Below are 123,491 nucleotides of genomic sequence, written 5' to 3'. Positions count from 1 at the left end.
CACACTGAGGCTTCTGCCCAGCCCTTGGCAAGGGCATCTTGAAGGGACCGAGGTAAGGCTGCTGGCAGTGCCCAGGAGGACCGTGCTGGCTGGCTTCTCCCAGGCGCTGGGGCTGCTGCACGGCCAGGGGTCCACAGGCGAGGGCACCCTTGGAATGGTCCCAGCTGCCCGGCCAGCTGCGAGTGTGCTGGGAGCACTGGTGTGATGCCAGCAGGACCCACACCCCAGAAACACCCTTCCTGCCTCAGGGCAGCAGCAGGGCATGCTGTGCCCATGCAGCAAGGGCTTAGGGGAGGCAGGGGAAGATGCTGGGGCTGGGGAAGCTGCACGTCCCCCTGCGGAGGCAGGCGTGGAGGGAGCCGTGGTGGTATCCAGCACCATCTCCCAACTGCACGGCTGTACACTGTGCTGCCAGCCCTTTGTCTGCCTCATTTTTCCCATTCCTCTGCCACGCGCAGCCTGTTCCCAGCTGGTCTGCTGTGACCTGCCCAGGGTGCGATGCGAGGCAGCCCCAGCACTGCTAGCCTGGCCCCAGGCTCCACACAGCCTGGACGCCAGAGCACAGGGTCCTGATCCCCCCCAAGCATGTTGGGCTCCAGAGAGCTCCTCAAGCACCCTGACACCTGGCACCGGGGTTGCTCCCTCCCTCCCTCTGCTTCCAGCTAAAAGCTGCAAGGACACAGCAGCTATGAGGGCTGAGGCAGCCCTATAGCTGGTCTCTTCTGGCTGCTCTGTTTCCCCGAAATGTGGGGCAGCTGCCTGGCTGCGGTGAGCTCAGCACCAGGAAGGCAGCTCAAAGGCATGATGCAGCAGCAGCCCCGCGGCCGGGCTCGGTGCCAGCACAGCCGGTGCACTGCACAGCCCCTGGCCGGCAGTGGGTCTCCAGGCAGGGCTGCCTGCAGGGCAGGCAGGCAGGGGTGCACACACACCCCAGGCTCCTGTGCCCTCAGGGTGGGCTGTGGTGGCCCTGGTTAGCACCAGCACAGCCTGGTTTACAGCAGAGTCCTGTCTGCCCTGTGCCAAATGAGCACCGAGAGGCTGATGAGGGGAAGGGGCTCACAAGTGGGGCTCATCCTCTCCTGCTGCTGGCAGCTGCCACAGGCACAGCTGGGAGCGCGGTGGCATCGTGCCCGGACCTCCAGCAAGTGCAGGGACAGCTGGGGGGACCCTCCTCACAAGGAGGGGTCCTGGCCATGGCCCAGCTGCCAGGCATCCTAGCAGGGACCTCTGTCCCCCCTGCAGGGCCCCGAGAAGGTATTTTCGATCCCTGCACCCCAGCCTCGCCGCCCCTCCACCGGGAGCCCTGCTCTACTCTGCTCCAGCCAAATCGGTGTTGCAACCTGAACCGATCCCCTGGGTGCTCCCGGCCCCCTGCACCCCTCCTTGCCCCATGCCAAGGTGCCTGAGCCCTGCGCCTCTCTCCAGCAGGTCTGGACGCTGCAGAGCCGGACACCCTAGAGCAGGAGAGAGCAGGCACAGGCTCCCCTCTGTCCCCTGAACACGGAGCAATGACAGAGAAGCACTGCTACGGAGCCGTGACCTCTAAACCCTGCAGCCCCTGTACCTCTCCGACCCTGCAGCGGGGACCCCCCTGGAGCACAGCGCCCCGGGCATGGCAGGGGCTTGGGCAAGTGCCAGGACCGGGGAGGGGGAGGCAGGTGCACGGCCGGAGGCAGGGAACGAGCGGAGCACGCCCAGCCCTTGGCTCGGCTCTTTCTTTCCTTCTCCTGTTTGGTAAAGCAATGAGAAATCCAAACATTACCATAAATGCTGAAAGCATCCTGGCTCCGTCACGTGGGCACGGGCGCACATGCTGCTGGGGGGATCCATGTACCCGCTGCGAGGGAGCCCACAGCCAAAACCGGCCAGGCAGGGAGGGGACGCAGCTGGCGGGGAGTCAGCCTGCAGGACAGACCCCAGGTGGGGACAGACAGACAGACACGGATCTGCCATCCTGGCAGCCCAGCCAGTGCTGCGGCTCGAGGAGACCTGGATGGCACCAAGCAGCACCAGCCCACGCAGAGTGTGCCAGGACGTGGCCCCTGCCCCGGCTCAGGGTGTCGACGTGCAGGGGAAGGGGCAGGCGGCTGCAGGAAGAGGACCCCAGCGTCCTGCTCCCTCGGGGCTCCTCCCTTGCTGCCCGGGGGTGCAGCTCTTCCCTCCCTGGCCCCGTGCTGGCCGGTGCCTCCCGGGGCTGCAGATGTCTTTTCCATGGGTCATCTGCTCCGCTCACTCTCCCCTTCCTTAAAAAGCCTTGGGCTCCAGGGCTGGATTTTCCTGAGCTTGTCATCACCATCAGGGCGGCGGAGCTGGACCATCTCCTGGGGCACAGCGGAGTGAAGGCCAGAGCCGCCGGCAGCCCCACGCCCTGCCCAGAGGCCGGCAGGGAGGGCAGGAGCTGCTCTGGGGCCATAACCTTGGGCCAGGCCACGGCCATGGGTTTATTGTAGGACCTCCTGCAGGAAACTGCTTGCTAGGGTGAGGGCAGCGCTGCCCTGGGCTGACCCTGTCCCAAACACTCCCGCCCCAGGGACCCCGCTAGCGAGCACAAACCTTCTGGGTGCCAGGGCTGAGGCTGTCACAAACTCATCACATGTGTGGCTCCAGGGACCCTGTGGGTGGTTGGTGCCCCGCGCGGTGCTTAGAACCCAGGCGAGGGGGCCGCTCTCATGCCCTGGCCGTCCCACGCTCCGCCCGTGCCGTCTCCCGGCCGGGAGCGGGCCCGGGCTGCCCTGGGCTCCGCGGCGCCGCCAGGGTTAAACGGGCGCCGCTGGCCCTTTAAATGCGCGCCAGTGGGCGGGGCCCGCCCCGCCCGGCAGCGGCCACGCCCCCAGCAGCCGCGCCCCCGCCGCGTCCTCCGATCCGCCCAATGGGCGGCGGGGAGAGGCGCGGCCCTCGCCGCCGATTGGCCCGGCGTCGCGCGGCAGCCCCAGCGAAGATGGCGGCGCCCAGCGCCGGGGGGCCCCGAGCGGGCCGCGGCTGACGGCGCCGAACGGGCCCCGGCGGGGCGCCCGGGCCCGCCATGGACCTGCTGTTCGTGCTGCTCCGCGGCCTGCGGATGGCCCTGGACCTGCTGGTCCTGGTGCTGGACGTCAACTTCTTCCTGGTGTCCTCGCTGGTGTCGGCGCTGCTCTGGCTGCTCGCCGCGGCCTGCAGCCTCCCCGCGGCCGCCGCCGCCGGGGCGCTGGCCTGCTGGGACGGGCTGCTCCTCTCGCTGGCCTCGCTGGCCCGGGCGGCCTGCTGCCTGGCGCTGGGCGCCCTGCAGGGGCTGGCCGGCCTGCTGCGCGGCTGCTGCTGCGGCCTGGAGGGGCTGAAGGTGGCGGGGCACCTCCTCTCGCACCTGGCGCTGCGGGGCAGGGAGCTGCTGCAGCGCGGGCTCTGCGGCCTGCTGGGCTGCGGCCAGGCCCTGGCCAGGCAGCTCTGCGAGGGCCTGGCCATCGGTACCAGCCTGCTGGCCTACCTCGTCAACAGCCTCGTCAACGTGTGCCTGATCGGCGCGCAGAACCTCTTCACCCTGCTCGCCGCCCTGTGGGACTCCGTCGCCGGCCCCTTCCTCAGAGCAACGGACCTGCTGGCCGCTTTCCTGGCGCACGTCTCCAGCGGTGCCATCGCTGTGTCTATCCTGCTGTGGTCGCCCTGCCAGCTGGCCTTCGAGCTCCTGGCCTCCGTCGCCGAGCTCTTCATCAGCGTCTTCTTTGTGAATATTTACGGCCTGGGCTTGCTCCTCCTCATTATTGTTGTCAGCGCCTTCGTCTTCAACCCCGGGCTGCTGTGGACGCTGACAGGCTACGTGCTGGGCTACTTCAACACGCTGCCTTCCTACCACCGGCTGCAGCGGGATGTGTGGCGGCTCTATCAGGTGGCCGTCCTGACGCTGGGTATGGCCATGACCTCCCAGGCCTGGCGCAGGGTGGTGGACTGGAGCCTGCAGGTGACCAATTGGAGCCAAGGAGGCAGAACGGTGAACCGGGAAAGCAACCAGCGAGGGGCAGCTGCGCCTGCCCTGAGACCAGCGGCCCCTGGCAGGCTGATGCTGGCAGGGGTCGGCCAGCTGCCAGCTGAGCACGAGGACTGGCTGGATGCAGAGCAGATACCACAAGTGCGTCCTGCTCTGAGTCGAAGTGCCATGGCAGGACAGCGTCTCCAGCCGCCCAGGGAGGAACCGAGCACCTCCTGGGGGAAAGCTCTGAGGAGGGAGCAGCTGAACGCAGCAGCTGGGGATGGTGAGGGCGCTCCGGATAATGACCCCTGGGTGCTCCTGAAAGAACAAGAGGAACGTAAGAAATGCGTCATCTGTCAAGACCAAACCAAGACAGTCCTGCTTCTGCCCTGCAGGCACCTGTGCCTGTGTCAGGAGTGCACGGAAGTCCTCCTGCAGCAGGCCATCTACCAGCGCAACTGCCCACTGTGCCGCCAGATGATCCTCCAGACGCTCAACGTGTACTTGTGAACCCAAGGGGCGGGTGGCTTGGGTCATTTTCCTGGGAGGTCAAGAGCACCCTTCTCTCTGCCTCTTGCCGGGAAGCAGAACTTCCCAGGGCTGCCTCAAGCAGCTTCCAAAGAACTAAGGATGGTGCTGAAAGGGCAAAAGGCTGTCGGGGGTGGCTGCTAGCCATATTTGCTACGTAACTAGATTGTAGCTCTTACTAGCAAGCACAATAGCTGATCTCTGCAGCAGGCTGAAAGAATTACCTTGGTTTTGTTGACAACTTTTACTGTTTCAGGGCCTGTGGCCTCAAGCCTGCAGCAGTCTGAGATCCAAAGCAGAGCACAGAAAGATGCTCTGGTCCCTCCTAGCCAAAGCTGACGGAAAGGTTAAAGGCTGTGCCCTGCTGGGAATCACAGGGGCTGGCGCAAGGCAAGGGAGGGTTTTTCCCAAGGCCTGACCAGAAAACTACCTGGCAGACTGCATTCACGCCTCTGTTTCCTCCTCCCAGCATCTAAGTGGGGCAGCTCTGTGGGAAGGGAGAAGCGTGCCCCTTTTGCAAGGCCCTAGGAGAGCAACGAGCACACTCGAGCTTCTTAAGCTTTGCTACCAAGGGGCGGAGTCTGGCTCTCAGCTGGAGAAGAGCAGCGTTTCTGGGGTACTTCAGTATCCCAGCCACCGTGGCTTTGGTTTTTGAGCTTCGTGTTCCCTGTGCCAGGACAACGATGAACGCAGGCTCCCTGCAGGCCAGCTGACTGCAGAGCTCAGTGTTGCTGCTGCTTCCACGCATCACCTATGCAAGGACTAGCAAGCACACATCAGGTTACTCACACGGGGAGGCTGGAGGGAGTTATTCTTTCTGCAGGGGTGGTGGTGCTGCTTGGGCAACCCGAGGGGTGGCTGGCCAGCCAGTGCTCACAGCCCTGGCAGCAGTGGCACATGTCTGAGTCAATGCTGGTGAATCCTCTCTAGATAATACATGTTTTCTTCAGGCTTAGAGTGCCACAGAACTGGGTGGTTCACACCAGTGCTTGCTTGCTGCTTCCCAGGCTGGGGTAGCCAGAGGGAGTAACTCTTTGGGAGGAGAGAGGACACCCCAAAGCTCCTGGGAGCCCACTGAGACATTCCAGCTCCAGGCACGAGTTCTGCAGATCTGCAGTTGCGTGCATGGAGCAGTACCAGGACCATGGCTATCTTTGATTAGGGCAGGGTTACACTGCTGTTCTGTCTTACTGTCTGTCAGAAATGTAGCTAGTTTTATTTAAAAGCGTCCCCTGAAGTCTAACAAGGGTGTCCGATCCTGGCTGGGGAGGCCTGAGATGGCTCATCCCAGCTCGGTCAACCAGCACCGTTCCAAGAAATTGCTGGGCTGCAAGAGAGCCTTGCACTAAAAAGCTTTTCCTTTTCCAGCTGCTTGCCTGAGGTCAGCCACGTGCCACAGCCAATTTTGGCTGGAGCCAGACTGGAAAGAGTCTTGACTCCTAGACTGCAAGCCAAGAGCCTGAGGGTGGCTGGCATGGTCTTCCTTTTCTGTTCTTCTTGACTAGTGATTTAAGCCAAAACAGCGGCAGCAGAGAGGCAAGACCATGCTGGGAGACACCTCTGTGCTGTAAACCTGAGCTGTGGCAAGATACTATCTTGTTGGAGAGGGGCTCTGCTCTGGGAGGCACTGCAGGGGCTGGTTGCCCCCACGTTTGCTGGGGGCTGGAGGGACTCCCTGGGCCAAGCTGGGCTCCTGAGCACTAACGGGTGTTAGAAGGGCCTGGCCCCAGGGCCGTCAGCTGCTTCCATCTCGCTTCAAAGAGATGCAAAGCTCCCTGGGCAAGCCCTGTTGCTCAGCCTCTTGTTCCCCTGCCTCCAGATACACACCACCCACATTAATGTTTGCTCTCCCCGGTCACCTCCCCTGTGGCTGCAGCCAGTGACACTTGCAGTTGAGTAGCCAAGCCCTTGCCAGAGCAGCAAGTGCGGCCCCGCAGGCTGTTCCCCAGGCTCCAGCTTGTCCCAGGCACCTGCAGAGGTTCTCCTGCAAGGGGAGACAGGGAGCTGCACCCTTCCCTGGGTGCGCCTCTGGAGACACCCGGGAGCGTGGACATGCTCCTGGCTGCAGGCAGTGGTGCTTGGTCAGGACCAGCTCATGGATCTTGGGGCACAGTGTTTCCTACATGAATTACAGGGGGGGAAGGACACCTCCCCAGGACTGCAGTTTCTCCCCTCAACCCCTTTTTCTATTATAGCAGTCACGCTTATTGTTTTAGGGCCTGTTTGTTTGCTGCCTGTTTATAAAACAAGAGAAAGCTTTGCCTTAAGTTTAACTCTTTGCACTATGGACTAGATACTGAGCAGATTAAAGTCTCCTTTACCAAAAGCTACCTACTGCCTCATTCTTGGGAAGGGTTTTCTCTGGAGGGATGGGGTTGCCTCTCTGCTTGCCCCTGGGCTCCAGAAGAAGCCCATCACTGCCCACCCAGGGTCAGAGCTGGAAGGCTAACACCACCAGCAAGCTCAGGGGTAATTAATTATCTCAGGGTGCTTACACCCAGAAAGGCAGTGCTGTGGGATACCCCAGAGCCAGGCTGCTGCACAGAAAAAGCCTGGCACCCAGGAGATGAATCTACACCTGATGACATGGTGGGTGGGCTTTCCAGGGCTGGCATCCCCCAGCCCCTGCTCTGCTAACCCACAGCGAGAGGAGGTGGTTGTGGATGTGCCTGTGCAAGGGGGCCGAGAGCACAGCTTGCAAGACACCCGTGCTAATGTCTGCATCTTGCCTGGAGATGTGTTTGGTGCTGCAGCGTCTCTGGGCCCAGGAGCAGGCAGAGCAGCTGGGGCAGCTCTTGCTGGCAAGGGCCCAAGACCAGTGGGCATCTTCACTCCTAATTCAGATCACTTTGAGCTGTTTAGCGAGGAGAGGAGCAATGGCTGCTTTGCGGAGGAGCTTGTACACAGCTTCATCTCAGGAGCAGTTCCTCTCTGTACTGGAATGAAGGGATTTGTGCTCAGATTATCCAGAGCTGGAGCTCCCCAGGGCCCGAGCCGTCCAAAGCGGAGGGGCTGGGATTTCCCAGGCTGGCAGGAACATGCACAGGGACAAGTAATCCCTGCTCCTGCATGTCCTTGGCACCTTGATGTCCTGCTGCTTGCGATGGAGGGTGTTGGCAAGCCTGACTGTCCCAGGGATGGAGGCAGCACCTGAAGCACTAGGAGCTGTGGAGCAGCAGGCAGCGCAGGGCTCGGTCTTGCCTTGCAGAAGGGCTGTGGCAGGCTCAGCCGCGCTGGGCTACTGGTGAGCGGATGCATTCACTGCACAACGAGTTACTCCCTGGCCACGATCTGAGCTCTTGGCAGGTTGCTGTGTGCTTTTAAGCACCCTCTGCTTCTCCAGTATCCTTGTAAATTGTTTGGAAAAATGTTTCAGGACCCTGATGGCCAGAGACCCCAGGAGTTCTGGCTCACCCTGCCCTACACTCACCTGCCTTGGCAGGGCCATGCCAGCAAATGAGCTAATTTTAACCAGGATCCTCTCACGCCCTGGCTGAAAACCACAGTGGGGAGAGAGGGCCAGAAAGAAATGGACATCTGCTGCAGGAGCACAGCTCTGCCAGGCACAGTAAGGAGGGCCATGCAGGCAGCCCACCCAAGCCCTGCAGGGGCCTGGCTGCAGATGGGTGATGACTGGGGAAACTGAGGCACTGCTCAGCCTTCCTCTCTTGCTCCCAGGGTGTGTGAGCTAAGGCAGGCTGGGCACCCAGGGAGGCTGCAGATCGCTCCGGGGCAGGAGGACTGGGTGTGCAGGGGAACGTCTGCCATCCCCTGCACAGGCAGGGTGCTCCCAGCCCACCACCCCCTCAGCCAGCCCCAGCAGGGGACAGAGAAGATGTTCAGCCACCTCAGGCCACTGCGGCCAAGCCTGCCAAGTGAGGACAGGATGTAAATAAAGGACACAGCCTTCCCCCGGGAGCCATCCTGCACACACTTGGCTCACTCGCTGGCCAAGCAGCGAGCAATTATGGGAGGAAAATGCAACCACCTCCCAGCTGATGGGCAGTGCATAGGGTCCCCAAGACCGACAGTCAGCCATGCCAGACCTGCCTGCTCTGTCACTGTGGCTTTTGGTGCAGGGCTGCACTGCCTGGGGAAGGTGACCAGCAGCAGCAATGCTCACAGACCAGTCCAGGGCATGAGATCTGGAGTCCCCAACGGTACTCCCTGCTCCAGAGCTTGCTTGGGAGCCTCATGGGTGAGCTGAGCAGGCTGGTCTCAGCCCATTACAATGCCAAGACCCTTCTCCCTTCCCCAAGGAGGGAGGAGCATGATGCTGCTAGGTTACTCCAGTTTAGGAGCACTGGGGTGGTGGGAGCTGACAGCTTGCTGAAACCACCCCCACGCCAGGCCCTGGGAAAATCCCCGGGATCCCTTTGTCAGCCCAGCTGCAACACCCCAGCCCCAATGAGCCGCTAGTCCCAGCCCAGGGACAACAGCCATCATCTGCCTGACAGCAGGGAGCTGGCACGACAGACACTTGCTGCAGATGCACAGCAGCATGAGCAGCTAATGATACCAGGCCCACAGGGAGGGAGCAGGTGATGATCAGCAGCCAAACCGTGGGGGGCCTTTGGGCTGCTCCTGAGCACCAGCTTTGCTCCCTCATTAGTGGCTCGGCACAGGGAGCCGCAGCGGCTCCCCAAACACAGCGGCAATCCCAGCACCTCAGAGCCATGGTGCCGAGGCCTCGAGGACAGAGTGGCTGAGGCTGGCAGGGATCTGGAAATCATCCAGCCCAGCCCCCTGCTCAGGCAGGGGCAGCTAGAGCAGGCTGCACAGGACTGTGGCCAGTTGGGTTCTGAATATCTCCATGGATGGAGACTCCACTACCTCTCTGAGCAGCCTCTGCCAGGGTTTGATCACCCTCACAGTTGAAGATGGACAGCCCTTTGCTGGACTCCCTCCAGTATGTCCATGTCTTGTACCGGGGAGCCCAGCACTGGACCCAGCACTGCAGCTGTGCCGAGGGGAAGGATCACCTCCCTCCAGCTGCTGGCAACGCTCCTCCTAATGCAGCCCAGAAGGCTGGTAGCCTTCCTTGCCATGAGGGCACACTGCTGGCTTGTTGTAAACTTGTTACCCACCAGGATCCCCAGGGCTTTCTCTGGGAAGTTGCTTCCCAGCCAGTTAGCCACCAGCGTGTGCTGATGTGTAGGGTTATTCCTCCCAAGGTGCAGGACTTGACATTTCCTTCTGCTGAACTGGCCCTAGCCCCATCCCCGCATGCTCAGACAGTCTCCTTATTCCTCCTAGGTCAATGCAGGTAACCCGCCACCTCTGATTCCTCCTCATTGGGATGGACCACTTGAGCTTGGAGGAGCTGATCCTTGGTCCTCTTGGACACCTCTTCTCTCCAGGACATGGGATTCTCCCAAGCAGATCCCTGAAGAGGCCAGCATCTGCTCTCCTGAAATCCAGGGCTGTGGTCCTGCTTTTGTCTTTTCTTCTCTCAGGATCCTGACCTTCCCCTGGCCAGTCCTTCCTTGCCTGTGAGGCCCAGCAGAGCACCACTCCTCAATCACCTGTGTCAGCAAAGGTGGTGTCAACATGCTCCAGAAGCCTCCCGGGCTGCTTGTGCCTTGCTGGGCTGCCCCTCCAGCAGATACCAGGGGCATTTCAGCTACCTGTAAGGACCAGGGCCTTCTGACATGGGGCTTTTTCCAGAAGCCTGAATAAGGCGGGCTGCTAATCCTGACCCATCAGCCCTCAGCTGCCACATCAGCCATCATCCCAAAGAGGCTGCAGCCCTGTAAGTGCTCACAGCCTGCTAATTGCTCCTGTCTGCCCCCCACCCTCCCCACATTAGTGGCCCCTGCACATGCCCACTTCCCAGCAAGACCATGAGAGCTTGCCCACAACGCTGTCCTGCTGGCACTGCCCTAACTGTACCCCTATACTGAAGCAACCCCACTTCAATCCTGTTTTGTTGGTAACAGAGTCCTTGCTGTTCACCACCACTCCACTCCACCCCAGCCCTTTACTTGCCCGCCCCATCCACCACATCCCCACCCGAGTGAGGATTGTCCCCTCCCCTGCCATTCCCAGTTTAAAGCGCTCCTTACCAGGTCAGCTGGCCTGCTGGCAGAGGTCACCTGAAGATGACAGGAGAGTGCTCCCTGCACCTCGGCAGGGATGAGGGTGCTGAACCTATGCCATAACCACAAGCTTTTGGGTGGAGCAGGAGCCATCCTTCTGCTGCCAGGAGTCATCAGGACAACCTTCACCATTGAGGGCATTTCCACTTTCAAACCTGGCAAACGCACACTCTGCCACCATAGTTGAAGGTTTGGGCTCTTGTAGCTGTAGGGTCTGAGAGATGATCCAGTTGATCTCTTTCATGCCCTCTCTGATGCCATGCAGCCTGCTGACCTCCTCCAGCAGCTCCTCCACTTAGCAGCACAGTTCCAGGATGCACAAAACCACACACCTCTTGCAGGCTGCCAGCAAGGTGCACCAACCCCAGCAAGAGGCCCCAGGCACCCTCTGCAGCTCAGGGCTGGCCAGGCTGCATCCTCCAGCATTGCAGGAAGAGTTGCTCCAACGGCTGCTGAGGACTGTGACCTTGGTGTGCCAAGGACATGTGCTGCTCCGAGAAGAGGCGCTGGCACTTTCTAAAAAACCCCAAACCCACAAAACCAAAAAAAACCCACCACCAACCCCAAAACAACCCACCTTTCTGCACAAACTGCTGCCTCTGTCAGCTGCACTACAGTACCTGTGTGCGGAGCCTGGCTCTTATATAGGCTTCTCCCTTGCACTGGCTAAGGGGTGCTGGCCCCTCCCTAACCTGGGCGCAGCTGGCACAGGGGCTTCAAGCCTTCCTTCCTCAGGGGCAGCTGGTAGAGCTCATCAGAAGCAGCTGGAGCTTAAGAGAAACTGGCCAGAAGTCAAGGTCTCCTGGGGCTCTCCTTCCCTTATCTTTTCCTTATCCCCATCCTCCCCAGGCAGCAGCAGGCACCCTCGTGTTCCTCAGAGAGTTCCCAGCAGTCCCCCAGTGACCCCAGACAAAGTGTCCAGAAGACCAAGAGCATCTCAAAGAAAGCAGAGCCCAGAAACTGCTGTGCCAAGTGCTATGTCTGTGGCTGCCTCTGTTAGCTGCGCTCCCCCACATCGTGACAGGAACCAGAGGATGCTCCCAGCCCCCACACACCTCCCCTGGCCTTGTCTCAAGAAAAGTCATTTTCCTCCTCCCAGAATAGACAGCGCCGGCCATCGATCTGCTCTGCAGCATTGTTTGCCCCTGGGCAGCTCTGCTTACAGAAAAGGCCATCCTCAACCCAAACAGACGCTTCCGCTGTAACCCAATCCCATGGCTGGGGCTGGGAAGAGGAGCCTGCAAGATGGCTAGCAGAGCCCCTCTGCACCCCAGGGGAAGGCGAGGCTTCACCCCTGGTCCCAGCACCTCCACAGGCCCCTATGGGTTGGGGGTGGCCCTTGGCACTGCTGGACTGTGCACCCATCGCCTCCAGTCCCACACAGCCAGGCAGGTTGCAGTGATGTGCCCTTGGCCCCAGGTCCCTGCACGGTCCCCAGACCCAGGGTGGGGAGCTGTGGGCAGCCCCCTTTGGGGGTGGCACTGGCCCTCCACAGGGGCACACGGGCTGGCCCCACGGCTGCTGCCAGCCTGCCCCAGCTCCGGCAGGGTTTGTTCATCCCAGATGGGCATGGCCATCGTCCTGGGGGCTCCATGCAGCACAGCTCGAGGGGGCAGCAGGGGAGCCGGGCCAGAGGAGAGGTGGCTGTCGGGCTGTGTAAGGGGGGTCCCCGGCTGCTGAGCGCCTGCAAGGTCCTGCTGGCATGGCCAGAAGAGCCCAGCCCAGCTGCCACCCCACGGCCGGGCAGAGCAGCCGTCCCCAGCCTGCTCCGGCAGCAGGGCCCCTTAAGGAGCTGGGCCCCTGGCCAAAAGCCCCCTCCCTCGCTGGTCCCCGCTGGACCTATTTTGGGCAGGAATGAGGAAGCTCTTCATTCCCCCGCTAAAAATAGGGACCTTTCTCAGCGGCGGGTCGCCGCGTTCACACTGGGGCGCGGGGCTGGCGGGGGGCAGGCAGGAACGGGGCCCCGCCAGCCCCGTCCCGGGGGCGTGGGGCCAGCGCCCCCCCAAGCCGGGCCAGGGCCCCCGCCTCGCCCCGGGCGAGCCCGCTCCCACCGCGATGACCCTCGCGGGAGCGGGACCCTCACGGCCAGCAAGGCGTCGGTCCTCGCCGTCGCGCCGCAGGGAGCCAGGGCACCGGGGTGGGGGGGTCCCCTGTGCCCGCTCCCCTCCCGAGGCTTTGGGGAGGGCGGACGGGGGAATGTCGCAGCGTGTGCGCCCTCGCTAAGGGACGCCGATGCTTCCATCTAGCGGCTCCCGCTGGCCCTGCTGCCGCCGGCGGTGGCCCAGGACCGTCCCCTCCCGGTCCCCCAGCCCGGTTACCCCCGCCCCGGGCACGCCGGCCCCTGGCACCGCCGGCACCCCTTGCTGCACCCGCGGGTCCCAGCACCCGCGCAGCCCTGCCCGCCGGGAGCAGCCTCCCCAGGGGGGTGCCAGCACCCCAGCGAGCCCCGCACGGCCCCGCCGGCACCCGAACAGCCGGCAGGACCCCGCACGCAGGCACCGGGGCACAGGCAGCAGGCACACGCGTGGCTGTGGAGCCCTTTATTGAGGGTGAAGGAGGAAGGGAAGGCGCGGAGGGCAGGGAGCGGGGGGGCACTGCTAGCCCTGGGGCACGCCAGGACCTCGGTGAGACCGGGCCCCTTCGCCTTGCCAGCAGCCAGGCAGCCTGGGCTCACTCTGTGTGCGGGGAGAAGCTGGCAGCATGGGCCGGGGCACCGTGCCCGTGCCGGCGGGGCTACGCTGCGTGCCGAGGCGGCTATGGCGAGTAACATATGACAACCAGGTTATTGCGGCTCCCCAGCGCAGGCATCTTGCCCGAGAGCTGGGTGCTTGAGATAATACTTAGCTCTTATACAGCGCTGCTTAAAGGATGCTCCCCGCCACCCCCGGGGTGGCAGAGTGGCTGTATTCCTGCCCTGCGCTGGGCAGCAGCAGTGGAGTGGGGCAGGGGTCCCAGTGTCCCGGCTCCCATGCAGCCGGACCCCGGCACTGCCCTCCCCGGGGCGCCGGTGGCTGGGAAGGGGCACGCGCCCTGGCCCTGGCCACAGCCGAGGGCAGGCTCAGGCGAAGACGGCGGAGTTTTGCCAGTAGGAGTAGACGAGGAAGCCGGTGAAGGTGCTGTCCGTCTTGACACTGGCGTAGAAGCCGATGTAGTCCCCCACGCCCACCTGCACCCACACCTCGTCCTCAGGCTCCAGGCGGACCAGGGCCCCCCCCGAGAGCGAGGTGGGCTTGGGCCAGTTCCCGTAGTACTGGAAGAAGGAGGCAATGGACTGGCCGTTCTTCATGATGTCGAACTGGAGGCTGGCACGGTAGACAGTGGCGTGGACAGCGAAGTAGTAGAGGCCAGGCACCTCGCAGGTGAACTTGCCTGTGGTGGGGTCGTAGTGGCCCTGCTCGTTGATGAGCACCACGTCGAAGCGGATGGGCTGGTCGGCCAGCGGCGGGCTGCGCGACTCGGAGCGCTTGGCACTGAAGGCCGAGCGGGGGGCCACCGCGCACTCGCCCTGCGCCCCCTTCTCTCCATGCATGCCATCCACGCCGGGGCTGCCCACCTCCCCGCGGGGACCAGGCGCTCCTGGGACAGGCAGGAGGGGTACAGGGTTACCTCTAAGCCACCACCACCAGCACGGCCCCCTGCTATCCCAGCTCCCCCAGACCCCTGCCCAGCCCAATCCCACTGGGATTACAAGCCTCCCACAGGGTGGAGGTGGTGAATAACCCTATGGCCAGTGCTCTGCCTGGGGAAGCAGCACAAGCGGGGAGGGCTAGGTGCACGTGATAAGCAGGCACACTGGCAACAGAGAGTTGGAGAAACCCCCACAGGCTGGGAGAAAACCCAGCCCAGGAGCCAGGGCGGGGATGATGCAGCTGTATTCTGGGGACAGCTCGGAGGGCCCTCCTAAAGTGGGGGGTGGAAGATAGGGATGGCAGAGACGATGGGGAGAAATGCAGCTTTGCCAGTGGCAGGGAGCTGCTGCCTGTTGCAGAAGCACAGCATCACCACCGGCAGGACCGGAGGGGCAGCGGTGGCACGAAAAGGGCACTTCTGCAGTAGTCGCTCTCAGTTTGGCAATGGGGGGCTGTGCCAGCATCCAGGACTCACCCCCTGGCATGAGGGCATTCCCCACAGGCAGGGCAGAGCAGGTCCCGCTCCCCAGCCAGGATGTCTCCTTTCTTACCAGGAGGGCCCATCTCGCCCTTCTCCCCCGGCATCCCCATCGCCCCGTCCCGGCCGTCTCGTCCGTCTCTGCCTGGCAGACCCTGGCCCCCATGCAGGCCTGGGGTACCCGGGATGCCTGGCTGCCCTGAGCACAACCCAGGGATCTTGTTGTCTTCAATCTGCAGGGAGCTGGCGATGAGCCCAAGGAGGAAGAGGAGGAAGAGCTGCTTCATCTCGTCTGGCGTGGAGGGGCTGGAAGGGGGCAGAGAGGGGTAACGGCTCTGGGGACGTCAGTGAAGAGGGTTGGGAAGCAGGCTTGCAGTACCCGGCAGGGAGTGGGCACGGGGGGTTGGTGGGGGACTGTTTTCTTTCTCCCTTGTCTTTTCGGCTGCTTCCTGACCACTGGCCGCACCTGCCGCAGCATCACCGGCTATGCCACCACATCATCCTTCAGCCCACCAGAGTCCCCGCCATGGGATGGCATAATGGGGTGCCGGGGCCAGGGAGCTGGGGCACGTGCGGGAGGCAGTAGCTCTGTGCGTGCAGTTGGGGGCTGTTGGGGCTGGGAGCTGCCGCACCGGCAGTGTGCCTGGCTACGGGTGTGCATGGGGGTGCTGGTGGGGGACTGTTGCGGCGTCAGCTGGAGGGCAGCGGGTGGGGTTGTTGCATCCGGGGCAGTGCGTGGCGGGGCAGCAGCTTGGGGAGCGTGGGGCTGCATCGCGGCCCAGCCCTTGGCAGCATCCCTGCTGCCGGCAGCTCTGCTCCACACCCGGCCGGCTCCCTGAGGCACGGCTGCCTGGGGCTGCAGCATCCCCGGCTGTGCCGGACCACCCCAGTGCCGGGGACCACCCTGCGGCCCAGGCTGCCCCCAGCCCTTCCCACACCAGCCCAGCGAGAGTGGAGCCCCGCAGCTGGCGCTGGCCCCCTCCCCATGGCCTTGCCCAGGGAAAGCCGCTCTCTTCCCCCTCCTGGACGCGACAGCGGCAACAAAGAGGAAAAGGAGGAGAAAAGTGTCTCTCCTCCGCCCAGGCGCCGCATCCAGGACCCCAGCGAGTCCCAGCTCCCCCCGGCACTGGGTGGACGGAGCTGGGTAGCCCCACTCACTGCGATCCCGTGGCTCCTGCCCCAGCGCCTCTCTGCTCTCCGGCGTGGAAGGGCTGCGGCTCTTCCTGACCACTTCGCTCTGACGAAGGCCCTAGGAAAGGCAGCCTCTCCACCCCCCCCCTCCTCCTCACGTCTCTCCTCCCAAACTCCAAAGGAAATCAAGGGCCTTGGGAGCCAAAAGCTACAAGACAAGGGGAAAAAGAAAAATAATCCCATGGTGTTAGAAGTGCTGTAAGCAGGGGGAAGGGAGAGTGAGACAAACTGCCTGGCAAAGGGAGAGGAGGCATGGGCTGCAAATCACCTCGGCTGCACACGTCTGGGCGCCCAGGCAGCAAGACAGAGGGAAGGGAAACGAGAGAAAACAGGCAGCAGAGCGAAGGCGGAACAAGAGAAAGGCCAAGGGAGGCCAACCCAGCAAAGGCAGGCAGGGTTGGAGCGGGAGAAGGAAGAGGGAGCCCTCAGGGTGTGCAGGTCTGGCAGCCTCGGGGCTGTCCCCGGCAGCAGGGTTGAGGCAAGGGGGATGGCAGGGCGCACACAGGCTGGCAGTGCACCCGTGGGGAGCTGCAGGAGCCAGCGGGGGGTGCCCGTGTAGGGCCCGGAGGCAGCGCATGGGGCTGAGTGGGCAGGGACGTGCCAGGCAGCAGCAGGCAGGTGGAAGCGCAGGCAGAGCAGCACTGCGGCCATGCCAGGAAGCAGGGCTAGCCCTAGGGGACCGCGGGGCACGCGGCAAAGCTGGGACCATGCCGGGCTTTCGAAGGCACTCCCAGCTTGCCTTTAACTTGTTCCAGCACCGAGTGCATCCAAGGGACACCGTCAGAAGCCGAGCGGTGGGGCGGTCCTGTGGCTGGGGGGAGTCCTCATGCCCTGCAGCCAGCTTGCAGCAGCTGGGACATGCAGGGAGCGAAGGAGCCGGGTGGCCTCAAGCCCCCTGAGCCGGGGCAGCTGTGCGGGAATGGCGGTGCCGTGCTGGCTGCAAGGGCAGAGGGGTGCTGACCCGAGTGGGTCCTGCTCCCAGTAACCCCAGCCAGGCAGGGGACTTTCCCACGGGCTCAGGGCAGGAGAGGGCAGCGGGAAGCATGCCGGCACTGCTGGCTTTCTCCTCCCTGTGCCGGTGCCCGCAGCAGTGTGGGTGACATTGCTGGCTGAGCCTTCCTGCCCCGGATGCCTGGGGCCAGGCTGGGTGCTGGCAGGGAGCCACCTGGCTCCTCTCTCCCAAGGTGTGAAGGGGCTGTTGTTTTTGGCCAGCTGGGAGCTGGTTTGTGGCTGCGGGGTGTTGCCAGGCCTGTGGCCATCAGGGTGGCCTGAAGCCAGCGCGGCCAGCTAAGCCAGCAGGGCCACAGCCTTTGCTGGGGCAGGATCCCCTCCCTACACCATGGGGCCGCCAGCCTGACCCCCTCTGAGACCCATCCATCTCCCTGGGGCCCTGCAAGCCCCCCCGCCCATCGAGGGCACAGCCAGCAGCCCATTCCCCCTGCAGCTGGACAGTCTCCCCTGTGCCCCTCCATTCCTGCTCAGACCCCCCACCGCGGCCCCGGCTTCCCTCCCTTGGCCCATGCCTCAGTTTCCCCTGGGATCTGGCAGGACCCACACACAGACCTTCCCCAAATGAGCCACCTGCTCCATCGGGTTTGTCAGCTGCTCACGCTGTTTATTATGCTGGCTTTGGGGCTGCAGGACATGGGCAGCCCTGGGCTCTTCTGCCTGCAGCCTGGCTCACCTCAGCCCAGCCTTGCTCCATTTGGGGAGCATTAACCCTTCCCCTGCTAGGCTAGTATCTGCCTGAGGGCTGTGGGAAAAAGGCTGCACACAGCCTGGAGAGGCTGAAAGAAGTGAGCTGGGAACGATGCACAGCTCTGGCCAACGTGCCTGGGGTTGGCTGAGGATGGGGAGGCAGTGCCCAGCCCTCTTGCCACCGTCCTGCTGCTTGGCGTGGGGACTTTGCGTGGTGTCCCCAGCAGAGCTCAACCTGTGGGCACAGCCCCTCCAGCACAAGCCTTTCCCTGCAACAAGGCTGGGAAGGGACACCTGCTCTCTAAGGACTTGGTCCTGTGGGCAAGCCCATGGCATCCAGGCGCTGAGCTGAGCGCTGAGCAGAGGGGCTGACCCCAGGGCAGGCGAGGAGCTAGGCAATGGGGTGCTGCTGATGGGGGCCACGCCAGCAGCTGGGTATTTGCAACAGGAGGAGGATGGGAGGGACATTTGGGGTGGGGGAGCGGCTCTGGCCAGGCTGCTTCAGCCCCTGCTCCTCTTCTTTTGCCAGGTCAGGGCTGGAAGCACTCTACGGGGTCACTGGAGTCGGGCAGGATATTGCAGTTGATGGGCCAGAGGATGCCGAGGAGGCCGAGGGACTGCTGGCACCGCAGCTCGGCAGCCAGGCACACGGCTCGGCAGGGCTGCAGGACACCCCCATCTGGGGTGCACTTGGGCACGAAGAGGCTGCAGATGAGGAGGCGGAGGTGCTGGTAGCAGGCAAGCTCCATCAGCGTCTGTGGGAGAGTGGCAGTGAGCATGGCACGGTGTGGTGTGGTGCGGGCAGACCCATGTGCAGCCCCCGGGCAACTCACCTGGTAGTCCTGCAGCACCTCAGCGGCTCCCTCCTGGTCTGGGATGGCCAGCCAGATGTTGGGGAAGGAGGTTGCGTTGTAGCCCAGCCCCAGGCACATCTCCACTTCCACGGGCTCACAGACAGACCCTGCCACAGAGCGAGGTGCTTCACTTCTTATAGCAGCAGTGACGCCCACCAGGTATGCCTTGGGCAGATGTTAGGCATGGGGCAGCTGCCAGCGTGTCTCCTGGGTCAGGTGGGCTCAGGAGGGGCTGAGTGCTGAGCGGAGCACCCCGGGGTAGCACTCACCGAAGGCTGGGTAGGAGACTTCAGTGCAGTTCAGCTCATCGGTGCCATCGGGACAGTCGTGCCAGCCATCACACACAGACTCCAGCGCCCGGCACTCACCATTTCCGCAGGAGAACTCTGCGGGGCTGCAGGTCTCTGTAAGATGAGAGGGGCCAGCACAGCAGGGCATGGGCTCGGGCATGGGCACTGGCAGAGAGCAGGCTGGCTGTGGCCCAGGTCATGCCGATGGCGGCTGGCCTCCCTGCTGGCAGTCAGCCTGTTCCCGTGCTGACCACCCCTGTCTCCACTCTTCTTGGTCACTGGCCAGGGGACATCCAGGTGAGTGGTTGCGGAGCACTGCCACCTGGCAGCCACAGCTGATAGGTGACCATCACTGCCCCAGCTTAGGGGGATCCCACAGTCCCTGGGTTTTTTGGGGGCAGCCCTCAGGTGGTGGATTGTGCCTATGTGCAGGTGAGCCCTTCCAGGCCACATCCCTATGGCTAGGATCAATAGGGTTACAGGGTAATTCAGGTGAGAAGGGACCCCAGGGGCCTGTAGCCCAACCTCCTGCTCCAAGCAGGGTCAGCTATGGGGTGAGAGCAGTTTTTTCCAGGGCTTTATCCAGTCTGGCCTTGAAAACCCCCAAGGATGGTGACTGCACAGCCCCTCTGGGCAGCCTGCACCCCTGCTTGGCTACCTACTCTCTGTGGCATTGCGGGCTTGGTAGGTGGCGAAGAACCCGTCGTCTGCTACTCCCTCGTCCGCCACAAAGAGGACGGTCATGACGTGGCGTGAGGAGGTCAGGGTGGGTGGCAGCTGGTGGCCGCAGAACCTGCCGGGGTTGTGGGGTGACCGATGCCGTCAGGGTGGGCAGCAGGACCGACCAGCACCTCCCCAAACCGCCCTCCGGTGGCTCCTCCTCACCAGCCTGCCCCATGCCTCAGTTTCCCCAGCTGAGCCACAGGACCCCAGTGTACCCAGGCTGGTGCAGCAGGGCCAGAGAAACCAGGGGTGTGCCTGTACCTGCCCATGAGGCTGGCGGCCCCCATGCCTGCGCTGTCGTGCACCTCCACGAAGTCGAAGCTGCAGTCCTCATGCGACTCCAGGCTGAAGTTGTGGAAGTGCAGGTCGATGACGTGGCCCACAGGCACTGAGATCTGCCAGAGGCACAGCTGCAGGGCAGGGGGCAGCCAGCGACACCCGTGACGCCGGGCAGGGGCACCCCCAGCTCTCCCTGGTGGGACATTGCCTTCCTCCCTTCCCGCCCTCACCCTCCTCTTGCCTCCATCCCGCTGGCATCCCTTCTCTCACCTGCTGGTGTGGGTATGGCTGGGGGTGGCTTGGGGTGGAGAAGTGCCCTTCCAAGGCGGTCAGTGGCCCCCCGCACTCTGGAGGGACACACAGACATGCAGCTTTACCCCCTGCCCCTCTCCCTTCACCCCATCTCCCCAATCCCCTGCCCCTGCCTCCCACTGCCCATCTCCGTGCCCTCTGGCCGGGTGCCACGGAGCTGTGGGCTGCAGGCAGGGGGCTGGCCCACCTTTGTGTTTCAGGCTGCAGTTGGCCTCATCGCTCTTGTCCGTGCAGTCGTGGAAGCCGTCACAGACGAAACCCAGGTGGAGGCAGAGCCCCTGGTCGCACAAGTGCTCATCCCAGGCACAGCTCTCTGCAGCGCAGGCAGAGATGGCCAGGCTGGCGGTGGTGTCCTGCTGGGCACCCCCCCTGCCCCAGTGCCCCGGGCATTACGGGAGACCCCCTGGCGCTACCCACTGCCTGCCTGCAGCAAGGAGTACTGGCAGTGCCCGGGGGCGGGGGTACTCACTCTCACTGGGGGCCACAGCGTGGTAGCGGGCGCTGAAGCCTGGGGCGCCCACGCTGCTGTCAGAGACAAAGGTGACGCGCAGGTGGTTGGAGTTGGTGTTGAAGGTCGGGGGGGCCACGTTGCCGCAAAACCTGGGGGCACAACAAGGGGCGACACTGCTCGCCCCCGGAGATGCTGCCCCCTCCCCACTGCACCGTCACACTCCCCGGGTGCGAGGGGCCCTACCTGGTCGGGCCCCCCCGAGCCGGAGCAGGATCTGTGCCACTGGCCCCCTGCTCCTCGTAGAGCTCCACACGGTCGAAGAGACAGGAGGCAGTGCCCTCCACGCTGAACGTCTCCATCTTCAGCTGGATGGCGAGGCCGGGTCCCACCTCGATGTGCCAGATGCAGAATGCGTCGGGCGGGTAGGGGCCGGGGTAGTTGGGAGAGCTGAAGGAGCCCTCGGGGCCCCGCAGGGTCCCGCCACAGGCTGCACGGGGGAACAGCGTGGGCATGAGCTAGTGCTGCAGGGCACTGCTGACCTGGCACATTGCCCCATGTGGGACTTACCCGGTGCTGGCGTGCCGGCTGCGGGCAGCCAGCTCTGGGTTGGGGTGGCAGCAGTTTTGGGGGCCAGGGGGTCCCTTCGGGTGGGTGCTGCAGTGGTGGTGGTGGTGCCATGGGCGGGCAGGGCTGCAGCTGGGGCGCCAGGTGGCTGCGGGGACATCAGCTCTGTGCCAAGGGAAGAGCAGGGACAGCTCAGCCCCAGCAGGGAGAAATGGCTGCAGTGCGGGAAGGGGCTTAGGAAGCCCACCCAGCCCCACGCCCTGTGCTCCCATCCACACGTGTGCAGGTCCCAGGGGATCCCACGCAGCTCTCATAGGGCCCAGTGACCTTGCCACATCCCAGGGAGGTGGAGATCCCCCTTGCTCCTGTGCATGGGGCCACCCTCTCCTCAAGGCGGGAGGCCCTGTGTAGGATGGATGCCCTCGCTGTGCCCCTCTCCCCCTCTGAGCCAGTCCTGTGTCCCCCACCTCATGGTCACAGCCTGTCCCCCAGCCCTCCCTGCTTGGGCACTCACGGTGGATGACGATGCCCAGCAGGAGGGCGATGAGGAAGAGGAGGATGGCACTCATCAGAGCCACGCAGAGCCAGGTGAACTTGCAGTCGGCGCGGTACTGCCAGCCTTTTGGGCCCCAGAGCTGCTGGCCTGCAGGAGGGCGAGGAAAGCGGGCAGAGCCAGGGTGCTGCTAGCCATACCCCCACCCTGCCACCTCCCTGCACAGCTGGCTGAGCCCCGTCTGGGCATGTCCCGACCTCTTGTCCTCGGGGTGCCAGTGGGTCCCCTAAGCAGCCCCAGAGCCCTGCGGGGAGCTGGCCCCACCACCCCGCTCCCAGACCCATGACTGCTCCTGGTGGCCCCGTGGACAGGGGCACATGTACAAACCCCCAGGCTGGTACCGAGGCCGTCCCGGGGCGACGTGGGGCTGGTCCCATCTTTGTCTGGTGGGCGCTCGGCACTTGGCGCTGCCCAAGGCTCCTCGCCCTCGAAAACGGGGTTGCAGAACTCGGTCTGCAGGAGAGCAAGTGTGGGTGGCACCACGGGAAGCACGCTGCGGGGACCCGTGGGTAGCTAGGTGGGGACCCCTAGGCGGCACCCCCACCCCCAGCCCTACCTTAGTGTGGTCCAGAGCCTCAGGGCAAAGCGTGATTTCGGTGAAGTCTTTCATTGCGGCGGGCGATTCCCAGCACAGCCTGGCTAAAAGCCTCCCCAGCGTGCTCTGCTCCCCGGCACAGCTGCCTGCCCCACCACCCACTCCTCCCCAGCTGCCCCCATCGGTCCTGGGGCGGCGTGGGGACCCCTGCTCCACACACCAGGGCAGAGGCGGTGGCAGCACCAGCTGTGCCTAGATGTGCCGCCCCAGCGCCAGACCCCGCAGAGCCATGCCTGCCACACTGCAAGTGCGGGGAGCCCCAGGAGGCCAGCAGCCCCAGTCCCCTCTGCAGGCCCCTTCCCCCTCGCCCAGTTAATCCAGCTCAGCTGAGGATGCCGAGATCAGGCTCTGGCATGGAGAACCAGCGTCTTAAAGGGGAAGGTGTGATTGCACCCACCCCGCTGCAAGCCTGTCCAGCTGGCGACCCTGCTTTCGGGTGCACGGAGGGGCCATTGGGTTGCTTGCTGCCTCCGGGCTCCCCACCAGTGCAGGGCAGCACTGAAGGGGCTGTGTTGGGGAGCCCAGGCTGAACGCGCCCCTCCTTCCCTTGTACCTCCCCGGCACTGGGTGCCTGAGGCCCGCCACCTGCATTCCTGCTGCCCCTTAATGCCTCGGTGCCTGTCTCTGTCCCTAAGCAGGGGAGAAAGGGGCCATTGTTCAGGAGAAGGAAAGGCTCCCTCTGCCTCCGGGTACCACGGGTGGCTGGAGGAGAGGGACTGCTGCCTGCACCCACATCTCCCTTGCTCCAGGCAAGCCCTGGGGCACGGGTGCTCCTGGACCTCAGGAGCCACGCACGGGCAGGCTGCTCTGGCACCAATGGTGGTTTCCCTCCTGCTGCTGGCGCCACAGTCCTTCATCTGCCCGCCCAGAGACAAGCACATGTACACAGCGCTCTGTTCAAGCTAAAATTTATTCCTGCACGAGTCTCCCTTGTACGAGACACTTCCCGCCCATCTTGCTTACACAGTAAACAAGCCACCTGCCAAGCAGCAACGCTGCCCCAGTCCGGTACCTGCCGAGGGCAGCCCCTCCATCCTGGCCTGCCCTCCCCTGAGCCCCACTGGGATGCCCCGGGCTGGGTGAGATGCTCATGGCGTGAGAGTGCTTAGTCTGTGCCCACAGAGCCAGTGAGGGCAAAGCAGGACAGGTTGCTGGGCTGGACATAGCTGCCTTGCGGGCTGGGGCTGAGATTGTGCTGGGTCAGGCCCATCTCTCCTCCTGCTGCACCTCAGGCAAGGCAGGATGGGGAGGAGAATAAATTAGAGAAAAGGCTAAAAAGGCCACTGGCATTTGCTAGCTGGAGGACAGAGCAGCAGGGGGGGGGATGACACGCATCCCTGGGCACCCAGGGGGGCTCCTGATCACAGGGAGGAGAAAGCCCCAATTGCAGATGGTCCCGGAAAGCCACTGTCCTCCCCTCCCTCTCCTCCGCAGGACGGACGTTCCTGTGCAACCCCAATGGCCTCCCGCTCCCCTAAATGGTTTAAGGCACCGTCGTATGAGGAGGCAGGTAAAAATCTACCCGAAGCATCCCCCAGCACAAGTCCCTGGAGAGCCAGGAAGCAGTGGGATGCTCCAGGTTGAGTGAAGTCCACTATAAATACATATAAATTCCACAAAATATTTTCCTCCCTCCTGTCCGTGAGTCTGGGCCTGAACTCAGGCTTCTTTGAGGAGTGTGCATGGGGCAGCTGGTGGGGACGTGCTGCCTGAGACGGGATGGAGGCAACTGAAGGGCTTGGGTCCTTTGCCAGGAGGTTCGGAAGTGCCGGGAGGAGGCCAGGAGCAGTTCACGAATCCTCTGAGATGGCCAAGCAGAATGGGACTGCCAAGAGGCCAGGAGGGATGCACGAGGCTCTCCTGGGTCCCCAGCTCTGGGTGCTCCCCCAGGGGAGCAGAGATCCTTGCTGAGTCAATGGGGCAGGCAGCCCCATGCCCGCAGAGTCCCTTGCTCAGTATTTTTATTACACACCAACCAAAAAAAAAAAAAAAGAAAGAAACTAAAACGTACCCCAAGGTAAAAACCAAATGCCAGCGACCGGGAGGTGCCTGAGCTGCCTGGGCCCTGCCCTGCCGTGGGCTGCCCTCCTCAGTTCGGAGCTGGGGTGTCCTTGCCCGGGGTCTGCTTCTGGCTGCCTCCAGCCTCCCCCTGCAGCCACGTCGGGGTCTCTCCTCTTCACCTCCCTCTTGCACCTGGGGGGCAAATGGCCAAAACCTGGACGGGCTGGCTCTGAGGGATGGCGCAGGGGTCCCCAGGGAGGCAGGGCTGGCTACATGCGGGAGGACGGGCTGGCCAGCTCGTAGAAGAGCAGGTAGGCATCGCTGCTGCGGACGTGGCTGGATGACATCGGGGTAACACTGTGGAGATGGGGAGATGTGCTGTGAGCAATGGGGACGAGGCACCGGGATGCCCTGGGCAGGGCATCCCTGCTCGCCCTGACCCTGCAGCTGCCCTGTCCCATGCGCAGCCTCACCGGGAGTCGTTGAAACTGTGCCACTCGCTGGAGACGGGGCTCTTGCAGTAGGCGGTGTAGTGTCCTCCCATGGTGGTGCCCGAGTGGTTGGAGACGGCATAGAGGTTGTAAACGGCATGGTCTGTGGGGAGCAAGGGCGGTGCTCAGCCGTGCCAGCAGCTGCCCCGCTGCCCCCAACATGCCAGCATGGAGCTGGGGCCAGGAGGGATCAGCACCCTGGATGTCTGCGGCTCCCACCCCCCATGCCTCTGCCACCCGCCGCAGGCTGCAGCGCCCTGGGGGGCATGAGGGACCCAGCTGGGAGCTGCTGGTAGCCCAGCGCTGGGCTGGAGCCACACAGGGCCCGGCACTCACTGCAGCTCTGCGAGGCAAACTCCCGGAGGTCCAGGTCCTTCAGCTGGAAGTTGACAAAGGTGGTGAGCTTGCTCGTTCGTATCCTGGCCTCTGAGAAGCGCTTCAGGTCTGGGGGGGCATGTCAAGGAGCCGAGGGACAAAGGGGAGCCTGTGAAGAACTGCCTGTCCCCCCACCAGCCCCCCCTGGGCCTGTCCCTCCGCTTGAAGGATACGGAGCACCAGGATCTTGGGGAACTTCTGGATGCTGAATTTCTTTGTGCACCTCGTCCTGGCTTTGCAGCGACAACATGTCTGTGAGACAAACAGCACGAGCAGGAGGGTGAGGGCAGAGGCCAGCCCCACCGGGCACCAAGCCCACAGTCCTGGCAACACAGGCATGGAGGGAAAGGGGCCCAGCCTGCGCCAAGGCAAGCCCACCCGTCACCGTGCCCCATGCCCCGTACCGGTTTCTCATCCCCGTCCAGCACGTCCTCTTTGGTGAAGAGCCGTAGGCAGTCCATGAGGGTCACCTCCCCGTAGCCTTTCTGTGGGAGCACAGTGTGGGTCAGGGACAGGGCGTGTGGGGCAGGGGGCTGAGGGTCCGTGGGGACCCCTTACCTTGGGGATGGGCAAGGACAGGTCCCAGAAGGGGTCAAAGGCTGTGGAGCAGTAGCCGCACTCGCTGCAGGTCAGTGAACTCTTCAGCTGCCCAACGAAGAGGTCTGGTGGGGATGGGACAAAGCAGGGTGAGACCCCCAGTTCCCAGCCCTGCTCCCAGCCCAGCCCTGCCCTCCTCTCCCCACAGCCCTGCTCACCGCTAATGCGGCTGTCCTCCCTCTCCTGGTACCTCCTCCACATCTGGCGGCTCTTCTCATCATCACTGCAAGCAAGAGATGGGGAGACAGAGCGGTACTGAGTGCGGCCTGGGGGATGCCGGCCCCGTGACCCAGCCCAGAGGGACCCGCGTGTTCACTGTCCCTGGGCCAGGCTTGCAGGCAGCGAGCTCATCCATGGGGCTTGTCCACTGCCTCCGCCCCAGCCAGCACTTACGGGAGGTGGTCCAGGGTGTCCGTGCTAGCCCGTGGCCGCACCAGCACACGGTTCACCTCGCTGTGCAGCCCGTCAAGGAGGAACCGCAGGAACTCCTGTGCATCCTGCTGGCTGCAAGACACGGGGCACGGCTGGTGAGCAGCGGCAGGGGCTCAGCTCCGTCCTGCCACCCCTGCACCGACACCCCTTACTTGTAGCCGACGAAGCGGGGGGCATATCTCTGGATCTGTGTCTTGAACTCGGAGGGGCTCACGCTGTCATTGGGGGATGAAGTCCAGAGCAACTGAATCAGCTTTGCAAACTCTGTGGGCAGAGAGGCAGGTCAGCAGCACAGCTGGGCCTGGCCAGCCCTGGTGGCATGGCATTGCTGTGCCCTCCAGGGGAGCTCAGCACCCTGCTCCGGAGTCCCCATGGCTCGTCCCGTCCCCTCTGGAGAGACGACCCGATCCTCCCACTGGCTGGGCACCCACAGCACAGCGCCTGCCCCAGAAAGGCTGGGGAGAAACACTAGGGGTAGCCCACGGGAGCAAGGATGTGCTGCAGGGACGTGCTGCAAGGAAGCCCCGCAGGGTGTGGAGCCAGGGGCCGGTGACTGACAGTTACCTGACATGAGCGCAGTGCGCATACGGCTGTTGTTGTTGAGGTCCCGCAGGTACTGGTTCTGCAGGCAGTAATCCCGCAGCTCCTTGGTGTTGCTCAGGCACTGCAGGATGGAGTTCATGAAGCACTGGGGGAGGCAGAAGAGAAAACCATGGCAACGGGAGGCAGAGGGAGGCAGGCGGTGGCAGGGGGACACCTGGGGCGGGTGGGCAGAGGATAGGGACGAAGCAGTGCAGAGCATGGGAACCCCTTCCTCAGCCAGCACCACTGGGAGCGGGGTGCAGGGAGCCACCAGGGCGAGACTGTGGGTGCTGGGGGCAAGGCGAAGGGGCAGGACTCCCCACTGCCCCACAGATGTGCCTGCAGAAGAGCACGGTGTGAGCTGGGGCCGCGCAGCCAGGTGCCTGGGTAAGCACTCACCGTATTGCCGAGGTTTCGCAGGCCGGTCAGCCCCTGCACCACCTTGGAGCTCTGCAGAGAGAGGGGACAGGGCTGAGACAGTGCCCAGCAGTGGTGGTGGTGGCCACGGTGCCATGGGCACCCACATGGAGCAGACCCTCAAGTGCAAGCAGAGGCCCCATCCCCCTGTGGGCATCATGGGCAGAGCCAGCACCGCAGATGCTCTCTGTACCGGTTGCATGCAGCACCGTGGCTGAAGACCCGTCGGGAAGCCATGGCTGGCCTGCCCCACCCTGCTTGCCTGGCTGCTGCTGCTCAGCTTCCCTGGCCCAGGACAACACGCAGGGCTCAAAGTTCTCCCTGCCTGGCGACACTGCTACCCCATGCCCTGGGCTGCAGGCCAGGCCAGCCACCCCTGCTGCCTTCCCTTGCCAGCCCTGTGCCCCAGGAAGCTGGGGGATGGCAGTGCCCCATGCCTGCCCCATGGCTGCGGGAAGTGCATGGTGCCCCACTGCTGCCCGCCTTGTCCACACTGGGTGTCCCCTCCAGGACACCCTGCACAAGTGCAGCCCAGACTTCGGCACAGCTGTTTTGCAGGATAAAGTCCACCCGGGAAAGCACAAGCCCGCCATGCAGCAGTCACCCAGGGGATGGGGCTGCGCACCCAGCGGTGCTCTCCCTGGCATGGCTGTGCTGTGCCTGTGCCACGGGGCTCTTCCAGGGCCCCAGGTACTCCCTGAGCCGGGCAGGCTCACGCCAAGCAGAGACAGGCATGGGCAGCTGGGTGCTGCGGCCAGGAGGCATCACCGCTCTTTGCTGGAGAGACCGAGAGCATGGAGGGGCCTGAGGGGCCACAGGGTTGCCCACTCCTCTCCCAGCATGGGTGACCAGGCGCTGGTGGGAGCCCAGGGGTCCTGCTCCCAGCCCTGCATGCGAGCCTGGCGCAGAGGGTAGTGGTGGGGTGAACCTCCCTGCAGCCATGCCCGGAGCAGGGTTGGGGGCCAACAGGGCTTGCAGGGTCAGACTGCTGATCATGCCCCCTGCAGCCTGACCAGGTTTTAAGGATTCTTAGGCAAACGCCCCAGCTGCCCACCCCAGGCATGAGGAAGGGGAGGAGGAGAGGAGGGGAGGGGGCCCAGCAGCTCCAAAATAGCAGCAGCTGGTGTGTGTGTGGGAGGTGCTGAGCACCCAGCCCTGACAGCAGCCCAAAATAACCCAGATCCAGTTACACGTGCTCCTTAGCGACAGTGCAGGCATCACCCACCACAGGGGCAACCAGCACCAGCAGGGACTCGGCCGCCCTGTGTGGGCACACGCGGCTCTGCCAGACCGACCGGGTGCCCTGTGTGCCATGCAAGTGCCCCCTCAGTGCCCAGCGCACAGGGGTGTGCCCAGCCATGGCCAGCCACGGCGCTCAGTGCCAGGGGGGTGGCTGTGCAAAAGTACCAGGCAACCCCACCGCTTATCCCCAGGTGGGGCCCTGCAGGCCAGGGTGCAGGCTCAGCCAGGCAAGGGGTGCCCAGCAGGCAGCAGAAGAGATGGGTCTGTGTCCCAACAGCCTATGTCCCTTGAAGGGGCTGACCCCCCGAGGGCTTGCTGCTTGTGTCCCCACACCTATTGCACGGAAGGTCACAGTGCCGGGGGGGGGACAACTCCTGGGAGCTGCCCCAGTATGCCCCAGCCATCCCCACCAGGATGCTGCTTGTCCAGTTGCCCTGGTTGGGCAGCTCCCACTGTGTGCCACGAGGGACCGGAGTGTCCCGCCAATGTGGGTGCAAACCTCCCCACGGACCTAGCATTTGCCCGCTGCCTGGCCAGGCCAGGACCTCGGCTGCCCTCCCAGAGGGTGGAGCAACCCCACGGGAGGGCTGGGGGCCCACCAGATGCCCCCATACCGTGGCACAAGCCTGTGTGCCCCGAGGTCTTATTTCCCCCCCGCTGGTTTTCCCTCCCCTGGGTGACTCAACTCCAGCTAATCCCCCTCGCCCGCCCGGGGCTTTATCTAGGACACGGCGCTGCTTAGAGGCGGCGAAGGAGAGCTGGCTCACGAGGCAGCGGCTGGGGAGTCCCCGAGGCTGCACTGCCGGAGGGGGACAGGGGACAGGGGATGGGGACAGGGGACAAGATCCAGACTGTCCTGCCCCATCCAGGTCTGCATGCCAAGTGCCTGGCAGCAGGAGAGCCGGAGCAGCCAGACTTACATAAGTGCCCAGACCCTGCCCTCCCTGCCCCCTGCCTCTGCCATCCCCGCAGGGGGAGACCTGCCCAGCACTGTGGCTCTGAGGACAGCCAAGCTCAGTCCGGTGACACTGTCAAGGGGCTAGCGTGGCCAGAAGCCCCTTCCTTGCAGTGGGTAGGCTGGGGCACGGGAACTTGACCAAGGTCACTGCAGGGGCAGGGCTGGGAGAGGGACCCAGGTGTCCTTACACGTGCTTTCACCTGCTCCCTGCCCCTCCTGCAGGACACCGGGGCACCCGGGCCCCACGGCCAGCCAGGAAGGGCACCCACCCCCAGGCACACCATCCTCCGGCAAGGGGGATGCCATGGGGTACCCCATGCTCCCCGACGAGGGCAGGGGCTGCTCCCTCCCCATGCCCCCTTCTCTGCCCCCAAGCTGGAGGGCAGGGGCTGCGGGCAGCCACGGGGCTCATACCTTGGTCTTGTTGAGGACGAGCCCGACGAAGGTGGAGACCAGCAGGGACCCTGGCATGGAGGTGCGGGGACGCAGGTCCTTGTGAAGGTCGGGGAGCGCGGGGGGCTCCTCAGGCAGCGTCACTGTGTAGGAGTCCCTCATGATGGCCCCTGCGGGCACGGCAAGACGGCGAAGGCCAGCCGCGGATAGGGGGATGCCAGGGGGTGCCGGGTGGGCACCCCTCGCCTCAGACCAGCTGAGGCCTGGGGCACGGGGTCAGGCGCCTGGCCTCACTGGAGCCCTGCCGTGCTCAGGCGTGCAGTGCTGGAGCCGGTGCCGGCTCTGGGGCTGACGGCACCTGAGCAGCTCTGACATCAAATGGGTGGAGAAGCGGCAGCCGGGCCCGTGACGGCCGGCCCCCGCCGCACCGCGTGGTACAGCCGAGCTGTGAGCCAAGGGGGCCCGCGAGGGGCGGCTGTGCCCGTGGGCCACGCTCCCGGCACGCCGAGCCCGTGGCGGCGGCAGGGCCGCGGCACCGTGGGGCCTCTGGGGGGATGCGGGCAGTGCCCCGGTGCAGCCCTCTACCCCCTCCACCCACCAGCGCGCCGCAGTCCGGCAGCTGTCGGCAGTGGTGCTCCCTGCAGTCTGGGATGCCCGTCCACCAACACCGGCACCACGTTAGCATCACGGGGGCACTAGGGCACTTAGTGCAAGGTGGCAGCCGGAGGAGCACCTGCTCCCCCAGGGCTCCCCCGTGCTCCTGGCTCCTGGGGACCAGGGCTGATGGGACTGTCTCCCCGGCCCCGGGCACGCTGTGCTGCCAGCACGGCGCTGGCCCGACAGCTGGGCAGGTGCTTGGCAGAGAGCGGGTCTGCCCCAGCCAGGGGTTGCTCACCAAAACTGGCTCGGTAAAACTGGGACACTCCCATAGCATGTGGCTGCACGGGGTGCCTGTACCCAGAGAGGGGCTGAGGGCTGTCTGAGAGGGCTGTGGGGCTCCCGTGCATATGCCTTCCCTGCAGGGCCAGTGCTGGGCTCCTGGGCAGTGCCATTTTGGGAGAACTGAGCAACAGCAGACACTGCATACCCTCCTCTTTGGGGGATGCATTGGCACTGACCTCAGAGGGTATTTCAGTGCCTTGCTTCCTTCACTGGGGAAAAACTCCCCCCAAATCCTGTGTGGAGCAAAGACCCCATCTGGTGTCTCCCATCTGAGCGCTGGGTAAACTGAGGCACGGAGGAGGCAGGGCTCTGGCTTTTCTCCTGCAGCAAGGGCAGATGCGGAGGCTGGCAGGGAGCCCAGGTGTCCTGCATCCCAGTCCTGCATCTCCCTCTGCTTCACCCCTCTGACCGCAGCAGGGTGAACGACGGAGGCTTGCGACTGCTGTGCGTGCCCAGGTGTCTTACCCGTCTGCTCAGGGAAATTTCCATGGGCGACCGAGGCAGGGAGTGCAGTCAGGCTGCTCCGAGGACAGCCAGAGCCTCCGGCCTCACTGAGGGGGCTGGAGGCACAAAGCAGAAGCTCCTTTCCCCCCATGCCAGCCCCCACCGATACACCCCTAGCCAGAGCCAGTGGCTGCTGTCTGAATCCTAATTGCTGCAGATGCAGCCTCCCCTGTCAGCGGCGCGAGCTCGGCACAGCCAGTGGAGGGGCTGACTGGGGGGGGAAGGGAGGGAGACTATTTTTGGCACCAGCAAAAATATCTGAGGAGGCATCTTGCAGCGTTATTCATCTGCAGGGCCAGGGCTTTTTGCATCACAACAGGATGCTTGTCGTAATCCCTGCTTGCGTGTGCGCGCATGTGTATATATATACACATCCCGTGGTGTGTACACCATACACACGCAGGGACACAGCGTGCACACAGGGGTGCGCACCCCACCGGCCTCGCACAGATGGCGTGGGTGCCCTGCAACGCGGTCCTGCAGGCCCTGCAGGTCGCATCCTGGGCCCCGGGGCCATGGCACAGCTCCCCAGCACGTGTACCGCTGTACCGGTGCTGTGCACGCCAGCCAGGGCTCCTGCCACCCTGCCCTGCAGCCCAGTGGGTGGCCTGGGGGCAGGATTTGCCCTGGTGCACAGCCTGCCCCAAGCACTGTGCAGGGTGCTGGTACAGCACTCTCCCTGTGGATGCACCATGCTGGCAGAGCCGGTTCCACGGCAAAAGGGGTGGCATTCAGCCACATCCCGTGCCGAAGCTCGTGCTCAGGTGACATTGGGCGCCCTGGGCCAAGGACCAAATTCCCCTCCAGCCAGAGCGGCACGCAGGCTCTCAGGGCAAGGTTGGAGCAGGAGAAAGAAGGGGAGCCCTCACAGGATGGCATCACTCAGAGCCAGCTCCCTGCCCTCAGCTGTCCCCTCTGCAGCGGTGACCTTCTGCCATGGGCAGAGGTTGCCATGGGCCCAGTTGGCACCACGAAGGCAGGCAAGGCCAGGACTGGCTGCAGGCCAGAGACGTCAGCTGCTCAGGATGGGACTGCGGAGAGCTGACGGCGATTTTGTGGGTGGCTCTGGCCTTCTGACCCTATGTTCACCCAGGGTGGTTAATGGGGCGGCACAGCTCCGGTCCTGCCCCCTGCCAGCCTGCCCTTCCCGGGAGCCAGCATGGCCCTGTGCAGAGCTGGTGGCTCGGCAGGCACAGCCGCTCACTGCGGCTGCACGCACCTCCCTTTGCCCTGCGGGACGGTAAACTGAGACGCAAAGTGATGGTGTGGGTAGGAAAAAATGTGGGCATCCTCGCCTCCTGGCTGCAAACTCCTCTGGATGGTGGTTCGTGTGGTGCAGAGGCAGGAGGAGGCTGGGGAAGAAGGGGTGGGAAGAGACACTGAGCCAGCCCCGCCATGCCCTGGCTCTGGCGGGAGCGGGTGCTGCTGGCACTGCCCTCGGGGCTGGGTAATGGGGCAGAACCGATGGCAGCGCTGGGGCTGCAACATGCGCTTGTTTCCGGCACCTGGCACGACCGCAGGCGCCCAAGTCTGTTTTACGATCGGTACATTTGCTTCCCAGCTTGGGAAAGGAAGGAAAAAAGCACAGGAGTGGAAAATAGCATATGTGCCCATCAAAGCACTAAGGAAACCTAAGCCAGTGTCACCGATCCAGCCTCCCTGCCTGCCCTGGCATGGGTGCCCACCCCAGCACCCCGTGCCAGCTGCCAAGCCCTGCTCACCTTTGCTGCCCGTCAGCCCTGGCTGGAAAGCCCCCGCTGTGTTCGCACGCAGACCACAAGGCTGTGGTTTGGGAGTAGCGCAGCCCCTGCTGCCCCATGACCACCCTGTGGCAGCAGGCTGGCACCCACATCAGAGTGGCGTGTGGGCACCTGGGGTGAGGGCCCGTGGCTGACGGCAGCTGCTGGGTCCCCCCTCGGTCCCCCCCACCAGGGCCTGGCATGGGAGGGGGAGGTAGGAATTCCCTTCCAAAGCACACCTCCTCCACTCACCCTGGCCCCCCAACCTGCTCCCTCGCTCCAGGGCTGGGGGCCAGGAACCAGGCAGGTTGGGCACAGGTGTCCCACACCAGGGCAGGGTACTGCCGGCGCTGCATGTGGTGCAGCTGGTTCTGGGGTGGAGCGCGCGGGGGAAGGAGCAAGAGAGTTGCTGGCAGTGGGCTGTGATGCTGCACCCCCGCTGTTGCCCCTGCTCCTACGCCTGGGGGCTCAGGTGGGTGTTTAAAACCTGGGTGAGTGCCAGGGAGAGGGAAGAGGGGAGCCAGCCTTGCCAGGAATGGGACAGGTGGCTCCAGAGGGACGGGGGGACACCTTTCCTGCTGAGCCTCAGCAGCGGGCACATGGTAGGCAGGAGCGTCCACCTCTCCTCCCTACCCCACGCCTCCGGCTGTGCCTCCCCAGCCCCAAGGGCACCAGCCAGACCTCCAGTCTGCTCCCACAGTCCTTTTCCCATGCCCTTGGGCACAGGGAGGGATGTGGGGGCACTGGCTGGAAAGGGAAAGAGCTTCCTCTCCTGCTCGCAGGGCAGCAGAAAAGAATCCTCCAGCCCTTATCCTCCCAGTTTGGCAGCCGACAGTGCGACAGAGCTGCAGGGAAGCAAAGGGCAGGTCAGACCCTGTGCCGGGGCAGACCGTCCTCCACTATGGGTGAATGAAGGCTGACTGGAAAGAGAGTGGGAGACAACGCGGGCAGAGCCGTCAGATCTTGGAAAGAAACCTGAGTGGAAAATTACCAGGCTGCTCCCCTGCGTGCTCGAGCCGGGCTGCGTGTGTGATGCCTGCTCCTGGTCTGGGCTGAGGCTCTGGGGATGGTGCAGCACCGATTGATACCTGGGGCACCGAGTGCCTGCCACCACGTGTGATGCTGTACAGAGCAGCTGCTGCCACGGAGAAACTGCTGCTTCCCTGGCTGCCATGGCCCATGCTCGGGGCTGGGGCACAGGGCCCCAGGACGGCAGCAACAGACCGTGCCAGGGATCAGGCATCACAGGGCACCAGTGAAAAACCTGATGGGCAGCTGGGCACCGAGTCAGCACCAGCCAAACCAGCCTTCCCAGCTGGGTGTCTCCAGCACGGCAAATGCCCAGCCTGGTCATGTCACCTTCTCTAGCTGGGATGAGGCAGCAGGGAACCCTCTTCGGCCCCACACTGGGCCGGGGCCAGGAGGGAGCAGAGGGCAGGGGGCGTGGGCACAGTCAGCTGCGTGGGGACGCGGTGCACGGTGTGCACCTGTGCAGGTTTGCACGCACAGGAGTGTGAGTTTGCCTGTGTGTGCCATCACCCGCTGTCACGCACACAGGCAGAAAGGTGCAGCACGCATACTCCTGCCAGCACACAGACACCCTCAGCCGCAAGGCACCCGTGGGGAGCCCCGTGAGCTGTGCTCCCAGAACCGCGGGCAGTGAGGAGCACAGCCCCTCAGAGGACACCTGCCTGCCTGCACACGGCTGTCTCAGCAGCTCTGGCCCAGGACTGCTGTGCTAGCAAGGGCAGCTCGAAGGGTCAGCAGCAGCCCTGCATGGCACAGATGCAGAAACTGAGGCATGCAGCAAAGCACCAAGATTCCCAGGGAGAGCCCGCAAGGCTCAGCACAAGCGGGCATGGACCACATACCCCACCACAGCACAGCTTTGTCCCCCACCCCCAGCAGGCGCCACGTACCGTGGGGTCCCGGGCAGGCATGTCGCAGTAGCCATCATTTCTCTCACAGGGCTGGCTGGCACAGCGGGTGCCTGAGGGCTGCAGAGAAGAGCCGAGGGCAGCCTGTGAGGGGCTGAGGGGTCCTGTGGGAAGGCTGCCATGGCTGCTTTTCCTCCCGTAGCTCTCCAGGTAGCCGCGGACATAGTCGGAGTGTGCAGCAGACTGGTAGAGACCCTGCAGGGCGCCGAGCTCCTGGCGGCCCCGAGTGCTGAGGGGGCTGGGGGTGGACGCATAGGCGCTGTCTGAAGCGTGCAGCCCCGAAAACTCCCGTGCCAGGTCTGAGTGGCTGATGGATTTGCGACGGCTGAGAGGTGCTGTGGTGGGTACGTAGCCTGGGGGGCTGCTGGGGGCCCCCGCGAAGGTGTAGCATGCACCCCCGCTCAGCCCACCGCCAGGAGGCCGGGGCTGGGTGCGGATGTACGTGGGGCTCAGGCAGATGCTGGAGTCGGGGTACAGGGGCAGCCGGCTGCTGTCATAGCCACTGGTTGGGGACAGCCCTGTGTGGTGGTACCGGGGGGAGGCCAGGTAGCTGGATTTGAAGCCAATTTTGTCTCTGTCTGCATAGGATGTGGCCAAGGTGGATCCATAGGAGGTATAGGAGCTGTAGCCGCTGGGCACCTTGCTATAGGTGGTCTCAGCATAGCGGGATGAGTCGACGTACCGCTTCAGGGTGGAGGAGAGCTGGGACATGCTGGAGGCTGGCGCTCAGTGGGGTCTCCTGGAGGCATCAACTGCAAGAGAAGAGCCCAGGGGTCAGCTTCTATGGCCCATGGTCAGCACAACGGGGTGCCCACTGCCAGCACCCACCCGGTAGCTCACTGGCTCCTTCCTCGCCTGGAGACCCTGGGAGGGACGGGCAGGCAACAGCGGGAACCCAGGGGATGAAGGGTGCAGGGGGGGCTGTGGGGTGCAGCGTGGCTGTGGCTCCTGCCACCTGCCAGCCCTCCTGGAGAGCCTGGGACAGCAGGGCCCAGCTGGCACTGCCACCCATGTGCCTTTGGGCACCTTGTACCACAGAAGGGAGCCCTGGGGCACAGCCAGAGGCACCCAGCATCCTGGCACCCACAGTCACTGAAGCCAAGGGACTGCAGCGGTCACCTCTGCCCCATCCCTGGCATCCCTGCCACACCGTCCCATGGCTGTTGCATTCTTGGGGCTGGAGAGGTGTCCCCAGTGCCTCCTCCAGATGGGAGACAGTTGCCTGGTCACAGTCATGATGCTTAGGTCCAACTCGGGCTGAGATAGGCAGGCGGGATGGACTGACCCAGCCAGCCCAGCACCTTCCCCTGGTTATTCAGAGTGAGCGCTGGGGCTTGGCAGGGGGCTGGCATTTCCAGCTCACTGCTAACACACACCCCATTTGGCTGAGAGGGAAACTGAGGCAAGGTCGGGAAGTCAGCGCAGGAATCCTTGTCGTCCATCCCTTCTCCCCGCTTGGTGCCCGGCACCAGGCAGTGGGTGAAGACCTTGGTGCAGCCACGATCACCCAGGGATCCCCTCATTGGAGGCGCCTGGCCACCCAAGCAGCCTGCTTGTCTCCCTGCCGCGGCTGTGCCCTGCTAGCCTCCCATCAGTAATTCAAGCTGACCTGAGTCCTCCCGGTGAGGCGGCTGCTGTACCCTGCCAGCCAGGCAGAGCCAGCCTGGGGGAGTGGGTGACAGCCCAGCACTTGATCCCCACAGGAAGCTGGTGGCTTCTGCCCCATGGCACCACATGGAGCAGGAGAGAAGCATATTGGGGACAGGAACAGAGGTGCCCGGAGCACACATGGAGCCAGCCCGGAGCCGGGACAGAGCAGCGTGGCAGCCAGCAGCCTCCAGCGCCTGCAAACGCGGACTGTCCGGAGCCGGAGGAAAGTTTGCTCTCGGCACCCATGCTGGCGAGCTGATGGCTGGTTCCCTACCTGTCCTGGGGCTGTGGCTGGCACTGGTGCAGGCAGGACCCCAGCCGAGCTCCTCTGTCCTGGCGTTGCTGTGGCGCTCGGCTCCCGGGGTGCCTGGCGTCCCTTTCCTGGCAGGACAGCGGCTCATGTGGCTCCGAGAGTCTCCAGTCACCCGGGAGATGACCCTGATTCAAAGGCTTTTCCCAGCCCAGCCGGGGCGGGCTCTGGCCCAGCTCCAAGCCAGGAGGTGACCGAGACGGTGCCTGGCCCAGCCCTCGCACAGCCCCGGCAGCATGCAGGGCGCATCGAGGCTTGGGGATGGGCATTGGATCCCCGGTAAGAGGAGCCACCGCAGCGTCACTCCCTGCCTGACCCTGCGGGGGACCCAGGCTCCTGCTCAGAGCGCAGGAGTCCCCAGCCATGCCTGCCCGCAGTGGGACCCCCTGCCCGGCGGAGCCAGCAGCATCCCTCTGCAAGTGTCACCCCTGGGACAGGAGCCACCCCGAGCCTCCCTGCTGCGGCCACAGAGTGCATGCCCTGCATTTTCCGTGGCAGGCAGCCGAAAGCAATCCCCATGAAACCAGAGTGGTTGACGGGAGCCGGGCATCACAAGGACGAGCCCCCTTGGCTCCACAGACCCTGGGGCGGGGGGGTGAGGTGGCTGTGGTGTCAGCTCCCCCAGCCACCCCTGCCCATCTAACCCTGGCATGGAAATGCCCCGGGACTGCCTTTAGGAGACGGTGGTGAGAAGCACCATCCAGCCACCATGGCCGCCCGGCCGGCAGCCCGGCTTTCCGGCCAGCCAGCTGCATCCCGGTTGCTGTCGTTATTGCCCAGGGAACAGCCATCCCACAGTGGAGAGGAAACTATTTACAAGCAAGAGCAAGGTGGAGCGCACAGACCTGTTTGGGAACAGAGGCTGAGGGGTGAATAATCTGCTCCCAGGCAAGGGCTCCACAAAACACCTGTCTCTTCCCGGCCAGGCTGTGGCTGCCCTCGCCAGCGCTGGGAGGGCCCAGGAGTGGTTCTGCCAGCTGGGATTTGACATGCACATTGGGGAATTTTGCTCGGAAGGATATGGGACCCCGGCCAAGGGACTGGCACCCCCTATGGACACCAGAGTGAGACTGACGGAGACCCTTGGCTCCCAGGGAGCACACGCCTGGCTGCCTGCCTTGCTGGGACACAGAGCAGCCTGGCACAGGGACGCTCTCTGGGCTGCCCCTGCTCCCTGTCCTGCTAGCCAGCAGAGATGATCTGGGCTTGGGACAGGCGCCTCAGTGCCAGGACAGCCCCGTGCTGTCACCCACTGCCAGCGGTGCCGGTGCTCTCCGATGGCACCCTGTGCCATCACCCACTGCCAACGATGTCTCTGCTCTCCCGCTGTGCCATGCCACTGCCGGCACCAGCAGCAGATACCCGTGCATGTGCACAGGGCACCTCTGCCCCTGGGAGAGCCGCCGGCTTGGGAGTGGGAAGGCAGAAGGTGCTTTCTGGCAGCAGGACACGTCTCTGCAGGGCAGCACGTGCCCTGGGGATGCAGGGGAGCTGATGGAGGGATGTGGGGCCCAGGAGAGGGAACCTGCCCCAGACGCAGCAGCTCACCCATTGGCATTGAGGAAGAAAGGTCTTACCACGGAGGACTGCTGCATCTGCTAGGACCACCTGCGCTGCTGAGTCCCCATGTCACACCAGAGCGGACCCCAGGGCGGAGGGAGAGCAGAGCGTGCCAGGAGCCAGAGGAGCTGAGGAGGTGTGAGAAAACCCCGGTTCCTCCCATCGCTTCCTGGCCTGCCTGGCCCCTCCCCGCCCGTAATAGTGCTGAGCTTTCCTGCTGCCTGGCAAAGCCCTGGGGCTGGCATGGCTGAGTCAGGCCTCCTGCACCCTCATCATCCTCCCAGGGTGTCAGGGGAAGCTGAGGCACAGGAATGTCCGGTCCGCCATCACATGGCCAGGCAGCAGCCAGCGCCAGGGACCCAGGAGCTGGGGCATCGCAGGGCTGCTCGGGCTGCTGGGCAGTCCTGCCCTGGCCTCCAGCTCCAGCAGCCTTCCCGATGGGAAGCTCAGCCCAAAGCTAGGAGGCAGAAGAGCAGAGACCCTGCTCCTTGTCCAGCCGCTGTCCTCTGCCGGAGCCCTCCTGCCCGTGGCCCGGTGGCAGCTGTCCCCCTTGGCAGCCGTGGAGCCCCAGAGCAGGCTCAGCTTACACAGCACTGGCTCCATCCAAGGTGTTAAGGCACAGCTGCTTCTCGCTTACACAGGCTTGGAGCTGTGTCCCCTGTCCCCTGAGACACAATGTCCCAGCTTGGAGGTTACATGGGAGCTCCCAGCCCTCCGTAACAGCTTAGGCAGAGGAGTGTGAAGCACCATGCCTGCTCCAGCCTGCAAGTGATTAAGGGCGGAGGGGCTCCATGTCCACCTGCCAGTGCTGGAGGGATGGGACAGCCTCCTGCCCATTCCCCGAGGGGGACAAGGCAAGGGATCCTTCTGGGTATCTGCATTTCCCTCTAGGAAGGGTGGCCCCAAGCAGCCCTGGGGGGAATGTACTGCAAAGTGTTTGCTCCCTGCAAGGGACTGGAGTCACCAAGCGGTGTCCTCGGTCAGCAGATAGAGACCCCAGTGCCCCGGGGCGCTGCCGGCAGCCCTTCTCGCAGCCCTGCTCCAGCCCTCGGGGAGAAACCACCCGGCTCCAGCGCAGCCCCCCCACTGCTTGCACACCCCAGAGCAACGGGACCTGCCCAAGGTCACGCGTGCAGCTGGGGCCAGCCTGGCCAGGGCCCTTCCCCTTACCAGCCGCTGGGCCTGAGAACCCTTCAAACTCATGCCACACATGCTGGCTGGGAGTCATCGCCCTGGACTCGCTCTGTGCTGCTGACACATACCCACCCAGCTGCAAAACCTGCTACTTGCTGCTCCCGGGCCACCCCCCAGGCAGTAAAACCCCAAACCCATGGGGAACCCTGATGTAAGACCCAGGGCATGTTCTTGCTTTGGCATCTGCAGGTGGAAAAAAAGAAGGGACGCCAGGGAAGTGCCCGGGCACGCGGTTCTGCCCATGCTGGGGGGTGAGGAGGGTGCCGGGGAGTGCGGTTTGCTGGCAGAGAGCTGCTGAGTTTTCATGCGTGAACTCTGAACCCACTCTCTGGAGATGTAGAGACTGCAAAGCTCTCCCCCGTGGCTTTACCCAGCCGAAGGAAGAGGGGGGCAGTTTTGACGGCGCCTCTGAGTCTCTGACACCGCAGCCCCCTCCCTGGGGCCGGCATCCCCGCAGCACCCCCTCCACTCACCTGCGTGCTGGCTGGTGGGGCGGGTGGCTGGTGGCTGGTCAGGGGCACAAGGCCGGCATGCTGGGGGGCGAGCGGCTGGTCATGGGGTGATGCCCGCGGGACTGAGCGCGGGGAGCTGATCCTGCTTCTTCGGGGCGCTTCCCCTGGGGCCAGAAGAGAGCAAGCGATGCGGAGGGGCCGGCAGCACCCCAGCCCTTTGCAGGGGACAGGCCACCCCACGGCTCGGCTCCTCCACCCTGCTGGGAGCGGACGCAATGGCCAGAGGGGGCCGAGCCAGAGGGCTGTGGGGCCGCGTAAAAACGCCACCACAGAAATTCACGGCTCAGGTTACCAGCTAGATAAATATAGTGTCTTTATCTGACCTCACAGGGCACCGAAATGCTCCTCTCGCATTCCAGCTTCAGGGAGGCTTAAAGGGGACGTGAACCCGAGGGGGCTGGTGGCTCACGGCAAGGGGGTGCTGGGAGGGGAGGCTGAAGAGGTGGGGGGGCTGTGGGAATGAAGAAGGATGACTGAAGGTAAGTGTGGGGAGGGGAGAGATTTAGGGAGAAAGATGGAGGTCCAGGGGGAAAGGATGGATGGAGGGTTAAGAGAGGGAGCAGGGTGGGACAAAATTTGGTGTGGGGGTCAGGAAGGCAGAAAGAGGGGACGCCCGTGGCTGCCAGTAAGGTCTGGAGCAGAGCATCAAGGTGAGGGGAAGGGGTGGTCTGAGTTTTGCCCCCCCTTGGGGCAAGCCGTAGGGAGAAGAGCCCCCTAAGCCTGCAGCAAAGGCAGGCACAGGGCAGCCAGTGTGGTGTTGCAGGCACAGGAGCACCCACCCCTCGTGGCTCCACAGGGACACCAAGGCACCCACCCATCACCGCTCCCCGACGCCTGACCCGCCCAGGGCGGTGCAGCCTCGCGGTATGCCGGCACCTGGGCGGCTGTGACTCACCGAGCACCTGCTGAGGATAATGAGGAGGGATGCAATTATGGTGGCATTTTCCTCCCTCCTGCCTGGCTCCAGCCCTTAAACAGGGAGAGCCACGCAAGGGACACATCTGTGTGTCACTCTGGGAGGCTGCTACGGGGTCATCAGCGGTGTTAGGAGGTGGTGGCAGGGCTCTGCTTCCAAACCTGAGGGTGAGCGTGCCCCAAGGTCCCCAGCTCCCAGGGTGGCTTCTTGGCCCTGGGCAGGGAGCTGCGCATGGCTGCTCCAGCTGCTCTAGAGGATGCGGGGGCCCTTGGCAGCCCCACAGGCAGCGTGCAGGCATGGGCACGCAGGAAGGACCCTGGCACGACAGGCACACCACCCTGGGGCCAGGAGCTTCGGGACACGTGTGCACACTCAGCCCCGCTCCCACATGCGCTCCCAGCCCCGGCAATTCACTCCTCGGAGGATGGCTGGGCCAGGATCAGCCCCGGGGTGCCCACTTGTACTTTGCCTCCTGGCCCGCATGGTGGGCAGCCCTGGCCCTGAGCTCACCATGGGACAAAGGGGGGGCTCCAGGATGGAGCGAGGGGGATAAGGACAGGGATGGGATGGGGGCAAAGGGTCTGGGCGCAGGGGTCCATGCTCCAGGTGGGCAGGAGGGGGTCTCCCTCCCCGGGAAAGGCAGGTCTTGCCCCTGCCTGCTTCTCTCCACAGGGCTTGGGCTGCTGGAGGCCTGGGGGGAGGCACGGTGGGGGCTGCCTGGGAAAGGTGTCCCCCCCAGCTGGGAGGCTGAGGGCACAGGCTGCCCCTGCCCTCACTGCAGGCTGGAGCCCAGCCCTGCCACAGCCCCTCGCCCCGCTGCTGCACACACCGGTGGCCGCGGCTCCAATACACAACCTAGGGTTTTATTGTGCAGACAGAGGAACACTCCTGGAGGATAGGTTTTTTCGTTGTTGCTTTTCATAGGGTTCTTTTTTTTTCCCCCCTTAACAGAATTTCTTTTATGACAAGCTGTGGAAACAACTACAAATGCTCACAAAAAATGAGACTCAAGACACATCCGCGCTCTGCCGGCTGGGCTCTGCTCCTGGCCCGGCGCTCACCAGCAAGCCCAGGGAGCTGGGCGCAGCCAGACCCCAGCTATACACGGCCTCAGCAGCACTAGACAGCAAGCAAGCAGGCAGGGATGGGCATGGGGGTAGGAAGCAGCTCGCAGTGTCTGGAGAAGAGCAAGGAGTGGGGAGCAGCTGCTGTGAATTGCTCTCAGCTGTGGTGGCACAGCCCAGGCTGCAGGGGCAGCTCTGCAGGGCTGGGGTTCACCCCACGGACCCGGATGCTCCTGCCTGCATCTTCCGCTGCCCCCATGCCCTTCCCTGGGCGAGGGTGCAGCGGGGCCAGCCCTCCGGTCTCTCTCCCCATGGCCGGCTGGCCTTCTCCTCGCCGAGGAGCCGCCAGGTTTTCGGGGAGGCTGGGGCAGCAGCCCACCGGCTCCTCGGGGTCCCGTGGGGCATCGGGGCAGGCCTGGGCTGGCGGATGTGGGCTGTGCTTGGCATCCCTCTCCCCACTCTTGCCAACCCCTGGGAACGTCCTGGGTGGCCAAGAGCTGGGCTGCCCTTAGGCCCTTTTCTGCTCTTAAACGGAGACAGGGAAATGCTGAAAGGGAGGGAGAAGGGAGGGGGCACATGGGTTCCTCCCAGCAGCATGGTGGGACTGGAGGAAGACTGCGCTGGAGGAATGTTGCTGAGCCTACCCAGGGCCAGGCACCGGGACGTGTGCCGTGAGGAAGGATCGGGGCCCCCAGATGTTCCCCCGGGGAAGTGCAGAGGAGTCCCTGGGGAGACCTTGGGGTCACGCTCCCGTAGGGGAGCCCCCTCCCCACCAGCCTGCCTGGATCCGGCTCTGGGAGCCTCGGGGAGGGGAGCAGGGGTGAAGGCAGGGCTGTGGCTAGCTCAGAGAGACTCTGCTTGCCTCCACTGTGAGCGGGTGCTGGCAGCAATTCTCTCGTCACAGCTAAGGGCTGGTCCCCGGGGAGAGCAAGTGGTGTCTCGGGCTCGGGCAGCCCAACGGTACCAGACGATGTCTGGAGGAGGCTTCACTTCCAGCTCAGCTGTAAAAAACAGATTAGGAAAAACTTGTTGCCAAAGCACGTTTGCAGTGAGCCCCCTCCCAGGGCCCCAGAAGAGCCCTAAGGAGGCAGGGGCATTTGACGGGTGTCTCCCAGACCGGCTCCCCTCTCTCCTCCCAGCCTGGCCGGGCGCAGCATCATCCCCTGCCTCCCCTTCTCCCTCTGTCTCTTCCTTGCTTGCGCTGAGACAGGACTCGCCTCGTGCCCCCTTCCAATCATGGCAGCTCGGGGTGACTCAGGGCGAGAGGAGCAGGCTGAGAAATCTCTACATCACCTGGCTAGCGGGCAGGGCGGTTGGGGATGCCAGCAGCCCCGTCTCCTCCGGGGGCTGTGGGCACAGCACCCAGCACGCGGACCCCTCCGCACGCTCTCACATCATCTCTCTCTCTTACCTGCCAGTCCAGCTGTCTTTCCCCAGTTGAGAACAGGCAAACCCCAAAAGTTAAAGGGATGGGAGAAGCAGGCTGTGCGGGGCCGAGGCTCCAGTGCTCCCAGCATGAGCAAACCAGCCAGCCTACTGAGCGGGGAAATGCAATGGGAGAAGCAACGCTGCCTAGCGGAGCCACCATGCTTCGGAGCAGGGCATGTGTGCGTGTGATGGCGGGTCTCGGCAGAGGACGGTGGTTAGCGTTAGCTATACGGCTATATAGAGATAACACAGAGAGAGGTTTCACTTGTTCCAAATGGTTCAGCTTCTCTTTCCAAGGGCTGCGTTCTGGCGGGGGAAGGTGGGTTTGCTGGGGTACTCGGTGTGTGCGTGCGTGCGTGTGTGCGTGTGCGTGTGAGCTTTTCCTTTCACAGGGACACGAAGTCCACGGCTTGCAGGAGAGGCAGGGAAAGGAGAAGCAGCAGGAGCCACGAAGTGTTCTGGATCAAGAGGCTGAAGCCGGCGCATTTCTCCAGTTTGTCTGTGAGGACAGGGAATGGGGAGGGAGAGAAAAGCCGCAATGAAATCCCCCAGGAACAGGGATCAGGGCTGGGTGTTATAAGGGGTACTGGGACTCAGCTTCTTGCCTTTTCTCTGCCACAGAAATGCAGCAAGTCCCATCCTGGCCCCTTTCCCGTTTCCCCTCCCACCTTGTGCCCATGTAGTGGCAAGGCTTTTTGGGGCACAGAGACCCTGGGAAGCACAACCCTGCCTGTGCCTGACTGAGGTGACAAGGGGACGGGCACCAGGTAAGTCGAAGGGCTCTGCAACTGGAGGACTGCTCCTGTGGGATGTAAGTGTGGAAAATCCCCACTGAGCTCCTGCTCCGGGCCACATACCTCCTCAGTCCTTCACCAGCAGACTTGTCCCCTCTGCTGGGACTGACTATGAAGCATCGCCTATGGGAGGGCACCTGGGCAATGTGCCCGAGGGGGGGGGCCAAGAGAGGCAAGGGTAAGCAGTCTGAGATGGGGCAGAGTGAGGCCACCTGTGGGGCTGACTGCTCTGCCTGCAGTAGGAAGGGCATGTAAGGGCTGGGAAACATTTATGGGGCTCAGGGAGGGTTTGGGGACACCACAGGGGGTTGTGGTTTTCTCTGCTGGCCCTGCCAAGCCAAGGAACAGGTGGGAAGGAGGGGCTGAGGCCAGGCACCGCTGCCCATCTCACCTTTGATGACAGTGATGTTCCTTATCTGGTTGCCAGTGTAGTCATTGGTGGCCTTCAGCTCGCACATGTAGACACCCTCATCGCTGACGGTGAAGCTCTGCAGGTAGAGGCACACCAGGTTCTTCTGCATGGTGACGTTGGCTCGGCTCCGGTAGACGTTCTCGGAGACGCTGATGGTGCTGTGGATGACATGCTTCCTGTTGTCCTTGGTGATGCTGAACTCGTAGGTCAGGGGGTTGCTGGTTTTGTTCTCATAACGGCAGTCCACCCGGAGGCTCTGGCCCAGCAGGCAGGCACTCAGGTCCTTGATCATCTGGCAGTGGGCGGCCTGGAGGACTGGGAGAGGCAAGCAGGGGTTGGACAGGGAATGGCAAGCACTGGGGATGCCCTTGCAGCCTCCCGGCCCTTGCCTGGCTGCTCCGGGCCAGGCTCGCTGTAGAGCAGGGAAGGATGCGCATCTGCCGGCTGTACCTGTCAGGATGACAGCGATGCCGACGGTGGGGTTCATCTCTCCGCTGAGGTGCCCGGCGGTGGCTGTCACTGAGAGGGGAGCCTGGGCAGGGAGAGAGAGAGGCGGTTAGCCAGGCCATTTCCCCAGCACTCAGATGGTGTGGTGCAGACACGGGCACACGTGGCAGAGGTGGGCAGGCTGCCTCTTCTCACGCAAATGATGCTCTATAGCCTGCTCCCCATCATGATGTCAGATCTACTGCACAGGGACCGGCCAGCCCTGCAATGAGCTAGGGAATCGGGCACTGTGTGTCTGGCCAGCATCACCTTCCCATATCCCCAGGCAATGCCCGCCACGCTCTCTTTTCCTTGTCTGGATCCCCCACGCCAGACTTTCAATGAGCATGGCACAGACCTGCAGCCGCCTGCAGTGAGGCCTGCATGCACCGCCCTCCCCTCCTTCTGCCCCGCGTCCAGGCTGGGTGCCCAGTCAGGGGACGGGCAGGAGAAATCAGGATGCGCCCCAGTGCCTGCACATCATGCAGGGCTGCCGCTCAGGGCGAGCATGCTGCCAGGTGAGGGACCCTCCCTCGGCACAGGCGGGCGCCAGGCCTGCCAGCCCCCCTGCGGCTCCAGCGGGTGAGCTCAGCAAAGATGACTCATTGCGATGCAGTGAGGGAAAGGGGCCAAGAGCAGTGAGAAGGAGGGACACGGCAGCTGGACAGGGAGCCAAGACTGCCGAAGGATGGCACCAAGTCTCCAGGGGCTGAGCCGAGCCTGCCTGGCCACAGGGTGGAAGGGTTTTGGGGTGGCAGAGTCCACCCTGTGGGTCCCTGGCCCGGCGCCCGTCTCTCTTCAGGCTGCCTCCCGGCCTGTGTGGGTAAGAGGCCTGTGGATGTGCCGGAAAACCCCAGGGTTGCTGACAGTTTAATCCAGCTAAAAGGAATCAATTAAAGGTTTGCAGCCCAGCCAAGCAGCCGCATAGGGAATCTAGCCGCAGACATGCGGAATGGAGGGAGAGGGTGGGGGAGCAGCAAAGCAGACGCCAGGGCTGAAGGACACACTGAGCGCCCTGCAGTCGATCCTCCAGGCTGGGGATGTGGGGCCAGGACCAAGAGGGGGAGGTGAATTACTACCCCTTTGGGACTCCAGGCTGGCAGAGGGGACAGCAGACCGCCAGTGTGCTCCCTCTGAGCCTGGCTAAGCATCCAGGGAAGAGCTAGGAACTGCCTGTGCCACAGCCAGCTGGATGTTTCTTTTTAGCATTTTTTAGGTCTTTCATATAACATTCTAGGAGGAAATACCAAAACCATTTGCTCACTCTGAAGCTGTGAGAGATCTCTCTATCCGCAATCCCGAACCCTGGCCAGGAAGAAAAATTCCCTTCTCTTTGGTCTTGACAACCAAGAGGTTGCAAATGGGGGCAAAGGCATGATGGAGGACACTACCCGAGTCTCCTCTGGGTTCCTAGAAACTGGCCCTTGTCCCTTGCTTTGTCATTTCCCAGCTCCAACCCGCTCCTCTGAGTGTCCTGGGACACTATCTGGGTCACAGCCAGGCTTTCCTCCAGAAAATCAGTGCAAATAAGCTCCCAGAGAAGGGGGCTTCCTCCCACCTATGTGGAAAAGCACTCAGATCTTCTAGGCTCCGGGTTCGGGAGCCCTTGGATCCCTTGTACCCCTCCCCTCCTCCCGACAGCGGGGCTGGCAGCAGAGCTAGCCAGGTAGCGCTCGCTCCTGCCTGATCCCAGGGGCTTTGTGCAGGGACAGGACTGACGAGGACGGCAGCATCAGAGCCACTCCAGCCCTTGCAGAGCAAAGCTTTCCGGCGAGGTCTCTACCACCTGCCCGGGCCCACGCCACCTCTGTGCCCGCCGCCCTGAGGAGCTGGGTGCGACAAACGGGCTGTGGGTATGGTGGAGGGGGCGGCGGGGAAGGAGAGCGCCAGGCTGAGGGGCTGCGAGAAGCCAAGAGCCCCAGCGCCCTGGCCGTGCCGGGGGGCGGCTGCCAGCACAAGGGGGGTGCACGGGGGCTGCCAGCACGCAGGGCGTGCAAGGAGGAGCGAGGCGGGGGACACCTCTGCCCGGGGCCCTGCGAGGGGCAGGAGGGTCGGGGCGCGAGCTGCCCGCCTTGCAGGCAGCGGGGGGGAGCCGGAGGCGCGGGGCGAGGCGGGCGGGCGCCTGCCTGCGCACGGCCGTGCCGGGGGAGGAATGCCGCAGTCCCGGTCCCGGGGGGGGGGCACCGGCACCAGCGCGAAAAACCCGAGAGCCTCTCTCTCGGCGGCCGCCGCCGCCCCCTAGACCCGGCCTCGCCCGGCGCCCGGGGCGGGCAGAGCACCGCGCCGCTGGGCGCCAGCCGGCCAGGGGCAAGAGGCTCCCCGGGGGCTGCCGACCCTCCCCGCGCCCCCCGGGCGGCGGGCGCTCGGCCCCGGCGAGCAGCCCCGCTCCGGGCCGCCGATGCCCTCCCGGCGGGGCGGGGGGCGGCAGCCCGCAGGGTCCCGCCGCCGCCGCCGCCGCTTTCCCCCGCCCGGGGCCGCCCGCTCGGCGGGGGAGCGGCGCGGCCCGGGGCCCTGCCTACCTGCCCGGCGCTGTCCGGTGCTGGCCGCGCCGCCTCCCCGCTGCCGCCCGGCGCTGTCCGGTGCTGGCCGCGCTGCCGCCCCGCTGCTGCCCGGCGGGGCTGTGGGCGGCGCGGCGCTCCCGCAGTTTGGGAAGGGCCGGGCGGGCGGCCCCAGCAAATCAGTGCGGGGCGGCGTCACGCAGGCTCGGCCCCCGGCCCTGCGGCGAGGGGGGGGGCTGCTGCGGGCCTGCCCCCGCCCCCGCCCCGGGCCGCCGCCGCCCCGGCCCCGGGGGGGCTCGGCGCAAAGCCGGGGCGCCGGGCGGGGGAGGCAGGCAGGCCCTTGGGCGGGGGGCAAGGGGAGGAGCGCCGGGGTGGCCCCCGAGCCCGGCCAGGCCGGGGCGGGCGGTGGTGCGGGGGGGTCCCGTCCGGCCCCCCCCCCCCCCCGTTCCCCCTTTCTGCAGACTGGAAAGGGCGACAGATCCCCATTGCCATGGGAACATCGCATTTTGCAGAAAGAGCTGCCAACCCTCATCCTCCCCGGCACCGTGGGAGTTGTTTTGCTGGGAAAGGAGGGTGCTTCGGAAGTGGGAAAAGAGCTTGGCTTGGGCTTTGCTGAGCAGGGGGGAGGCATTCCCCCTCCCCAAATGAGTAGAGCTCAGGTGCCCGACAAGGCCAGCCTGCACCGAGTCACCGAGACCCATGCACTGCAGGTCTCCTCCACACGGGAAACGGTGGCGGGAGCGGCGGGGGACACAGCTGAAGCTCTCTCTGTGATGCCACTGGCCACAAGCTTTATGTTTTAGGCCCAGGGCTGGTGGCAGCGAGAACACAAACAAGGGCTTGCTCCCCACAAGCTCCCGTCACTGCATGGTTGGGAAGGGGCTAAGCAGAGCTGCTTCTGCACAGGCAAAATGTCTTTGGACCCAGAAAGCAGCCTGGCAAAAGACCTCTTCCCTGCTCTTGGGCAAGGCGGAGGTGACAGGAGAGGAAGGCAGCAGCAGGGAGCTGCTGTCCCTGGGGGTTTGTGTCCCGAGGCACCCCAGGAAGGACCAGAGGCATGCAGGGTGGCCTGCCCTGTCCTCACCTCCTCCCGCACCCCCTGGCTGGGCTCTGCAAAAAGGGCTGGCACTGTGAAAGTTGATATGAAAAGTCATATTCTGCTCCAGCAGAACCTGATCCCAGGTGACATTCGAGTGCTGAGGTTTTGCAAGCTGGCTGGGCAGCGGGGTTTTGCTAATTCTACCAAATCTTGGCTCTGGCTGCTTGCTCGCTACGTGGGCTGCAGGCATGGTGCCCCAAATGGGGCTGGACACCCAGGCTGGCCGAGGGGCCCGTGATGCCCAGGGAGCGTGCAGCAGGGTTCCCAGTGAGCTGCCACGAGGAGGGCAAAGGCCTGGCCCTATCGGTTGTGGCAGCTGGGTATTGAATGGACCCAGGCCGTGGGGTCGTACACAGCTGCCTGTGCACAGCAACACAACTACGCTGGTGACCCAGGATGGTACAGACTGACAGTGCTGGCTAAGGACGCGATTAAAGGCACGGCAAACGGACACAGAAAGCCACCGCTAACATGATTGGGAGCAGATCAATGCAATGCAAACAGCAAACCCAAGAGGCGTGTTGCCACGTTGTCAGGGTGCAAAAAATGCAAGCAGCAGGTCTGCATCCAAACACAGCCATGATGTGGGGCAGCGCATGTTATTATGCACACACACACGTGTCCCTTTTACATCGAGCCCCACATCTCCACAAGCTGTGTCTCCTCCACATCCCCACCCTCACCCTCAGCTATGCGAGCATAGGCAACCAGGGAATTCAAGCTTGAAGGACTGGCTTTTGGAGGCATGCAGTTGCCCAGGTTCTATTGCAAGAGATTTCAGCTCCCTTTAAATCTCTGGCTGGTGGTGCTGTGGAGGCAGGCGTGATTGTGCAGTTTCTGGGCAGTGCTGGCAGCGAGTGTCTTGCCTAGGTATTTGCAGGAGGCTCCTTGCAGAGCTTCTCCAGCTGGATGGTCCCTTCACTGCAGATTGCAGGCTGGCTGCCATCCATAAACCAGAGAAAATCAGTCCCCAAGTCACACCTAATGCAGAGGCCTCCAGATAGTGGCCAAAGGAAAAGAACAAGGTGGGGAGGAGAAAATCGAATAATGACAGACAGACAGACAAATGGAGGGGGGGGCAGGCAGCGTTTGCAGTGGCAGGTGTCAGACAGAGAGACAGACAGCCAAGCGTAAACAAGGGCAAGGAGGTAGCCAAAGAGACACAGTGCAGCACAGCAGTGCAGATACCAGCAGGCATGGGTCAATGTGGCAGGACAGGCGCGCAGGCAAGCAGAGGCAGGGCTCAGACAGCCCTCCTTGGAGCTCAGATCAGCCGAACTGCCCCTAGCTCCCAACTGGAGAGAAAGCCAGGGCATACGGGGAGTCCTTCTGCTCCGCTGGAGCGTGCCAGGGGCATCACTGCTCCTGGTAGCTCAAGCACCCAGTAGCTGCAGGAGGCAGGCTGGGAGCAGAGGCACTGAGGGGGACCGTGACTCGAGTATCTGGTGCTGCTGCAGCAATTAAAACTTGGCCTTGCCCCAAGGACATCCTGCTGCAGGGGACGCCCTTCTTCTAGGCATCTTCTTCTTCTTCCTTTCTGGTGGGTGCACATCCTTCCCAAGAGGAACATCTCTCCCCTGCCCTCAGCCTACCCCCAAACATGGGGACAGGAGAGAGTGCCTCTCCCTCACCCTCCTGCTCACGAATCACTGCACAGCAGTACGCTCTGGGTCCTGCTCAAAACGTGACAGCAGGATGCCTGTGCAGCAGCCAGTTCCTATCAGCAACCATTTGCTCCCCCGTTGCTAATTGCTGGGGAGGGGAGACATGAGGTCCTACCCACCGGGACCTGAAAGCAGCACTCCTGGGGAGAGACCCCTGGCATCCTCTCCAAGGCCATTAGAGCTGGGGAGTTACGGGATGGAGGAGAGAGGGAGGGCATCCGAGAATCAGTGCTATTGATCTGGCAGATCTGGCAGAGATCGCAGCTCTAGGCTTGACTGATGGAAACGCTCACCTGCCTCGCAGCACAGCCCCTGCTCCTGCACATCCCCACTCTGCCTGGCAGGCTGACCAGGCCCCAGAGCTCCAGCTGGCAGGAGGGCTGCAAAGGATTCGTGCTTCTCACTGCACTAAGCCAAACCCAGGCCCTTCCCACCCCATCTTTGAGGGACACGAAAGGAAGGCTGCAGAAGAGCTTTGCCCTTGATTGGAGAGACAGAATGGCCCCTGGGAGCCCAGCGAGGCCCCATGGATGCTATATGTAGCATGGCCCAGATACGAAGCCCCTGGGCTTTGTGGCACCACTGCACAGAGCAGGGGTGGAGGAGACTCTGCTCCCCCCCTTCCTGCATGCAGCACACAGCCACGGAAAACAGGGGCAGGCAGGGCTCCTGCTGTGGCGCTGGCCTGGGGTCTGCTGTGCTCTGAGCGGCCACGTTAGCCCAGCAAAGGAGATGGCTGGCTGGCGCAAAGCCCCAGCTCTGCCAGGGTGGTTTGCCTGCAGTGTGCAGGGCTCCTCCTTGGTAGCCTCTACCTGTTTTATGGCTGTGTCCTCGGTACAGAGAAGCCCCAGAGACTGAAGACCTCAGTCTAATAGAGAGTGATCCAGGGCTCAGAAGTGCCTGTGAGGAATCAGCTCCAGTCCCTGCACGGACACAGCTGCTGGCAGGAACATCCCTCCCTTCCCTCCGTTCCTCCCTGTTTGCCTGCACGCTCTGGCTAGCAGAAAGTCCTGGCTCTGTGCTCACACCCAGTCATGCAGCAGCACCCCAGAGTGGGGATGTTGTGCCCTCCTGCTTCTCGTGGTGGCTTTCACTGAAGGGAGGCTTCTCTGGGAGGCTGCCAGCGGTGAGTATGCACTGCAGTGTAGGATCCCCCTCGGCAAACCCCTGCTTCATCTGGCACTGCTGCCTTTCCACCCTACTGGGATCTGGGAACCACCAGGCAAGATCCCAGCAGTGCAGCTCTCCTGCCCAACCAGAGCAGAGCAATTCTCCTTGCAGTCCAGTGCCCATCGGAGCAGTGGATGACCATCTCCATCTGCTTCTAGCCCTTCCTGCCCAGGGTCACTAAAGTCTTCTTGAAAGAGGCTTGGAAATCCTTGTGGGAGCCAGCCAGGACACTAGGAAACAACTCAGGCTAGAAGAGGGGGCTGACTGAGGCACAGAGCTCTCAGCTTGCTTCATCTGCTCCCCAGACTGCGTGGGAGCGGTGCTTGGCTGCCTGCTCCAGCCTCCTCCTCGCTGCCTCCCGTTGCAGTCAGTGATGCATCCTGCTGGTGCCTGGCAGGGGCTAGCATTTTTCCCCCACAGCTGGGATGGAAGAGCTGCTTTCTGCACCATGCCCTGCAAACCTGATTTCTGCTGAGCTTAGAGGAAGACTTGTCCCTGGGGGAAAGAGAAACACCTCTGCCAACTGAACCAGGCAGGTTTGGCAGGTAACTCACCTCCTGGCTCAGAGTTTGCAGATCTATGTCTCTTACCCGCCGGGTGAGCGGCCGGAGGGCCTCTATTCAACCTCTTTGCATGGGTGCCACGTCCTATGGGCTCTTTATATGAGAGTTAACCCAGACAGAGAGTTAGAACTGGGAAAAGATGCCACTTCAGATGATGAAACTCCCCTTCTCCACCTGCTGAACACCTGACCCTGTGACACACCACCACCCCCCGCCCTCCCTTAAGATGGCAATCGAGGGGGGCTGATGCCAGGTTGTGCAGCATTAGGAGCTCCAGCCAGGCAGCTGATTCCTAGAGCAACTTTAAACCCCTTTGTTTTGGGGAAATTTACCTGTGTGGGAAAGGAGAAGCTCCTAGGGGCTTCTGAGGAAGATGCTGGACAGAGAAAGGGGAGGAGAGCACAGCCCTGCTTCTGCTCCCGATCCCCAGCCTAGCTTTCTGCTCTCTGTCCCAGGAGAGATGAATAATGCAAGCTACAGAAAATGGAAATAGCTTCCCTGAATTTTCTCCTCCTACCTGCTAGGCCTTAAGGAACGGAAACTGTTTATTAGCATTCCTTATTTATGAAGAAACCATCAGGCCAGGATGGTTAACTCTCACCACACAGGTTCCTGCGGATCGTTCCAGAGGAGAGGAGTCACTGGAAGCAACTGGCTGCAGGGTCACCCTGCGCTCCAAGCCAGCCGGGGAGCTCCTCGCTCTGGAGAGGAGCAGGTTAAATAAAGGCAAGCAGGTTGGCCGCTTTCGGGCACAGAACAGAGCTCGGTTCTACGTGGAGGCTGGAGACCGTCAGGAGGACTGGGGAGGGAGGGAGGCTCAGGCTGGCTTTCACCCTGGCGGCGCTGGAAGGGCAGGGGCTGTCGCCCCAGCACAGACAGTGCTTCCCTTGAGCAGCCAGCCAGCTGCTCCCCGCACTTGGGTTTGTGTCACCGGCTCCAGCGCTCGCTCACCCACCCCATTGTTAGCGGGGACAATGGGAGCGTGTACCAGGGCTGAGCGAGGAAGGGCTTCCCCCGCTCCCTGCCTTCTCTGCAGCCGACACGAGCCAGCAAGCCTGCGCTGCCGGCGTGCCTCCTTAGCCCTCCTGCCCCAAGGACACCCGGGTGCGGGGCAGAGGGGGAGACAGCACTGCCTGCCCAGAGCCTGATGCCGGCTCTCCTCCGAGGCACGGGCAAGCCCCGCTCTCTGCATCACCCTTTTTCTCAGCACCAGCATCCCTCCAGCCACAACCAGGCTTGTGCTGTCCTTAGTCACTCAGCGGTTCCTCCCAGTCCATAATGACAAGTTGTTCGGAGCAGAGGGAGATTTTCAAGCGCTTCCCAGGCAGCTTTTTACCCATTGTTGTCTGCTTCTGTTTGCTTAGGAGGCTGGAGAACCTTGTGTTTCTGGGCTCTTGAGACAGAGCCAGGAAGCCCGAGTCCCCCGTCCCCATCTCTTGTACTGTCTCCTTCAGGGACAGGAATCAGGTCACTTAATATCTCTGCGCATCAGTTTTGCCACCAAAAAACATGTCCTGAAGAAATGCCTTCCTTTTTTGTCCAGGCCAGCCCTCCGATTTGAAACACTGGTCTCTAGGAGACAGACTGCTGATAAAGACAGCGCAGTCAACAAGAATCACGGAGCTTTAGTAAAGAGAAACCCAAAGCCACGGGTAAAAGTAAAAAAATGAAAGGAGAAGGAAAAAATCTTGATTATAGCAGCAGAGGAGTTACTCAGGCCCCACTAAAGAGCTATGCTGGTGCGAGCGCTCGTCAGTGTACTCACCGAGTTACTACAAGCACCAAGGCAGCAGCCAGAAGCCCTCCAGCAAACACAGTTGCAATCACTTCATTTATGCACAGAAGATTGTTTCCCGCAGTGGTACAACATCAAATGTCTGAAAATGCTGCTGTCTTGGGCTTTTTCCATCATCCTGTCACTCAAGGCAGGCAAGAGGGCCAGCCTTAGCCCAGCATGAGCCTCTTGCCCCGTAATACAACGGCTCTCATGGAGACCTCCCCAGGTGTTTCTGCACCTTTGGAGCACCAAAGACAGGCACTTCCAGGGAGCCAAAGTTCGCTCAGAAGCGGGGTCCTGCCAGGGAAAAGCAACACCCCGCCAGGGCTCTGGCCCCACAGGCCAGGAGCGGCACAGCCTTCGCAATTCAACACTTAACCAAAGAGAGAGAAGGGGAAGGAGGTGCAAGACACGACGGGATTTTGCCCAGATACAGGCTCGCTGCGCCTCTGTGGTGGTAAAGCAGAATAAATGAGGCTGTGCCTGAAGGACCTGCCTTTTACCAGAAAGGTAATGTTATGGAAAGGGCTGGAACTCTCACGTAGCGATGTTAAGTGGGCCTCGGTCGTCCTCAAAAAGTACCCTTCTGAGAACAGTTTCTGTACTGAAAGAACTGAAGTCTCCGGAGCTGCATTATCAACAGCAAGCAGTTTTTAGGAAAGTATAGCTGGAGATGTAGCATAAGCCTAATTCATACAATGCTGTTAGTAACCTTAAACTTAGGAACCTAACTCCAAGATCAACTTCGAATTCTTCTGAAGAATGCCAATAAAACGTATTTCCTCCCCAGTGAAATCTGAGGACAGCTTTTTGTATCGAGTGCACTTTGTCATTCGCAAGCATGAGTTGACAGCAAAAATCTTTCTTCCCTCTGAGTCTCGCCCCATCACCACCATTTCCCAAGGAAGATAAACCTTAAATACGGTTTTGGTTTGTGTGTTGGAAAGATCAGCTGCCTGTTGTAATCTTGTCACCTTTCTGAGCTATCGCTGCTTTATTCTAAAACACTGGTAACTGAACAAGCTGAGGCCCTTCCGCTTCTCGCACGTGTTAAGCTTGGCCTGGTAGCACCACACACATCAGAAAAAAGGGAACAGCACCCTTCTTGCTTTGAGGACTTCATCGAGAGACAAGAGCACCGCTGGTAATTACTGTCTGCTCTGCAACCACAAGCATCAAAATGAAAGAGCTTGAAAGGAGGACGTCACCGGCGAGACCCCCGCGGAGAAAAGCCCAACAGGTACCACAGCCACGCTAGCGGTGCCCCCGTTCTGCAACAACCGCTCTTCACAACAACCCACTTCGACACTGCGACGGCTGCCAATTTACTCCTTCGACCGACACCAAAACCTCTGCCCAGAAGCTTCACATCAAAGCTGTTGCTCCTCCCACAAAACAGCGGGTTTATTCCAAACCCTTCAAATTTTCCAGGCCGAGGCAGGGATGCCAGATGCCAGGACAAGCATAGCTGCTCTGTTTTGAGGCCCTTTTCTCTGGTACCGACAGCTGAAAAACCGTACAGCCACATACCATTGCTAGAAATAAACAAGTAAAGGCAACGCATAAAGAATAAACCCCTGCAACTTTTAAAAAGTCTTTATTGAAAAAATAAATGCCCTCCACCTTCGTTTACTGGAAGAAATCTCTCCATGCGGCTTCAGACAGCTTAAGCACATAGAAAGTCAGAAGCTACACATCCACTTAGCTAAACATTTATTCCTACTGGAGTTTAGGATCCTGCCAGCCACCACTTGATTACAACTCACTTACTCTCCTATTCTTTTAAGGTAATTGACGTGCTTTGTTAATCTGTGTATTGCTTCTCACAGCTTAACAATATCCTGTATCTTAAATGCACAGCTTTTGTTTTTCTGTAAGCAAAGCACCGGGCAACAGGCTGTAACACTGTCGAAGTTGCAGAACCTCACCTGCCTTCTAGAGTGCTCAGCCAAACGCCAGCGAGCAGCCGCTCCAGACGCCTGACACACTGCCGTGCTGCTGCGCAGCCCCACAAACTCCCCGCCGCTTCACCACTCCTGTATCTGCGCTAGTATTTTTGTACTTACGGGCTTTGAGAGCTACTTACAAGCAAGTGCAGAATAAAACACATACATAAATAACCCCAAATGCAGGAGTGGAGCTATACTCCCTTTTTTTTTTTTTTATTTTGAAAGGAATTCACGCATCCTCTTGTTCGAGCAAATCCTCTGCTACAGCGCATGCACAAACTCCCATCCAGGGAGTCCCACTTCCAGGTCAGAGAAGGTGCCCAGCGGCTGGGAGAGAGGGGCCAGGCTCTGCAGACCAGTTAGCACAGACTGGGGCGCCACCAGACACCCAGCAGCGGTCCCGGAGCTCTGCCCCATAATACATCCACTGAAGTACTGCAGTATCACCTGCCTGCACACCACCTGATGACACCCGAGATACCACTTGAAAGCACCTAGGACGAATACACAACCACCTCGTGACAGAAATAACGGCAACTGATGTTGCAAAGGTAAAACACTGAGTAGTACACCACTATGAAAACGAGCAAAAGAAAAAAGGGGTATGAAAATTACTATAACACACAGCTGAAAAAGCATTTTATTGAGGACACAGAACATGGGGTGAAAGGAAGAACGGAAGTCACAGACACTGTTCCTGGACAGAAAGGAGAGCGTGTTTCTGGATACTGGCATCCAGCTGCTTTCACCCATGTAGACATACTGCAATAAAAAAAAAGATATTGAAAGACAAAACCACCATAAAATCTCTAATACACAAGACGACAAACACCCGGCTGCGCCAAGGAAGGAGGACACAGTGAGGCCCGAGAAGCGCCAGCTCCTCCGCCTGAAGGAAACAGGGACCCCTACACCCCCGCAGGGAGCTCCCCAAGGCACCACCCGCCCACCCGCCCGCCCGCCCGCGGACCCCCCGCCTCCCCAAAACCCTCCTCCCCCAGCTGGGCTCACCAAAGCGACGCGCAGCAGAGTTCCGGCCGGTGCTGGAGCTGGGCTCGGAGGCGGGCACCCTGGGCAAATGCAGCTGGGCACGCAAAGCAGCGGCCAAAGAGGCCGCACCCCTGCTTAGCGGGGGGCTCCGGCCGCTGCCTGGACTGCAAAGCGCCCGGGACTCCAGGGCGCTGGCCGGGCCCCGACTTACAGGGCGGCCCTGGTCCCAAAGGCCCACGGAGGCTCCTTCTCTCCGCATTCAGGGGCACCCTGACCCGCACCCCGCTAACGGGGCGCGCACCCCACACAGGCTGCCAGCTGAGCACAAAGGCTCCCAGACCCGGAGCCCGAGTACAGGCAGGTCGACACCCAGGGGGCCAGAGAGCTCGGCTTTCCCCCGCAGCAACAGGAACGAGACTCAACAGCCAGGCAGCGGAGCTTCGCGGCCAAAGGCCGGGGGCCGGGGCCCAGCCCCGGCAACCGGGGGGGCACACGCCCGGCCCCACACCTCCTGGCCCCACGCCTCTGAAAGGCCGGGGCCAGAGATACCCGCCTGATTACAGGGGGTCCCCTCCAAGCACCTCCCGCCGAGCGCAGGGGGCACGCGCAGCCCTGCTTACAGGGCGCTCCCCCTCGCCTCGGCGCTCCCAACAAGCCCCACGGAGCCCGAGGCTCCGACCGGCGCCCGACTTACGGGCCGGCCGGCCTGGCTGCGGCACACCACCACGTCTTCAGGAGCCCAGGGAGCGACCTCGACCCCACCGGCGGGGAGGTCGCCCCGGCCAAAAGCAGCGCCAAAGGCGGCACAGCACTTCCTCAACCTGCACCCTCTAAAGGGCCAGGGAGGGCTCGTTCCTGGTGGCTGGCTAAAGCAGCCTCCCCAGCCCTGCTTACAGGGAGCTCGGGCTGCTCCTGGGGACAGAGGGCTCCACGGCTTGTGACACACGCCCCGAGTCAGGGGGTCACGCCGACCAGGCCACCGGCCAGCAGAAAGCCGGCGGGGCAGGAGGAGGCAGGTGGGGAAACGGCCCTCCCCTGCTTAACAGGGTGGGCAGGGGGTCCCGGGGTGGCATGGAGGCCACAGGGGCTTCAACACGCCAAGGGGAAATGCCGTGACACGCCCCGACGCCGGGGGTCACGCGGGCCAGGCCGCCAGCAGGCAGAAAGCCGCCGGGGCGGGAGGAGGGGGCCGGGGAAACGGCCCTCCCCTGCTTACAGGGTGGGCTCGGGGGCCAGAGAGCTCCCTTTCCCCCTCGGGGGCGGAGGCGGTGGCTCTCACCCTCCTTACAGGGTTGCCACTCTCTCCGGGCAGCCAAAGGAGCAAGACGGCAAAAGGCCAACGACAGCAAAAGCAAAGACCCAGCCCTGCTTACAGGGAGGTCGCCCAGCGCAAAGCCGGCCAGGGCACCCCAAAGGCGCCCGCCATGCTCTTACGTGACCGCGCCCCGCTGACAGGGAGGTCCCTTTGCCCAGAGCGCCTTTCTCCTGCCCCCTGCTTCAGCCCGACGCCGCCGCTCCTCTTCCCGCTCACTCTTGCCTCGCCGTTCCACACGACGCCTCTCCTTTCTTCGGCGCCGGCTGCTGCCAAGGAAGGAGGACACAGTGAGGCCCGAGAAGCGCCAGCTCCTCCGCCTGAAGGAAACAGGGACCCCTACACCCCCGCAGGGAGCTCCCCAAGGCACCACCCGCCCACCCGCCCGCCCGCCCGCGGACCCCCCGCCTCCCCAAAACCCTCCTCCCCCAGCTGGGCTCACCAAAGCGACGCGCAGCAGAGTTCCGGCCGGTGCTGGAGCTGGGCTCGGAGGCGGGCACCCTGGGCAAATGCAGCTGGGCACGCAAAGCAGCGGCCAAAGAGGCCGCACCCCTGCTTAGCGGGGGGCTCCGGCCGCTGCCTGGACTGCAAAGCGCCCGGGACTCCAGGGCGCTGGCCGGGCCCCGACTTACAGGGCGGCCCTGGTCCCAAAGGCCCACGGAGGCTCCTTCTCTCCGCATTCAGGGGCACCCTGACCCGCACCCCGCTAACGGGGCGCGCACCCCACACAGGCTGCCAGCTGAGCACAAAGGCTCCCAGACCCGGAGCCCGAGTACAGGCAGGTCGACACCCAGGGGGCCAGAGAGCTCGGCTTTCCCCCGCAGCAACAGGAACGAGACTCAACAGCCAGGCAGCGGAGCTTCGCGGCCAAAGGCCGGGGGCCGGGGCCCAGCCCCGGCAACCGGGGGGGCACACGCCCGGCCCCACACCTCCTGGCCCCACGCCTCTGAAAGGCCGGGGCCAGAGATACCCGCCTGATTACAGGGGGTCCCCTCCAAGCACCTCCCGCCGAGCGCAGGGGGCACGCGCAGCCCTGCTTACAGGGCGCTCCCCCTCGCCTCGGCGCTCCCAACAAGCCCCACGGAGCCCGAGGCTCCGACCGGCGCCCGACTTACGGGCCGGCCGGCCTGGCTGCGGCACACCACCACGTCTTCAGGAGCCCAGGGAGCGACCTCGACCCCACCGGCGGGGAGGTCGCCCCGGCCAAAAGCAGCGCCAAAGGCGGCACAGCACTTCCTCAACCTGCACCCTCTAAAGGGCCAGGGAGGGCTCGTTCCTGGTGGCTGGCTAAAGCAGCCTCCCCAGCCCTGCTTACAGGGAGCTCGGGCTGCTCCTGGGGACAGAGGGCTCCGTGACACACGCCTCGAGGGCAGGGCTGGCACGCTGGCAGGTCGCCAGCAGGACAGGCAGCCACGCAGGCAGAGACCCAGGCCCTGGCCACAGGCAGGTCGCCTTGCCCGCGCTACGACTAAGCGGCTTCGCTCCGTCCTTCGAAAGAAGAGGCAAGCCCGGCCTCTCCCTCCGCTCGCGGGCTCAGAGGGGACCCCCCTGTTGCTGCACAGAGCCCTTCTCTCCCTCCGGGGAAGTTTAAGCTAAGCTGCAGCGATTTTAAGGGGAGCCTAAGGGACAAGCGCACTCGCTCACTCACACCGACAAAGACAAGGACACGCAAACACAACTTCCCCGAAGAGAGAGCCAGCTCTGCGCAGCCAATGTCTGGGGAGCCATCCCTACCGCCGAGCAGGACAGGAGAGCCTCAGACCTGCCCCTGGGCTGCGTGGAGGCCACAGGGGCTTCAACACGCCAAGGGGCTTCATGGGTGGCCAAGGGGCAAATGCCGTGACGCGCCCCGACGCCGGGGGTCACGCGGGCCAGGCCGCCAGCAGGCAGAAAGCCGCCGGGGCGGGAGGAGGGGGCCGGGGAAACGGCCCTCCCCTGCTTACAGGGTGGGCTCGGGGGCCAGAGAGCTCCCTTTCCCCCTCGGGGGCGGAGGCGGTGGCTCTCACCCTCCTTACAGGGTTGCCACTCTCTCCGGGCAGCCAAAGGAGCAAGACGGCAAAAGGCCAACGACAGCAAAAGCAAAGACCCAGCCCTGCTTACAGGGAGGTCGCCCAGCGCAAAGCCGGCCAGGGCACCCCAAAGGCGCCCGCCATGCTCTTACGTGACCGCGCCCCGCTGACAGGGAGGTCCCTTTGCCCAGAGCGCCTTTCTCCTGCCCCCTGCTTCAGCCCGACGCCGCCGCTCCTCTTCCCGCTCACTCTTGCCTCGCCGTTCCACACGACGCCTCTCCTTTCTTCGGCGCCGGCTGCTGCCAAGGAAGGAGGACACAGTGAGGCCCGAGAAGCGCCAGCTCCTCCGCCTGAAGGAAACAGGGACCCCTACACCCCCGCAGGGAGCTCCCCAAGGCACCACCCGCCCACCCGCCCGCCCGCCCGCGGACCCCCCGCCTCCCCAAAACCCTCCTCCCCCAGCTGGGCTCACCAAAGCGACGCGCAGCAGAGTTCCGGCCGGTGCTGGAGCTGGGCTCGGAGGCGGGCACCCTGGGCAAATGCAGCTGGGCACGCAAAGCAGCGGCCAAAGAGGCCGCACCCCTGCTTAGCGGGGGGCTCCGGCCGCTGCCTGGACTGCAAAGCGCCCGGGACTCCAGGGCGCTGGCCGGGCCCCGACTTACAGGGCGGCCCTGGTCCCAAAGGCCCACGGAGGCTCCTTCTCTCCGCATTCAGGGGCACCCTGACCCGCACCCCGCTAACGGGGCGCGCACCCCACACAGGCTGCCAGCTGAGCACAAAGGCTCCCAGACCCGGAGCCCGAGTACAGGCAGGTCGACACCCAGGGGGCCAGAGAGCTCGGCTTTCCCCCGCAGCAACAGGAACGAGACTCAACAGCCAGGCAGCGGAGCTTCGCGGCCAAAGGCCGGGGGCCCCGGGCCCCAGCCCCGGCAACCGGGGGGGCACACGCCCGGCCCCACACCTCCTGGCCCCACGCCTCTGAAAGGCCGGGGCCAGAGATACCCGCCTGATTACAGGGGGTCCCCTCCAAGCACCTCCCGCCGAGCGCAGGGGGCACGCGCAGCCCTGCTTACAGGGCGCTCCCCCTCGCCTCGGCGCTCCCAACAAGCCCCACGGAGCCCGAGGCTCCGACCGGCGCCCGACTTACGGGCCGGCCGGCCTGGCTGCGGCACACCACCACGTCTTCAGGAGCCCAGGGAGCGACCTCGACCCCACCGGCGGGGAGGTCGCCCCGGCCAAAAGCAGCGCCAAAGGCGGCACAGCACTTCCTCAACCTGCACCCTCTAAAGGGCCAGGGAGGGCTCGTTCCTGGTGGCTGGCTAAAGCAGCCTCCCCAGCCCTGCTTACAGGGAGCTCGGGCTGCTCCTGGGGACAGAGGGCTCCGTGACACACGCCTCGAGGGCAGGGCTGGCACGCTGGCAGGTCGCCAGCAGGACAGGCAGCCACGCAGGCAGAGACCCAGGCCCTGGCCACAGGCAGGTCGCCTTGCCCGCGCTACGACTAAGCGGCTTCGCTCCGTCCTTCGAAAGAAGAGGCAAGCCCGGCCTCTCCCTCCGCTCGCGGGCTCAGAGGGGACCCCCCTGTTGCTGCACAGAGCCCTTCTCTCCCTCCGGGGAAGTTTAAGCTAAGCTGCAGCGATTTTAAGGGGAGCCTAAGGGACAAGCGCACTCGCTCACTCACACCGACAAAGACAAGGACACGCAAACACAACTTCCCCGAAGAGAGAGCCAGCTCTGCGCAGCCAATGTCTGGGGAGCCATCCCTACCGCCGAGCAGGACAGGAGAGCCTCAGACCTGCCCCTGGGCTGCGTGGAGGCCACAGGGGCTTCAACACGCCAAGGGGCTTCATGGGTGGCCAAGGGGCAAATGCCGTGACGCGCCCCGACGCCGGGGGTCACGCGGGCCAGGCCGCCAGCAGGCAGAAAGCCGCCGGGGCGGGAGGAGGGGGCCGGGGAAACGGCCCTCCCCTGCTTACAGGGTGGGCTCGGGGGCCAGAGAGCTCCCTTTCCCCCTCGGGGGCGGAGGCGGTGGCTCTCACCCTCCTTACAGGGTTGCCACTCTCTCCGGGCAGCCAAAGGAGCAAGACGGCAAAAGGCCAACGACAGCAAAAGCAAAGACCCAGCCCTGCTTACAGGGAGGTCGCCCAGCGCAAAGCCGGCCAGGGCACCCCAAAGGCGCCCGCCATGCTCTTACGTGACCGCGCCCCGCTGACAGGGAGGTCCCTTTGCCCAGAGCGCCTTTCTCCTGCCCCCTGCTTCAGCCCGACGCCGCCGCTCCTCTTCCCGCTCACTCTTGCCTCGCCGTTCCACACGACGCCTCTCCTTTCTTGGGCGCCGGCTGCTGCCAAGGAAGGAGGACACAGTGAGGCCCGAGAAGCGCCAGCTCCTCCGCCTGAAGGAAACAGGGACCCCTACACCCCCGCAGGGAGCTCCCCAAGGCACCACCCGCCCACCCGCCCGCCCGCCCGCGGACCCCCCGCCTCCCCAAAACCCTCCTCCCCCAGCTGGGCTCACCAAAGCGACGCGCAGCAGAGTTCCGGCCGGTGCTGGAGCTGGGCTCGGAGGCGGGCACCCTGGGCAAATGCAGCTGGGCACGCAAAGCAGCGGCCAAAGAGGCCGCACCCCTGCTTAGCGGGGGCTCCGGCCGCTGCCTGGACTGCAAAGCGCCCGGGACTCCAGGGCGCTGGCCGGGCCCCGACTTACAGGGCGGCCCTGGTCCCAAAGGCCCACGGAGGCTCCTTCTCTCCGCATTCAGGGGCACCCTGACCCGCACCCCGCTAACGGGGCGCGCACCCCACACAGGCTGCCAGCTGAGCACAAAGGCTCCCAGACCCGGAGCCCGAGTACAGGCAGGTCGACACCCAGGGGGCCAGAGAGCTCGGCTTTCCCCCGCAGCAACAGGAACGAGACTCAACAGCCAGGCAGCGGAGCTTCGCGGCCAAAGGCCGGGGGCCGGGGCCCAGCCCCGGCAACCGGGGGGGCACACGCCCGGCCCCACACCTCCTGGCCCCACGCCTCTGAAAGGCCGGGGCCAGAGATACCCGCCTGATTACAGGGGGTCCCCTCCAAGCACCTCCCGCCGAGCGCAGGGGGCACGCGCAGCCCTGCTTACAGGGCGCTCCCCCTCGCCTCGGCGCTCCCAACAAGCCCCACGGAGCCCGAGGCTCCGACCGGCGCCCGACTTACGGGCCGGCCGGCCTGGCTGCGGCACACCACCACGTCTTCAGGAGCCCAGGGAGCGACCTCGACCCCACCGGCGGGGAGGTCGCCCCGGCCAAAAGCAGCGCCAAAGGCGGCACAGCACTTCCTCAACCTGCACCCTCTAAAGGGCCAGGGAGGGCTCGTTCCTGGTGGCTGGCTAAAGCAGCCTCCCCAGCCCTGCTTACAGGGAGCTCGGGCTGCTCCTGGGGACAGAGGGCTCCACGGCTTGTGACACACGCCCCGAGTCAGGGGGTCACGCCGACCAGGCCACCGGCCAGCAGAAAGCCGGCGGGGCAGGCCCTGGCCACAGGCAGGTGGGGAAACGGCCCTCCCCTGCTTAACAGGGTGGGCAGGGGGTCCCGGGGTGGCATGGAGGCCACAGGGGCTTCAACACGCCAAGGGGAAATGCCGTGACACGCCCCGACGCCGGGGGTCACGCGGGCCAGGCCGCCAGCAGGCAGAAAGCCGCCGGGGCGGGAGGAGGGGGCCGGGGAAACGGCCCTCCCCTGCTTACAGGGTGGGCTCGGGGGCCAGAGAGCTCCCTTTCCCCCTCGGGGGCGGAGGCGGTGGCTCTCACCCTCCTTACAGGGTTGCCACTCTCTCCGGGCAGCCAAAGGAGCAAGACGGCAAAAGGCCAACGACAGCAAAAGCAAAGACCCAGCCCTGCTTACAGGGAGGTCGCCCAGCGCAAAGCCGGCCAGGGCACCCCAAAGGCGCCCGCCATGCTCTTACGTGACCGCGCCCCGCTGACAGGGAGGTCCCTTTGCCCAGAGCGCCTTTCTCCTGCCCCCTGCTTCAGCCCGACGCCGCCGCTCCTCTTCCCGCTCACTCTTGCCTCGCCGTTCCACACGACGCCTCTCCTTTCTTGGGCGCCGGCTGCTGCCAAGGAAGGAGGACACAGTGAGGCCCGAGAAGTGCCAGCTCCTCCGCCTGAAGGAAACAGGGACCCCTACACCCCCGCAGGGAGCTCCCCAAGGCACCACCCGCCCGCCCGCCCGCGGACCCCCCGCCTCCCCAAAACCCTCCTCCCCCAGCTGGGCTCACCAAAGCGACGCGCAGCAGAGTTCCGGCCGGTGCTGGAGCTGGGCTCGGAGGCGGGCACCCTGGGCAAATGCAGCTGGGCACGCAAAGCAGCGGCCAAAGAGGCCGCACCCCTGCTTAGCGGGGGGCTCCGGCCGCTGCCTGGACTGCAAAGCGCCCGGGACTCCAGGGCGCTGGCCGGGCCCCGACTTACAGGGCGGCCCTGGTCCCAAAGGCCCACGGAGGCTCCTTCTCTCCGCATTCAGGGGCACCCTGACCCGCACCCCGCTAACGGGGCGCGCACCCCACACAGGCTGCCAGCTGAGCACAAAGGCTCCCAGACCCGGAGCCCGAGTACAGGCAGGTCGACACCCAGGGGGCCAGAGAGCTCGGCTTTCCCCCGCAGCAACAGGAACGAGACTCAACAGCCAGGCAGCGGAGCTTCGCGGCCAAAGGCCGGGGGCCGGGGCCCAGCCCCGGCAACCGGGGGGGCACACGCCCGGCCCCACACCTCCTGGCCCCACGCCTCTGAAAGGCCGGGGCCAGAGATACCCGCCTGATTACAGGGGGTCCCCTCCAAGCACCTCCCGCCGAGCGCAGGGGGCACGCGCAGCCCTGCTTACAGGGCGCTCCCCCTCGCCTCGGCGCTCCCAACAAGCCCCACGGAGCCCGAGGCTCCGACCGGCGCCCGACTTACGGGCCGGCCGGCCTGGCTGCGGCACACCACCACGTCTTCAGGAGCCCAGGGAGCGACCTCGACCCCACCGGCGGGGAGGTCGCCCCGGCCAAAAGCAGCGCCAAAGGCGGCACAGCACTTCCTCAACCTGCACCCTCTAAAGGGCCAGGGAGGGCTCGTTCCTGGTGGCTGGCTAAAGCAGCCTCCCCAGCCCTGCTTACAGGGAGCTCGGGCTGCTCCTGGGGACAGAGGGCTCCACGGCTTGTGACACACGCCCCGAGTCAGGGGGTCACGCCGACGAGGTCGCCAGCAGGACAGGCAGCCACGCAGGCAGAGACCCAGGCCCTGGAGGCAGGTCGCCTTGCCCGCGCTACGACTAAGCGGCTTCGCTCCGTCCTTCGAAAGAAGAGGCAAGCCCGGCCTCTCCCTCCGCTCGCGGGCTCAGAGGGGACCCCCTGTTGCTGCACAGAGCCCTTCTCTCCCTCCGGGGAAGTTTAAGCTAAGCTGCAGCGATTTTAAGGGGAGCCTAAGGGACAAGCGCACTCGCTCACTCACACCGACAAAGACAAGGACACGCAAACACAACTTCCCCGAAGAGAGAGCCAGCTCTGCGCAGCCAATGTCTGGGGAGCCATCCCTACCGCCGAGCAGGACAGGAGAGCCTCAGACCTGCCCCTGGGCTGCGTGGAGGCCACAGGGGCTTCAACACGCCAAGGGGCTTCATGGGTGGCCAAGGGGCAAATGCCGTGACACGCCCCGACGCCGGGGGTCACGCGGGCCAGGCCGCCAGCAGGCAGAAAGCCGCCGGGGCGGGAGGAGGGGGCCGGGGAAACGGCCCTCCCCTGCTTACAGGGTGGGCTCGGGGGCCAGAGAGCTCCCTTTCCCCCTCGGGGGCGGAGGCGGTGGCTCTCACCCTCCTTACAGGGTTGCCACTCTCTCCGGGCAGCCAAAGGAGCAAGACGGCAAAAGGCCAACGACAGCAAAAGCAAAGACCCAGCCCTGCTTACAGGGAGGTCGCCCAGCGCAAAGCCGGCCAGGGCACCCCAAAGGCGCCCGCCATGCTCTTACGTGACCGCGCCCCGCTGACAGGGAGGTCCCTTTGCCCAGAGCGCCTTTCTCCTGCCCCCTGCTTCAGCCCGACGCCGCCGCTCCTCTTCCCGCTCACTCTTGCCTCGCCGTTCCACACGACGCCTCTCCTTTCTTCGGCGCCGGCTGCTGCCAAGGAAGGAGGACACAGTGAGGCCCGAGAAGCGCCAGCTCCTCCGCCTGAAGGAAACAGGGACCCCTACACCCCCGCAGGGAGCTCCCCAAGGCACCACCCGCCCACCCGCCCGCCCGCCCGCGGACCCCCCGCCTCCCCAAAACCCTCCTCCCCCAGCTGGGCTCACCAAAGCGACGCGCAGCAGAGTTCCGGCCGGTGCTGGAGCTGGGCTCGGAGGCGGGCACCCTGGGCAAATGCAGCTGGGCACGCAAAGCAGCGGCCAAAGAGGCCGCACCCCTGCTTAGCGGGGGCTCCGGCCGCTGCCTGGACTGCAAAGCGCCCGGGACTCCAGGGCGCTGGCCGGGCCCCGACTTACAGGGCGGCCCTGGTCCCAAAGGCCCACGGAGGCTCCTTCTCTCCGCATTCAGGGGCACCCTGACCCGCACCCCGCTAACGGGGCGCGCACCCCACACAGGCTGCCAGCTGAGCACAAAGGCTCCCAGACCCGGAGCCCGAGTACAGGCAGGTCGACACCCAGGGGGCCAGAGAGCTCGGCTTTCCCCCGCAGCAACAGGAACGAGACTCAACAGCCAGGCAGCGGAGCTTCGCGGCCAAAGGCCGGGGGCCGGGGCCCAGCCCCGGCAACCGGGGGGGCACACGCCCGGCCCCACACCTCCTGGCCCCACGCCTCTGAAAGGCCGGGGCCAGAGATACCCGCCTGATTACAGGGGGTCCCCTCCAAGCACCTCCCGCCGAGCGCAGGGGGCACGCGCAGCCCTGCTTACAGGGCGCTCCCCCTCGCCTCGGCGCTCCCAACAAGCCCCACGGAGCCCGAGGCTCCGACCGGCGCCCGACTTACGGGCCGGCCGGCCTGGCTGCGGCACACCACCACGTCTTCAGGAGCCCAGGGAGCGACCTCGACCCCACCGGCGGGGAGGTCGCCCCGGCCAAAAGCAGCGCCAAAGGCGGCACAGCACTTCCTCAACCTGCACCCTCTAAAGGGCCAGGGAGGGCTCGTTCCTGGTGGCTGGCTAAAGCAGCCTCCCCAGCCCTGCTTACAGGGAGCTCGGGCTGCTCCTGGGGACAGAGGGCTCCGTGACACACGCCCCGAGGGCAGGGCTGGTCACGCTGCCAGGTCGCCAGCAGGACAGGCAGCCACGCAGGCAGAGACCCAGGCCCTGGCCACAGGCAGGTCGCCTTGCCCGCGCTACGACTAAGCGGCTTCGCTCCGTCCTTCGAAAGAAGAGGCAAGCCCGGCCTCTCCCTCCGCTCGCGGGCTCAGAGGGGACCCCCCTGTTGCTGCACAGAGCCCTTCTCTCCCTCCGGGGAAGTTTAAGCTAAGCTGCAGCGATTTTAAGGGGAGCCTAAGGGACAAGCGCACTCGCTCACTCACACCGACAAAGACAAGGACACGCAAACACAACTTCCCCGAAGAGAGAGCCAGCTCTGCGCAGCCAATGTCTGGGGAGCCATCCCTACCGCCGAGCAGGACAGGAGAGCCTCAGACCTGCCCCTGGGCTGCGTGGAGGCCACAGGGGCTTCAACACGCCAAGGGGCTTCATGGGTGGCCAAGGGGCAAATGCCGTGACACGCCCCGACGCCGGGGGTCACGCGGGCCAGGCCGCCAGCAGGCAGAAAGCCGCCGGGGCGGGAGGAGGGGGCCGGGGAAACGGCCCTCCCCTGCTTACAGGGTGGGCTCGGGGGCCAGAGAGCTCCCTTTCCCCCTCGGGGGCGGAGGCGGTGGCTCTCACCCTCCTTACAGGGTTGCCACTCTCTCCGGGCAGCCAAAGGAGCAAGACGGCAAAAGGCCAACGACAGCAAAAGCAAAGACCCAGCCCTGCTTACAGGGAGGTCGCCCAGCGCAAAGCCGGCCAGGGCACCCCAAAGGCGCCCGCCATGCTCTTACGTGACCGCGCCCCGCTGACAGGGAGGTCCCTTTGCCCAGAGCGCCTTTCTCCTGCCCCCTGCTTCAGCCCGACGCCGCCGCTCCTCTTCCCGCTCACTCTTGCCTCGCCGTTCCACACGACGCCTCTCCTTTCTTCGGCGCCGGCTGCTGCCAAGGAAGGAGGACACAGTGAGGCCCGAGAAGCGCCAGCTCCTCCGCCTGAAGGAAACAGGGACCCCTACACCCCCGCAGGGAGCTCCCCAAGGCACCACCCGCCCACCCGCCCGCCCGCCCGCGGACCCCCCGCCTCCCCAAAACCCTCCTCCCCCAGCTGGGCTCACCAAAGCGACGCGCAGCAGAGTTCCGGCCGGTGCTGGAGCTGGGCTCGGAGGCGGGCACCCTGGGCAAATGCAGCTGGGCACGCAAAGCAGCGGCCAAAGAGGCCGCACCCCTGCTTAGCGGGGGCTCCGGCCGCTGCCTGGACTGCAAAGCGCCCGGGACTCCAGGGCGCTGGCCGGGCCCCGACTTACAGGGCGGCCCTGGTCCCAAAGGCCCACGGAGGCTCCTTCTCTCCGCATTCAGGGGCACCCTGACCCGCACCCCGCTAACGGGGCGCGCACCCCACACAGGCTGCCAGCTGAGCACAAAGGCTCCCAGACCCGGAGCCCGAGTACAGGCAGGTCGACACCCAGGGGGCCAGAGAGCTCGGCTTTCCCCCGCAGCAACAGGAACGAGACTCAACAGCCAGGCAGCGGAGCTTCGCGGCCAAAGGCCGGGGGCCGGGGCCCAGCCCCGGCAACCGGGGGGGCACACGCCCGGCCCCACACCTCCTGGCCCCACGCCTCTGAAAGGCCGGGGCCAGAGATACCCGCCTGATTACAGGGGGTCCCCTCCAAGCACCTCCCGCCGAGCGCAGGGGGCACGCGCAGCCCTGCTTACAGGGCGCTCCCCCTCGCCTCGGCGCTCCCAACAAGCCCCACGGAGCCCGAGGCTCCGACCGGCGCCCGACTTACGGGCCGGCCGGCCTGGCTGCGGCACACCACCACGTCTTCAGGAGCCCAGGGAGCGACCTCGACCCCACCGGCGGGGAGGTCGCCCCGGCCAAAAGCAGCGCCAAAGGCGGCACAGCACTTCCTCAACCTGCACCCTCTAAAGGGCCAGGGAGGGCTCGTTCCTGGTGGCTGGCTAAAGCAGCCTCCCCAGCCCTGCTTACAGGGAGCTCGGGCTGCTCCTGGGGACAGAGGGCTCCACGGCTTGTGACACACGCCTCGAGGGCAGGGCTGGCACGCTGGCAGGTCGCCAGCAGGACAGGCAGCCACGCAGGCAGAGACCCAGGCCCTGGCCACAGGCAGGTCGCCTTGCCCGCGCTACGACTAAGCGGCTTCGCTCCGTCCTTCGAAAGAAGAGGCAAGCCCGGCCTCTCCCTCCGCTCGCGGGCTCAGAGGGGACCCCCCTGTTGCTGCACAGAGCCCTTCTCTCCCTCCGGGGAAGTTTAAGCTAAGCTGCAGCGATTTTAAGGGGAGCCTAAGGGACAAGCGCACTCGCTCACTCACACCGACAAAGACAAGGACACGCAAACACAACTTCCCCGAAGAGAGAGCCAGCTCTGCGCAGCCAATGTCTGGGGAGCCATCCCTACCGCCGAGCAGGACAGGAGAGCCTCAGACCTGCCCCTGGGCTGCGTGGAGGCCACAGGGGCTTCAACACGCCAAGGGGCTTCATGGGTGGCCAAGGGGCAAATGCCGTGACGCGCCCCGACGCCGGGGGTCACGCGGGCCAGGCCGCCAGCAGGCAGAAAGCCGCCGGGGCGGGAGGAGGGGGCCGGGGAAACGGCCCTCCCCTGCTTACAGGGTGGGCTCGGGGGCCAGAGAGCTCCCTTTCCCCCTCGGGGGCGGAGGCGGTGGCTCTCACCCTCCTTACAGGGTTGCCACTCTCTCCGGGCAGCCAAAGGAGCAAGACGGCAAAAGGCCAACGACAGCAAAAGCAAAGACCCAGCCCTGCTTACAGGGAGGTCGCCCAGCGCAAAGCCGGCCAGGGCACCCCAAAGGCGCCCGCCATGCTCTTACGTGACCGCGCCCCGCTGACAGGGAGGTCCCTTTGCCCAGAGCGCCTTTCTCCTGCCCCCTGCTTCAGCCCGACGCCGCCGCTCCTCTTCCCGCTCACTCTTGCCTCGCCGTTCCACACGACGCCTCTCCTTTCTTGGGCGCCGGCTGCTGCCAAGGAAGGAGGACACAGTGAGGCCCGAGAAGCGCCAGCTCCTCCGCCTGAAGGAAACAGGGACCCCTACACCCCCGCAGGGAGCTCCCCAAGGCACCACCCGCCCACCCGCCCGCCCGCCCGCGGACCCCCCGCCTCCCCAAAACCCTCCTCCCCCAGCTGGGCTCACCAAAGCGACGCGCAGCAGAGTTCCGGCCGGTGCTGGAGCTGGGCTCGGAGGCGGGCACCCTGGGCAAATGCAGCTGGGCACGCAAAGCAGCGGCCAAAGAGGCCGCACCCCTGCTTAGCGGGGGCTCCGGCCGCTGCCTGGACTGCAAAGCGCCCGGGACTCCAGGGCGCTGGCCGGGCCCCGACTTACAGGGCGGCCCTGGTCCCAAAGGCCCACGGAGGCTCCTTCTCTCCGCATTCAGGGGCACCCTGACCCGCACCCCGCTAACGGGGCGCGCACCCCACACAGGCTGCCAGCTGAGCACAAAGGCTCCCAGACCCGGAGCCCGAGTACAGGCAGGTCGACACCCAGGGGGCCAGAGAGCTCGGCTTTCCCCCGCAGCAACAGGAACGAGACTCAACAGCCAGGCAGCGGAGCTTCGCGGCCAAAGGCCGGGGGCCGGGGCCCAGCCCCGGCAACCGGGGGGGCACACGCCCGGCCCCACACCTCCTGGCCCCACGCCTCTGAAAGGCCGGGGCCAGAGATACCCGCCTGATTACAGGGGGTCCCCTCCAAGCACCTCCCGCCGAGCGCAGGGGGCACGCGCAGCCCTGCTTACAGGGCGCTCCCCCTCGCCTCGGCGCTCCCAACAAGCCCCACGGAGCCCGAGGCTCCGACCGGCGCCCGACTTACGGGCCGGCCGGCCTGGCTGCGGCACACCACCACGTCTTCAGGAGCCCAGGGAGCGACCTCGACCCCACCGGCGGGGAGGTCGCCCCGGCCAAAAGCAGCGCCAAAGGCGGCACAGCACTTCCTCAACCTGCACCCTCTAAAGGGCCAGGGAGGGCTCGTTCCTGGTGGCTGGCTAAAGCAGCCTCCCCAGCCCTGCTTACAGGGAGCTCGGGCTGCTCCTGGGGACAGAGGGCTCCACGGCTTGTGACACACGCCCCGAGTCAGGGGGTCACGCCGACCAGGCCACCGGCCAGCAGAAAGCCGGCGGGGCAGGAGGAGGCAGGTGGGGAAACGGCCCTCCCCTGCTTAACAGGGTGGGCAGGGGGTCCCGGGGTGGCATGGAGGCCACAGGGGCTTCAACACGCCAAGGGGAAATGCCGTGACACGCCCCGACGCCGGGGGTCACGCGGGCCAGGCCGCCAGCAGGCAGAAAGCCGCCGGGGCGGGAGGAGGGGGCCGGGGAAACGGCCCTCCCCTGCTTACAGGGTGGGCTCGGGGGCCAGAGAGCTCCCTTTCCCCCTCGGGGGCGGAGGCGGTGGCTCTCACCCTCCTTACAGGGTTGCCACTCTCTCCGGGCAGCCAAAGGAGCAAGACGGCAAAAGGCCAACGACAGCAAAAGCAAAGACCCAGCCCTGCTTACAGGGAGGTCGCCCAGCGCAAAGCCGGCCAGGGCACCCCAAAGGCGCCCGCCATGCTCTTACGTGACCGCGCCCCGCTGACAGGGAGGTCCCTTTGCCCAGAGCGCCTTTCTCCTGCCCCCTGCTTCAGCCCGACGCCGCCGCTCCTCTTCCCGCTCACTCTTGCCTCGCCGTTCCACACGACGCCTCTCCTTTCTTCGGCGCCGGCTGCTGCCAAGGAAGGAGGACACAGTGAGGCCCGAGAAGCGCCAGCTCCTCCGCCTGAAGGAAACAGGGACCCCTACACCCCCGCAGGGAGCTCCCCAAGGCACCACCCGCCCACCCGCCCGCCCGCCCGCGGACCCCCGCCTCCCCAAAACCCTCCTCCCCCAGCTGGGCTCACCAAAGCGACGCGCAGCAGAGTTCCGGCCGGTGCTGGAGCTGGGCTCGGAGGCGGGCACCCTGGGCAAATGCAGCTGGGCACGCAAAGCAGCGGCCAAAGAGGCCGCACCCCTGCTTAGCGGGGGCTCCGGCCGCTGCCTGGACTGCAAAGCGCCCGGGACTCCAGGGCGCTGGCCGGGCCCCGACTTACAGGGCGGCCCTGGTCCCAAAGGCCCACGGAGGCTCCTTCTCTCCGCATTCAGGGGCACCCTGACCCGCACCCCGCTAACGGGGCGCGCACCCCACACAGGCTGCCAGCTGAGCACAAAGGCTCCCAGACCCGGAGCCCGAGTACAGGCAGGTCGACACCCAGGGGGCCAGAGAGCTCGGCTTTCCCCCGCAGCAACAGGAACGAGACTCAACAGCCAGGCAGCGGAGCTTCGCGGCCAAAGGCCGGGGGGCCGGGGCCCAGCCCCGGCAACCGGGGGGGCACACGCCCGGCCCCACACCTCCTGGCCCCACGCCTCTGAAAGGCCGGGGCCAGAGATACCCGCCTGATTACAGGGGGTCCCCTCCAAGCACCTCCCGCCGAGCGCAGGGGGCACGCGCAGCCCTGCTTACAGGGCGCTCCCCCTCGCCTCGGCGCTCCCAACAAGCCCCACGGAGCCCGAGGCTCCGACCGGCGCCCGACTTACGGGCCGGCCGGCCTGGCTGCGGCACACCACCACGTCTTCAGGAGCCCAGGGAGCGACCTCGACCCCACCGGCGGGGAGGTCGCCCCGGCCAAAAGCAGCGCCAAAGGCGGCACAGCACTTCCTCAACCTGCACCCTCTAAAGGGCCAGGGAGGGCTCGTTCCTGGTGGCTGGCTAAAGCAGCCTCCCCAGCCCTGCTTACAGGGAGCTCGGGCTGCTCCTGGGGACAGAGGGCTCCGTGACACACGCCTCGAGGGCAGGGCTGGCACGCTGGCAGGTCGCCAGCAGGACAGGCAGCCACGCAGGCAGAGACCCAGGCCCTGGCCACAGGCAGGTCGCCTTGCCCGCGCTACGACTAAGCGGCTTCGCTCCGTCCTTCGAAAGAAGAGGCAAGCCCGGCCTCTCCCTCCGCTCGCGGGCTCAGAGGGGACCCCCCTGTTGCTGCACAGAGCCCTTCTCTCCCTCCGGGGAAGTTTAAGCTAAGCTGCAGCGATTTTAAGGGGAGCCTAAGGGACAAGCGCACTCGCTCACTCACACCGACAAAGACAAGGACACGCAAACACAACTTCCCCGAAGAGAGAGCCAGCTCTGCGCAGCCAATGTCTGGGGAGCCATCCCTACCGCCGAGCAGGACAGGAGAGCCTCAGACCTGCCCCTGGGCTGCGTGGAGGCCACAGGGGCTTCAACACGCCAAGGGGCTTCATGGGTGGCCAAGGGGCAAATGCCGTGACGCGCCCCGACGCCGGGGGTCACGCGGGCCAGGCCGCCAGCAGGCAGAAAGCCGCCGGGGCGGGAGGAGGGGGCCGGGGAAACGGCCCTCCCCTGCTTACAGGGTGGGCTCGGGGGCCAGAGAGCTCCCTTTCCCCCTCGGGGGCGGAGGCGGTGGCTCTCACCCTCCTTACAGGGTTGCCACTCTCTCCGGGCAGCCAAAGGAGCAAGACGGCAAAAGGCCAACGACAGCAAAAGCAAAGACCCAGCCCTGCTTACAGGGAGGTCGCCCAGCGCAAAGCCGGCCAGGGCACCCCAAAGGCGCCCGCCATGCTCTTACGTGACCGCGCCCCGCTGACAGGGAGGTCCCTTTGCCCAGAGCGCCTTTCTCCTGCCCCCTGCTTCAGCCCGACGCCGCCGCTCCTCTTCCCGCTCACTCTTGCCTCGCCGTTCCACACGACGCCTCTCCTTTCTTCGGCGCCGGCTGCTGCCAAGGAAGGAGGACACAGTGAGGCCCGAGAAGCGCCAGCTCCTCCGCCTGAAGGAAACAGGGACCCCTACACCCCCGCAGGGAGCTCCCCAAGGCACCACCCGCCCACCCACCCGCCCGCCCGCGGACCCCCGCCTCCCCAAAACCCTCCTCCCCCAGCTGGGCTCACCAAAGCGACGCGCAGCAGAGTTCCGGCCGGTGCTGGAGCTGGGCTCGGAGGCGGGCACCCTGGGCAAATGCAGCTGGGCACGCAAAGCAGCGGCCAAAGAGGCCGCACCCCTGCTTAGCGGGGGCTCCGGCCGCTGCCTGGACTGCAAAGCGCCCGGGACTCCAGGGCGCTGGCCGGGCCCCGACTTACAGGGCGGCCCTGGTCCCAAAGGCCCACGGAGGCTCCTTCTCTCCGCATTCAGGGGCACCCTGACCCGCACCCCGCTAACGGGGCGCGCACCCCACACAGGCTGCCAGCTGAGCACAAAGGCTCCCAGACCCGGAGCCCGAGTACAGGCAGGTCGACACCCAGGGGGCCAGAGAGCTCGGCTTTCCCCCGCAGCAACAGGAACGAGACTCAACAGCCAGGCAGCGGAGCTTCGCGGCCAAAGGCCGGGGGCCGGGGCCCAGCCCCGGCAACCGGGGGGGCACACGCCCGGCCCCACACCTCCTGGCCCCACGCCTCTGAAAGGCCGGGGCCAGAGATACCCGCCTGATTACAGGGGGTCCCCTCCAAGCACCTCCCGCCGAGCGCAGGGGGCACGCGCAGCCCTGCTTACAGGGCGCTCCCCCTCGCCTCGGCGCTCCCAACAAGCCCCACGGAGCCCGAGGCTCCGACCGGCGCCCGACTTACGGGCCGGCCGGCCTGGCTGCGGCACACCACCACGTCTTCAGGAGCCCAGGGAGCGACCTCGACCCCACCGGCGGGGAGGTCGCCCCGGCCAAAAGCAGCGCCAAAGGCGGCACAGCACTTCCTCAACCTGCACCCTCTAAAGGGCCAGGGAGGGCTCGTTCCTGGTGGCTGGCTAAAGCAGCCTCCCCAGCCCTGCTTACAGGGAGCTCGGGCTGCTCCTGGGGACAGAGGGCTCCACGGCTTGTGACACACGCCCCGAGTCAGGGGGTCACGCCGACCAGGCCACCGGCCAGCAGAAAGCCGGCGGGGCAGGAGGAGGCAGGTGGGGAAACGGCCCTCCCCTGCTTAACAGGGTGGGCAGGGGGTCCCGGGGTGGCATGGAGGCCACAGGGGCTTCAACACGCCAAGGGGAAATGCCGTGACACGCCCCGACGCCGGGGGTCACGCGGGCCAGGCCGCCAGCAGGCAGAAAGCCGCCGGGGCGGGAGGAGGGGGCCGGGGAAACGGCCCTCCCCTGCTTACAGGGTGGGCTCGGGGGCCAGAGAGCTCCCTTTCCCCCTCGGGGGCGGAGGCGGTGGCTCTCACCCTCCTTACAGGGTTGCCACTCTCTCCGGGCAGCCAAAGGAGCAAGACGGCAAAAGGCCAACGACAGCAAAAGCAAAGACCCAGCCCTGCTTACAGGGAGGTCGCCCAGCGCAAAGCCGGCCAGGGCACCCCAAAGGCGCCCGCCATGCTCTTACGTGACCGCGCCCCGCTGACAGGGAGGTCCCTTTGCCCAGAGCGCCTTTCTCCTGCCCCCTGCTTCAGCCCGACGCCGCCGCTCCTCTTCCCGCTCACTCTTGCCTCGCCGTTCCACACGACGCCTCTCCTTTCTTGGGCGCCGGCTGCTGCCAAGGAAGGAGGACACAGTGAGGCCCGAGAAGCGCCAGCTCCTCCGCCTGAAGGAAACAGGGACCCCTACACCCCCGCAGGGAGCTCCCCAAGGCACCACCCGCCCACCCGCCCGCCCGCCCGCGGACCCCCCGCCTCCCCAAAACCCTCCTCCCCCAGCTGGGCTCACCAAAGCGACGCGCAGCAGAGTTCCGGCCGGTGCTGGAGCTGGGCTCGGAGGCGGGCACCCTGGGCAAATGCAGCTGGGCACGCAAAGCAGCGGCCAAAGAGGCCGCACCCCTGCTTAGCGGGGGGCTCCGGCCGCTGCCTGGACTGCAAAGCGCCCGGGACTCCAGGGCGCTGGCCGGGCCCCGACTTACAGGGCGGCCCTGGTCCCAAAGGCCCACGGAGGCTCCTTCTCTCCGCATTCAGGGGCACCCTGACCCGCACCCCGCTAACGGGGCGCGCACCCCACACAGGCTGCCAGCTGAGCACAAAGGCTCCCAGACCCGGAGCCCGAGTACAGGCAGGTCGACACCCAGGGGGCCAGAGAGCTCGGCTTTCCCCCGCAGCAACAGGAACGAGACTCAACAGCCAGGCAGCGGAGCTTCGCGGCCAAAGGCCGGGGGCCGGGGCCCAGCCCCGGCAACCGGGGGGGCACACGCCCGGCCCCACACCTCCTGGCCCCACGCCTCTGAAAGGCCGGGGCCAGAGATACCCGCCTGATTACAGGGGGTCCCCTCCAAGCACCTCCCGCCGAGCGCAGGGGGCACGCGCAGCCCTGCTTACAGGGCGCTCCCCCTCGCCTCGGCGCTCCCAACAAGCCCCACGGAGCCCGAGGCTCCGACCGGCGCCCGACTTACGGGCCGGCCGGCCTGGCTGCGGCACACCACCACGTCTTCAGGAGCCCAGGGAGCGACCTCGACCCCACCGGCGGGGAGGTCGCCCCGGCCAAAAGCAGCGCCAAAGGCGGCACAGCACTTCCTCAACCTGCACCCTCTAAAGGGCCAGGGAGGGCTCGTTCCTGGTGGCTGGCTAAAGCAGCCTCCCCAGCCCTGCTTACAGGGAGCTCGGGCTGCTCCTGGGGACAGAGGGCTCCACGGCTTGTGACACACGCCCCGAGTCAGGGGGTCACGCCGACCAGGCCACCGGCCAGCAGAAAGCCGGCGGGGCAGGAGGAGGCAGGTGGGGAAACGGCCCTCCCCTGCTTAACAGGGTGGGCAGGGGGTCCCGGGGTGGCATGGAGGCCACAGGGGCTTCAACACGCCAAGGGGAAATGCCGTGACACGCCCCGACGCCGGGGGTCACGCGGGCCAGGCCGCCAGCAGGCAGAAAGCCGCCGGGGCGGGAGGAGGGGGCCGGGGAAACGGCCCTCCCCTGCTTACAGGGTGGGCTCGGGGGCCAGAGAGCTCCCTTTCCCCCTCGGGGGCGGAGGCGGTGGCTCTCACCCTCCTTACAGGGTTGCCACTCTCTCCGGGCAGCCAAAGGAGCAAGACGGCAAAAGGCCAACGACAGCAAAAGCAAAGACCCAGCCCTGCTTACAGGGAGGTCGCCCAGCGCAAAGCCGGCCAGGGCACCCCAAAGGCGCCCGCCATGCTCTTACGTGACCGCGCCCCGCTGACAGGGAGGTCCCTTTGCCCAGAGCGCCTTTCTCCTGCCCCCTGCTTCAGCCCGACGCCGCCGCTCCTCTTCCCGCTCACTCTTGCCTCGCCGTTCCACACGACGCCTCTCCTTTCTTGGGCGCCGGCTGCTGCCAAGGAAGGAGGACACAGTGAGGCCCGAGAAGCGCCAGCTCCTCCGCCTGAAGGAAACAGGGACCCCTACACCCCCGCAGGGAGCTCCCCAAGGCACCACCCGCCCACCCGCCCGCCCGCCCGCGGACCCCCCGCCTCCCCAAAACCCTCCTCCCCCAGCTGGGCTCACCAAAGCGACGCGCAGCAGAGTTCCGGCCGGTGCTGGAGCTGGGCTCGGAGGCGGGCACCCTGGGCAAATGCAGCTGGGCACGCAAAGCAGCGGCCAAAGAGGCCGCACCCCTGCTTAGCGGGGGCTCCGGCCGCTGCCTGGACTGCAAAGCGCCCGGGACTCCAGGGCGCTGGCCGGGCCCCGACTTACAGGGCGGCCCTGGTCCCAAAGGCCCACGGAGGCTCCTTCTCTCCGCATTCAGGGGCACCCTGACCCGCACCCCGCTAACGGGGCGCGCACCCCACACAGGCTGCCAGCTGAGCACAAAGGCTCCCAGACCCGGAGCCCGAGTACAGGCAGGTCGACACCCAGGGGGCCAGAGAGCTCGGCTTTCCCCCGCAGCAACAGGAACGAGACTCAACAGCCAGGCAGCGGAGCTTCGCGGCCAAAGGCCGAGGGCCGGGGCCCAGCCCCGGCAACCGGGGGGGCACACGCCCGGCCCCACACCTCCTGGCCCCACGCCTCTGAAAGGCCGGGGCCAGAGATACCCGCCTGATTACAGGGGGTCCCCTCCAAGCACCTCCCGCCGAGCGCAGGGGGCACGCGCAGCCCTGCTTACAGGGCGCTCCCCCTCGCCTCGGCGCTCCCAACAAGCCCCACGGAGCCCGAGGCTCCGACCGGCGCCCGACTTACGGGCCGGCCGGCCTGGCTGCGGCACACCACCACGTCTTCAGGAGCCCAGGGAGCGACCTCGACCCCACCGGCGGGGAGGTCGCCCCGGCCAAAAGCAGCGCCAAAGGCGGCACAGCACTTCCTCAACCTGCACCCTCTAAAGGGCCAGGGAGGGCTCGTTCCTGGTGGCTGGCTAAAGCAGCCTCCCCAGCCCTGCTTACAGGGAGCTCGGGCTGCTCCTGGGGACAGAGGGCTCCGTGACACACGCCTCGAGGGCAGGGCTGGCACGCTGGCAGGTCGCCAGCAGGACAGGCAGCCACGCAGGCAGAGACCCAGGCCCTGGCCACAGGCAGGTCGCCTTGCCCGCGCTACGACTAAGCGGCTTCGCTCCGTCCTTCGAAAGAAGAGGCAAGCCCGGCCTCTCCCTCCGCTCGCGGGCTCAGAGGGGACCCCCCTGTTGCTGCACAGAGCCCTTCTCTCCCTCCGGGGAAGTTTAAGCTAAGCTGCAGCGATTTTAAGGGGAGCCTAAGGGACAAGCGCACTCGCTCACTCACACCGACAAAGACAAGGACACGCAAACACAACTTCCCCGAAGAGAGAGCCAGCTCTGCGCAGCCAATGTCTGGGGAGCCATCCCTACCGCCGAGCAGGACAGGAGAGCCTCAGACCTGCCCCTGGGCTGCGTGGAGGCCACAGGGGCTTCAACACGCCAAGGGGCTTCATGGGTGGCCAAGGGGCAAATGCCGTGACGCGCCCCGACGCCGGGGGTCACGCGGGCCAGGCCGCCAGCAGGCAGAAAGCCGCCGGGGCGGGAGGAGGGGGCCGGGGAAACGGCCCTCCCCTGCTTACAGGGTGGGCTCGGGGGCCAGAGAGCTCCCTTTCCCCCTCGGGGGCGGAGGCGGTGGCTCTCACCCTCCTTACAGGGTTGCCACTCTCTCCGGGCAGCCAAAGGAGCAAGACGGCAAAAGGCCAACGACAGCAAAAGCAAAGACCCAGCCCTGCTTACAGGGAGGTCGCCCAGCGCAAAGCCGGCCAGGGCACCCCAAAGGCGCCCGCCATGCTCTTACGTGACCGCGCCCCGCTGACAGGGAGGTCCCTTTGCCCAGAGCGCCTTTCTCCTGCCCCCTGCTTCAGCCCGACGCCGCCGCTCCTCTTCCCGCTCACTCTTGCCTCGCCGTTCCACACGACGCCTCTCCTTTCTTGGGCGCCGGCTGCTGCCAAGGAAGGAGGACACAGTGAGGCCCGAGAAGCGCCAGCTCCTCCGCCTGAAGGAAACAGGGACCCCTACACCCCCGCAGGGAGCTCCCCAAGGCACCACCCGCCCACCCACCCGCCCGCCCGCGGACCCCCGCCTCCCCAAAACCCTCCTCCCCCAGCTGGGCTCACCAAAGCGACGCGCAGCAGAGTTCCGGCCGGTGCTGGAGCTGGGCTCGGAGGCGGGCACCCTGGGCAAATGCAGCTGGGCACGCAAAGCAGCGGCCAAAGAGGCCGCACCCCTGCTTAGCGGGGGCTCCGGCCGCTGCCTGGACTGCAAAGCGCCCGGGACTCCAGGGCGCTGGCCGGGCCCCGACTTACAGGGCGGCCCTGGTCCCAAAGGCCCACGGAGGCTCCTTCTCTCCGCATTCAGGGGCACCCTGACCCGCACCCCGCTAACGGGGCGCGCACCCCACACAGGCTGCCAGCTGAGCACAAAGGCTCCCAGACCCGGAGCCCGAGTACAGGCAGGTCGACACCCAGGGGGCCAGAGAGCTCGGCTTTCCCCCGCAGCAACAGGAACGAGACTCAACAGCCAGGCAGCGGAGCTTCGCGGCCAAAGGCCGGGGGGCCGGGGCCCAGCCCCGGCAACCGGGGGGGCACACGCCCGGCCCCACACCTCCTGGCCCCACGCCTCTGAAAGGCCGGGGCCAGAGATACCCGCCTGATTACAGGGGGTCCCCTCCAAGCACCTCCCGCCGAGCGCAGGGGGCACGCGCAGCCCTGCTTACAGGGCGCTCCCCCTCGCCTCGGCGCTCCCAACAAGCCCCACGGAGCCCGAGGCTCCGACCGGCGCCCGACTTACGGGCCGGCCGGCCTGGCTGCGGCACACCACCACGTCTTCAGGAGCCCAGGGAGCGACCTCGACCCCACCGGCGGGGAGGTCGCCCCGGCCAAAAGCAGCGCCAAAGGCGGCACAGCACTTCCTCAACCTGCACCCTCTAAAGGGCCAGGGAGGGCTCGTTCCTGGTGGCTGGCTAAAGCAGCCTCCCCAGCCCTGCTTACAGGGAGCTCGGGCTGCTCCTGGGGACAGAGGGCTCCACGGCTTGTGACACACGCCCCGAGTCAGGGGGTCACGCCGACCAGGCCACCGGCCAGCAGAAAGCCGGCGGGGCAGGAGGAGGCAGGTGGGGAAACGGCCCTCCCCTGCTTAACAGGGTGGGCAGGGGGTCCCGGGGTGGCATGGAGGCCACAGGGGCTTCAACACGCCAAGGGGAAATGCCGTGACACGCCCCGACGCCGGGGGTCACGCGGGCCAGGCCGCCAGCAGGCAGAAAGCCGCCGGGGCGGGAGGAGGGGGCCGGGGAAACGGCCCTCCCCTGCTTACAGGGTGGGCTCGGGGGCCAGAGAGCTCCCTTTCCCCCTCGGGGGCGGAGGCGGTGGCTCTCACCCTCCTTACAGGGTTGCCACTCTCTCCGGGCAGCCAAAGGAGCAAGACGGCAAAAGGCCAACGACAGCAAAAGCAAAGACCCAGCCCTGCTTACAGGGAGGTCGCCCAGCGCAAAGCCGGCCAGGGCACCCCAAAGGCGCCCGCCATGCTCTTACGTGACCGCGCCCCGCTGACAGGGAGGTCCCTTTGCCCAGAGCGCCTTTCTCCTGCCCCCTGCTTCAGCCCGACGCCGCCGCTCCTCTTCCCGCTCACTCTTGCCTCGCCGTTCCACACGACGCCTCTCCTTTCTTGGGCGCCGGCTGCTGCCAAGGAAGGAGGACACAGTGAGGCCCGAGAAGCGCCAGCTCCTCCGCCTGAAGGAAACAGGGACCCCTACACCCCCGCAGGGAGCTCCCCAAGGCACCACCCGCCCGCCCGCCCGCGGACCCCCCGCCTCCCCAAAACCCTCCTCCCCCAGCTGGGCTCACCAAAGCGACGCGCAGCAGAGTTCCGGCCGGTGCTGGAGCTGGGCTCGGAGGCGGGCACCCTGGGCAAATGCAGCTGGGCACGCAAAGCAGCGGCCAAAGAGGCCGCACCCCTGCTTAGCGGGGGGCTCCGGCCGCTGCCTGGACTGCAAAGCGCCCGGGACTCCAGGGCGCTGGCCGGGCCCCGACTTACAGGGCGGCCCTGGTCCCAAAGGCCCACGGAGGCTCCTTCTCTCCGCATTCAGGGGCACCCTGACCCGCACCCCGCTAACGGGGCGCGCACCCCACACAGGCTGCCAGCTGAGCACAAAGGCTCCCAGACCCGGAGCCCGAGTACAGGCAGGTCGACACCCAGGGGGCCAGAGAGCTCGGCTTTCCCCCGCAGCAACAGGAACGAGACTCAACAGCCAGGCAGCGGAGCTTCGCGGCCAAAGGCCGGGGGCCGGGGCCCAGCCCCGGCAACCGGGGGGGCACACGCCCGGCCCCACACCTCCTGGCCCCACGCCTCTGAAAGGCCGGGGCCAGAGATACCCGCCTGATTACAGGGGGTCCCCTCCAAGCACCTCCCGCCGAGCGCAGGGGGCACGCGCAGCCCTGCTTACAGGGCGCTCCCCCTCGCCTCGGCGCTCCCAACAAGCCCCACGGAGCCCGAGGCTCCGACCGGCGCCCGACTTACGGGCCGGCCGGCCTGGCTGCGGCACACCACCACGTCTTCAGGAGCCCAGGGAGCGACCTCGACCCCACCGGCGGGGAGGTCGCCCCGGCCAAAAGCAGCGCCAAAGGCGGCACAGCACTTCCTCAACCTGCACCCTCTAAAGGGCCAGGGAGGGCTCGTTCCTGGTGGCTGGCTAAAGCAGCCTCCCCAGCCCTGCTTACAGGGAGCTCGGGCTGCTCCTGGGGACAGAGGGCTCCACGGCTTGTGACACACGCCCCGAGTCAGGGGGTCACGCCGACCAGGCCACCGGCCAGCAGAAAGCCGGCGGGGCAGGAGGAGGCAGGTGGGGAAACGGCCCTCCCCTGCTTAACAGGGTGGGCAGGGGGTCCCGGGGTGGCATGGAGGCCACAGGGGCTTCAACACGCCAAGGGGAAATGCCGTGACACGCCCCGACGCCGGGGGTCACGCGGGCCAGGCCGCCAGCAGGCAGAAAGCCGCCGGGGCGGGAGGAGGGGGCCGGGGAAACGGCCCTCCCCTGCTTACAGGGTGGGCTCGGGGGCCAGAGAGCTCCCTTTCCCCCTCGGGGGCGGAGGCGGTGGCTCTCACCCTCCTTACAGGGTTGCCACTCTCTCCGGGCAGCCAAAGGAGCAAGACGGCAAAAGGCCAACGACAGCAAAAGCAAAGACCCAGCCCTGCTTACAGGGAGGTCGCCCAGCGCAAAGCCGGCCAGGGCACCCCAAAGGCGCCCGCCATGCTCTTACGTGACCGCGCCCCGCTGACAGGGAGGTCCCTTTGCCCAGAGCGCCTTTCTCCTGCCCCCTGCTTCAGCCCGACGCCGCCGCTCCTCTTCCCGCTCACTCTTGCCTCGCCGTTCCACACGACGCCTCTCCTTTCTTGGGCGCCGGCTGCTGCCAAGGAAGGAGGACACAGTGAGGCCCGAGAAGCGCCAGCTCCTCCGCCTGAAGGAAACAGGGACCCCTACACCCCCGCAGGGAGCTCCCCAAGGCACCACCCGCCCACCCACCCGCCCGCCCGCGGACCCCCCGCCTCCCCAAAACCCTCCTCCCCCAGCTGGGCTCACCAAAGCGACGCGCAGCAGAGTTCCGGCCGGTGCTGGAGCTGGGCTCGGAGGCGGGCACCCTGGGCAAATGCAGCTGGGCACGCAAAGCAGCGGCCAAAGAGGCCGCACCCCTGCTTAGCGGGGGCTCCGGCCGCTGCCTGGACTGCAAAGCGCCCGGGACTCCAGGGCGCTGGCCGGGCCCCGACTTACAGGGCGGCCCTGGTCCCAAAGGCCCACGGAGGCTCCTTCTCTCCGCATTCAGGGGCACCCTGACCCGCACCCCGCTAACGGGGCGCGCACCCCACACAGGCTGCCAGCTGAGCACAAAGGCTCCCAGACCCGGAGCCCGAGTACAGGCAGGTCGACACCCAGGGGGCCAGAGAGCTCGGCTTTCCCCCGCAGCAACAGGAACGAGACTCAACAGCCAGGCAGCGGAGCTTCGCGGCCAAAGGCCGGGGGCCGGGGCCCAGCCCCGGCAACCGGGGGGGCACACGCCCGGCCCCACACCTCCTGGCCCCACGCCTCTGAAAGGCCGGGGCCAGAGATACCCGCCTGATTACAGGGGGTCCCCTCCAAGCACCTCCCGCCGAGCGCAGGGGGCACGCGCAGCCCTGCTTACAGGGCGCTCCCCCTCGCCTCGGCGCTCCCAACAAGCCCCACGGAGCCCGAGGCTCCGACCGGCGCCCGACTTACGGGCCGGCCGGCCTGGCTGCGGCACACCACCACGTCTTCAGGAGCCCAGGGAGCGACCTCGACCCCACCGGCGGGGAGGTCGCCCCGGCCAAAAGCAGCGCCAAAGGCGGCACAGCACTTCCTCAACCTGCACCCTCTAAAGGGCCAGGGAGGGCTCGTTCCTGGTGGCTGGCTAAAGCAGCCTCCCCAGCCCTGCTTACAGGGAGCTCGGGCTGCTCCTGGGGACAGAGGGCTCCACGGCTTGTGACACACGCCCCGAGTCAGGGGGTCACGCCGACCAGGCCACCGGCCAGCAGAAAGCCGGCGGGGCAGGAGGAGGCAGGTGGGGAAACGGCCCTCCCCTGCTTAACAGGGTGGGCAGGGGGTCCCGGGGTGGCATGGAGGCCACAGGGGCTTCAACACGCCAAGGGGAAATGCCGTGACACGCCCCGACGCCGGGGGTCACGCGGGCCAGGCCGCCAGCAGGCAGAAAGCCGCCGGGGCGGGAGGAGGGGGCCGGGGAAACGGCCCTCCCCTGCTTACAGGGTGGGCTCGGGGGCCAGAGAGCTCCCTTTCCCCCTCGGGGGCGGAGGCGGTGGCTCTCACCCTCCTTACAGGGTTGCCACTCTCTCCGGGCAGCCAAAGGAGCAAGACGGCAAAAGGCCAACGACAGCAAAAGCAAAGACCCAGCCCTGCTTACAGGGAGGTCGCCCAGCGCAAAGCCGGCCAGGGCACCCCAAAGGCGCCCGCCATGCTCTTACGTGACCGCGCCCCGCTGACAGGGAGGTCCCTTTGCCCAGAGCGCCTTTCTCCTGCCCCCTGCTTCAGCCCGACGCCGCCGCTCCTCTTCCCGCTCACTCTTGCCTCGCCGTTCCACACGACGCCTCTCCTTTCTTGGGCGCCGGCTGCTGCCAAGGAAGGAGGACACAGTGAGGCCCGAGAAGCGCCAGCTCCTCCGCCTGAAGGAAACAGGGACCCCTACACCCCCGCAGGGAGCTCCCCAAGGCACCACCCGCCCACCCGCCCGCCCGCCCGCGGACCCCCCGCCTCCCCAAAACCCTCCTCCCCCAGCTGGGCTCACCAAAGCGACGCGCAGCAGAGTTCCGGCCGGTGCTGGAGCTGGGCTCGGAGGCGGGCACCCTGGGCAAATGCAGCTGGGCACGCAAAGCAGCGGCCAAAGAGGCCGCACCCCTGCTTAGCGGGGGCCCCGGCCGCTGCCTGGACTGCAAAGCGCCCGGGACTCCAGGGCGCTGGCCGGGCCCCGACTTACAGGGCGGCCCTGGTCCCAAAGGCCCACGGAGGCTCCTTCTCTCCGCATTCAGGGGCACCCTGACCCGCACCCCGCTAACGGGGCGCGCACCCCACACAGGCTGCCAGCTGAGCACAAAGGCTCCCAGACCCGGAGCCCGAGTACAGGCAGGTCGACACCCAGGGGGCCAGAGAGCTCGGCTTTCCCCCGCAGCAACAGGAACGAGACTCAACAGCCAGGCAGCGGAGCTTCGCGGCCAAAGGCCGGGGGCCGGGGCCCAGCCCCGGCAACCGGGGGGGCACACGCCCGGCCCCACACCTCCTGGCCCCACGCCTCTGAAAGGCCGGGGCCAGAGATACCCGCCTGATTACAGGGGGTCCCCTCCAAGCACCTCCCGCCGAGCGCAGGGGGCACGCGCAGCCCTGCTTACAGGGCGCTCCCCCTCGCCTCGGCGCTCCCAACAAGCCCCACGGAGCCCGAGGCTCCGACCGGCGCCCGACTTACGGGCCGGCCGGCCTGGCTGCGGCACACCACCACGTCTTCAGGAGCCCAGGGAGCGACCTCGACCCCACCGGCGGGGAGGTCGCCCCGGCCAAAAGCAGCGCCAAAGGCGGCACAGCACTTCCTCAACCTGCACCCTCTAAAGGGCCAGGGAGGGCTCGTTCCTGGTGGCTGGCTAAAGCAGCCTCCCCAGCCCTGCTTACAGGGAGCTCGGGCTGCTCCTGGGGACAGAGGGCTCCACGGCTTGTGACACACGCCTCGAGGGCAGGGCTGGCACGCTGGCAGGTCGCCAGCAGGACAGGCAGCCACGCAGGCAGAGACCCAGGCCCTGGCCACAGGCAGGTCGCCTTGCCCGCGCTACGACTAAGCGGCTTCGCTCCGTCCTTCGAAAGAAGAGGCAAGCCCGGCCTCTCCCTCCGCTCGCGGGCTCAGAGGGGACCCCCTGTTGCTGCACAGAGCCCTTCTCTCCCTCCGGGGAAGTTTAAGCTAAGCTGCAGCGATTTTAAGGGGAGCCTAAGGGACAAGCGCACTCGCTCACTCACACCGACAAAGACAAGGACACGCAAACACAACTTCCCCGAAGAGAGAGCCAGCTCTGCGCAGCCAATGTCTGGGGAGCCATCCCTACCGCCGAGCAGGACAGGAGAGCCTCAGACCTGCCCCTGGGCTGCGTGGAGGCCACAGGGGCTTCAACACGCCAAGGGGCTTCATGGGTGGCCAAGGGGCAAATGCCGTGACACGCCCCGACGCCGGGGGTCACGCGGGCCAGGCCGCCAGCAGGCAGAAAGCCGCCGGGGCGGGAGGAGGGGGCCGGGGAAACGGCCCTCCCCTGCTTACAGGGTGGGCTCGGGGGCCAGAGAGCTCCCTTTCCCCCTCGGGGGCGGAGGCGGTGGCTCTCACCCTCCTTACAGGGTTGCCACTCTCTCCGGGCAGCCAAAGGAGCAAGACGGCAAAAGGCCAACGACAGCAAAAGCAAAGACCCAGCCCTGCTTACAGGGAGGTCGCCCAGCGCAAAGCCGGCCAGGGCACCCCAAAGGCGCCCGCCATGCTCTTACGTGACCGCGCCCCGCTGACAGGGAGGTCCCTTTGCCCAGAGCGCCTTTCTCCTGCCCCCTGCTTCAGCCCGACGCCGCCGCTCCTCTTCCCGCTCACTCTTGCCTCGCCGTTCCACACGACGCCTCTCCTTTCTTGGGCGCCGGCTGCTGCCAAGGAAGGAGGACACAGTGAGGCCCGAGAAGCGCCAGCTCCTCCGCCTGAAGGAAACAGGGACCCCTACACCCCCGCAGGGAGCTCCCCAAGGCACCACCCGCCCACCCGCCCGCCCGCCCGCGGACCCCCCGCCTCCCCAAAACCCTCCTCCCCCAGCTGGGCTCACCAAAGCGACGCGCAGCAGAGTTCCGGCCGGTGCTGGAGCTGGGCTCGGAGGCGGGCACCCTGGGCAAATGCAGCTGGGCACGCAAAGCAGCGGCCAAAGAGGCCGCACCCCTGCTTAGCGGGGGCTCCGGCCGCTGCCTGGACTGCAAAGCGCCCGGGACTCCAGGGCGCTGGCCGGGCCCCGACTTACAGGGCGGCCCTGGTCCCAAAGGCCCACGGAGGCTCCTTCTCTCCGCATTCAGGGGCACCCTGACCCGCACCCCGCTAACGGGGCGCGCACCCCACACAGGCTGCCAGCTGAGCACAAAGGCTCCCAGACCCGGAGCCCGAGTACAGGCAGGTCGACACCCAGGGGGCCAGAGAGCTCGGCTTTCCCCCGCAGCAACAGGAACGAGACTCAACAGCCAGGCAGCGGAGCTTCGCGGCCAAAGGCCGGGGGGCCGGGGCCCAGCCCCGGCAACCGGGGGGGCACACGCCCGGCCCCACACCTCCTGGCCCCACGCCTCTGAAAGGCCGGGGCCAGAGATACCCGCCTGATTACAGGGGGTCCCCTCCAAGCACCTCCCGCCGAGCGCAGGGGGCACGCGCAGCCCTGCTTACAGGGCGCTCCCCCTCGCCTCGGCGCTCCCAACAAGCCCCACGGAGCCCGAGGCTCCGACCGGCGCCCGACTTACGGGCCGGCCGGCCGGCCTGGCTGCGGCACACCACCACGTCTTCAGGAGCCCAGGGAGCGACCTCGACCCCACCGGCGGGGAGGTCGCCCCGGCCAAAAGCAGCGCCAAAGGCGGCACAGCACTTCCTCAACCTGCACCCTCTAAAGGGCCAGGGAGGGCTCGTTCCTGGTGGCTGGCTAAAGCAGCCTCCCCAGCCCTGCTTACAGGGAGCTCGGGCTGCTCCTGGGGACAGAGGGCTCCGTGACACACGCCTCGAGGGCAGGGCTGGCACGCTGGCAGGTCGCCAGCAGGACAGGCAGCCACGCAGGCAGAGACCCAGGCCCTGGCCACAGGCAGGTCGCCTTGCCCGCGCTACGACTAAGCGGCTTCGCTCCGTCCTTCGAAAGAAGAGGCAAGCCCGGCCTCTCCCTCCGCTCGCGGGCTCAGAGGGGACCCCCCTGTTGCTGCACAGAGCCCTTCTCTCCCTCCGGGGAAGTTTAAGCTAAGCTGCAGCGATTTTAAGGGGAGCCTAAGGGACAAGCGCACTCGCTCACTCACACCGACAAAGACAAGGACACGCAAACACAACTTCCCCGAAGAGAGAGCCAGCTCTGCGCAGCCAATGTCTGGGGAGCCATCCCTACCGCCGAGCAGGACAGGAGAGCCTCAGACCTGCCCCTGGGCTGCGTGGAGGCCACAGGGGCTTCAACACGCCAAGGGGCTTCATGGGTGGCCAAGGGGCAAATGCCGTGACGCGCCCCGACGCCGGGGGTCACGCGGGCCAGGCCGCCAGCAGGCAGAAAGCCGCCGGGGCGGGAGGAGGGGGCCGGGGAAACGGCCCTCCCCTGCTTACAGGGTGGGCTCGGGGGCCAGAGAGCTCCCTTTCCCCCTCGGGGGCGGAGGCGGTGGCTCTCACCCTCCTTACAGGGTTGCCACTCTCTCCGGGCAGCCAAAGGAGCAAGACGGCAAAAGGCCAACGACAGCAAAAGCAAAGACCCAGCCCTGCTTACAGGGAGGTCGCCCAGCGCAAAGCCGGCCAGGGCACCCCAAAGGCGCCCGCCATGCTCTTACGTGACCGCGCCCCGCTGACAGGGAGGTCCCTTTGCCCAGAGCGCCTTTCTCCTGCCCCCTGCTTCAGCCCGACGCCGCCGCTCCTCTTCCCGCTCACTCTTGCCTCGCCGTTCCACACGACGCCTCTCCTTTCTTCGGCGCCGGCTGCTGCCAAGGAAGGAGGACACAGTGAGGCCCGAGAAGCGCCAGCTCCTCCGCCTGAAGGAAACAGGGACCCCTACACCCCCGCAGGGAGCTCCCCAAGGCACCACCCGCCCGCCCGCCCCCCCCCGGACCCCCCGCCTCCCCAAAACCCTCCTCCCCCAGCTGGGCTCACCAAAGCGACGCGCAGCAGAGTTCCGGCCGGTGCTGGAGCTGGGCTCGGAGGCGGGCACCCTGGGCAAATGCAGCTGGGCACGCAAAGCAGCGGCCAAAGAGGCCGCACCCCTGCTTAGCGGGGGCTCCGGCCGCTGCCTGGACTGCAAAGCGCCCGGGACTCCAGGGCGCTGGCCGGGCCCCGACTTACAGGGCGGCCCTGGTCCCAAAGGCCCACGGAGGCTCCTTCTCTCCGCATTCAGGGGCACCCTGACCCGCACCCCGCTAACGGGGCGCGCACCCCACACAGGCTGCCAGCTGAGCACAAAGGCTCCCAGACCCGGAGCCCGAGTACAGGCAGGTCGACACCCAGGGGGCCAGAGAGCTCGGCTTTCCCCCGCAGCAACAGGAACGAGACTCAACAGCCAGGCAGCGGAGCTTCGCGGCCAAAGGCCGGGGGCCGGGGCCCAGCCCCGGCAACCGGGGGGGCACACGCCCGGCCCCACACCTCCTGGCCCCACGCCTCTGAAAGGCCGGGGCCAGAGATACCCGCCTGATTACAGGGGGTCCCCTCCAAGCACCTCCCGCCGAGCGCAGGGGGCACGCGCAGCCCTGCTTACAGGGCGCTCCCCCTCGCCTCGGCGCTCCCAACAAGCCCCACGGAGCCCGAGGCTCCGACCGGCGCCCGACTTACGGGCCGGCCGGCCTGGCTGCGGCACACCACCACGTCTTCAGGAGCCCAGGGAGCGACCTCGACCCCACCGGCGGGGAGGTCGCCCCGGCCAAAAGCAGCGCCAAAGGCGGCACAGCACTTCCTCAACCTGCACCCTCTAAAGGGCCAGGGAGGGCTCGTTCCTGGTGGCTGGCTAAAGCAGCCTCCCCAGCCCTGCTTACAGGGAGCTCGGGCTGCTCCTGGGGACAGAGGGCTCCACGGCTTGTGACACACGCCCCGAGTCAGGGGGTCACGCCGACCAGGCCACCGGCCAGCAGAAAGCCGGCGGGGCAGGAGGAGGCAGGTGGGGAAACGGCCCTCCCCTGCTTAACAGGGTGGGCAGGGGGTCCCGGGGTGGCATGGAGGCCACAGGGGCTTCAACACGCCAAGGGGAAATGCCGTGACACGCCCCGACGCCGGGGGTCACGCGGGCCAGGCCGCCAGCAGGCAGAAAGCCGCCGGGGCGGGAGGAGGGGGCCGGGGAAACGGCCCTCCCCTGCTTACAGGGTGGGCTCGGGGGCCAGAGAGCTCCCTTTCCCCCTCGGGGGCGGAGGCGGTGGCTCTCACCCTCCTTACAGGGTTGCCACTCTCTCCGGGCAGCCAAAGGAGCAAGACGGCAAAAGGCCAACGACAGCAAAAGCAAAGACCCAGCCCTGCTTACAGGGAGGTCGCCCAGCGCAAAGCCGGCCAGGGCACCCCAAAGGCGCCCGCCATGCTCTTACGTGACCGCGCCCCGCTGACAGGGAGGTCCCTTTGCCCAGAGCGCCTTTCTCCTGCCCCCTGCTTCAGCCCGACGCCGCCGCTCCTCTTCCCGCTCACTCTTGCCTCGCCGTTCCACACGACGCCTCTCCTTTCTTGGGCGCCGGCTGCTGCCAAGGAAGGAGGACACAGTGAGGCCCGAGAAGCGCCAGCTCCTCCGCCTGAAGGAAACAGGGACCCCTACACCCCCGCAGGGAGCTCCCCAAGGCACCACCCGCCCACCCGCCCGCCCGCCCGCGGACCCCCCGCCTCCCCAAAACCCTCCTCCCCCAGCTGGGCTCACCAAAGCGACGCGCAGCAGAGTTCCGGCCGGTGCTGGAGCTGGGCTCGGAGGCGGGCACCCTGGGCAAATGCAGCTGGGCACGCAAAGCAGCGGCCAAAGAGGCCGCACCCCTGCTTAGCGGGGGGCTCCGGCCGCTGCCTGGACTGCAAAGCGCCCGGGACTCCAGGGCGCTGGCCGGGCCCCGACTTACAGGGCGGCCCTGGTCCCAAAGGCCCACGGAGGCTCCTTCTCTCCGCATTCAGGGGCACCCTGACCCGCACCCCGCTAACGGGGCGCGCACCCCACACAGGCTGCCAGCTGAGCACAAAGGCTCCCAGACCCGGAGCCCGAGTACAGGCAGGTCGACACCCAGGGGGCCAGAGAGCTCGGCTTTCCCCCGCAGCAACAGGAACGAGACTCAACAGCCAGGCAGCGGAGCTTCGCGGCCAAAGGCCGGGGGGCCGGGGCCCAGCCCCGGCAACCGGGGGGGCACACGCCCGGCCCCACACCTCCTGGCCCCACGCCTCTGAAAGGCCGGGGCCAGAGATACCCGCCTGATTACAGGGGGTCCCCTCCAAGCACCTCCCGCCGAGCGCAGGGGGCACGCGCAGCCCTGCTTACAGGGCGCTCCCCCTCGCCTCGGCGCTCCCAACAAGCCCCACGGAGCCCGAGGCTCCGACCGGCGCCCGACTTACGGGCCGGCCGGCCTGGCTGCGGCACACCACCACGTCTTCAGGAGCCCAGGGAGCGACCTCGACCCCACCGGCGGGGAGGTCGCCCCGGCCAAAAGCAGCGCCAAAGGCGGCACAGCACTTCCTCAACCTGCACCCTCTAAAGGGCCAGGGAGGGCTCGTTCCTGGTGGCTGGCTAAAGCAGCCTCCCCAGCCCTGCTTACAGGGAGCTCGGGCTGCTCCTGGGGACAGAGGGCTCCGTGACACACGCCTCGAGGGCAGGGCTGGCACGCTGGCAGGTCGCCAGCAGGACAGGCAGCCACGCAGGCAGAGACCCAGGCCCTGGCCACAGGCAGGTCGCCTTGCCCGCGCTACGACTAAGCGGCTTCGCTCCGTCCTTCGAAAGAAGAGGCAAGCCCGGCCTCTCCCTCCGCTCGCGGGCTCAGAGGGGACCCCCCTGTTGCTGCACAGAGCCCTTCTCTCCCTCCGGGGAAGTTTAAGCTAAGCTGCAGCGATTTTAAGGGGAGCCTAAGGGACAAGCGCACTCGCTCACTCACACCGACAAAGACAAGGACACGCAAACACAACTTCCCCGAAGAGAGAGCCAGCTCTGCGCAGCCAATGTCTGGGGAGCCATCCCTACCGCCGAGCAGGACAGGAGAGCCTCAGACCTGCCCCTGGGCTGCGTGGAGGCCACAGGGGCTTCAACACGCCAAGGGGCTTCATGGGTGGCCAAGGGGCAAATGCCGTGACGCGCCCCGACGCCGGGGGTCACGCGGGCCAGGCCGCCAGCAGGCAGAAAGCCGCCGGGGCGGGAGGAGGGGGCCGGGGAAACGGCCCTCCCCTGCTTACAGGGTGGGCTCGGGGGCCAGAGAGCTCCCTTTCCCCCTCGGGGGCGGAGGCGGTGGCTCTCACCCTCCTTACAGGGTTGCCACTCTCTCCGGGCAGCCAAAGGAGCAAGACGGCAAAAGGCCAACGACAGCAAAAGCAAAGACCCAGCCCTGCTTACAGGGAGGTCGCCCAGCGCAAAGCCGGCCAGGGCACCCCAAAGGCGCCCGCCATGCTCTTACGTGACCGCGCCCCGCTGACAGGGAGGTCCCTTTGCCCAGAGCGCCTTTCTCCTGCCCCCTGCTTCAGCCCGACGCCGCCGCTCCTCTTCCCGCTCACTCTTGCCTCGCCGTTCCACACGACGCCTCTCCTTTCTTCGGCGCCGGCTGCTGCCAAGGAAGGAGGACACAGTGAGGCCCGAGAAGCGCCAGCTCCTCCGCCTGAAGGAAACAGGGACCCCTACACCCCCGCAGGGAGCTCCCCAAGGCACCACCCGCCCCCCCGCCCCCCCCCCCGCGGCCCCCCTCCCTCCCCAAAACCCTCCTCCCCCAGCTGGGCTCACCCAAGCGACGCGCAGCAGAGTTCCGGCCGGTGCTGGAGCTGGGCTCGGAGGCGGGCACCCTGGGCAAATGCAGCTGGGCACGCAAAGCAGCGGCCAAAGAGGCCGCACCCCTGCTTAGCGGGGGCTCCGGCCGCTGCCTGGACTGCAAAGCGCCCGGGACTCCAGGGCGCTGGCCGGGCCCCGACTTACAGGGCGGCCCTGGTCCCAAAGGCCCACGGAGGCTCCTTCTCTCCGCATTCAGGGGCACCCTGACCCGCACCCCGCTAACGGGGCGCGCACCCCACACAGGCTGCCAGCTGAGCACAAAGGCTCCCAGACCCGGAGCCCGAGTACAGGCAGGTCGACACCCAGGGGGCCAGAGAGCTCGGCTTTCCCCCGCAGCAACAGGAACGAGACTCAACAGCCAGGCAGCGGAGCTTCGCGGCCAAAGGCCGGGGGCCGGGGCCCAGCCCCGGCAACCGGGGGGGCACACGCCCGGCCCCACACCTCCTGGCCCCACGCCTCTGAAAGGCCGGGGCCAGAGATACCCGCCTGATTACAGGGGGTCCCCTCCAAGCACCTCCCGCCGAGCGCAGGGGGCACGCGCAGCCCTGCTTACAGGGCGCTCCCCCTCGCCTCGGCGCTCCCAACAAGCCCCACGGAGCCCGAGGCTCCGACCGGCGCCCGACTTACGGGCCGGCCGGCCTGGCTGCGGCACACCACCACGTCTTCAGGAGCCCAGGGAGCGACCTCGACCCCACCGGCGGGGAGGTCGCCCCGGCCAAAAGCAGCGCCAAAGGCGGCACAGCACTTCCTCAACCTGCACCCTCTAAAGGGCCAGGGAGGGCTCGTTCCTGGTGGCTGGCTAAAGCAGCCTCCCCAGCCCTGCTTACAGGGAGCTCGGGCTGCTCCTGGGGACAGAGGGCTCCGTGACACACGCCTCGAGGGCAGGGCTGGCACGCTGGCAGGTCGCCAGCAGGACAGGCAGCCACGCAGGCAGAGACCCAGGCCCTGGCCACAGGCAGGTCGCCTTGCCCGCGCTACGACTAAGCGGCTTCGCTCCGTCCTTCGAAAGAAGAGGCAAGCCCGGCCTCTCCCTCCGCTCGCGGGCTCAGAGGGGACCCCCCTGTTGCTGCACAGAGCCCTTCTCTCCCTCCGGGGAAGTTTAAGCTAAGCTGCAGCGATTTTAAGGGGAGCCTAAGGGACAAGCGCACTCGCTCACTCACACCGACAAAGACAAGGACACGCAAACACAACTTCCCCGAAGAGAGAGCCAGCTCTGCGCAGCCAATGTCTGGGGAGCCATCCCTACCGCCGAGCAGGACAGGAGAGCCTCAGACCTGCCCCTGGGCTGCGTGGAGGCCACAGGGGCTTCAACACGCCAAGGGGCTTCATGGGTGGCCAAGGGGCAAATGCCGTGACGCGCCCCGACGCCGGGGGTCACGCGGGCCAGGCCGCCAGCAGGCAGAAAGCCGCCGGGGCGGGAGGAGGGGGCCGGGGAAACGGCCCTCCCCTGCTTACAGGGTGGGCTCGGGGGCCAGAGAGCTCCCTTTCCCCCTCGGGGGCGGAGGCGGTGGCTCTCACCCTCCTTACAGGGTTGCCACTCTCTCCGGGCAGCCAAAGGAGCAAGACGGCAAAAGGCCAACGACAGCAAAAGCAAAGACCCAGCCCTGCTTACAGGGAGGTCGCCCAGCGCAAAGCCGGCCAGGGCACCCCAAAGGCGCCCGCCATGCTCTTACGTGACCGCGCCCCGCTGACAGGGAGGTCCCTTTGCCCAGAGCGCCTTTCTCCTGCCCCCTGCTTCAGCCCGACGCCGCCGCTCCTCTTCCCGCTCACTCTTGCCTCGCCGTTCCACACGACGCCTCTCCTTTCTTGGGCGCCGGCTGCTGCCAAGGAAGGAGGACACAGTGAGGCCCGAGAAGCGCCAGCTCCTCCGCCTGAAGGAAACAGGGACCCCTACACCCCCGCAGGGAGCTCCCCAAGGCACCACCCGCCCACCCGCCCGCGGACCCCCCGCCTCCCCAAAACCCTCCTCCCCCAGCTGGGCTCACCAAAGCGACGCGCAGCAGAGTTCCGGCCGGTGCTGGAGCTGGGCTCGGAGGCGGGCACCCTGGGCAAATGCAGCTGGGCACGCAAAGCAGCGGCCAAAGAGGCCGCACCCCTGCTTAGCGGGGGCTCCGGCCGCTGCCTGGACTGCAAAGCGCCCGGGACTCCAGGGCGCTGGCCGGGCCCCGACTTACAGGGCGGCCCTGGTCCCAAAGGCCCACGGAGGCTCCTTCTCTCCGCATTCAGGGGCACCCTGACCCGCACCCCGCTAACGGGGCGCGCACCCCACACAGGCTGCCAGCTGAGCACAAAGGCTCCCAGACCCGGAGCCCGAGTACAGGCAGGTCGACACCCAGGGGGCCAGAGAGCTCGGCTTTCCCCCGCAGCAACAGGAACGAGACTCAACAGCCAGGCAGCGGAGCTTCGCGGCCAAAGGCCGGGGGCCGGGGCCCAGCCCCGGCAACCGGGGGGGCACACGCCCGGCCCCACACCTCCTGGCCCCACGCCTCTGAAAGGCCGGGGCCAGAGATACCCGCCTGATTACAGGGGGTCCCCTCCAAGCACCTCCCGCCGAGCGCAGGGGGCACGCGCAGCCCTGCTTACAGGGCGCTCCCCCTCGCCTCGGCGCTCCCAACAAGCCCCACGGAGCCCGAGGCTCCGACCGGCGCCCGACTTACGGGCCGGCCGGCCTGGCTGCGGCACACCACCACGTCTTCAGGAGCCCAGGGAGCGACCTCGACCCCACCGGCGGGGAGGTCGCCCCGGCCAAAAGCAGCGCCAAAGGCGGCACAGCACTTCCTCAACCTGCACCCTCTAAAGGGCCAGGGAGGGCTCGTTCCTGGTGGCTGGCTAAAGCAGCCTCCCCAGCCCTGCTTACAGGGAGCTCGGGCTGCTCCTGGGGACAGAGGGCTCCGTGACACACGCCTCGAGGGCAGGGCTGGCACGCTGGCAGGTCGCCAGCAAGACAGGCAGCCACGCAGGCAGAGACCCAGGCCCTGGCCACAGGCAGGTCGCCTTGCCCGCGCTACGACTAAGCGGCTTCGCTCCGTCCTTCGAAAGAAGAGGCAAGCCCGGCCTCTCCCTCCGCTCGCGGGCTCAGAGGGGACCCCCCTGTTGCTGCACAGAGCCCTTCTCTCCCTCCGGGGAAGTTTAAGCTAAGCTGCAGCGATTTTAAGGGGAGCCTAAGGGACAAGCGCACTCGCTCACTCACACCGACAAAGACAAGGACACGCAAACACAACTTCCCCGAAGAGAGAGCCAGCTCTGCGCAGCCAATGTCTGGGGAGCCATCCCTACCGCCGAGCAGGACAGGAGAGCCTCAGACCTGCCCCTGGGCTGCGTGGAGGCCACAGGGGCTTCAACACGCCAAGGGGCTTCATGGGTGGCCAAGGGGCAAATGCCGTGACGCGCCCCGACGCCGGGGGTCACGCGGGCCAGGCCGCCAGCAGGCAGAAAGCCGCCGGGGCGGGAGGAGGGGGCCGGGGAAACGGCCCTCCCCTGCTTACAGGGTGGGCTCGGGGGCCAGAGAGCTCCCTTTCCCCCTCGGGGGCGGAGGCGGTGGCTCTCACCCTCCTTACAGGGTTGCCACTCTCTCCGGGCAGCCAAAGGAGCAAGACGGCAAAAGGCCAACGACAGCAAAAGCAAAGACCCAGCCCTGCTTACAGGGAGGTCGCCCAGCGCAAAGCCGGCCAGGGCACCCCAAAGGCGCCCGCCATGCTCTTACGTGACCGCGCCCCGCTGACAGGGAGGTCCCTTTGCCCAGAGCGCCTTTCTCCTGCCCCCTGCTTCAGCCCGACGCCGCCGCTCCTCTTCCCGCTCACTCTTGCCTCGCCGTTCCACACGACGCCTCTCCTTTCTTCGGCGCCGGCTGCTGCCAAGGAAGGAGGACACAGTGAGGCCCGAGAAGCGCCAAGTCCGCTACACCAGGAGAAGGACTGACTCTTGGAGCACCAATCCTTTAATTCTGTGTTCCCTCTTCATGCTGTAACACGTGCAATTTTTGCTTCATGCGTCCTCCTCTCCTGTCTTTCCCAGCCATATTCCCTCTCTCTCTCTCTCTCTCCACCCCTCCAGCCCATTCACTGCAGGAAAACCTCTTGCTGAACTCACCATCAAGTTCTTGTTGAACCTTCTTTCTCCCTTCCTCCAGGAAGATTATGTTCATGTATTTCTGTTGAACCTGGGCTTCAGAAACCTAAATAATAGAAAATGCCATTGCTAAGTTAGTATTTTGTGTCAATCCCTACAAGGTCATTTTTTTTTCATGAGAATCCATCTCCATGACCCTCTTTTCATTCCTCCTGCACCTTAGTGCCTAGAGCCGAAACAACCACACAAATGAAGAATGCTCATTCAGCATGTCCTGCTAAAATCTTCATCCTTTCTGCTACTTTTAGCATCCTGCAACATCATAGCTTCTCCCACAGAAATGCTGCCAATGTCCTCTCTTTACGTACCTCAGATGTTGCCCTCAAACATGCTCACCGCATTCTATCCTTAATAACACTCCGATCAGCGATGAAGCTCTCCCCTGGACCTTTCTCTATCCTCTCAGTTACCTCCAACTTGCCTCTGAAAAATACTGTTTCTGTCCTACTTGAGAAACTAAGGCTTTCCCTCGATAATGCTTACCCTGTCCATTCTGACTTGCCTCATATTTTCCATAAAAATTGTCTGGTGGATCCCCTCTAAATTACCTCAGCTATTTCCTCCAAAATGCCACCTCTGTCCCCTCTACACTACCTCAGATTTTCCTACAAAAACGCTCCTTTTGTCTCCTCTAAATTACCCCAGCTTTTCAGCTAAAAATGTCACCTATGCTGCCTCTAAGTCAGCCCAGATTTTCTGTCAAAAATGCTCTCCCTGTGTTCTCTGAGTTATGCCAGACTTTCGCTCAGAAATGCTCACTTTTCCCCTCTAAATTACCCCCGATTCACTCCTCCAAAAAAAGGTCATTTTGTTTCATCTAAATTACCTCAGGTTTTCTGTCAAAAATGTCACCTCTGTCCTGCCTAACTTACCTCAGTTTTTCCCTCCAAAAAGTTCATTCTCTCCCCTACAGAATACCTCAGATTTTACACCCAAACCATCCCCTAAGTTACTTCAGCTTTCCCCCCAGAAAGCTCCCTCTGTCCCCTCGGAGTTACCTTAGGTTTTCCCTCAGAAATTCCACCAAAACACCGTGCCGTCCTGTGAGGCAGCTGGCCAGCCCCTGCCCCATGCCCCCTCCCTCCGCGCCCTCTAACAGCCCAAAGCCCGCCTCAGGGCGACTCCAAGCCCCGTTATCAAACCCCGCAAAGCGCACCCCGGCCGCAGGGGCGCCTTTCGGCCCGTGTGGCTGTCGTCCCTCTCGCTGGACGGCGGAGAAGGCCAGCCACCGCCATCGCGGTTTTAAACTCCGCGCCGCCGGCGGCTGAACGAGCCCGGGGCGGCGGGAAAGCAGCGCCTCGCAGCGGACGGAGGGCGGGCAAGCGCCCGGCTGGGGACGATGGCGCCCCCTTGCGGCGCGAGGGAGCCGTGGACCCGCTGCCACCTTGGGGAGCCTCGGGACACTCACGGCCCCCTCGGTGACACGCGGGGCACCCGCCATCCCCTCGGTGACACTCACGGCCCCCTCGGTGACACGCGGGGCACCCGCCATCCCCTCGGGACACTCACGGCCCCCTCGGTGACACGCGGGGCACCACACGGGCTCTCCTGCCCAGAACCGCTTGCACCCATACCACACCTTCTCACCAGAAGCCCACCCTGCCCACCAGCTCTGTCCCCCTGCATCCTGGCACATTGTCTGTCCCTGCTCTGCCCCCCGCTGCTGCCACGCCTGCGTGACCTCTTCCCCCCCAGCACCTCTCATCTCCTTTCCACCTGCCTTCCCCAGCTAGACCCTGGTGGAATCCCGTTTTGCTCCAGCCAGCCCATGGCAGTCATCAGGCTCCTCCAGAGCTCAGCTTAACACAAGAGGCCCACTCATTTCCTTTATTTGTTTTTTTAAAAACCTCAAAATAAGCATTATATGTTCTGATGTGATTTCCCCAAGTTTTCAACCGCACGCACCCACTTAAGATGATTTTTACGTAAATACATCAATTTTAATCTTTTCCACATTTGTGCTGCTGTTTTCCCAGAACAAATGCTTCAGCAGTATCATGCCTCTGCCAGTAATAATTCCAAAGGGAGTATGCTGCTTTGCACTGGAATGCGTGGACAGAAAGAGCTATGAAAGTTCAGGAAATAAGGCTGGTTCCCTCTGCATTTTTAAGCATTTCTTTTATAGATCTCTCTGGTATTTCCACCTGCACAGAGGTGCTCATGGTTAGCAGGAAAATGTACATTTTCTTTTAAACAAAGTCCTGGGTCAGACTACAGCCCTGTGGGTAATTCCCCAGGGATCCTACCTGACTGGGCAACTACTGCAGTCATTTTAAGGGTTGGGGAAAACAACCGGGGAAAAACGCCAGCAACCTCGAGTCAGCAGAAGCACCAGGACTAACTGATCTCTGCCTATACAACTTACTCAGGACTTGAACACCACAGAGCTAGCCTGCTGGCCATATCCTTCAGCTTCCTCAGGTAGAATCATAGAATCGTTAAGGTTGGAAAAGACCCTTAAGATCATCGAGTCCAACTGTTAACCCAGCACTGCCAAGTCCACCACTAAACCATGTCCCTAAGCACCACGTCTACCTGTCTTTTAAATACCTCCAGGGACGGAGACTCAACCCCTTCCCTGGGCAGCCTGTGCCAGGGCCTGACTGCCCTTTCGGTGAAAAAGTTTTTCCTAATATCCAACCTAAACTTCCCCTGGCACAGCTCGAGGTCGTTTCCCCTTGTCCTATCGCTTATTACTAGGGAGAAGAGACTGACCCCCACCTGGATACAACCTCCTTTCAGGCAGTTGTAGAGAGCAATAAGGTCTCCCCTCAGCCTCCCCTTCTCCAGACTAAACAACCCCAGCTCCCTCAGCCACTCAACTTTGAGCATTGGGTCAGTGTACTTTGAATAACAGGGTGGCATTTGAGTCCCCCTACTCCATCATCTCTCTCTTGGCACAGCAGGTGGGAAAAGGGACCGCACGGAGGCTTTGAAGACCAGACTGACAACAGTAGGCAAAGGGTAGACCAGGATTATATTGCAGTCTCATGGGTGAGGTGGTGAGCTATCTGGTGATCTCAGCTCCAGGAGACTTGAGACTTCAGTTTCCAATACTCAAGAGCCTCAAGAACACCTGAACAAGGCAAAGCAGGACCCCTATAGCTGATTCATGAATTATCTGCTCTGGAGAGTCTTGGCACTTCTATGGATTAAAGAGTCTATGTTTGGTGAGCACCCAGGCCTTGGGTGCCTGCTACCAGGTTGGAGTTACTGTGCCAACATGAAATGCTGAGTCAGTGTAAGCTCATTCTGCTGACTCAGGTGCGTTCATTTTTTTTGAAGGAGGAAGATTTGTCCCAGCAGGTTTATGCCAGATGGGCTATCATCTGTGCTCCTGCAGCTGACACAGCCAGCACAAACAGCTCCGCATCTGCCAGCAAATGGGACTAAAACCTGTTTGTGCATTGGTCTAGGTAATGCCTTCATTGCCAGGTGATCCACCAACATGTGGATCCAGTACTAATCAATACAAAACAGCAGTCGGCTACAGCTATACTCTAAAAAAGGTACTAGAAATTTTGTTGGAAGGGAAGAGTCTTAATGCAGGGGACGGCTTTATAGCAGGCAATATGCAGATACCAGCAGTGACACACGATGCCAGGTTTGGCAGAGCAGCCTTCTCTCTCCAGTTGTTTTTCTACTCTTTTCATGGCATTACTTTGTGCCCAGTGGGCCCCACAAGAGATGCCCGTGTCTGCAGCAGTTGAAAAGGCTTCTGGCCAGGCAGGTAGGCTGCCTGGAAAGCTCTGATGCTGTGTGCCAGGGGAGGCAGGGGCAGAGCCCACAGCTCTGGGGCAGCCCAGGACCACCTCCCGCCCAGTGCTTGGAGCCCCTTATGACTCTAGCACAGCCTTGACACCCAGCAGAGAGTTCCTGGGAAGGTGGGTGGCTCAGCCCCCACATCCCCACTCAAGCCTCCAGGGTCAAACCACTTGGGAAGGTTACATGAGTGTTTATCCCAAAGTAAGCACACTGGCCATTGGCCTAAATAAAGCCAAAGCAAGCTACCAACACAGGCTTAACCACCCAAGGGACATCTCAGTGCTGCAAGTGCCTCCTTCCTTCACCCCCCCCACAATTAGATTCTGCATTGCCCAGGCTCATTTATACCACCTGAAAGATTTGGTCAGGAGAGCAGGCCACCAGCATACGCCACAAACTCAGAGCATCTGCCCCCCACCCGCCCAGTTTTACCAAGCAAGGGGAAGATTTATCATCATGGTCTGTTGTTATGTCAAATTACAGGGCACACCAGCCTCCCATCAGCAATCCCCTAGCCTTCCACAAGGCCCCCAAAGATCTCCCAAGCTAGAAAGTAGAGCTAGGACACTGCAGCGAGGTCCCAAAGCCATTCTGGAACCGTTATCCTCTACTGCATTTTTAAAGCACCCACGTTTCCCCAAGCACCAAGCCATCTCTTTGTCAACAGCAGGTACCACATCACCCAGGCTAAGCTAAGCCTGAAGCACCATCCCTTCGTTCCCCTTTCATGAGCTACCTGACTTTCCTGCTCAGGCACAACTCCCACCGGCGTTACACCACTTCCAGGACCACCCAGACTCACTGGCCCTCCCTTGGCATTGCAATTGTTAACTCAGAGCTAGAAAAAATTTGATGAATATCCTATCCACCCCAAATAACCACTTAAATAAAATGTAAGCTCATTTATAAAGCCCACAACCCCAAAAGATATTTTAGGAACGCTTACTGTTTCTAAAAACATCTTTACCCAACCTCCAGCCAAATACCCATATCTGCCTGTTTTTCGCTGAAGCTTTAATCCTGAACATATTGAGGAGCCTTCCAGCCCCTCTCAGCTCCCCCACACCACACTGCAGCAGATGCAGAAATCACTGCTGGGAAGCCACTTATAGGGATCCCAGCTACATTCCTGGGATGCTGGGGCAGGAGCCCTCACTGGCAGCACCTGAGGGGCAATTAAGAGCACACAGGTGCAGCCCAGCCTGATTTCTTGAGCAAATCCATTAAGCCTTGCATTTATATCCTTCTGGAGTTGAACTCTAAACAAAATATTTTAGTCCCTTTACATGCAAAAATACTGCCATTGTATCGTTTATGATGAGGAAGTTATTACTGCTTTTCAGTGGTCTCCTTGGTGTTTTTTAAAAAACAACTTATCAAGAAGCCCCCTTCTCTCCCCTTTCTGTGCAATGGTAGGAAAAAAATGTGGAAAATTTATGCTCTCTCTTTCTAGCTCTGCTTCTCAAGCCTGCATCTTTCCTCTCCCTGTGCCTGGATTTGTACTTTTCATTGCCTTGAAATTCCTAGGTACAAAGCACTGGTCCAGTCTGAGTATCACCATATTCTCCTAGATTGCTAAAACTGAACCTCTGAGATATTCAAACTCCTGAAACAAGATTATAAAACATGAGATTATAAAGTTTATAAAACAAGCTCATAAACATGAGATTATTAAAAAAAAAATTGTTTTTTAAGTTCATATGCTGGCTTAGAAACCTTTTGAACAAGTATGTTTCTCAGCTTTTTATTGCAAGGATAAAGTTAATCATTTGACTTTATTTGTTATGTTTATTTACATACTTTATTTACTATCTTTATTTACATACAAGCATAAGCTATGTTTATTTATATAGTTCTTTATTATGCAAGCAGCGGAGGGTGTTCGTGATGAGTCAGACATAACAGGAGGTGTCATTTTACTCTTTCCAGGGGATAGGGTTTTTTTTATGTCGCGACTTTTTTTAATGTTGCGAATCTCTGTGTGTTGTGCAAGATACTCCAAAAAGCAATGTTTAGGATCATGACCACAATCTAAGCTAAGGCTAGGAAATAATAGAGAAAATATATTCCCCCAAATCCATGTCATTGGAATCTATGCAGCTGTTACCCAGGGGAAATATGCATGTTTCTGTGCATCTTATTCAATAAGATTCTTTTTCTTTCTTGCTATTTCTTAACTTTAAGGAAGTACGTATAGCTATTTCTGAGGCCACACATTAGTAAACTCAAAAAAACCCCAAAGAATAAGTCATTTGCAACCAAAGGAAAAACAGAAAGTTCTGTTGGTGAAAATCACAGCCAGGGACAGGGAGATGGGCAAAATGAGAAAGATAGGGAAAGAATTAGATGAAAAACATGTACTGTCAGGGGAAAACATCGCTACTGTAATCATGCATGCACACAGACACAGGGGAAGGCTCTACTTACACACAAACACACACTTAACAGAAAGGGGATTTATTAAGGATCACAAACAACGTAATCTGCTGTTTACTACAAGAATAGTAAATAAATGCTAGGAACCAAACCATCGCCTATTTTAATGCAATTCCTGTCTCTGCTGGCAGGCCAGGGCTAAATTTCTGAAAATATATTAGAAATAAACCACAAAAAGCTCCATTCATATGAAGGAAAGCTTTATAAATATGAATTAATCAAGTGCGAAGGGCCAACAAAGACTGCCCTGAAGTCTCCATGTGTCCTCCTCATGCAAAGCAATGACTTGATAGGGCTAGCTTTTTCCTCCATTCCCCTTAATACTACATTAATTGCTTTTGCTGTGGAGATAGATGAGGGAATTTGCACTGAAACCACTTGAGTCAGAAACAGCTTTAACAGGGAGAGGGGAAGAAAACAGTTCCCTGGCCTGCACAGGTGAGCGTAAGCACAGCCCCTTGCTGCGTGTATTTAATGGCTTTCCATGGTAAAAGTGGTCTGTGGTTTTGGGGCGAGGACGTGGGTCAGTCAGCATGGTTGGCCATCTCTTTCTAGTGTAGTATTTTAGGGAGCCTAGGGTGCTATGGCGCTCTCAGTAATAAAGCTGCATGATACAGCTAGGTTGGCATGTATGGAGGGATGCGGGGGAAGCAGCAGGATGTTAGCATCCATGGCTTGCAGCCCCTGTGTTAGCTCTGGTGAGCAGTGGGCAAACTGGTTATCCTGCTAGGAAGCACCAGAGGGTAGCATTGCCTTGTGCTGGAGTGTGCTTGTGGAAACCAGTGTAGTGCTGCTGTTTTCCCTAAGGCTTTTTGGGGTGGAGCAGGCTGGATCCTAAGGTCCTGCAGCAGCCGGTTCTTACATGTGAAAAGAAGTGCATTGTAGAAGCTCAAAGTCCGATGCTTTGTTTATGGACTGCAGTCCATTGGTAGGGTGGGTTTTGATTTTTTTTTAATTTTTTTTTTTAATGAGCCTTGAGTTTTCAGGGTTTAGCCTTGTCTTCCCTGGTAGGGTACATAGGAGGGATGAAAGTGAGCTTTATGGACTCATCTTGTCATGAGTCGTACAGCTCTATTTTGTGTATATGCTAGCAGGTCTCAGTTACTGAGGCAGGGCTTTAGGGGAAAAGCACAGATTTCAGTGGGGAGGAATGCTCCTAGCTGTACATGAAGGAGGAGTGGGAAGAAGTTAAAAAATGCTGGTCTCTTAGATGCTTACTAGATGAAATGATTAAAAGTAATAGCAGTGCAACTTCTGAATGCTGGCAATGATGTGTAATGGGTTCCCTGAAGCTGCATGGTTGCATCAAAGGGGCACGGCAGACTTCGGTGGGGAGTGCTGGCAGGGAGAGAGTTATAGCATTGCTGGGAAGCCAGACTGGTAGTGTCTCTGAGCGGTGTTAAAGTCTGCCTTCTCTGTCCCAGGCTTTCCAGCGCCAGCACCATTGCTGGCATGCCTGTGTTTGGTAGTAAGGGGCTTGGAATTGGGAGCTCGCCTGGATTGTCCTTCTGGGCCTAACATGTCCTTCTTTTGCAGGTGGGAGCCAGGCTGAGGAAGGACCCTGAACCTGCCTTGACAGCTGTAGACCTCAGAGTTGCACTGTGCTGCCTGCCTGGCTGCAGCTCAAGCTACCTTGTCCTATAAAATCATTGCCAGCCTCTTGCTAAACACGCTCAGTAACTGTTCTTTGATCACTCAAATATTTTTCTGTCCCCCATTTAGCCAGATGCTATCTCTTTGGCACCATTTACACCTGAGAAAAACTTCAGGCAGCAGAAAAAAATCGTTTCCTTGTTTGCAAAATAAAAATAAAATAACACTTCCCCGCTTGAGGGGCATGGGGACCTTGTTTGCCCTGCTTCAGCCTGGAGTGAGTTTTTATGGGCAGGTTATAAACCCCTGCACAGCAAGCTCTGTAATATTGACAGACCTTTCAGTGTAGCTGCTTTAATGCCTCTGCTCTGACAGCAGCAACACCATGCATCTCAGGGGATGGGATCAGAAGCAGACGGACATTTTCAGCTATTGGCAGGCTTGTGTATACTTCACAGAAGCCTTTATCTTGCTAAGGAAGTGGAGACCTTTCAGTGTCTGCTGGTGGGGAGGAATTCAACATGAAGAAGGCAAACCCATTCCAGTCCTGCCAAAGCTACTGTTTTGTTCTGAGCCTCTGGTTGCCTGCAGCAAGGACTGCTTCTCTGTGCAATGGGATAGTGACAGTGTGCTGCTTCAGAGGTAGCTGCAGAATTTTCTACCCACAACAGAGCTTGGGATCCCTCTGTGAATGGCATTAATGGAAGGCCGGCCAGAGCTTAACAAAGTGTTGGCCACCTGATTTCCCATGCAGTTTAATGGGATGCAATGGCCTGCCTTCACCTAAGGGATGCTGGAGCGTGGAAATATAGCTGCTTTCAAAGTCACTCAGCAATACTGGCCAGTGGCTCAGGGGCCAAATCCTGCAGAGTCTGCAGTGTTAGCTCAGCTCTGGGTAGGGCAAAAGCCCAAGCAAACTCTTTTGTGGGGTGGGGGAAACAGGACCTGACTTCCCCCTTGAGAGGCTCTGGAGAATTGTTTTGGGAAGGTGAGGGTTGCAGAATGCCATGCTCAAGTTCTGTGTTTTTCCATGAGGGAAATTTTCCATGAGGGAAAATTTTCCTCCATTGGGAACAAGCACAATCCTGGCTGAGAGGTAGCTTGGACTCTGGAGGTCATCAAAATCTATTTTGTACTGTATATGTACTATGGCATTGCCTTTCAGTCCTTTTAGTTTCCAGCAGTACTGGAGTACCATTACCCTAGTTTTAGCGGTAGGGAAGCAGAGTCCCTAACAGACCATGCTCAGTCAAGGTCACACTGTCTTCTGCAGGCTTGGGGTTGCCTAGAGTTTGCACGGAGGAGATACGCAGAGCCAGCATGGTGCCTACTTGCCCCAGCTGCGCCCAGCCTCACTGGTGAATCCTGCTGGAGGATGGGGGTCTGGTGCCTGGCTCAAAATGGAGAGTGGGACCTTTCTCTGTGGCTGGCAATTCAGATCCCTGCCTGCTGGAAGCTGGCTAATTTAGTCTACTTGAATTCCCTTGCTCCTGGCAGCCTGCTGGTAAACTCTCTCCAAGGAGATATTTGAGGCAGAAATTTGGTACAGTATAGAAGGGAGAAGCAGCCAGCAGGGAGTGATGGGGTGAACCTTGTTCTAGAGCTGTCACCGGGCCAGTGTCCAGCCGCCAGTGTCCAGCCACCAGTGTCACAGCGCTGAGGACCTGCAAACACCCCTCTATGTTCCCTGTGCCCTCTGTCTGGCCCGTTTTCTTTGCAGCCTTTGGTTCTTCCTTATCATAAATCCTGTAGGATTTAACTTCTAGCTACTGATCCTTTTGACAGTAATGGACCATTAACTAACTAGACATAAAATTGAAAGTGTAAATCCCTCTCCCTTGGGGAATTAAAAAGCAGGTTTAGGATGCAGGCCATGAAATGCAGGAGTTCATTGTAATCGCAAACAAGGCCTGATTAACTCTGCCTGCCCGGCATCCCCAGGTCTGTGCCAGCTGATGGACAAGGACACAGAAGCTGAGGCTAGTAGTGCAGAACCATTTGCATCTGCCAGAGGAAAGCCTTTAGTCTCAGTGTGAGCTTATTTATCCCATTGCCAGGGTCTTCCCCCTAAGACAGTGAGGGGAGTCTGGACTACTAAGGAATTCTCTCTAGAGACGGATGCTGTCTCTGATTGTAAGCTTGGTGTGTTTTCCTTTTTTGGGGCAGGCTGAAAAGGGAAGACCAGGACCTTAGCTCATGTCAGAGGTGGGGGGGAAAAGCACAAGGTGCCTCTGCCCCAGGGGAATGGCCCAGCCTGCTCCCACCAGGGAGAAGGATGAGATGATGCAGCAGCTCTGCAGGTTGATGTGTACCAAGTCCAGTTCCCAGAACTTTCCCTGGAGTCTCCAGTCATGTGGCAGGGCTCTGCTCTGTATCTGTGGGAGTGAGTTTGCTGCTGACTCTGTGCTCTAGACCTTAAGATCAGTGCCCACTGATTAAAAAAATTAATTACCTTACTCTTGCAGGAATGACTCTGCTTTCAAGGTCTCACAGGCCCTTAATCAAGCACCTCCCTTTGAAAGAAGTTTTGATTGAATTGCAGTAAGCTGTCATTAGAGCCAGGACGGCCAGGTCAGAGGGGGACGAGTTCAGAGGCCTAACTGGGCTCTGCTTGTGGTGAATGGAGTGGTGCCAAACTTCTCAGAAATAAGTGACTAAATCAGAAAGAAGAGGGGGAAACAGGTTCAAAAGCAGTTTAGTTATGCAGAAATTAAATATCTTGGGCAGTCTGAGTGCCGCCTGGAAATTATACAGGCTGCAGTAGAAAAACTAGATGCATATATGGAGGCTACTCAGCATGGGAACAATGTAGGAGAAGGAGACGACCTGGCCTAGATTCTCACTGGGCTGTAGATGCAGTTTTTACAAGATTTGAGTGCTCAGTAGTAAGTAGTTCAAGGCTTTCTCTTCTCTGTGCTATGTTCTTTCTTCAGGCTCTGCTTTGCAACCACAGAGTTAGAGGATAATTTGCTCCCCGAACACAGGATTTTCCAGTAGTCACTTGATGGGAGCAGCTGGGCTTTGGGAGGAGCAATGCCGGCAGGGGACTGGCAAGTGGCTGGATGGTCACGTCACCTGCCCTCACGCTGCCTCCGAGGTTCCTCTGAGCCTGCAATGTGAGAGACTCCAGGCGCGGTGCTGATGGTAGGCAGGGCTGTGGTCTGTATCGCTGCAACCAGCGTGATCCCTCCTGGGAAGTGAACTGCCTGGTGACCGCTGGCCAGGGGCCCCTGAACGCCTCAGCCAGCATCACCACGCGTGCATGCTCCAGCATTTCCCTCCTTCCCTTGCAGCCCGTGGCCACGCTCCTGCAGGCGAGCTGCGTGCTGGTGCCTGTGCCATTCATCATGCCAGCAGCACAAGAGCAACTGGAAAAAGTGTCTGGAATTTATCACCCGTGGCAGGAGCTTTTGTCTGTAATAGAAAACATTTTCCCCCTCCTCTCTTCTAGTGCTTTCCCCCTTCCCTTCTCTCATTATTATTATTATTAAGAAGCTTAATGCCATATGTCTTGCTGTTTCATAAATAACCCCTGTAATCAAACAGCACTGGGTAAATGGGCAGTCCAGCTTGTGCAATTTGTTTGACGAAATGAATCCAGAAGAATATGAGTCTGTGGAGGAAAGACAAATAGAGCAGCTTGGATGAATGTGTTAACCAAGAGAAAAACGGCTTGGCAGAGTGGTTGATGCTATATTTATCCATGCAAATGGAGTTCAGGGCTAATTTATTAAAAATAGAGTGCAGAGCTTGCCAGAACGGTCAGTGTCTCCTGGGAGGGATAGCAAGAAACACGGTCCTGCCAGGGTCACAGCTAGTGTTCACTTTCCTTGTCTGTATTGGCAATGCAAGTAGCCCTGGCCTGGTCTTGGTGCTGGGCATACCTGAAGGCAGACATTGCTGCAAGAAGCGGACAGTCTAGTAAAAATGGTCAGCAGGTGTTTGTTGACTGTTTGATCTTCCGGGCTTTTTTTATGCCTTTCCTCTGAATCTCTGAAAGTGTGCAGTAAACTTTCATTCAGCATCAGTCCTTCCCTGGCCTTATTGGTGCATTTTAATTGCTTGTAGGGAAACCAGGAGTCCTGAATCCCTGTTTTGTGACTGAGCAGGTCAGAGCTGGCTACTGGCAAAAATCTTCCAGCCAGAGCACCCCTGGTTCCAGCTGGGAGACCCCAGCCAACCATGGCTCCTTGCCATTTGCTGGCAAACGGGTTGTGGCTGGCTAGGGGATGGCATTGCCTGGCTGGGGAACAGGCAGGAGGGGAGCCAAATTCAAGCCCCTGTGGGCTGGGAAAACCTCTGAGCTGTATGGAAGCTTGAGGGGACCCTCAGTCTCTGCAGTTGCCATGTTGCTGAGCTCCAGCCTGGGCCTGGTGAACTTTATTTGGTTGTTTCCTGCTAGAGCAAAATGCTAGGGCCAGAAAGGGCGTGCTGGCGAGCAGACCAGGCTGAGCAAAGATCTCCAGCCCTGCGGGATACTCAGAGTGCTACAGGAGGAGGGAATGTGGGAGGCTCAGCCCTTGAACACCCTTGGAGGCAGCAGGTATGTGGAGAAGTTTTGCCTGTTTTTTTTCCAGGGCTTGCTGTGCTCTCTTCTTCTGTCTGCCACATGGGAAACATGACCAGGCACCAAGCTTTTCTCTGCCTATTGGGGGCACAGGGTGTTTTGTTCCCCCTTTGCAGCTAAGGAGGCAGTGAGGTGAAGCCAGCCTAAGGTGTGCTTAAGCTGCAGGCAAGGCTGGTTCAGCTGCAGACTCCCTGAGCCTGCTGACCGAAACACCCAGCTGCCTCTTGCTGGAACTAGGAGCATCCTGGACAACCTCTCACTTGCTTTCCCAGGACCTTAGTATTCCCTGGACAGGATGGGCCCTGGGGCATGCCCTAGGTTACCTGCATGCTAGAGTGAGCCTGGGAGGGCCCTTTAGAAGGAGGTATCTTTGCTTAAAGATGTCTCTGCAGTCCGGGCACATGCACGCACATGAGGTGCCAGGAGGAGGGCTGGCCTGGAACATCACACAGGTGGCTGGAAGGAAAGGCAGAGTTCCCCTGGGCTGGTGGTCCTGGCCACCAGCCATCATCAGATCACAGGGAAATCCCACAGAGCTACCAACTTGAAGCTCAGGAGAGCCAGCTCCCAGCTGGGTGTGACCCTGATAAAATCACAGAAGATGTGGGGTAGCCAGGATTTGAAGCTGCAGCCCTTTCCACTAACTCTGTCTGACCCTGGGCTGTGTTACTTTTAGTAAAGGTGAACTTTTTCTTTCTCCTTTGGGCAAGGTCCAGACCCTGCATGGCTGCTCACCTTCCACTGACCTCAGCTAGGCTGGGTTTTCCTAAAGCTCTCCGCAGCACCTGGTGCTCCAAGGCCAAGGCTGCGGGTCAGGGTCCCCTCAGGTGCTGCTACAACACAGTAGAGGTGATGGCATTTCTAGGTACCCTGGCTGTAACTGCCTTGTTTCTCTCCAGCCACTTCAGTTTTCCTGGCAGAGAACTCAATAAACAGCAAGCACTGAGCACACAACAGTGAAAGCCTTTTGCCTTTCTGAGGATTCCTCCAATGCTTTTACACAAGGAGCTGGGCAGTGTGTGTGCATTGCAGCAGCCCTTTGGTGTGTCTGGGTTTGTTGGGAGGAGATCTGTGCCTTCCTGAGCATCTCTCTGCAGCTGGACCGCTGCTACCTGTACCCCGCTGCAAGACATGCCTGAGTATATGAGTGAGCTTCTTGGGGCAGGAAAAGCTGAACTATGCCTTTAGTCATCTCCTGTAAGGTCGTGTCTCTTCACCAATGCTATCTGCAGTCTCTTCCATGTAAAATCCACCCCAGAAGATAGAGAGAGCCTGCCTTAGCCTGGGAAGTGCTGCAACCTAGAGGAGAAATCCCTTTATACTGCAGTAGAGCCCTGCCTCTTCTTCACCATCAGGAGGCGATACAGGCTCTGTGACTGGCAGGGTTGGGATGTGCCCAGAGCAGAGATGAAGAGGAGCATTTTTCATTGATGAGAAATATCTCGGCTACTGCTCCTTGCATTTCACCTTTTACGGACTTGCCCCTTGGCCATGTCAGCTGAAGAGCTGAATTTTTAATCAAAGAAATGATTGGCTTTTAGGTAAGGGGTGTGTGTGTAGAGGGGGATGTTGACCTACCTCCTCACCTCCTTCCTGCCCTCAAAGCACCTGAGCTGTCTTTGCTCTGACTTTGCAAACACAATGCTGTCCTGCAGGCTTGAAGGGAAGCCCGTGGGATGACCTGCACGCTGGGATGCAGGCTGGAAAAAGGAGAGGCTGCTGCTCCTGCAGACCTTTGCTGGGCCTGAGCTGTGTGCCAGAGGGAGAGGCAGGCAAAGCTGCAGTGCAGGTGGCTCACGTGTCGGGCTGCACATCCACCCGGAGGGATGCTGGCTCATTAGTCGAGGAAACACCTCTCTCCTGTCTGCTTCCCTCCCCCTCCTCCAAGTGGGAACACAGCCCTCACCCCCGTCCTTCTCCCCATTCCTGGTGCGTATGAGTATTCTTTTTTAAGTGGCAAGCTGAATATTTTAAACAAACACTGCTTAAAATCTATAATTTATGGGCAAAGCTTCAGAAGAGATCAGTCGTCTCTCAGTGCTGAGGGTGGCTCTCCATCTGCAGCAGCCCCCACTGCTGTGTTTGCAGTCAACTGGCACAGCATAAGGGATTAGCCTTGGGCAGGGCAGCCACCGAGCAGCACCCAGAAAATTCCCAGCTCTGAATGAAGAGAAACCGGATTGTCTTCTCTTGCAAGCAGGAGCAACTCTGAGCCCTCCCCCAGCACCTGCCCCCAGGAGAGAGCCCTGTCCTCCCGCTAGCTGGCATGGGAGCCGCTGGCTGGGCCCCAGGGTTTGGCTCAGAGCTGGGCTATTTCAGCCTGCGCAGCTCTCGGAGCGCAGGGTTAGGAATCCGCAGCCTTCCTTCAGCCCCTCTTGGTGCAATGCGTTGGCTCCTGCTTGGGGTGATACAGCAGCTTTGTGGCACCTTCTCCTGCCAGCCGCTTTTGGTGTTTGGGCTGGGACCCCAGCTGCAGCTCCCACCTCACCCCTTACGTGACACTGTTTCAGCTCCTTCCCGTCCTTTGCCAGCCCTGCAGCCTTGGCAGGGTGCTGGGGCCCAGGGGTCCTGTGTCCAGAGGGACCCCCTGGCCTTGGTCCTGGGGAGTTTGGCCCAGGGAAAGGAAGGAGGTGAGTGAAGAGGAAACTATGGCCATTTTTCAGGGTCACTGCAGAGACAGCAATCCAAGGAGCCTGCATGGGCTTGGAGGGAGCCAGGGCACAGTCAAGGAGTTGGAGCTCACAGAGGCTGAACTGTCAAAGCTGGCAGGCTAGACATGATGGAGAGCTGAATCAGAACCTGAACTTGAGCTTCAAGGCACTGCTGGATAGCGGGAGACCCCAGATCACTGGGAGAAGACCCTGCCTCTGCTGTCCTTCTCCCCTCTGTGCCCCTGCATGTTCCCCACGCTGAGCTGCATGGGGGAGGATTCCAGGCTTGTTCGTTAATGGGAGTGGAGAGACTTTTGCTTCGATTAATTAATTTGCTGCTCTTCCGCATTTTCAGGACCATCTTTTATTCATGGCCGAGTGGCGCAGACACCGCTGCTTGCTGCCTTCTCAGGATGCTGGCATTAATATTTCATCCCGGAGCCTGCTCGTGCGGAGGAGAGATCATGTCCCACGTACCTGCCTCTTCCCGCTGATCTCCTGCCCTGGCCCAGCTCACATTCCCCCCTTCCAGTCACAGACTGGGTCTCCCCGTCTTTTCACCAGCTGTATGGCCTCTCCCCAGCTCATATTCCCTAGCAATTAAATGTGGCACACCTAGAGCTGGGGCTTGCAGCTCAGTTTCTTTGTCTTTTTGAAGCTGGGTAATCAGCCCTGTGCAGAGGGTGCTGTGATTACTGCAGCAATAACGGGTTCTGGGAACAACTCGTTTTCATATAAAACAGCAGGGAAGGGGAGTGACCCGTATTCTTCCATCCTTCTGCCCCCTCCCAGGAAAGCAGGGAAAATGGGACCTATATTTCAGTTGCCAGAGGAGCAGTGTTGTGGCTGCAACCTGGGCGGAAAGAAGGCTGCTGAAGAAGAAAACCATGGCTGTACCTGTCACAGGAGCAGCAGAAATGATGAAAAGAAGCCCTCCTCCTGTTTCTTCACCCCTCTCCTGGCTCCTGTGCATGCACTCTCAGGTGTTACTTAGCTCTGCAGAGCTCCAAGGCCAGGAGCAGCCTTTGCCTGCAGCTTCTGCGGCCCCAGCAAGGCGCTCGCTCTGAACAAGGGCAGGCCACAGTGCAGCCATTTGGAGTGGCACTTCATTTACTGAATGGCAGCTCCATAATCCTCTTCAAATAAAAAGACTGTGAAGTTTCTGCGCTGGGAGCTGGTGAAAGCCTTTGCATTCAGGCAGGTGGCACAAAGGAGTATCTCCTTGCTGGATGTAGTTGTTCCTGGGTTTTGCTTGGGCTTTGTTGTTTGATTATTTTTCTTTTTCACTGGGAGTTTTAAGGATTCTTCAGAGGGCCTGATAGCTCATTCCGGGTTGCCCTCTTCAGGACCAATGTATCCTATGCACATTGTATTTGGGGCTCTCAGCAATACACTGATCTCAGGCTGTTGCAGTCGAGGAGGCGGATTAATTATGGTTCAATTTGTTACAGTTCAGCTCTAGTTTCCAGGGGTGCCTTTCATGTTGGAATGAGTCTGCAGATCAGGGAGGATGTGTTTTTTCTCCTTTCCCACCTCACAGAGGAGGGCAGGGTGGGAAAAAGGGGGATTCTAGGGATGCCCATGCTGCCTTTGCTCAGACAGGTGCTCAGGGAGGAGGCTTGTATGAAGCTGTTAAAGAGAAGAGTTGATCCTGTTCCCACCAGCAAGGTATCTTTGGCACTAGGGCTAGTGGATGGGATACGTTCCCCCTGATTGAAGTGCTTGTTCTGGCTGGGAAATGCTTTGCAGATCTCTTGGGCTGGGAGAGGCCTCGCAAGGCATGACCTGTGCCCTTCCCCAGCTCTCAGCAGAGTCAATTCCTGGTACATCGTCTGTCTCTTCAAGAGCAAGATAGCACAGCAGCTCATGAAGCGTATGCCCCCAGCCCTCTGGCTCAGAGTAAATAGGCCCTGCCTGCCCTGCAACAGAGCCAAGTGCTTTAGGAGTCACCAAACCAAAGCACCACCTTAAAAGAGGTCAGAAAACTGGGGTGGGAAAATGTGTGTCTGCTCCTAACTGAGATGCTTCTGGAAAGACCAGACATGGCTACTGGAGAGACCAGACATGGCTACTGGAGAGTCACAGTCCCCACATTTGCCCTATGGCCCCAGGGGCCTGGGAGGAGGCACGGACGGAGAAGGGAGTTGGGAGCAACTGTTCTGCAGAGGATGGATTGTGTTGGAGAGCACGTGCACACGAGTGTGCATTCATACATGTGTAGTGGGGACGTGTTCAATTAAGGGAATGTGACTGCAGGTTGCAGGATGTGGAGGCTGCGAGTGGCAGAATCTCCACAGCCTCATTAAACTCTCATGTCCAAATTAAATGTCAGATTTGCATATCAGTTCTGTGTTTTCAGGCCCATTATGCAGCAGCCGGGAGGAAGCGCATGGGCAGGGGTGCTGTGGGAATCCAGCAGGGAACGTGAGCCCTGATGTCTGCTTGGTCACAAGGACACACCATGGAAAATGCCCAGCAGGCTGGAGGAGGAGGAGCTGGTGACAGAAGTGTGTGCAAAGCAGCAGCGGGCTGGGGGTTATACTTTGCAGGAGGGAGCAGCCTGTACTCTTCACTGGTGCATTTCAAAGCAATTTACCAAGGAGGGCATGGGTCCAGACCAGTTTGCTCATCGATGCCTCATTATATAGTTGGGGAAACTGAGGCACGGGGAAAGGAGGCGACAGATTCACCTAGCAAAGCCTTTCTGGGGATAAGGCACATGGCACAGCATATGCCTGCCAGTTGTGCTGGTAGGAGCTAACTGCAGGGTGCCCAGCACTTCTGCAAACCAGTCCTTCCAGTTGAAGGCCTCCTCAATCCAGCCTGGTCCCTGCCTTGAGGAGTCTGAGGTTCAGCGAGCCAGTCCTTCCTTCCTCCAGCGAGGGATGCAGCCTGACCACCCCTCTGCAGCGGGAGCGCTGGAGACGTGGCAATGCTGAGAGGCAGCTGCGCAAGCTCTGAAGCTGCCCAGCAGGAGCGAGTACCGTGCAGTGCTCCACTCATTCTGGTCCTGGCTGAGAGTCCAGTTCCTCTCCAAAGCTGTGCAGGAGAGAAGAGATTGCTACGTCATTCCTGGGAGCCCCACAAAGCCAAGCGTGTGAAATTTTAGGGAGAATTAGGGGCTAAGCTTGGTTTTACATGAGTCAGGGTGCTCTTATGGCTACCTCCATTCCCGTAGGTGGAAGAGAGAGCTGCATGTGATGGGCAGCGTTGTGCTGGAGCATTCAAGCTGGTCTTTGGCTACGGACAGGTTCCCAAACCAGCTTCTGTGGGTTTTTCACTTCCCCCTCGCTTTCAGGAGACAGAGAAAGGGCACTGCACTGCCTGGGCTCTGGTTGTAGATCTTCACCCCCAGGAAGCCCTTTACAATTTCCCCCAGGCTAGATTCCAGTAAGATCTTGTTCTAATCCGGATTTAATTACCTGTAAAGACAGACAAGCCTCTTCCTTGCCCCTTGGGAAGCCCAGCCAGCAGGGTAGCTTCAGGTAGTGGTACAAAGCCAAACTGCAGCCCAGGTCGGTGAACGCCTGAAGTGCACAGGAATTTCCATTGAGGATGGAGACAGACACACGTGTTGAGGGTCTGAACTAAGCAGCACTCAGAATCAGTGATACAGCACCTGGGAGAGGGAGATGTCCCTTCATGGGCAGTGGGAGGTTTACTGGGCTTTGTAGCTGAATGCCTGTAATCCCACAGCGACTTCTGCCAGGGGTCTGGCTGCAGAGCAGTGGGTGCCAGCAGCAGAAAGAGGCTTCCTAGCAGTGTGCTGGCAAACGAGTAGCTAAAAGCAGGACTGACTGCAGCTGCTTCTGTCCTGCAAGGCAGCAGGGGCAGAGCAAAAGCTATCCTCTTCACTACCCCTCCTCAGATGGCCAGACCGGAGACTCATGAAGGATTAGCATGAAGATTAGAGAGCATCATTTGTGGGGGAGAGGTGACACAATGTTTCTTCCTTCAGGAAAAGAATCATGGTCACCTGGGTATGCTGTTGTGTGTTGCTCCAGGGTCCCTGCTGGGACCTGAACGAGTCAGGTAGGCTGTGTGTCTTCAGTCCCTGGAAAGAGATAGCAAGCAAGAAGGAGGAATGGAGTCTGTATTGCTCTGCAAAGCCTGTGCACATCTGTGAAGCATGCCACATCCCTAATGGGCCAGATACTGAAAGATGCTGAACATCCTTAGAAGGTCAAACTCAGATGGCAGAAAACCCTCCTGGCTAATTCCAAGACGTGGAAGTGACAGGGCCTACACAACAGGAGATGCCTGGGAGGCAGAGCAGCGCCTGAGTCAGCCATCTCCAGAGAAAGATTTGTCGATGGCTGGGCTGGTTTTCACCAGCTCCACAGCTGGTGGCAGTTTCTGCACTTCATGCGAGAAGCATCTTGTGTGGCTGACATGCTGGTCCCTGGAGGGGAGCCAGGGGAATGAGACCACTCCTTTCTCACTGGGGGTTGATGCCTGTGGACCTTATCCAAGCACTCTTCGCACTGCAGTACCATTTCCCCAGGAAGAAAAGGGGCCCAACATCAGGAAAGAGCCTGCAGGCCCAGGGCTGGGGGACTGAAGGGTCTGAAGCATCTTCTCTGGCCACCTTCCCAACTCATGCCTGCCTGTGAGGCCAGGCCATGAGTGCAGCCCCAGAGCTCACTGCCTTAGAGCAGGTTGCTAGGCTGGTAAGGACAGCATACTTCCAGGGGAGCTGCTCCTGATTTACACCATTGAAAGGAGAAAGGATGCAGCTTTAATTAAACCTTGTTCTGAGTCCTGGGAGGGGCAAAGTGATGGAGGACTGGGATAAAACTCTGAGAGCTGCCATAGACTCCCTGGAGGACTGTCAGTCAGTTGTATAATTCCTCCCAGTTCCAGTTCTCCTGTCCATAAAAGCTGGGGTACCTCCTGCCTCGGCTATGAGGAATGCAAACCTTTCAGGGCTCAGACTGCTCCTGCCAACTATCGCAACATCCAGGAGAGTAATGGCGTTCCACATGCCGCTCTGCTGACTGCTCCAACCCTGATCCTGGGTTGGCAAAACTGCCCGTGGAGCAAAGCTCACATTTCCTTTCCTGTAAGACGGCATCCAACTCCCTCAGCCCACAGTGGTGTTAACCCTGACAGCCTCTGTGCTCTCCAGACATTCCTCAGTGTGTTCTCTTCCCTGCCGGGAGGAACGACAGCTGCCCACTGCAGCAGGGCAGCAGAAAGCATGGTGTGCTTGCTGAGCAGCAGAGGAGAGCATCCTTCATGGTGCAGTGGGAGCAGTGAGCCTGGGGCTTCTGCAGGTGCGAGAGCAAGCCATGCAGGACAGCTGAGGTCATGGATCTCTGAACAGGAACAGCGATGAGCGTTTATGCACACGCCTTTTTATGCTTGCCTCTATTCGTGCCGGGAAGGAAAATGCTTTCTCTGTATCCATCTTCCTGTCAGAAAATCCTTACCCTCTGAATAGATTTACTTTCTGATCTGTAAGCTGTTTAGCACCAAGCCTGTCTAATGGAAGGAGGTGAATTAGTCTGGAGGGCTTTATTGGCAGGACAGTGCTCTGGGGAGGAGGCTGGCTCGCTTGTTATTGAAGGGACCCTTCACTGGCGGAGATAGCCTTGAGGATGGGGAGTCGGGCAATGGTGGATAGCCCAAGATTACAAACTTGTAGGCTTACCCTAAGGTCTGCCACTGTCTCTCTGCCCTGTACCTGTGGGCAAATCCCCAGCATCCACTTTACTTCTGTAACAGTTGCCCTTCCGTAAAACAGAGTGAAGTGTCCCTCTGTCTCCATGGATGGTGAAGAAGTCTCCTCTTCCCTTGCATTTAAGGCCCAGAGCTACTCGACTACTGATAAATAATTAGACAGGTAGGTTGTGAAAAGGACACCACAACAGAGTGCTTGCTCAGCCTCTGCTTTCTGTCATTGCAATGATGGTGTAGACGACTCCTTGGATCCTTTGGCTGGATTCCCTAGAGGCAGTTGTTAATGCTGCTCTCCCAGCTCTTCCACTGAGCTGTATCTGCCTAGTGCACTCGTATAATCAAAAGTTGTAAAACCACTGACAAGTCCATAGACCAGAGTGGAGATTACATGCAACATTAAAATTAAAAATGGGCTAGACTTACCAGGCTGTCTTCATTAGGCAGCTGTGTTTTATTTGTGGCTTTTACTGCCAAATAAATAATCTTTCAGGTGAGTTAGTTAAGCTGCCCTCAGGAGCAAGAGAAGGTGGGGGAGGAGAGACAGTTCTGTGTGTCCGCTGGGGATTCTGCCACAAATCAGCCAGTCTGGAAACTGCAGAACTGGTGTAAAATCAGGATTAAAACCTAAAAACCCACCAACGCTCCCTGAGTCCTCAATGCAAAACTACACAGAACAGTCCCCTCCGACCTGAGCCAACACAGAGCAGGCTTCGGCGCCAACAGTAAATTCAGGCATTTGAGCCTCTGCCTCTGTCACCTCCCTCACAGCCATTCACTGGTTGTCTTCTGCATTCTCTTGGTTCCTCAGTTTTGTTTCTCTCCTTTTCTGCCAGACATTTGGCTTTAGGAACGGTCATAGGGAAAGCATTAAGAGAAGGCACCATTGTGGATGTTTAAGGGCAGTATTAGAAGGCAGAACATTTGTGCCTTGGCATTTTCCAGGACTTCTACAGAGAAAATACACTGGTAATACACTCACCCGGGTTTCAGTGCTTGTGTTTCACGTGGCTACAGCCAAAGTCACGGTTGCTTATAGAAACTACAGAGCATTAGTGGCTTGGTTTGACTTTGCATCAGAACCAGATGAAGTCTTGTATTCTGTTTTAATTTTCTCTTTGCGCTTCTAGACTTTTTCAAACCACAGGCTTGAAAGGAGTGACATATGTTCCCCCAGGGATCAAAAAGTCTCATGCAAGCCACTGCAAAATGAGAGAAGTGATGCTGCCAACACTGTTAGCAGAGAAGAGTCAGGGTGAAAGGAGTTAAATTTCTCATTTGCTTCCTGCCTTTTCTGGGCTGGGGTTCTGTCTCCCTGATTACTCCTTGATGCCCTGACACGCCTGGTCCAGGATCATGGTCAACACAGAAATCCACCCCTTCCACTTCTGCAGCTGGCAGACTGCATCAGAAAAGCTCCTCAGGACTAATGAGGGAAGATGAGATACAACTGGGTAAGGTCAGGTATTCTCTGATTATCTGCTTCCTCATCAGAAAACTGCTTTAATGAAACTGAGATTCTTTGCAGAAAACGCTTCCATAAATAAGTAAATTTTTACAAGAAACTCGATAACAAATTTATCTGTGGGAAAGAATGAAAGATACAGGTGAATCATCCCATTTCAACATTTCCAAAATGGAAAAATTGTGCCACTTTAAATTAGAATACACCATTTTCTTCAGAAATGTAAGTTAACTGATATTACAAAAAAGATCACAAAGGCTGAGCTTTTATGGGTGTAGATAGTGAAGGAGCCCTTGTCCTCCTCCTGCTCAAGGAGTTCAGACTGAGCTCAGCTGAATGAACTTCATCCTTTTAGTACAAAGCAGGTCTTTTTCCAATTTACCCTTAGACTTTTAGATAGCGTTCACTGCAAAGCCAGTGCTGTGAGCAAGCACATTACACATTTTGCACATTACACCAGATAATAGGTTGAAAAATAAACAGTATGGGAAGTGGGGCCTCAACTGTGAGACACCGAGTAATCTGGTCCCCAGCAGGGTGGGGACCTGTCCCTTTGTGGGTGGCAGTGCTCTGCTGAAGCGGATGTCTTTGGGTAGGGGCAGAGATCCTGTGCGGGATACCAACTCAGCCAGGCTGATGGCACGGGCTGCAAATGAAGAATGACAAGGGGCAGCCACGGAGCATCAGATTTGGATGCAGATGTTGGCAGCGATGCAGATTTACTTCTTGGCCCTAGTTTTGTCATTTAGATTTCCCTGTGCTTCTCATCTCCCTGTCTGGAAAAAAGGGAGAAAAGCAACTCATGACCCCCCTCCCCTGGGTGCGTGATAAGGATGTATGAAGCTAGTGAGGAGATCCTATACAATAGCAAAAGAGGTTATTTAAGCCTTGGAGATGGATATGGTTTCACTGGCACAGAAGTTAGACAATAATAAATTCTTCATGTCAGGCTTCTGCGCTCCATACGAGACAGACGGCAGGACAGAGCCCACGGCCGTGCTCGGCAGCGTGCCTGTGGCCTGGCTGTGCCTCCGCTCCCCGTGCAGCCGGGGCTCCAGCCTTCCCGTGCTGCCATGGCGTGAGGTGCTGCAAACAGCTGGTTGTGGGGACGAAGGGAACTCCCCCATCCCACAGTGGGAGCAATTGCTGAGAGCTCAAGTGCTCCCCAGGGAGGCAGCGGGAGAGCATTCATGCTGTTTGTCTGTATGTGTCTATGTGTGTTTTTTCGCTGGCAAAAAAAAAATCTTTCTTGGCTCATCTGTCAGGGCATGAGGGATCTGTGCCTTTGCTGCACAGCCTTGCCATGAAAGACTTGTCACCCCATGACTCTGGAGGGGCACGGCACGAATAACTGTACTTGTCCCCAGCTGTGCTTTTAAGGAGGCGGTACTCATTTGTATAATGTCCTATTGTTACGGGATTTAATTAGCTGTGGTTTGTTCACTCAGCAGACACAAATGAGGTTTTAATTTTTTGTGTACAGTTGCGAGGTGGTTTTTATTCATCGCATCAGGAGCTCTCCGAGGCCTCCCACGTCAGAAACTTCCTCCAAAAGGATGGAAAGGGCCAGACAAAACTGGGATGACATTCCAGAAGTGGCAGGATAGGTTGCAGCTTTAATGTGAGCTGGGGTTATTTGTTACAAACACGTGGCACGAGAGCGTGCCCCTCCTAGCACCTAGGAAATGTCTTGGTTGCCAAACAACATACTGCTTGGCAATGAGTGACTTAGGAAAACTTGTCCTCAGCAATAGTGCCAAAACGATGCAAGATTCCTAGGATTGTACCCCATGCAAGTACTGGTAGGAAACCACGTAGACCCCCTCTCAGCTCAGTAGAGATGTTGAAAGTGCAGAAGGAAGTGCTCAGCATTGGAGAAATTCTTCTGGAAATTGGACAGTTGGCTTCACCCAGCCTGAGAACCAGTCAGCAATATTGGAAGAAACTTGCAAAACCCAGTCAAGAAAGATGGAGTGTTAGACACAACCGCACTAATAATTTTTGGTGTTGCTTTTATCCTTTGCCTGCTTTCAGGCAATGACTCTCCTGGATAACTTGTTCCCATACCTCACTCCTCTCATAATGAGACAGCTTTTCCTTATACCTCACCTGAATTGTCGTCTTGCATTTTTTCCTCTCCCATTCATTACATATAAGTAACGAACCAAGCAGTTTTCCTGCCCCCCTTGCTCAGTATGAACTTTTGACATGAGTCACAGGGAATGAGCCCCACCCAAAACTTAATTTTTATGTTCCCAAGCAGGAGGCACTTGAGCTTAAGGCCTGAGACCTAGAGAAAATTGATTTGCGCAAGTAAGAGGAATTTATGCAATATGTTGATTATAAACCAGCACTCCAGGATTCGTACTCCCACAATGAATGCAGTGCCTCAGGGCATTAAGCTCCTGACTCACATGTCAGTGTTACAGGCAGAGATGGCTGAATAATTCATCAATAATCCTACAAATTTGGCTTCCATTCCTGTCTGTGAGCTCTCTGCATGAAGATGTCTCTCCCAGAATCTAGTCGTTAGGTGAGGTTACTCATAAAAATGGCAGAGGGACTCTGGGTGTGAAAACCTGGTCCTAGTGGAAGTTTTGAATTTGCTTTGCTTTGCAGCAGGAATTAGTTGCAAAAATTCAGGACTGGAAATGAGAGCTGTTTCGGATTGGCTATGCTGCTCACGTGGTGTTGTGTCTGTCTCCTGAGTAGCTGAACTCAACCCCTGGAATGAGTTTCCAGGGTGAATAAGAATATCACATTTGATTTCCATTAATGTGCTATAACATTGCTTAAAATTCGCTTCTCTCAGACTGATCTATCTATCTATCTGTATAATTTTATTTCATGAGCACCCATGACTACACCATCTAATTATTAATTCATCCACTAGAATGTTTGCTGGAAGCTCACATCAAAGGCACGTAGGTACAACCAGAGTAAATCAGCTGAAATATGCAAACAGATATTGTCTGAAATCTGCTGGCCAAGACATTTCCCTATATCCAATCCCAGTTTTCCAGGCCCTTTTAAACTGCTGAACAGCATTCACAAATCCAGAAAGGGGCGGGGGGGCAGGAGGGGTGAAAGTAAATGGCAGTTTAAATTTGCTCAGGGGTGACAAAGTTCCACTGGAAATGGCAAAATCTGATGGAAGGGAGAAGAGTACGATTATGATTTGTATTGCAGCAGAGTCTGGGAGTCCCCAGCCAAGTGTCAGGACACTGTGCCTACAAGCAGCCGGTGAAAAGACTAGAACGGCTCAACAGCAGCTTTCCAGTAGGCAGGAGGCGGTGATAATACCTTGAGACAAAGCACAAAGAAAGGGATAGATGGCGTCTTGAGAAACATAAAAGAAACTAGTACAGAGAAGGGATTACTGGGATCGTTTAGGGAATGACAAACCTCCCAGAGAAGGGGCTGGCATTTTTGTCTCACAAAAGCAGAGCTGAAAGGGCATCTGATGTCTGTGTCTAAAAACAGCAGAGGAAAAAGGAGGGAACTTCAGTCCTCCAGCTAAACAGTAACAAAGGCAGGCAAACAGAGAAAAACATTTGTGGCTACCGTTAGGCCAGAAAGAAGGAGGAGGTTCTTTGCCATCAGGGCAACCAGACCCACTGGTTTTCACGAGGACAAACAATAACCGAACTGAAGGTGCTCTCCATGCTGGAGAAGGTCATGGCCCACGGAGAGGACCAAACTGGTCTCACCTGCCATAGACCAGTGCCACCGGGGCTGCCTGTGTCCCTGGCCACTCATTTCCCAGGTGTGCCAGAGCACTCCTCCTCTGCATCGGGCTGATGCTCGCCAGGCAAGCTCTGGCTGCCCCACACAACCCACTTCACCTGCCCAGGATCACGGACCTCTAGCAGAGGGGCAGTAACAGCCAGCCAGCCAGCATCCAGGACCAGTCTCCTTTACCCCACCAGCACCTAACCACAGCCTCTACTTTGCTTCGGCATGCAGACTTTCATGGAAGTGGAAGAAATAAGCGTAGATTTCACCGTCAGTTTTCCCGTGGACCTTAAACCTTCCCCGGCTCAAAGGGAGGGAAAAGCAAAGCACGTTGCTGTCGGCAAACTTTGCATGAATGAGTCACTCTCCCCTCACCCTGGTTCCCTGCCGTCCCCACCAGGTGACAGTTCACGTGGGAGGATAAATATAAATAAAGAGAAGGAAGCTGAAGCATTTTGATGACTCATGTAATATTCATTTTGAATTAATTTGTACATGATTTTATAAAAAAGATACATTCCATAAGATTATTTTTGCGAGCTCTAATTTGCTGCTGGCAAGGAGCAGCGTTTGGGTCTTTTATGGGTATTAGT

General features: G+C 62.3%; 5 protein-coding genes across 7 annotated transcripts; 1 reads left to right on the top strand and 4 right to left on the bottom strand.

The window, feature by feature from the left end:
* The first annotated feature begins 2,928 nt into the window (after positions 1 to 2,928).
* On the top strand, positions 2,929 to 6,788 carry RNF26 (ring finger protein 26). The gene has a single exon (XM_009470541.2). It carries the CDS (start codon positions 3,023 to 3,025, stop codon positions 4,448 to 4,450), a length of 1,428 nt encoding a protein of 475 aa, XP_009468816.2. The 5' UTR covers positions 2,929 to 3,022; the 3' UTR covers positions 4,451 to 6,788.
* Positions 6,789 to 13,078: 6,290 nt separating this feature from the next.
* C1QTNF5 (C1q and TNF related 5) lies at positions 13,079 to 16,194 on the bottom strand. Its single transcript, XM_009470534.2, has 4 exons — positions 16,133 to 16,194; positions 15,832 to 16,012; positions 14,747 to 14,979; positions 13,079 to 14,142 (listed from the first exon to the last, which is right to left on the bottom strand). Exons 3-4 carry the CDS (start codon positions 14,958 to 14,960, stop codon positions 13,625 to 13,627), a joined length of 732 nt encoding a protein of 243 aa, XP_009468809.1. The 5' UTR covers positions 14,961 to 14,979; positions 15,832 to 16,012; positions 16,133 to 16,194; the 3' UTR covers positions 13,079 to 13,624.
* A 1,303-nt stretch (positions 16,195 to 17,497) lies between these two features.
* MFRP (membrane frizzled-related protein) lies at positions 17,498 to 22,198 on the bottom strand. The gene is made up of 13 exons (XM_087763238.1): positions 22,145 to 22,198; positions 21,916 to 22,041; positions 21,550 to 21,718; positions 21,039 to 21,200; positions 20,715 to 20,958; positions 20,490 to 20,620; positions 20,208 to 20,333; positions 19,979 to 20,055; positions 19,691 to 19,824; positions 19,369 to 19,499; positions 18,686 to 18,820; positions 18,396 to 18,523; positions 17,498 to 18,317 (listed from the first exon to the last, which is right to left on the bottom strand). Exons 1-13 carry the CDS (start codon positions 22,196 to 22,198, stop codon positions 18,093 to 18,095), a joined length of 1,842 nt encoding a protein of 613 aa, XP_087619364.1. The 3' UTR covers positions 17,498 to 18,092.
* A 2,115-nt stretch (positions 22,199 to 24,313) lies between these two features.
* USP2 (ubiquitin specific peptidase 2) lies at positions 24,314 to 40,225 on the bottom strand. Of its 3 annotated transcripts, none has more exons than XM_009470536.2 (13): positions 39,981 to 40,225; positions 34,776 to 35,545; positions 27,061 to 27,111; positions 26,644 to 26,767; positions 26,232 to 26,343; positions 26,041 to 26,151; positions 25,806 to 25,870; positions 25,609 to 25,712; positions 25,455 to 25,535; positions 25,224 to 25,302; positions 25,012 to 25,119; positions 24,658 to 24,778; positions 24,314 to 24,541 (listed from the first exon to the last, which is right to left on the bottom strand). In XM_009470536.2, exons 2-13 carry the CDS (start codon positions 35,502 to 35,504, stop codon positions 24,454 to 24,456), a joined length of 1,773 nt encoding a protein of 590 aa, XP_009468811.1. In that variant the 5' UTR covers positions 35,505 to 35,545; positions 39,981 to 40,225; the 3' UTR covers positions 24,314 to 24,453. The 3 variants fall into 3 exon arrangements, with proteins under 3 accessions (XP_009468811.1, XP_087619600.1, XP_087619601.1); XM_087763474.1 differs by lacking the exon at positions 39,981 to 40,225 and adding an exon at positions 36,718 to 36,839; XM_087763475.1 differs by lacking the exons at positions 34,776 to 35,545; positions 39,981 to 40,225 and adding an exon at positions 29,693 to 30,690.
* A 2,347-nt stretch (positions 40,226 to 42,572) lies between these two features.
* Positions 42,573 to 47,771, bottom strand: THY1 (Thy-1 cell surface antigen). Its single transcript, XM_087763545.1, has 4 exons — positions 47,639 to 47,771; positions 45,084 to 45,165; positions 44,613 to 44,948; positions 42,573 to 43,926 (listed from the first exon to the last, which is right to left on the bottom strand). The coding sequence occupies exons 2-4, from the start codon at positions 45,118 to 45,120 to the stop codon at positions 43,814 to 43,816; spliced, it is 486 nt and encodes a 161-aa protein (XP_087619671.1). The 5' UTR covers positions 45,121 to 45,165; positions 47,639 to 47,771; the 3' UTR covers positions 42,573 to 43,813.
* Positions 47,772 to 123,491: the final 75,720 nt, after the last annotated feature.

The sequence above is a fragment of the Nipponia nippon genome, unplaced genomic scaffold (assembly GCF_047370975.1).
Source record: "Nipponia nippon isolate SJK-2023a ecotype South Korea unplaced genomic scaffold, ASM4737097v1 scaffold_28, whole genome shotgun sequence".
NCBI classification, from domain to species: domain Eukaryota; kingdom Metazoa; phylum Chordata; class Aves; order Pelecaniformes; family Threskiornithidae; genus Nipponia; species Nipponia nippon.
Note: the sequence above shows the minus strand (reverse complement) of the source record. Positions and strands in the feature narration are given on the sequence as shown.

Coding starts and splice junctions, on each gene's coding strand:
- USP2 (XM_009470536.2), bottom strand. CDS start 35,504: ATGTCCCAGCTCTCCTCCACCCTGAAGCGGTACGTCGACTCATCCCGC. Junction 26,344..26,643: donor GCGCACTGCGCTCATGTCAG/GTAACTGTCAGT, acceptor CTCTGCCCACAG/AGTTTGCAAAGCTGATTCAG. Junction 25,120..25,223: donor CCCCAAGATCCTGGTGCTCC/GTATCCTTCAAG, acceptor ATGCCCCCCCAG/ACCTGAAGCGCTTCTCAGAG.
- THY1 (XM_087763545.1), bottom strand. CDS start 45,120: ATGAACCCCACCGTCGGCATCGCTGTCATCCTGACAG. Junction 44,949..45,083: donor CATCGCTGTCATCCTGACAG/GTACAGCCGGCA, acceptor TGCCTCTCCCAG/TCCTCCAGGCCGCCCACTGC. Junction 43,927..44,612: donor GAACATCACTGTCATCAAAG/GTGAGATGGGCA, acceptor CTGTCCTCACAG/ACAAACTGGAGAAATGCGCC.
- C1QTNF5 (XM_009470534.2), bottom strand. CDS start 14,960: ATGAAGCAGCTCTTCCTCCTCTTCCTCCTTGGGCTCATCGCCAGCTCC. Junction 14,143..14,746: donor GGGCGAGATGGGCCCTCCTG/GTAAGAAAGGAG, acceptor TGCCTGTCCCAG/GAGCGCCTGGTCCCCGCGGG.
- MFRP (XM_087763238.1), bottom strand. CDS start 22,198: ATGAAAGACTTCACCGAAATCACGCTTTGCCCTGAGGCTCTGGACCAC. Junction 19,500..19,690: donor GCCGCCAGCCTCATGGGCAG/GTACAGGCACAC, acceptor CAACCCCGGCAG/GTTCTGCGGCCACCAGCTGC. Junction 18,524..18,685: donor AGTCTCCTACCCAGCCTTCG/GTGAGTGCTACC, acceptor GCTCTGTGGCAG/GGTCTGTCTGTGAGCCCGTG.
- RNF26 (XM_009470541.2), top strand. CDS start 3,023: ATGGACCTGCTGTTCGTGCTGCTCCGCGGCCTGCGGATGGCCCTGGAC.